Source organism: Lepisosteus oculatus, chromosome 4 (genome assembly GCF_040954835.1).
Source record: "Lepisosteus oculatus isolate fLepOcu1 chromosome 4, fLepOcu1.hap2, whole genome shotgun sequence".
NCBI lineage: Eukaryota > Metazoa > Chordata > Actinopteri > Semionotiformes > Lepisosteidae > Lepisosteus > Lepisosteus oculatus.
This window is the reverse complement of record NC_090699.1, coordinates 43,565,535-43,680,576: the sequence shown is the minus strand read 5'-3', so window position 1 is coordinate 43,680,576 and position 115,042 is coordinate 43,565,535. Positions and strand designations below refer to the sequence as shown.

General features: G+C 40.1%; 3 protein-coding genes across 6 annotated transcripts; 2 read left to right on the top strand and 1 right to left on the bottom strand.

Moving 5' to 3' along the window:
- The first annotated feature begins 8,088 nt into the window (after positions 1-8,088).
- On the top strand, positions 8,089-39,276 carry bms1 (BMS1 ribosome biogenesis factor). 4 transcript variants are annotated; one of them, XM_015347816.2, is made up of 24 exons: positions 8,089-8,242; positions 8,510-8,593; positions 9,546-9,729; positions 12,046-12,236; positions 12,797-12,876; positions 14,409-14,597; positions 15,429-15,571; positions 16,476-16,597; positions 17,093-17,286; positions 17,711-17,850; positions 18,779-19,458; positions 19,715-19,816; positions 22,064-22,221; positions 22,578-22,659; positions 23,488-23,570; positions 24,559-24,741; positions 25,065-25,253; positions 26,205-26,385; positions 28,135-28,193; positions 28,825-28,947; positions 30,813-30,960; positions 31,929-32,104; positions 34,046-34,207; positions 38,459-39,276. In XM_015347816.2, the coding sequence occupies exons 3-24, from the start codon at positions 9,554-9,556 to the stop codon at positions 38,684-38,686; spliced, it is 3,789 nt and encodes a 1,262-aa protein (XP_015203302.2). In that variant the 5' UTR covers positions 8,089-8,242; positions 8,510-8,593; positions 9,546-9,553; the 3' UTR covers positions 38,687-39,276. The 4 variants fall into 4 exon arrangements, with proteins under 4 accessions (XP_015203302.2, XP_006630993.2, XP_069045350.1 ...); XM_006630930.3 differs by lacking the exon at positions 8,510-8,593; XM_069189249.1 differs by lacking the exon at positions 8,510-8,593 and having other exon boundaries at positions 9,485-9,729.
- Positions 39,277-43,388: 4,112 nt separating this feature from the next.
- tspan14 (tetraspanin 14) lies at positions 43,389-63,168 on the top strand. The gene is made up of 9 exons (XM_006630931.3): positions 43,389-43,505; positions 50,230-50,324; positions 54,116-54,166; positions 55,923-56,069; positions 58,010-58,180; positions 58,784-58,909; positions 59,665-59,712; positions 60,099-60,215; positions 60,656-63,168. Exons 2-9 carry the CDS (start codon positions 50,244-50,246, stop codon positions 60,728-60,730), a joined length of 816 nt encoding a protein of 271 aa, XP_006630994.1. The 5' UTR covers positions 43,389-43,505; positions 50,230-50,243; the 3' UTR covers positions 60,731-63,168.
- A 5,181-nt stretch (positions 63,169-68,349) lies between these two features.
- On the bottom strand, positions 68,350-84,489 carry sh2d4bb (SH2 domain containing 4Bb). The gene is made up of 8 exons (XM_006630932.3): positions 84,318-84,489; positions 81,551-81,719; positions 78,364-78,511; positions 75,218-75,356; positions 74,416-74,743; positions 73,453-73,580; positions 69,928-70,148; positions 68,350-69,235 (listed from the first exon to the last, which is right to left on the bottom strand). The coding sequence occupies exons 1-8, from the start codon at positions 84,487-84,489 to the stop codon at positions 69,143-69,145; spliced, it is 1,398 nt and encodes a 465-aa protein (XP_006630995.1). The 3' UTR covers positions 68,350-69,142.
- Positions 84,490-115,042: the final 30,553 nt, after the last annotated feature.

Sequence of the window (115,042 nt, the reverse complement as noted above, 5' to 3'; positions counted from 1 at the left end):
TGCAACGTATAGTTGTGGGTTCAAATATTAATGACGTCCTGTTGCATGCATAGCGCTGTCGCGGTATAATACTAATGCAACAAAGTCATAAATTATTTTTAAGATATATTTTTACATAATTCTGATAACCTGAGACATAAAAAAACAAAACAGTGTTAAATATTTGAATTTAAGGGAAGGAAAATGCGTTTGTTAACAGCTCCTTTTGTACAAATAGGTTACGTGCATTATGGTAATCGGATGTGTTCAGGCTGCGTTTCGAATGCAAACAATTGGTTTGGGCCAGAGCACGCGTCGTCCCCAGTGAGCAATTGGAACATTTCACACCTCATCTAATGGGGTGGCTGGAATTCTGCTAACTGATGGCATTTGGCGGGGAGAAAGCATTTTGCAGCAGCTGCAAATGTGTTTTAATCGCGAGAATCAAAAAAATGTGTGGAATGCAGACTAATTCCGGGAGGATGTGCAGGATTGAGTTATTTTAATTTTAATCGCACACCGTATCAATATGTAAGAATTCCAGTGAAACATATGGACTACAGAGAGCTTTGCCTTTTAAGTTGTAATTTGCACAAAATTATGTTTTACACTGCTCCCCTGAATTTAAAAAAGGTACGATGTTCAGAATAGAATACAATTAAATCTATTGCCATATAAAGTTGTATGCAATTGTTTAGGTATGGGTAACATTAACTGTATTGTTGTGAAAGGGTACTTCAAACCACGAGTTTGCCTACAGCGGCGTCTCCATCGCCTTCTAAAGACGTTCCGTCTAGGCTGTTTGGGGTCTCTAACGTGCCCCGCTGTGCTTGGGTACATCTTGCGAAGGACTGGCGTCCAGTCCAGGATTGTATTCCTGCGTGGCACCTTGTTATTCAAACATGAGCAGCGACGCTTTCTAGAATTAACGGCTCTCCTTTGATGGTTGGGTGCGTGGATGAATGGATCAATTATTCCCCAGGGCTGTTAGTACTCGTTGCTGCTAACTTATCAGAAAAACAAAACAACAGATTAGGGTTGTATGATAATGTTTACGAAAAAGAAAAAAAATGCACGTAATAAAGGTTATTGAATTCTAGAAAACTTGGAAACAACTATAAACAAAAAATATTTATGAAAGAATTGATAAATTCATGAAAGTCGTGAAAGTCTTCCCATTAGCTTTTATTTCTCTTCCGACCCTTTAACACTAGACTAACCTAATTCTAAAATGATTAACACTGTCCCATGGGCCAGGGGAGACGTCGAGTTCTGAATGGACAGCGCAGCTCACTGAAGTAGTCTACGAGCAGTACCTTGGAAAGCTACTTTTAAAAAGTACATTTCGGTTACAAACTACTTGTGCAAGGCGCTATAAAAAAAATCGGTTACAGTGGTCGATTCAATATATGTGGATAGTTGCTATGTAAATAATACCGATTGACACATTACCTCTTACAGACAATGCTCCTCAACGTTTCGAATAGAATCCACTAAATTTCTAAAAGCAACATGCCCTTACACTGTCCAAATCTTTATCGCGTCTTTGGATACGAGGCTGTTTCATAACAAGACGGATTCTTGAGCAGCACGTGTACCATTACACATAAGACATATTCTTTTTGTCTTTTTGTAAGAAACTGAAATCAGTTCTGACTTTTCGATTTTTAATGATTCATACATACTGATACTGAATGATACTGACTTTTAAAACTTTTTTGCTCAAATGCAGTTATTGCTCGTTATTTTGTTTAAAATTCCAAACACATTTCAACGTCACACGGAGGGATCCTGTTTTCCACAACTGCGTCGATAGAAGTTTACCTTTCATGTTTTACACTCGCGTGAAGAGGAGTGTAAGTCAGCACATAAAGGCAGATCCCTTTTTAGTTTTTAGATCATATGTTGTTCAAATTTTCTTACATATTGTAATGAGCACAATGATAAATCAAGAACTCCTCCCTTCTCCCCAAGTGCTTATTAATGTAGAAATACGGTTGGATTTCGGTAGATCAATTGTAACATAAATAGCATATTTCTTCTGACCAGGCTTTGATCTACGCCATCTGTTAATGGTTGTAATTGCGTGGTAGAGAGTCAGTTGCATTACTACGAAAGAGCGTGCTTTGGAGGTGTTAACGATCTACAACATTCCTTCTGGAAGGCTTTGCGAAGTGTTCCGATGGTTAAAATTCCACAGATACGGGTGTCTTTTTCGCACGTGGTTCGTTTCTAAAATCGTAATGAAACGCTCGTACGAGGAAGACAGTTTTGAGAACATTGCGAAATGATTGCAGTGGGTACTAAAACAATATATGAGATAATGTCAGATGTGCTTTGTCTCTGTGGGAAATATTTCAATTAGATTGTTAGATGGGATTCTCGGTGCTCAAGCCAGGGAACATTTCTTTAGATAGTGGAAAATAAAGGGGGTGTATGTGACACACTTACTCTATAAATGAGTTTTGGGAGACAAAAACAATGCTAAATCTGGGTAGCAGATCTAATGCAAAAACAATTCTGATGCAAAAAAGGCGCTGAACTGATTTAGATATGGGCCGTAAAAGCTCTGCGTTAAGAATGAGCTCTGAGGTACCTAACTGCATGACATCCAGATTTCAGCACTAAAATACTATCATGAAATCACCATGATGACCAGGTAACTTGCAAATGGGCTCTGTACCTTTGTGTTACCAATGTAATGGTCTGGCAGATAGGCTGTAAATACTATATTTGTTCTTCAAAAAGAGAAAGTTATTTATTTTGACATTGGAATAATGGGGGGGAAAGGGTTTAATTTAGACCAAGTTTGTCCTCTGCAAAGGCCCTACCTGCTCCAGCCTGGTGTGGAGCCATTGCTGTGCTAGCCTGGGCAAGTCTACCTTCAGGACTGGGAGACAAAGTGGCTCCAGAAGGTTTCACACATTACTCTCTAATCCCTTGTCCTGGCATATATTGATAAGAGCTAAATTAACCTCAATGTTTCTACTGTTTTTACTCCTTGAATTGTCTAACCCCTATCTTTTATTTTCTATTGAAAAGAGAGAACAGAGCCCGTGGAAAGTACAAAATTCACACATCTCTCCTCGACTGCAATGCCGCCTGTTCAATAATCTGGCAATTATTGCCACACGGCAATAGCAAATACTTGCGCCCCTATTAAATTTGATTAAACTATCTGTTCTAACAATTTACCAGTGATAGCACGGACAATCTAAATTGATAACAAAAGCAAAATAAGAAACTGATTTTTAACTTAGCGACAAGTATGTATGCATTTTCAATTGAAAGGAATGATAATCAAAAAATGATTCTGAAAGCAGCATTGAAGTCAGCAAATTCTATGCGTTATCTTTTGTATTAATACACAAGAATAATAATTACTTGTTGAATTCAATGCTGTTTTCAGAATAGTTTTTTGGGGTATTTAAAATATTATACTACAGTGCTGTTTGTTGTAATTATAGTTGTTTTTTTGTGACTTTGGAAGACTTCAGAGATTCCAATTTAAGTTGCAACTAAAATGTTTTACAATTCTTCCTATTTCAAATTACCAATAACTCATTTTCTCTCTGAAATAGTATTTCTGTGCATCCATCATTGCAACTTTTTAAAGAAACCTTTTGGTCCCGGATCAAATCTTACAAACTGAAACGCAACAATACAGAAATATAGAACATACAAAGATTATCATCACAAAATGTTTTCTCTGATGGAAATAATGGTTCTTTTGGGACACAGTTTAATCCAGACTTGTGTATAAATTGTAGTGATGAATCGGAAAGCATTGATTTGGGAATATATTTCACATTCTTCTAAAACTGTGCCTGTATACAGTATGTGTTGTTTTGATGTTCTTCTACTTCACAGTGGTTTAATCAGTATTTTTCTGGTGTCTGCTGTTTGTAATACCGGCTTTTTAAAGTTTAAGGTATAAAAGTTTTTATTCCTTCTTGGGATGCTTGCTTCTGTAAACTTGTAACAGTAACAGCAGTGCAGTTTTTTCTGCTATTTTACTGGTGGCTATGGTTTTGTCATTTTGTCAGGTTTTGAAGCAAAAAGGTTTAAGAATTTATTTCTGTGCTTTTGTATGCAAAATCCCATAATGACCTTTATTATAGCACCTACAATATATATGTTAAGCAAACTATGAGGAACTGAATAAACAACTAGCTTGTACAGGTTGCTAAATCAGCAGTTCTAAATGTTTATTGCTGGACTTGACCCTGAAGCCACAGAACACATCTGAATAATAAAGACCTCAGAAATGCAAAAATGTAAAAGATAATTTTCAAAGTATTTTATTCTTAATTGTGATTTCTTAAAACTGAAGGAGTCCATTCTTAGGGGTACAATTTAAAAAGAGCATTCTAAATGTAGTTTATTTTTAAGTAACGTCTGAAGCATTTCTTTTTCATGTATGTGACATTACATCTGCGTCTGAGCTTGTAATTTCTTCTTTGAAAGGGAGGTGTGGATTCAGGATGGTACACCAGCCAGGTGTGATCTTACCTCCTACCTCCTGCCCTTCAAACAGCCATTTCAACAATAAGCACTTATCTGGGGTCTTTACTTGGGCGGGCGGTGGGGGGGGGGCTGGTCTGTTGGTGGCTGGATATAAAGGGAGGTGACTGGGTCTTCGAGGCCCAGAACACCTTGGACCTCAGACAGAGAATCATCTGTCTCCAGACTACGTGCCTTTCCTGAAGAGACTCTGCTGAAGCTGACAACATGTGGAAGGAGTCTGTCTCCTGCCTTGGTGAGTTATTGATGGAGATCTAAAGGGGATGTCCAGCAGCCATTAACCTGCATAGTTATTTTTAACACATGGGTCTGTAACAGGGAAAAGGGTACCTATGTCAATGTCTCTGGTGATATTTTAATTTATCTTTTGTTGCAATTGCCATTTCATGATATACTGCAGAACTGCATTATATACTGCAATTCTTCTTGGAAATATGTAAAAGCATACCTAAATTTATAAGCCACCTAAATTTAAGAAAGTAAAAACAGTTAACAAAAGTGAAGGCCATGCATCTTGTTTAGGCTATGGCAGCTTAGTGATGTGTCAATGTTAGTGCAAATCTTAAAAGAGATTTTGAAAGAATTTGATACAATCTTAAAAGAATTAGCTTTTTAAAAACTTAGTTAAAGATATCACTTAAATATTTAAAAAAGTTGTCTCTACAAGTTCATGAATGCGAAGCGACATCTTGTTTCTAAAGAAACCGCCAAGCTTAACAATCAGCTGTTATCTAATTAATCTAAATGGATGACTTACATTAATCAGTACATGAAATGATTGAACAAATTAAATTCAGAGCTTAGTGGGATGTCTGTTTCATTGTTCCTTGTTTAAAGTCTGGCGTTTTTTTTATCACGAAGTAAACTAGCTTAGTATCAGAGAACAATATCACATTTTCTCCAGTCTGCAGTGCCAGTCTGACCCAGTTCTCTCTGGTGTTGTATTGTTTCAGATGTCTCCTGTCAAGGAAATGTGGATGCCCAGAAATCCAGAGGTGCCTCCCGTAGGAAGAGAACTTGTTTTTCCAAAGATCATGTGGAGCTGCTCAGGGCCGCCTTTGAGAGAGACCCCTACCCAGGAATTACCTTGAGGGAACGCCTGGCAGAGGTCACTGGCCTGCAGGAGTCCCGCATACAGGTACACACTCTTTCTTCGGCACTGACTTTAAAATCACGTCACGGTTTAAAGTGCTGTAGCGAGCTTCTCCTGAGGTATCTTATAAATATTTGACTTCTTTGTGAAACGCACGTTACAGCTCATTGACCATGAGCTCTCCCCACTTAAACTGTGTGTTGTTTGCTTCTTTTCATTATGTTATCACAAGATAAAGCAAGTGCAGTGACGCGTTATCTATCTTGTGAAACAATGGCTAAACAACGATAGCAAAAAAAAAGGTTAATCATAGAGCAAATCATATCCCTGCAGGCGTTCCTGCTTGCGAACGTCTTTCATTTGGGCCTTTTCTTAGCGGTCTCAGAAATAGTGACTAAAACGCAGATGGGCCACTAACATGAATGATGGAAGAAACAAACATCACATTTTTTTTCCTTCTGTGCCTTTCCAGGTGTGGTTTCAGAACCGGAGAGCCAGGACCCTGAAGGGAAAGAGCAACCGGAAGACTGCGGGGAGCTCAAAGTCAGTGTCTCCCCAGGCCAGCCCTCAGACCTCCCTCGCACAAACACCTCCTCTGTCGCTGACGCCCACCCAGCCACACTCGGGGTTGCGGCAGGGACTGGGACAGGATGCCAGTGCCCTGCACTCCTCCTCTGTGCCACCTGCCTCCTTGTACCCAGGCTGCCTGAAGATGGAGCAGGATTGCTTTTACAGTCGCTTTCCTGCCTGTCGTGTCGGCGGATCCAAGGACCTGCAATCGCCCAGGGACACGAGCCACTACCTTTCTGCCCTGGGACACGGGCAAAGCAGAGTTCAGGGCACCATCCCCAGCCCCCCCACGACATGCCTGGGGTACCAGCATGTGTCAGGGGACAGGGGAGCTCTGGCTTCCCTGACACCTCCCGATTACCTTTCCTCCTCCTCTCCCATGGATGTTACCAACTACAGCCTAGGCCATGGGCCAGCCACCACCTTCTCCCCTCAGCCTGAGCACATGTCTGTCTTTGAACAGAAGGCAGGGGGGGCAGGCAGCCTGTCCCAGGCTGGTACTCCCTCTACAACAGGCCTGACCTGCTGGGACGGATTCCAGCAGTCCGCCCCTCCATCCACCCAGTGGCACCAGTTTGGAGGCACCTCGGAATATCAGGGAAGCATGCCTCAACAGCTGCCCCCTGTCCATTTTCCGCTCACAATGGGCCAGCACAATCTTCCAATGAGCAAGCCCCATCAGGAGGAGCCCAGCTCAGGGTCAGCGGGGATGTTTGGTCCCGTGGCTGCTGCTGGGCAGGATCTGGGCTATGACCAGCAAGCTCACACCCTGGAGGAGCTCTTGAGCGGACTGCAGTCAGAATGGTGGGAGACCAGCCAGGGGATGAGCCACTCTGCAGACATGCCCGTTTTCTGAGGGTGGAATTAATGAAGGACAGATGGTGGAAGGATTGTGATCCCAATCGGATTTCTCTCCGTTACTGTGCAATATAATGGAATGTTACTATGCAATATTATGGAGGGTTATTGTGCAATATTTTGGAATGGTACTGTGCAATATTTTGGAATGTTACTGTGCAATATTAAATGTAGTATTATAATTCTTTGTAAGAGCTGGTATCCAGTCCTGCTCAAGCAGGAGTATACGGCTCTAAGGCTCAGGGATAGCAGAATTGTAATGGTGCAAATTTTAGAAAGTCTACATTATTCTGTGCTTTTTACCATGTTAATTATTTTCAGTGGAAAACTGTTTTTATTGCTGCACTTGTATTTAATTAAATAAAGTCTTTTTTCACAAAATACATACTTATCAACTGTTTCTAAATATATGTTGTCTATTGGAATTGGCTAGAGTAATGAATCCATCTATGAATTGGCTTCATTACTCTGCTCTCATCCCCACTGATAGCTGGTGTGTGGTGAGCGTTCTGGCGCACTATGGCTGCCGTCGCATCATCCAGGTGGGGCTGCACATTGGTGGTTGTGGAGGGGAGTTCCCATTACCCGTAGAGCGCTTTGAGTGGAGTGTCCAGAAAAGCCCTATATAAGTGTAAGCAATTATTATTATTATTTTCTAGATCCTGATAATACATAAGACAGTGTCCTCAAAACCGGGTTTTAATTTGTTTTAAAACTAATTTACTTCAATCGACTTATTTGAAAAATGTAATAAAAGTCAGAACCAAAATATAAAATAACATGAATTAATATAGACAGCTACCAAATCTTCGAACATATTGGAAAACACTGTCTTGTGATCCGTTTCAAATGGTATGTACAAAAGGATGCATAATAATATTACTGAAGACGATTATTATTAAATATTTTTAAATGCAAAATTATTTTTAATGTAACGAACTATTAACATTAAACTCTAAATTATTTCCAGAAATTTCATACACTTGCCGAACATGCGGAACTAATGTGTACATGCAAAAAAGATGTTTGTTTCTCACCGGAGAATGTCTGCGCAAGTACTTCCGGTTGCCTTTTCCACATGTGAAAATAGCAGAGTACTTTGAAAAGCGAGGAGGTTGTTGGAGTGTGGTTGGTATTGGAAAGATTGGCAGTACTGGAGACGGATTAACAGAAACCGGAGAGCGGCGATTTCTGAACAGAAGTCGGATCCGTCTGACGGTAAAGTAAAATGCCTCGAAGGTTAAATTGCAACACTTTAAAGCATCCAGCAACTTGGTGTTAAGCGTATTGTATCCTACCCTTTATGGGGAGGCGAGTGACGTAAGGTAGTTTTAAGTTTATATCATGCAAGTATATAATTTGATATCATAGTGTTAGCTTTAACATTGTATTTTAATACAGTTTATCCTTTATTTTGCAAAGAATGCAAAGAAATTTTGTTCTGCGTATGGGACAAACTTCATCTCCTAATTCTTCCTGCTGTAGTTGCTGAAGGTTTCACCACTTCACTGAGCGTTGCAACCCACGTGCATTATTAAGTACAACAGTAAGAATTCGTTTAGATATTATGTAAGTTTTTGTGTTTCATGTTTGCAACGTACGGTCACTCACGAACTTGTTCTGTGTAGTTTCTGTATGTGTAAAAACATAGCTGCTTTGATGTAAAATACAGTTCTAAGACTAAAGTATTGTATTGTAAGAATAGAGTGAGAACCTGACATTAAAAGGCAGCAGTGCTAAGTGTCACAGGACAATGCTGACCTCTTAATACATACACTAATAAAATGAAAATCGCTTGTGGAATCTTTGGATCATAATCATAAGTGAGACTTATTACTTGAACTAGACTTGAAATAGGGTCTTTGGGGAGGCCAGATTGTCTAATCCCTGGGTGGAATTTGGTCAGTACACCAGGGTAAACACCCCTACTCTTTTGATCAGGGCCATGTGGATCTTTAATGAGTAAATAGTCATGAGCTCAATTCTCATCCATGCTCATGAATGTTACCATGTTTAGGCATTGGTTTGGACATTCTGGTTCACAAGGAAGAGAACAACCTAGTGGGTCATCAACGAGACTTATAACAGCAACCAGTACTGGTTTCCAGTACTGCCGAGGCCTTAGCCTTACTTATCCTCTGAGATCTCTCCAGATCTGGCTACAATATGGCAATGCTGCTGTCAGGGCGGGTAACCTTTTTTTAAAACTGATAATAGTATTTCTTAAGAATGTGCAAAGTTTCATTACTGAAATGCATTTAATTTTGTTTGAATTTGAATGAATTGAGCCGAGAGCATAGTAATCCTAAGGATACTTACGATGTCTTTCTCGATAGAATAAAGGGTTCATTTCTGTATGTAAGAATTGTTTTTCCATTTTGTGGGCTTTGTGGTGCAATCAGTATGAAAGGAGATGGGTGCCATGTCTGTTTAGAGACATTTTTTGTTGCGCACAGACAGACTGGAGCTCTTTCAATATCGTGAGACTCCAGTGTTGACGGTGGGGTTGTGCACGTGGCAGGTGTGACGATGGAGGCGAAGGAGCACAAGAAGCACCAGAAGAAGCAGAGTGGCCCCAAGGCGGCCAAGAAGAAGAACAGGAAAAAGCAGGAGGATGGAGTGGAGCCGGAGAAGGATGAGAGGAAGAGGAACCCCAAGGCCTTTGGGGTACAGTCCGTTGTCCGCATGGCCAGGACCTTCCACAGGTTGGTGCTTATTGAGTGTGCAGCTGGAGCCTTATGTTGTAAGTGTTGTAATGAGGTATGGAAGAACAGTGGTTAGCACTGCTGTCTCATATTGCTGGGGCCCCAGGTTCAGTTGGGGACTTGGGGTGCTATCTGCAGGGTTAATTTAATGTTCTCACCATGTTTCATGGGTTTCCTCTGGATGCTCCAGTTTTCTCCCAGAGTCCATAAATATGCTGGTAGGTTAATTGGCTTGTGGGAAAATTGGCCCTGGTGTGAGTGTGTGTCTTGTCTGCGATGGACTGGCGTCCCATCCAAGCTGTATCCCGCCTTGTGCCCATTGCTCGGTGGGATAGGCTTCAGTTCAACGTGACCCTAAAGAAGCAGTTCAAAAATGGATGGATATAATTAGGTAAAGCCAGACATTGACGATGTTTTCCTTGTGGGGGAGTGAGGGAGATTCTTGAATGGGTGTCATGGTTTTGTTGCTCAGAAGTGCCAGGCCTCAGTGAGGTGTTAATGGGTAAAACTTTACTGCACCGACAGAGAATGTGCTGATGGCTTGTTAAAACGTGTTGTGTTTATTCGGACATTTGTTTACACAGTGATACCTGTTTGGAAGTAATTAAGGGGACAGGTAGAATGATGTAAGGAGAGCTGAATGTTACAACAGCAAGAAAACGTTCTCTAGCTCTACAAAGGTCAACGAGAGTTTGCCCCTTGACTTTCAGATTTCTTTCAGATTCTGACTTTCAGAATATGCTTTTACAACTCATGAATAGCAAACTGCCAGTACGCTGCCAGTACGCTCTCAAGGCAGGTGCAGTCAGATCTCCAGAAATGTTCAGGCTTGTGGATAGATGCTGCTGTACCCTAAAGATGAGCGAATGCTTTATTTCAGTGTCTATCTTAGTGTATGCTGCCCAGAGTCCCCTCACTCAGGCACATCCGAATTTATCCATTCCTTTCTAATTCGAAATATTCTGTGCTTTATTGTGCTGTTACAATGTAGTCTTTTTGTCTTAGAATGGAATGTTTTCCTATTCTAAATAAATCCCCAAAATAAAGAAATTAATGTGATGCATCTATATTTTATTTGATAGAGCTTCTAGAGCAGGAGTTAGCAACTTATGACACACAAGCCATTATTTTCACATAAAAGCATTTCAACTGCACACGAAACGAAAGTGGTACATCCAGCAAAAGTTTAATAGGCCACAGAGAAATTAAGTTAAAAACTATAAAACCTATGCATTATTTTAAGCGAGCTAGCCTATTGTTTTCACAGTAAAGGTTGCAATGATTGTTGCTGATAACATCTTTTACAGTTAAGTGTAAGGTCAGACATTTTGGACAAAATGGTGGTTGCAGAAAAAGTAAAACTAGGTTCGCTGATTTTAGCCCCACTGTAGATTGTAAGACTGTAGATTTGTTTAACCTAATGACTTTTGTGATTTTGTGCTTTATGTTGTGAGTGCATTGTTGCACATCAAGTATTGAGACAAAACACGACAAACACTTCAGGGATGCAATCAAGATTTTTTTTGCCAGATAATGGTCAAAACTACATGAACTGGACTATAAAAATGGATTGCAAAACTAAAGGTTTCGAGTTTTGGAGTTTGGAGTTTGGAGTCCATATGTGAGAACTAGCATCAGATTTTTATTTTGTCAGATTTCAGGATTTCCAGTGCTTTGGCCCAATGGTTCTTTTTCTGGTTAAACCAGGCAGCCTGGATACTAGTGACATCATTTTCAAAAAAATGATTCAGTGGGTGTTGAGGATTTTGAAATGTAGCTAATTGAGTTACAGTGCTCAGACTAAGGAAACCCAAAGTTCTGGGATCTGCAAAATGCATTTTAGGCAACTGAAAGCGATCACAGTGTCTCTACCCTGTCCTGTTGGAAGTCCCTTCTAGTGAAATTTGATTGTTTAAAAAAACTGGAATTGGCACATGTTTTCTCTACTAGAGTCCTGGACTTCAAAAAAGCTCAACAGTTGAGATGAAAGATATCTCTTAAAGATTCTTTCCTTAAATAAATCCCTTCTTTGAGGCTTTTCCTACAAAAAGAACTGGGTGCTGTGGGAGAAGATATTCAAACACTTTAAAAAAAACCTCCATTCACACAGGACTAATGAGGCTTGACTCTGCTCTCTTGACTCTTTTGGTGCATCTGAGTCATCATCTGTATTTTCTAGTAGCGTATGCTTGGAAGTTCCATTTTGCTTCCCTTTTTATTTTACGTGAAAGTACTGTTTTTTGCCCATTCCAATGTGTAAATGTGTATCTCCCTAGCTGCCCGACTTCCTCTCTCTCACCTCTGTCTCCCCCCTAGGACCCAGGATCTTAAGACCAAGAAGCATCACATTCCACTGGTGGACCGTATGCCCCTGGAGCCACCCCCTGTTGTGGTGGTGGTGGTAGGACCCCCACGCGTTGGCAAGAGCACCTTGATCCGCTGCCTGATTAAAAACTTCACCCGGCAAAAACTCAGTGACATCTGTGGCCCCATCACGATCGTGTCTGGTAAGGGACCGTTTAAGGATGGCCTGAACCACCGGCTAATTAAAAGGCATGCTGTACTGGTGGTTCTGTCTTACACAGTGCAAAAGACCATGATATAGAGCCCTGTCCTTTTAAAGTGAACTCTCCTTAACATCCGGAATTCTGCAGTTTTCCCCCAGAAGTTATCAACACTTGTCGAATTCTATCAGCCCTCAAATGAACATCCGCGTAAGACTCTCCAAGACAGACAAGTCTAAAATGCCGAATGCTGCCTATGTCTGGTGGCTCTTTTTCTAATATCATGTTAATACGATCTTTGTTTTTACAATCTGTTAATGTGGCAGGGATCCATGTTTAGGATTGCTACACCTAGTAAGAAGGATACGTTTTATTCTTCAACCAGGGCTTGACAGCATTACCTAGTTTAATATATTTAATTGTACTCGTAAAAAAGTGTTTAATGAGGAAGGTTCACACAGACATTGCTTAAAAACCCCTTCATCATGTGCTGTACTCTGGTCATTTTTTTTTAATTGATCGCATTACCAGACATCATCTTTGTCTTCTCTTTGTGTTCTCAGGAAAGAAAAGGCGCCTCACGTTTGTGGAGTGTGGCAGTGACATCAACACCATGATCGACCTGGCCAAAGTGGCAGACCTGGTGAGTGGGCCGAGGAAAAGGCATCAAGGGAATAAACAGCTGTTGTGTCTTCACAACTCATGGGCTGCTCTTACAACAAGCTGTTCTCAGGGGGGATGAAAGGCACTGTACTTTCTGTGTACTGGACAAGTTTAATTGTCATGAAGTATTTCACCCCTTTTGTGTATAGTATCCTGTTACAGGCACAAGTGAAAAATAAAAATAGAAAATAACTACCATTATATATAACCTGAAACCTTGCTAGTGGATGCCTACAAAGAAGTCTCCTCCTTTGAGATTGACCAGATTTGTTTTGCTGTTTGAAGTGACTAAAATCTTTTTATTCTTAAAAGCTTAAATTGCAAAAATGTCTTCTTAGAGTGATGCCATTTCTCCCACTTATAAAGCAGCTTAAAAAAGATATTGAAAAATATCAGAATTAATTCAGGTAATTCAGGTATTTCAGGTAAGATCACCAGTTCATACATGAAAGGATTTTTGTTTTACTTGTGTGAGACCCAAGAAAGATGGAATTTGTGTAATTCAGCCAGAGCGAGTAGGTTTTTTCAACTGCATTCCTCCCCATCTTATTAGATTCAAATGTTTGAAAAACTGCACAGCTCAGTGTATGAGAGCATATCCAGTGTGATGAATTAGTGAGCCTGCATCTGTGTTATAGACACTGGTGTGCATTTAAAAACTGGGTATTAAGTTGTTTTTTCGGAACTACTCCTGTTGGAATTCAGTGCTTGCTTTTCAAGCTTGCTCTCTCTTAGGATGTCCCTAGTGTTTAAATCACTAATTGTGATTTTAAGTATTTAAATTTCACCAGTCATAGCTGATGAATTGAACAAATTTCATTTGTTCTCAATTTGGAGGCAATTTAAAAGATTATACTCTGACTGGATGAAACTGTATGCAGAATTCCAACAGGAGTACAGGGGCAGCTGTGTGGAGCACTTTAGGGATTTGGACAACTAGAAGGTTGCAGGATCAAATACCAGGTGATACTGGTAAAACATCCATGTGTCGTAGCTGAGTGTAAAAGTAATTAGCTAAATACATTAGTTACTAGAAATTACGCTTTGGGGTGCTAAGTATTGTGCTATCTGCATGGAGTTTGTGTGTTCTTCAAATGACCATGTGGGTTTCCTCAGTCTGAACACATACTGGCAGGTTAATTGGCTTCTGGGTAAGTTGGCCCTGTTGTGAGTGTGTGTGTCTGTGTTTAAGTTTGTCTGCCCTGGACTGGCATCCCATCCAGTGTACAGTATATTCCGCCTTGCACTATTGCTTGTTGGGTCCAGCTCCCCTAAATTAGATGAATTAATTGAAATTACTCTTTTGCTATACACCCTGTGCAGGAAAAGACCCTGAGCAGATTCCAGCTCCCTTAGTCTTCGGTTGAATAGATCCTGTTTTGTCAGCAAGACTCGAACCAGTTCACATGCTGATCACCTCAGGCTTTTAAACTTATGATATCTGCTGAAGGAAATCTCATGCCCATCTTCCAGTCATGGGTCAGTTTGTTCTAACTGCACCTGTCCTTGCAGGTCCTGATGCTCATAGATGCCAGTTTTGGCTTCGAGATGGAGACTTTCGAGTTCCTCAACATCTGCCAGGTCCATGGGTTTCCTCGCATCATGGGCGTCCTCACACACCTGGACTCCTTCAAGAACAACAAGCAGCTGCGCAAGACCAAGAAACGCCTCAAACATCGTTTCTGGACTGAGGTTTACCAGGTGGGTGAGACAGACAGGGCTGGATGTGATTCTGAGCCTTGTCTCCACTTGTCTGGTTAGAGTAAGAGGTTTCCACTGTCTGTGTCTCATGGAGAGCAAGCTGGGGTATGCGAAAAGACAAATTCCTAATGCAAGAAATTGTATATGGCTAATAAAGTGATCTGATCTGACTACATCTGTGGTCCACATCATCCAGTGCTGTTTTGTATCTTCCGTGAAGGTGGGCCAGACATCTGTGATTGGGAATTTCTAAACACAAAGCCTCTTTTCCTTTCTGTTTAAAAGTAAATTGGAGTCAAGAGGAGATGCAACAGAGGAAGACTTAATAGCAAAATAGTGGTACAAATATAACTGGTTAAATAAAGAGCCCCTGTGAGAATATTTCTTAATCATGGCAATCCGGGGAGACAAATAGCAAGGTATGGAGTCTAAGGAAAAAATATAAGGTGATGCTAATAAAGGATTTGTTATGTAAATTGTATGCAAATACAATGGTCTTGAGAGCATTCTTCTCTTTTCCAAAGGATTATATAGTGTGTGAGCTGGGAGATTAAACCTTACACTCAACTGAATATTTGTTTAGGAGGCAACTGTGATTGTATCAATTCTGTTTTGTCAACAAGCATAATGTTTTTGGAAGACTTTCCGATAGCCGTATAAAAACTATCCAGAACCAGCTTTAGCTGTTTTCTGATGGAAGACGTATTTACAGTGTTAAGGGCAGTGAGCGAAATGGGGAGCTCTTTGTGTCCTCATGTTTCTTCAGGTGCCGTTGTGTTGATGCGGAGAGGTTTCTAATCCTGTTGTCCTTTTGCCTGCCTGTCTGCTCAGGGTGCCAAGCTGTTCTACCTGTCTGGGATGGTGCACGGGGAGTATCAGAAGCAGGAGGTGCGCAATCTGGGCCGCTTCATCTCCGTGATGAAGTTCCGCCCTCTGGTGTGGCAGACCTCCCACCCGTACGTGCTGGCAGACCGGTGAGTGAAGCTGGAGAGAGTTTGGGGAGTGATGGAGAGCTGGCAGGGAGACCACAGTACACCATGCAGGTCTTTAATGGTCGCAGTGATTTCAGGTCAAATCATACTGGCTCTGCTGTTCGCTGAGCCCTGGTTTGTTGCCCTCAGTGCTGAAGCTGATCTGAAGAAGTTGCTGCAGAGTAATGTAGCATGTTACTGTTACTTAGAATGGAAATGGAAAGCATAATGATATAGGAAATTGATCCATCACTGGCTGTGTTTGCTACTAAGTTCTAGTGATGCAAAAGAAATGGGTTGCTCTTGTGCTATAGGCTGAGGAAACACTGGCCAACTCAAAGTCATCCGTAAGTTTTGGTGTCTGCAGATTGTGCTTCACTGCTCTGGGAATCCCTCACAGTCACCTGAGTGGGTTTGACCTGGATGGATTGACACTGGTTGGAACCAGCGTCAATTGGACCATGTGAATCTATCAGGGCTCTTTCGTTGGTGATCAACTTGGGAACCTGAAAATATGTATTTTTGGCTTTGGCTTTAAAATGCTCACAAGTTTTTGGACCTAGTTCAGCAGTGGCAGTTACTCGTTGTATGCTGCTCATCACCATGTTTGTGTTTTCCAGTTATGTGCAGAATTTAGGAAAAGCAGAACCCTGGGTTCCTTGAAATGGGAATCACAGGTCCCGCGGCAGAACTTCACATCTGTATCCAATGTCCAGAGGCGGTTTTGTCGACTCTGGGTTTGTGGAGCTGCTGTGACTTAGTGGGAGTTTTGAGTATTGCTTAGTGCAGTGCCCCACACGTTCAGTTCAAGCCTGGAAGTGCAGATCAATGGAAAAGCAGAAAATCACATGTACCGAACACACGCAACAAAAGATATCTGCAATCTGATCCTTTGTTTTCTCTTCAGCATGGAGGACCTGACAGACCCTGAGACTCTGAGAGTGGACCCTAAGTGTGACCGCAGAGTGTGCCTCTACGGCTACCTGCGAGGGACATACATGAAGAACCAAAGCCAGGTTCACATCCCAGGTAAGTCATGGAAACTTAAAGTGCAGTAGGAGAGAAGAAACTGAAGAACAGTACTAGATAGGCAAAGAATGATGCAGGACAGCAAAAAAAGATGATGAGCAGGAAGTGGGTTAACAAGACAAGACAAGGCAGGCTCTGCTGAAATCCAGAACCATTTTTTTCCCCAAAATTTAGTTTTAAACAAGTTTAAGACACTGCACACTCATAAGAGTTCCAGTAGACTCTAGGGGTCACTGTTGCACAGTAAGAAAATCCAGGTCGATTTTCAGAGTGCTCTGCTGTGATACGTCTTGTCCATTTGTGTCTGCCTTTTGAAAATCCTTGTTGCCGTCAGTCTGAGTTCAAACCAGAGATTTCTAAACTGCGGAGACTCCAGCTACCGTCTGGATGGAGTCCTTTTCCCCTTTTCAGTAACTGGGCCTCCACTATAGAGTTGTTTTAACTGATTGGACGTGCTGTGAGGACCCAGTGTTGTTTCATCGCCCTGCTCTGCAGGAGTGGGGGACTACACGGTGGCCGATGTGAGCTTCCTGCCCGACCCCTGCCCTTTGCCCGAGGAGCAGAAGAAGCGGGCCCTCAACGAGAAGGAGAGGCTGCTGTACGCACCGCTGTCGGGCGTGGGGGGGGTGGTGTACGACAAGGACGCTGTCTACATCGACCTTGGAGGCAGCCATGCTGCCGAGGAGCAGGTAGGACCAAACACCACTTCCACACAGATCTTCTCTCCTGTCCTTCTGCTTTGCCCTGCTTGAGGAACACCCTTATCCTAAAATAGGACAGTTCTATAGAACGTTTAAAGCACTAAATGTTAAAAGTAGGTTGCAAGCTGACTCAAAAACCTGGAATGTCTGGGGAATCTACTGTTGAGAACCCCTATGTGTACGAGTAGAAAGATTTGAATGATTACCGTCCTAGTCTGAGTGCCCACATTATATCTGTTGTTCTTTAGAAACGGTTTCTTTGCAAAAATTGACAGCAGCTTACAAGATACAAATTCCTCTACGGTGCAATAAAGGTACTAGGAAAAGGCAGACTTTCTTGTGGTCTTAGCATTACTTTAAGACCTTAAAATTTAAATCTGAATGTACGTCCTGTGCCCTCTCTTTCTCACAGGACGAGCCCCGGCCCACCACAGAGCTGGTGCAGTCTCTCATCAGCACTCATGCCACCCTAGATGCCAAGATGGCTGCCAGTAAGGTGTCTTTGTTCACGGGCACTGCGGCACTGACGCCAGGGGAGGTCCAGGAGACCGGGTGGGTACTGGGAGTGTTGTACAGCACTCTTGTGCAGTATAATTAATGGGGGTTGCTGCTCACTATTTAATTATATTTGTATTATTATTTTATTTCCCCTGTTATGTTTGAATTTTTGAAGAACTCCTAGTACGAACTAGAACTGAAAGTAATGATCAGACAAGTTGTCTGACCCCTACCACCCTGGTAACAGCATGGTAACACGGTAATGACAGAGTATTAAGCCAGTAATTTGTGACACTTTTCCAATGATTTTACATAATAAGGCTATGTGAAACATATTGCCACTTGGTTGGGTTTATTCCTGAATAAAACCTGTCCCTATAGCATTACCCAGCTTTTGCTGGAACTTTCCCAGTTTGGCTAAGAGCTGCTCATATTTGTTCAGGGATTTCTCAGCTAGCTGTCCAACAAGATTCTAGTGGCTTCAGTTTTACCTACTGAATAAGCCTCAATCTCACGTTTTGCTTTTAACTCTGCTGTTTGCACTATGGGGCTTTCAGTGTGAAGAACAAGTGGTTGAAAATAGTGTGTGTTCTGGAAGACATGTATGTTGCCCTGCTGATAGCTGGTGTGTGGTGGGCGTGTTGGTGCACTATGGCTGCCATTGTATCATCCAGGTGGAGCTACACATTGGTGGTGGTGGAGGAGAGCGCTGTATAAGTGTATGGAATTATTATTATCATTCATCTGTCCTCTGCTGAAATTGGGGAAGTGATTAACTGATTTATTAAGCAACAGTGCCAATCATTATCTCAGAAATTCCTAAAGGAATTTATCATTAAGGAAAACTAGAAATGTGCATGTTATTGCCCAGTTATAACAAGTATATTTTCTGTTGCTATCAGGAGAGAGCGTTGTGTGATTTCGAGAACAGGAAGTAATGGATTTTCTTAACAATTTGTTCCTGTTTTTTGTAATGCGACAGAGAAAGCCAGGGACCCTCAGAGAGCAGAGTGTGGGATCCCCAGGCGCAGAGAGAGCGGAGGAAAGCTGTGTTTGCCGACGAAGAAGAGGATGAAGGTGATGTGAGTGATGAGGATGGAGAGAGCGAGGAAGAGGAGGGCGGCACCGAAGAAGAGAGCGAGGAAGAGAATGAGGAAGGGGAAGATGGAAAGGACCAAGATGATGGCAGAAGAGTAGAGAAAAAGACACGAGAGAAAGGCGCCCCAGTCCCTCTCAAGAGACGACGAGTGGAGGAGGAGGAAGAGAAGGGTGGGGTTGAGATCCCAGCTTTCGCCGACAGCGAGGATGAGCTAGAACTCAGTGAGGGTGAGGAGGAGGAGAGTGATGAGGATGAAGGTAATGAAGAGGAGGAGGGGAGTGAGGGGGATGAAGAGGAGGAGAGTGAAGAGGAGGGAGAGAGCGAAGGTGATGAAGAGGGAGAGGAGGCCAACGAGACTGAAGGAAGCAGTGATGCTGACACGGGGGGCCTGAGGCTGGCTGACTCTGGACACTGCTCAGAGGAGGAAGAGGAGTCGGAGACTGAAGAGGAAGGCCCTGTTGCTAAAAAAACCGACAGCAGTGTTCAGGAGTCAAAAACGAAGCCCCAGAAGGAGACGCAGGAAAACGTGGAAGTGGATGGAGAGCTGTGCTTTGAAACCGAAGGTGAGCTGTCTCTTTATTCTTGTGTTTTTCACAGTTCAAGATTCTGAGGCCCAGTTTTCAAATTCGATTAAGATCTAAAAGACTCGATCGTACATATTGTATCCACGTACTGTTGGTTACTTCTTTGTTCACAGAGCAGAGTACTTGAAGTAAATGCTTTCAGCCTCTTTTCTTTTGTCTCCCTAGCACTCTCTCTCCCTTCACTGACTCTCCTTAACTTGCTCTCTCTTTCTTTCGCTCACTGTCTCCACCTCAGGTGCTTTGCGGTGGAAGGAGGGGCTGGCACAGAAGGCAGCAGAAGCCTTTCTGCGGCAGCAGCGCACCACACCCAACCTGCGCAAGCTGGTGTATGGCACAGGTAAGTGTGAGGAGCTTGTACCCCTCCGGAACTCGGTATCGCCTCTCCAGCTACAGACATCCTGTGCCTGACATCCCGTCCTGTGTTGATTTCCTGTGCAGAGCCCCGTTGGGCTAAAAAAACTTCCCAAGCTTAGGAGAGTTGCCTATTTTTTGTTTTTGTTTTCCCATCACTGTTCTGGGCCTGGTGGTACAATTCAAACCAGGCCTTGCCTGGTGCATGAAACTTAGGCCTCAGGTGTACCTTGTGTGTGAGCTTGTTTGTTTTTTCTGCATCACTCTTCTGGTGATATAATTTGCACAGAATTCAGGTGCCATGTTCCAAGGCGATGGCAACCATTCATTTGCTTGCTTTCTTTCCCATCATTCTTCTGAATCTGATCATATAATTTAAATATCATTGTGCAACAAGAGCATCTGCATCAAGGTTAGCCATCAAGTCCCACTGTGATGGTGTTTTTTCTGGTCTAGGGTTTGTGCTGTGTAGCATACAATTTTTATCTGTGCCATGTCTGCTCTTTTCAATTCAGCTGCTCTGCAAAACAGTTCTTTGTTACCTGATTCATGCACTGCATTTACACGGCACAGACAGAAGGAATTTTGCATTTCCTGAATATCAGAATTTGGAATATGTCTTCCAAACGTCTGCATGCTCTGTTCACATGTATGTGAACAATTCTAACATCTCTAAACCTGTGCAGCTTGGTCAATGTTTATTCAAAGAGTGATGAATGTGAGTTTGGGGTTTTCTTGTGAGATTTTTGTAAGGTAGGTAGTGTTACAGTTTTATTTCTTTCAGACTTTTCTTTCAAACCAGGTTTCATGTATATTTTCCAGTCAGCTGTGTACTGTGTTTTTCCCAGCTAGATGTATTAGAGCTTACATATCCTTCAAAATGCTTAACAAAATTTAAACAAATTAGACCAAAAGCAGCCTTTCTTTTTTGAAGCCAGTGCCTGTGATTTCCTGCCTCTGGCTGAAGGAGTTGTGTATTAATTTTGTGGTAAAAGCCTTATAAGTTGTTGTGTTGTGTAGGTGCTTCAGAATTCCTTTAGTATATGGAAAATAAGAGGAAAATCTCATCCACAAAATTCAAAATACATAAATTTTTTCAATATTCAATATTCTGAACAGGAGTAGTAATGGCCTTGTTACTGAATGCACTGCTCCTTTTGACAAATCTCACTCTGCTTTCTGGTCGCTACTCAGCCTGGGGGCCTTCGGACAGCTTTGTGAACCCATTGCAGGGAAGTGTAATGAGCCACAGACAGCCCATTTCCCTTCTCACACCTCTGAGAGTGCAGCATCATTTCCCCCTGGGGGTTAATTTCTTCCAGGGGGTAGACGAGGCGGGGGTGTGGCCAAGGGCTCGATTCCGAGCATGCTTCTGGTCAAATGGCTTCACTTTCCCACTGGGGGGTGTAGCACTTCTTACCCAGTGTGCCGCAGCACAGAGGTGTGAACGGCTGTGCCGAGGAATTTTGGAACAGTCCTAAATGGGGAAAAACAAAAAATGAATATATGAAATATGGCTTAGATCTATATATGGGTTTGGTAGAGCGACTAAAGTGTCATCTTGCTTGTTCAGTGAATAAACACAAGACCAAAGCCTGTGCTCAAAGACATGTGGGAGTTGCCGGGGTGGGGGTGCAGGCGCAGTGGTGATTTCTGGATGGCTTAACTGCGGATCCAACCCATCGTGCGCAAGGGGGACATCCTGCGAATGGTGTGAAGGGTGTGCGGGTGAGAAGGGGTGCAGAGAATAAGGGAGGAGAAAAGCACAATGAAAAGCAAAGAAGGTCACCACACACCCAAGTAGAAGAGAGCGCAGACAAGACAGGATATTTAGTGGTATCATACATACAATACATTCTGAATCTGACGGCCATTTTCAGCAGCCTACCTGGACGAGCTTGGGTTTTCAAACCTGAAAAAATGTTTTTCAAACGTCTGAGATGTTCTGAGAGAGACTCGTGCATTACGGCCAGGGTAAGGTGACTACGCGGCGGCAAATATAAAATTGAACATAGAATTTTTGTGTTTGTGTATCATACTACTAATAATCTGGTCAGTGATCTCTATGTGTAGTTAGGGAGGGAGTGGTGAATGTATAAATTTATAGAATTGGGTTGTGGGATGGATAACGGTTGAAAAACACTAGTTGAGTCTAGTGAGCAGTCTTCAGTCTTGGCAGAGCTGTTTTGGAGTGCTGTGTGATGTGGCTTAATAGATTTACCTTGCCCCACAGTGGCAGCTAAAGAGATAAAGGATGAGGAAGAGGAGGAAGAAGAGCTGGGTGGTCTTTTCCGCGTCAGTCGCCCCGAGACAAGCAAGAAACGGCAGGCAGATGGGCTTGACTGTTCACGATACCCCCCGGATGGCATTCACAACTGGGACCAGGAGGAGGTAAGGACCAGGATCAGGAAGAAAGAGGAAATGCAGAGTATTAAATGAAGGTAGAGGAGGTGGGAGAAGGGAGATAGATGGGTGGTGAGTGTGCAATTTGAGAATGGAGAGTGAAGATGCCCTCTTTCTCTTAATTCTGAACCTCAGTACATTTGTCTGGCAACCCAGCCTCGCGCCTCACGCCTGATGCAGGTGCTGACGTGGAATAATGGGTATGGGATCATGTGCACAGATTTGCTGCTGGACAGTTACACTCATTTTGATGGAGTTGGTAGTGGTGGCGAAGTGCGGTAGTTGCGTTTTTGGCAGCGGGCGCAGGAGCTGCAGGCGTGACCAATGGTTTTTGATCATTGCAGATGCTGGAGTCTATCAGGGATTGTTTTGTGACAGGCAAGTGGGAGGCAGAGAAGGACGCCTCCACACTTCTGAAGGAGGACGGTGAGTTTCTTTATCCTATCTTTTCCACCCGCGCTCTCTTTCACAAACTCACTGCATTTACATTGCAGTTATGTATGAGATAATTACGTATTTTGACTGGGTGTCTTGTCCCGTGTATAGAGTGCCATTCATGAATAATAATGTACAGCTGAGTTAGTCTGACACATAATATTAGCACTGGAGAAACAAAATCATACACATTTGATGCCTCATTTACACTCCCCGTTTCTGATACCTTAATGTACTCGAGTAACTTCTGTACAATACATTTAGTATTTTTGTTGTCAGCAGGTATAATTGCCCTTTGCTGTTGCAATCTTTCTGTTCAGATGGAGCAGTTAATGAAATGCTAATTATTGTTGCTGTGGTACCATCCATGATGTCCTCCATAACGATTTAGAACAGTTGTCGGGGAGAGCATTTTCAGTTTTTTTCACCCACAGCGGAGCAGGCCTTTCTTGTTGCATGTGCGTATTAACTCTTCAGCTTCTGGAGAATGGTGTAATCTCGGGTGGCATACAATGGCAGTTCCTTCACTTCTAGAAATGGCGATATTCAGCACTCATGCCAGCCCATGCCATCTCTCCTTGTTCCCGTCATCACTGTAACTCCTTCTGGTGGTTCCCACTCTCCCCATCGCCCACATACAGCAGGTCTCCCTGCAACCCTTACGAATCTGTCTAATTGCTTTCTTTGCTCAACGGGTTCTGCCGTCATGTGTCTGCTCTTGGTCACCATGGTGTCCTGTCACACAGCTCTGCTCCTTCGCTCCTTCTCTGTGACTGACTCCTTCCCTCTCTCCCCCCTCCACCCTCCCCCCTCCCCCAGAGGAGATGTACGGAGACTTTGAAGACTTGGAGACAGGGGAGGTGCACAAAGGACAGCCTGAGAAGATGGAGGACCAGAGTGAGGTGCTCAGTCTACTGTGGCTTTCTTCATTGCTCCTGTAACATCAAATAGTAGTCACTTGGTACTCTCCTGGTTCATGTCCTAAAATTCCGCACTTCACAGAAACAATGTTGCCAAATTAAAATGCCTGTTGCGGTGGGCCTTCGTGTGAGAAGAGAATTATGGCACTGGGTTTTCTCTGAAAGCTAATTGAATATTTCCTTAAAAGTCAGAGGTAGAGAGACCTATAAGTAAGAGGGAAAGAAAAAATGCCGAAAAGATGGTCTGTAATATGTATAGTTCCTTATTAGCGCCAGCAGGGGGATTATGTACTTGTGCTGTTAACTGTTGTAGCTATGGAGTGGTGTGATACAGTAAGTGAGGAATGGGTGTTGGTCTTAACTGGAGGTTAATTTTAGGTCAAACTGATTAGATCATTTTCTGTGTCAAGAATGAATTCAGAACAACAACTTTGTCAGAGGGGTAGAAACCTTGTGTCTGCCTGTGCTATCCCTACAGGAGTGGGAGGGCACTACTGGAATTTACATTCCCCGAAATCTTGGAATTCATTGTACATGATTCACGGGAAAGAAGCTGCTGCTTCCTCCTGTGTTTCTGTCTTCCACTGCTGAGAGCTTTATTGTTTAACTTGTAAGACTGGTAATAAACATGCAGCAGTCTCAGCTTGGTGTTACAACTTTCTATGGGCCTATCTGCTGTCAAAATAGTATTAAATGTGTGTGTGTTTTACATAGCGTGTTATATATACAGCTGGTGTTTTTGATTTTCAGATGCACATTATAATACTAATGTCTGCAATGGGACTCTTAAGGCCAGCCAGGAACAGCCTTGTTTTAATTTGCTGGCAGAAGAATGGGGCTGGAAGAGGGTCTATCTGATTAATAGTTTAACAAGATTAAATACTGTCACCTCTGGCAGTCAGTGAGTGCGAGGTGGAAATGGGCCTAAGAGAGGGGGTCTGAGTGTTTACTTTTATGCTTTGTTGGGCAGGAGAGTGGAGAGGAGGAGGAGGAGGAGGAGGAGGAAGGAAAGGGGGCTGTTGAAGAAGAGGAGAAGCAGAAAGCCCGTCTGGAGAAGAAGCGGCGACTGAAGGAGCGGTTCAACTCGGAGTATGATGAGGGAGACGCCACCTACTTTGATGACCTCAAGGAAGAGATGCAGAGGCAGGCACAGGTCAGAGGTCATGGGGCCGTAATTAGGGGCTATAGGGTCCCGGTGGGGATAGATAGGTTTATGAACCATCTGAATCAGACAAGAAACTCAGGGGCATTTAAAGTCAAACTGGGGTGAACACTTTTTTGTATTTTCTTTTGGGGGATTTTTACCACTTTTCTCCTATATATAGAAAGATGCCAAAAATATTGAGAACTTATAAGTAGTAGAAACCTGGAAAACTTGATTTTGTTAATTGGTGATTGGCTGTAATAGAATCTTCTCTATTAATGTGTGATAAGCAATACAGAATACATTACTAATGGTTTGCAATTCTTCTGCAGCTGAACCGGGCTGAGTTTGAGGACTTGGACGATGAGTTGAGGGTTCAGTACGAGGGTTTCCGGCCTGGGATGTATGTGCGTCTTGAAATCACTGGTCTTCCCTGTGAATTCGTCATGAACTTTGACCCCCACTATCCCGTTATCCTTGGAGGTCTGTGGGCCAGCGAGGGAAATGTAGGCTACCTGCAAGTGAGTGGTACCATGGGAGTTTGTGCACCTCTGAAAATAAGTGGCTTAGACAGTGCCTGAGGATGTCCTTAGATATCTTGCAGTCATCAGTGAACTTGAAGTTCTCACTGTCTCCTAATATTCACTTTTTTACTGTATTTTGAGCAATGGAACTTCCTGTCTGGCTTTGAACTTCATGTCTACTTGCTAGTACCAGTTTTCCAGTGATGTGCTCCAGTGTTTTCAGTAATCCTAGATTTTGAAATATTGAATTTCTGACAGCAAATAGGAAAGAAATGTGCTTTTGCCACTGTAAGCATACTTACTGTTTTATTAGTAGGTAGTCCAAAAGCTCTATGATCACGGGTTCGAGCCTAAGTGATGTCTCTAGTCAACTGTAACCAGGATTTCCCAATGGGCTGAGCTCTCCCCAGCATAGAGTAGAGGCTCTCTTGGCTCTCAGTTGACACAGTGACCCCTGCGGCATCTGGGGGACTTGCAACTTTGGCAAAGCTGAACCTCCAGCACGTGTTGCCTGTGAGGTATTAACAGACAAGTGGCTCAAAGGCAGGCAGTCTGCTAAATCCATGAATGAGGAAATTCAGGCAGAGTGTGAGTGAGGGTGAGTCAAGCTTCAGGGTTCCATATCTTTCATCATGAAGCATGGCTGCTTATGTTTTCCAAGAACAGCTTTATCCTGCATTGCTGTTTTAATAATGAAGGGCAGGAAGTGTGGTGCATGTCTCAGGGCAGTTATCTGGAGTCATACGTTTCTCTTGAACTGCCTTGTTTCCACTCTCTGACGATTCCCCTCTGCAGGATGAGCGCACTGTTTTAAACAGCCCCTGTATTTACACTCTACACCCGTAAACTAGATGTGTCTAGTCTTAAGGTACATGCTGAAAAGGGGTTTCAGAAGTAAAGAGAGCTGGTTGATCTTGAGTTACCCGGACAGTCGCTGTGGTCTTCTAGATGCGTCTGAAGAAGCACCGCTGGTACGATCGCATCCTGAAGACACGGGACCCGCTGATCCTGTCTCTGGGCTGGCGCCGCTTCCAGACCATCCCGCTGTACCACATCGAAGACCACAATGGCCGACACCGCCTGCTCAAGTACACCCCGATGCATATGCACTGCGGAGCCACCATCTGGGGTGAGGACTCGGCGCTTGGGGTCCGTATAGACCCAGTGGCTCTGCTCGAACTGTGCAGCAGTTCAGCTGGCAGTTTTTTAGAATTAATACTGGATTTAGGTCACAGACTTTGTTTGCTGTTATGTTAAGATCAGTACCTGGATTAGAGAGCTCCTAGGAAAAACTAAGATTGCTGCTGGAATAGGTGTGTGGGGCCAGTAGGGAGCATTCACAATGTAGTTTGTGTGGGTCGTAATGCGCCAGTACAGTGATGGGAACACTGTACTGTACAGTGATTCAAACACTATCCTTTGAATGAAAGGTAAAACCGAAGTTCTGACACTCTGTGGTCATTAAAAATCCCAGAGCATTTCTTGAAAAGAGTAGGGGTGTAACCGCAGTGTCCTGGCCAGATTTCCCACTGGTCTTTACCAGTCATGGCCTTCTAATAATCCCCATCTATGAATTGGGTTCATCGCTCTGTTCTCCCCACTGATACCTGATGTGTGGTGAGCGTACTGGTGCACTATGGCTGCTGTTGCATCATCCAGGTGGGGCTGAACACTGGTGATGGTAGAGGAGACACCCATTACCTGTAAAGCGCTTTGAGTGGAGTGTCTAGAAAAGTGCTATATAAGTGTAAGGATTTGTTATTATTATGAACTGAGCAACATTATGGAGAGAAGCTGGAAAACAGATCTCTCAGCCATGAAAGAACAAACACCCTCATTCGATAAAGGGCTGTGTGTGGAAAACTCTCAGATGTGATCAGGTAATGACAGGTTTGAACCCTGTTGCCCAGCTGTACTGTTACTAATAAAAATATATTCTGTATTTTCTGTCTCATTGTGAAGTGCCTGGTGATGGCTATTAGTAAATAACCAAATGATTGACGTGACCCTCTCATCTCACATGGAATTCAAGCCTTTGCAGGAATGGAAATTGCACTTCCACTGCATAGCATCTTGGCCATTTCAGCTGTCATGAGCAGCACACTGGTGTATGTAAATCATCTCTAGGTGCTAGATATTTTCCTTCTTGGTTGTGAGTAATTTATTTAGACTTGTGAAATAGAAATAGAAAATATATAAATTAGAAATGGTAAAATAGAAAACTAAAAATATATGTTTTATTTTTTATTGGGCTACAAACCTGAAATGAATCAAAGTGCTTTGCAATAATAGATTTATTGGTGCCCCACCTCCCAGAGGGGGTTAAAGAGTGTTGCCTGAGTTAAAAGTCTGAAATGGAGAGCTGTTTATTTTTTTCAGACTTTGAACATCTATACCTAGGTGCTTTGACTTGGCTCTACTCTATTTGTACATTATAATGAAGTGCAAAGTTCACAAAGTATGAAGTTCTCTACAGCTCTGTGATGTACAAGATGCTTAGCACTAACAGGAAACTAGATTACTAGGAACAGGGTGGTCACTGTGAGCTGTCCTAGGTGTGTACCTTGATCGGGAAGAAGTTGTCGATTGCACTGCATATTTAATGCAGCCTCGCTTTAGTACTGAATTCATTGACCCTAAGGAACCTGATTAATAACAGAGAGAGTAAAATAATGCTTGTTATAATTTATAAGGCCTAACTGTAAAACAAATCATTCCACATTTGTCTGAAACCAGAATCCAAGAAAATCAACAAAACATTTGTTAAAAGATGCAACTGTATGAATTTTACTGTTAACTTCAGAAATCCTGGACCAAATTGCTGGGGTCTCTGTCCCCCCCTGCATTCAGGAAGCTGATGTCTGTTTTTCCTTCTTAGGGCCCATCACCCCACAGGGAACTGGCTTCCTGGCAGTCCAGTCTGTAGCAGGCACTCAGGTAGGAGTCTGACTCTACCTTGTTTGTGTTGCACCATGCATTTGAAAGTACTAGCTCGATTTAGGTTTAAACCTAAGAAATGTTGTTTAGGTTAGATGTGTCATTGACTATATAGTGTTGGATTTTAACAAGACATGGTGTGAGAAATGTTAATGCATACATGTTTGCCACATTCGTGGTTTTCCTTCTTACGTGGCTTTAATGCTGAAAGGTGCAGACCTTCATCTTTAATTCTGAATTTGCCCGTGACACCCTACAAAACATTTTGGGGGGCAGATGGACTTCCTGTGATTCTCTGTTTAGTCTAGTAATCTCATGCACAGAAATAAGACTGTTAGTATGGCTCTTTAAGTCTTTTCAGGTGCTAAAAGCTCCAAGGCCCATGTAATAAACTACTGTCGGGTGCTCAGAATTCCCAGCTTGAGACCTTATTTTGAATATATTTGCATAGTTCAAATTGTATAGGAGGCTTCTGCTAGTAATGTACTTGGAACAGATCACTGTAATAATGACAGTAGTGTTGCCATCTCTGGGCTGCGCGTGTGGTATTGTGTGTCATTGTCTGAGGTGCAGTTCAGCAGTAATAACAGTCTGCTCATTGTCACCATCTGTCGGGGTTTTGATCTCTCAGGCCAGCTTCCGCATCGCTGCCACAGGGGTAGTGCTGGACCTGGATAAATCAGTGACCATTGTCAAGAAGCTCAAGCTCATTGGCTACCCATACAAGATCTTCAAGAACACAGCTTTCATCAAGGTAAGCTGTTGAAAGACAAGAAGTGCGACTCCTTCAATAAATTGGGTCACTTCATCATCAAATGAGAGATTTGTATCATCTTGCTAAGACAATTGTCAAAGCATCCTTTTAGTCCTCTCTACGATTTTGCAATTTCGTGATTATTCACAAGTTGAAAAAGTGTACAAAACAAAATAAAACATCAAAGCAATTCTTGCTAGCTAGTCTTGTCATTTCCGTCAGGTAAATATTTGTAAGAGAGCAGTGATGTCTGCTGTAAAAACAAATGAGGAAGATGCTATCTGTTTGGAAAGTTATGGCTGTTAGTAAATAACTTGGTCTTGATGATCAGCCACTGGGTTCACTGTGTTACCTTTCTTTTGTCTTTTGTGTTGCCTTTTGTATTTCTTTGTGCAACCAGTGCTCTTTGGGGTAAATCACAATGCAGCACCAGTAAAGAAACTGGCTTATTCTGACCATCTGGGTGCTGTTTTTATGCACTTCCTAAAATAACTTCACAGGAAACTGAATTGTGAGGATGAAGTCTGAGGTTTTGTGGCACCGACTGGATAATCAAGGATGTGCTGCAGACAGTCTCTTGCATAGTTTTCCAGCATGTGGGAGTTCATAACTTCAAACACTGATCACAACTGTTGAGAGAAATGTGACTTTGTAACAGAAGATAATTAAAACAATTTTTTTTCAGGTATCTTCAGGTTCAGGTTTTTTTCCACAGAAGTTGCTGAAGGTGTAACCATTGGTTACTAGGGGAGTTTCAGTGCTAAAGATAGCCAAAAGCTTAACATAGCACTTGAGTCTTTTTTATCATTATTTCATTTAGAACAGAAAGCAAAAGAGGTAGTTCTCGATTCATTTCTCTCATGGCTCTGTTCTGTGCTTAATTCTGCTGTATATTCAGCGTAGAGCTTCGTTGTTTGTAATTTCCATTTTTGGAAAAAAAACTCAGCTTTGGACTGAGTAATTCCACTCAATGCAGGCAGGTGTAATTGTTTTTATCTTGGGGAAAGAATTTTCACGAATTGATTTCTTTGTCCCTTACTGTATTTTAAATATCCCCCCACTGTTTCATGTTTATAGTTTTGTATTTGATGTTTTAAATTAGGTTAATTAGAGTATATTCAAACAAGCCATTCCTAAAAAGCTGGAAGTCATAGGCCAGGCTATTTCTATGCGTCCATTGAGACTGAAGAGACTGCAGTTAGCAAGATATCTGAGCCTGTTTCCTTGATGACTGTGCTAACAGTTAACAGTACCATTCGATAAACTTGAAATGCCTTAAAGACCAGTAGGTTGCTCAAAGGAGAAAGCACGCAGGCAGGTTTTGTTAGTGGTGTTACATGTGTGAAATTTTTTTATATTTATTTTATTTATTTCAATAATTTATTTCATTTATTTTTCAAATACCTTCGTTTTCCACTTACAGTCTGGGTGCATGTGTCAAGAGCACAGACACGCTGCTAGTTGCAGTCTCACCTAAATTATATTTGTTAAAACAGAGTGTTTCTTTAATGGTGGAACCCGCAGGTTTTTTGCCCAATGCAGATGAGCTCATCATCGTCCATCAAATTAAGGGCCAAGGTGTCTATAATTAATAACCAAGATGTATTATTTTCTGTAATTTTTATTCAACCAGATAAGCCAATTGAGAAGAAATTGTCATTTACAACACTGACTGCATGAACCCATTTATATGGGAAAGCATTTACTTTAGTATATTAATCAAGGGTACAACACCAGCCTCCTACTCAGGGTTAGGATCCCACCCTTTGGTTTGGTGTCCTGCTCCACTGACTACTTCTCCACACTACTGCCCTATTAATGCCAATGCCTATAACCCTGAGCTCTCTCTTGATTTTCTCCATTAGGGGATGTTCAACACTGTGCTGGAGGTGGCAAAGTTTGAGGGGGCGTCTCTGCGGACGGTCAGTGGGGTGCGTGGACAGATCAAGAAGGCCTTAAGGACGCCGCTTGGAGCCTTCAGGGCCACCTTTGAGGACAGGCTGCTGATGAGTGGTGAGGAAGAGAGCGGGTGTATGATATGCTTGCAAATAACCACTTGGCTGTACCATGCGTTCTGCTGAATACAGCTCCAGTTCCCCCAGCACTTACAGCATCCTAGCATGTTGAAAGGAGCATCATGCCAGTGATGGAGTTTCACAAAGTACCTCTGCTCCTTTGATAAAAACAAATCTGCTTTCGTTGTGCCCGTCTGCTTCAGGACCTGCATAACGCATTGGACCAAGCCACCTTTTGCAGGTGTGGTGGTTTGTACCCCATTTTGTGGTTGGTGTTTGTATGAATTAAATAGCTGCCGTGTAACTGTGTGTGTGTACTGTACTGGCTCAGCTTTCAGTTTGCCTGCTCAGCTGCAGTGGTGCTCTGCAGACATTTTACACACTTGAGGTTTGAACAGCTGCAAGTTCTTATATGAGCCAACACTAGGTGCTGGATGAGTTTGGCTTTATCCAAAGCAGGAAACAGTCCCAATTTACACAGGGAAGTATCGCAGTTTTATAGGTAACTGTAACTACAGTACTGAGCAACGGATTGTAAACACCCTAGGTTTGTCCATATTCTTGTATACATTAGACTTAAAACAAAATTAATGAAACGTAATAAAAGGTAACTTGATTAAATGTAAAGAGGGCATTGCCAACAGTTACTTTAAGGGTTTACATATTTATTTACACGTATGTATTTACTGTTATATTTAATCAAATTAATCATTGTGCTAATATCATATACAATTGTTTTGTACCTTTATGTACATTTGATTTGTGAATAAACATATATCTTCCATTTTTTTATTAAGGCTTTCATGAAGGCGGTATAAAATAGGTGTAGAATAAACAAGACTACAGATGAACTGAGGGGGTCAGATTTTTTTCTGAGCACTGTACGCTGTGCAGAGCTGTAAACAGAGCGATGGGCTCAGGGTGGTTGCTGTTCTAAGAGAATCTGCCTCGTCTCTCTGCTGGCAGACATTGTGTTCCTGCGATCGTGGTTCCCTGTGTCCGTCCCTCAGCTCTACAACCCCGTGACCTCCCTGCTGTGCCCCGTGGGACAGAAGGACACCTGGAGTGGGATGAAAACTGTGGGCCAGCTGAGGCACGAGCTGGGCCTTCGCCGCAAGCCTGATAAGGACTCCCTGTACAAGGTAGGGTTTGAACCCAAGGCCAGAGTCACTGTGACTCTGCAGAGCGGGTGGCGTCGGTGCGCCAAGCGATACACTAGGTCATGATTTTAATAACTGTACATGAATGTAAAAACCAAAACAACTTGACACAATCTGCAAAGGTTTCATGTTGCTTTAGTGATTCTACCATAACTGATCACAAAATATCCATGCTCCCTTACACATCTCTTAGACTTTGTTTTTGTGTGTTACTGTCCCAGTTCATGTTCTTGTTGTTAGTGGTGAGCTAAAATGTTGACTATCACCCCTGTACCAGTATAGGAGAGATGCAGACTATAGACACATCCGCTGGGCAGAGAGCCTGGAGGAGAAACTCACAGTGATGGGATTGCAGGCGCATGGTTTCCGCAGACTGCCATACCTTTTCTGTGTGACAGCAAGCCTAGGAAACAGCCCAGTATAGGATCTCACCTGGCCTGGCCCATGAGGCACATTTAGCTGATTATATGGTCACAGATTGAGCCCTCTTTCGATCACCATTCATTATGTGTTCAAAGTTAACAGAGGCCTTTGATGTTAAAGGTATGTTCTTCTTTTCCTATATTTGGTATTGCATTTCATGCCATCAAAAAATGAAATATTATTGTTGCATTTCTTTTAGTGCGTTATGCACAAAAACAACAACAACAAGGGGAATTATAGGGCCCTTTGGATCAGTGGTTCCCAGTCTGTCTCGAATGGTTTTCATTCCAAATGGGCCGTTAATCACTGATGCCAATTCATGCAATTGATCTGCTTGTTTATTTAGACTTTTTTCTGTGCTTAGTCCTTAGGTTCGGAAATACCCTAGAGTATATTGTTTCCAACAACTTCAGCAAACACAACTTTTTGAAGTCTCTTTTCAACCTTCTAATAAGAATTTGCTCCCTTTTCTGCCTATAACATTAATACATGAAATACTCCCACAATATGTGTTTGTTCCTCTGCTTCTCAAATTGGCTATATTTCAGCTGACACACATTAATGAGGGCAGTTTTGAAAATCGGGGAATATCAATTAGAAGCTCCACACATTTTTAATAATTAAAAGACAAAAATGAAAAAAAAAAAACTAAAATTGATTGAGTTCCTGTAGGAAATGCCAGAAGGCACAACAATATCCCAATACCAGGGCTGAGAGCTACAGCCGTAGCTGCACTATTAGGTGTATGAAGTGAACCATGTGTTTGAGAAGGTTCTTATAAAGTCAGATTACTTTTAGAACCATAAAGAGTAAGTTGGCCTCAGTAAGTGAGTCACTCAGAAAAATAAAGGACATCATGCCATCTTCTATCCAGAACTGCTTGACCATCTACAGATTTGTTTTTTAAATAGTGACATATTTATTAGTGTCTTAAAAAATCTAGACTGCCTCCAACAAAGATGTTCCATCTACCAGGCAGTGTGCAATGTTACTGTACTGTGTTGGGGAATTGCGGATGGAGGTTGGACAGGTTCAGGGTTTATACTCCTCTGTATGTTCTAATGTTCTATAATTCTGCATCTCTGAAAGTTAGGAGAACTTAATCTTTATGATCTTGAACAGAGCAAACTGTGAGTTTTCTCAGAGAAATGTGATAATGGTAACCAAAATGATTCCATTCAGCTCTGTAATAAATCAAACATCTAGAGGCACAAGTGGAAGTTAAAGAGGAGATTCATTTAAGCCTGAAATGTAGGGTAGATTCCTTTCTACAAAGGGTAGCTGGTGTCTGGAACATTATCCATGTTGTAGAAGCTGGTTTTCTTGGAATTTTCCGGATGGAGCTGTAGGAGAGTTCAGATCTGACCACACAAGCAAAAATGCCTCTTGTCTGTCACTTTTCTTGGGCTCTTGTGCTGTGTACCCCCCGCTGTGCGCTTTGTGTGCATGTCAGTTGCTGTTCCTGTGGCTGAGAATGACACTGTTCTCTTTTCCTGGCAGCCGGTGGTGAGAATGAAGAGACACTTCAACCCCCTGCACATCCCCAAACAACTGCAGAAGGCGCTACCCTTCAAGAGCAAGCCCAAACAGTTCCAGCATAAGGGCAAGGTTCCTCGGGACCTCCAGAGGCCAGCTGTCATTAAGGAGCCCCACGAAAGGAAGGTGAGAGAGACCCCCCCCCTTCTCTTCTTCTGTTGACAAAAATTACACACCACTGGTCATACCATGTGCAACCAGTCACATCTTTTTTTTTAACTTTTCATATATCCTCTTCAAACAGGCTTGGTACTTTTCAACATTTAATACTTTTTTTGCATGCAGAATAATATACCAAAGTTCTTAAGTCAACAATCTATTGTTTCAACTGAGTTTGAGGCCTGCTGATTTCTTTTTCTGACTAAAGAGGGTGGGGCTTCTCCATTAATTTGCCCTTTATTGCTGCTCTATGTGCGAATTACAATCGATTTCAAACTGATCCGCTTAATTTAGTCACATTGGGCCTTTGAACCTGCTGTTGGAGGGGAGGGACTGGGAAAGGTAGTTATTATACTCTAAAATTCTTAGAAATATTTATTTTGCCAGGCTTATTGCATCACAGCCTTGTCTTTAATATTTTTTATAAAACTAATGTCATAAATACTGAATGTTCAGGTTTTTAAAGTATTTAAACAGTTAAAAAATTTGACAATATCCACCTTCTTTAATTAAAGAGTCCAGTGTTATATGTTATAATTTGCAGATTAAATATGGAAGAATGAAAGTACAAAGCCAACTCCGAGATACGGCATTTAGTGATGTAGTAACCGTTCTGCTGCAATGCCTTCCGAGAAGCTTTGCCACAGTCACTGTGACATCACACGGAAAGAGTGTTGCAATTGGGATGCAGTGTTTTACCCTGTTTCCTCTGACTGTGGGTGAACTGAGGTGAGGTGGCATTCCGTCACCATGGTTTCCATTGTCAAGTCAGAGTGTATGTGGTGAGAGCTGTGAGCTGGGTCACCCTGAAGCTAGAGCGTTGGAGTACATTTTATAAAACTGGTATTAGATGTCACAGAAGTTCGTTAAAGTTTTTTTTTTCTCCAGACTGGAGAAGGGGAAGGTTAGCAAATCCCAATGTGTAGATGACGCTTTGTTGTCCTGGAGTAATAGAGGAAGCAGAGACCAGTCCTAAAAAAAATAATTCCTTAGCACTTCACACGTAGGAGGGGGCCCACTTCATTTGCCACTGAAGGGCAGTATCCACCTGGATGGCAGCCATTCTGCAGCAGCAGACCCACTACATAGCAGATCAGGGGGAAAAGTGAGAAATTACTTCACCAATGATCAATTTTCCTGGTTTACCTAGTGGCTCATCCCAGTACGGACCTGGTCCAGCTATGCTTAGCTTCTTAGATCTGATGGGATCAAACTGCTAGGTGGACGTACTGCCGTCAAAACCCTGAAAAAAACCCCATAATGAATGTTACATGTATTTTATACTGTAAATATTTTTGCCTAAGACTGTAAATATATGCCCCATTTTTGTAATTGGAGAATGTAGCCTTTATAGAGGTTCTACCAGCTCTGATAGTGCAGATGACAGTTAGGAATCAGAGAAACAAAGTATTTTTTTAGCTTGGCTCATTTACCCAGTTCCTGCACAGTGTGGTCTGTAGTGGTTTGGCTTTGTTTTTATAGAAAACAGTTTCAAACCCTCTCAATGTTGATACACTGGCAGTTAGTTCAATTCAAATACTAGGTAAATGTAAACTGAATACATCGTTTTAAGGGATTTTTGCAATAATGTAGTATAAATATTCTGCACCAGAAAATGGAGGTTAAATGTTACTCTGGTAGCTATTATTGTTTTTATAATTTTTTACACAAAATGTGATTTTAAACAATTACAGAACCAGTGTTGCCTTTCTTCGGCTTGGTTAAGCTGTACTACAGTTGAGTCTCCCAGGAATACTGGGTGTTTAACTTTTGTTTAGGGGCGCTCTTTCTTAAAAAAAGGTGTTGTGCAACTTGCTCCATACCATCTCAGATGATGGGATTTTTGAGGTTAGATAATTAATAATAATAAACTTTATTTTATATGGCGCCTTTAAAGGTGGCTTCTCAAAGAGCTTTACAGGATGACAATAACAATAAATAAGAAGACTACAACAATAAATAAGATTTCACAAGATAGGACACAATTACAATTACAACAATACAACAATAACAATAGAGGAGACCGTGGAAGATGGTTTTAAGAAGAGCAGAGGGGTGAAGAATGGAACCAGTTAAGTAAAGGCTTTTCTGAAGAAGAAGGTTTTGAGTCTGGATTTGAAGGAGTTCAGAGAAGGTGACTCTCTGATATCCTTGGGCAAAGAGTTCCAGAGCTTGGGGGCATAGCAGGAGTTGCCCATACAATGTAGATGGGCAGAATTTGAAGAGCGGAGGTTGCGAGGTGGGGAGTAGGGCGATAAAAGTTCAGACGGGTATTGAGGTGCCAAGCCATGTAAAGCCTTATAGGTGAGCATGAGGATTTTAAAGTCTACGCGGAATTTGACTGGAAGCCAGTGCAAGGACTCCAGGATAGGAGTAATGTGAACACTTGCACTAGACCTGGTCAGGATTCTGGCTGCTGAATTTTGGACATACTGCAGTTTGTTCAGAGTAGATTTAGATACCCCAGCGAGTAGAGAATTGCAGTAGTCAATTCGAGAGAATACAAATATGTTGATCAGCTTTTCAGCCACAGTTAATGATAGGATAGGGCGTAGTCTTGCGATATTTCTAAGGTGAAAAAAAGATGTTTTGAAGTATGCTGTAAATGTGGGTTGAATGTTAAGACAGAATCGAATATAACCCCAAGGTTTTTCAATCTGCAAAAGATGCAAAAGAAATAGAGATGTCAATGAGAGCCCAATCTTTCCAGTCAGGAGACTCTGTAACTAATTCTTTGACATACCAAGGTCTCCTTGTGGTATGTCCTTTGCTCTCATTTGCTCTGTCTCTACTCTTTTTTACTTTCACAATAAGCTCTCTGGAAATGTCAAAATCACCCTTCACATTAAGAAGAAAGGTCGAGGCCACTTGAACAAGCAAGTCACCCACATCTCTAGATTTGGGTGCGTCATACTTCTAAACAGTGCAGTTTCATCCTTGCTGCCTGCCTCTGAGCTCTATGAATTATTGTTGTTTTCAAAGGTTTTTGTAACAAGCCTGAGTGCAGCATTTTCCTTGGCTCTTTGCCAGTCTTAACCAATTTCCACTTATTTTAAAGCGAGCAATAAACAACATGTAGGCTGGAAGCATAGAGACTACCTTTGCATGAGAAAGTTTGACCCTCCCGTAAGTGATATATTATGTTGGCATCCTTGTGAGCCTCCCTTAAGAAGCATTTGTGCTCTTTCAGCCTGTCAAATACCACATTTTGGAGGGGTTATTCTCGTTTCAGAAAGTCTGTTAAGCTTGAACAAAACATCTTTGTGGATAAGAAGGTTGCGGTAGGCAGAGTAGTGTGTTTTTGTACGCGCCTTGATCATTGAGATCATTTGATATCGCCTAATAGTGTTTCACTAACGAGTTTGAGAAGTTTTTTTCCTGTTCTTTGCAGGAGGCGGGGTTATATGGTATCAAAATATTAACTGGGGGCCCGGTAATCAGACCTTCAGATTGGTTAGAAGTGAGAGGTGATCTCTGGATCATGTTGAAACAGGTCAACTCTGCTAGGGATAGCTCTGGCCAGGACTCTCCAATGAAACAGAAGCCTCTGCAAGTTCACATGCACATTATTAAGGACACACCACGACTCTAATCAGTGCCATAACTCCCTTGTAGTTCACTCCTGAGTTTGCTGCACGTCAAAGGTTGCCAGACCATAAAGTCACTATTGGCGATTCCTAACTGAAGAGGCATTTTAGAATTGGACATTCCAAATTTATTGAAAAATGACTTAATTGCTAATGTTTTCATCTTTGAAGTTTGTAAACCGAATCATTTATTGGATAAATATGGATAAATATGTATATGTATGACATGTATCTATGCATCTTCACTGATTTTGGTTTTAACTGTCCAGACATTTTTTTTCAGCTTCAGTCCATGGCTTATCCTGGTTATGCTCAACTCATATGCTGTAAATTTAAGCACTCATTCCAACAACTCAGGAGCAATACTGAATGAAGGTCCTTTGGGATCATAGAAGTGAATGACTTGCAAATGTTGTCCCCACCCCACACCCATATTTGAACAGATTCCATTGAATGTAACGCTTTTCCATCCAGTGTACTGATAAACCACAGAATATTTTGCCATTGTTTTGCTACAGTTTACCAACACATTGAACATTAAGATGATGTTCCCAATGTGAAGTCAAATGCAGTGTTGATTTTCTTGTAGGCTGAGTTTCTAATGAACTGGTTTCTGTCCTGTTGCTTCCAGGTGGCCGCCCTGCTCAATGCTCTGAGCACTGTCCATGGCTACAAGCAGAAGAGGGCTCGCTCCAAGCAGCACCAGAAGCACAAGGAGTTCCTGAAGCAGAAGGAGCAGGAGGAAGTGGACAAGCTGAAGAGGCAGAAGGAGGCACACAAGAAGATGTACCGCACAATGGGCCAGAAGGAGAAAAAGCAGCAGAAATCGAGCCTGAGGGGGGCGGCTAAGGATGATTGAACCAGAGAGGGAGGTGGCTCTCCTTAAAGGGCTGGTGGATGCCACAGCCTAGAGCTCACACCCCAGCCCTGCAAACCCGCTCTCTCTTCACCTGTAACTGTACGGTGGCACAGCACTCCCACTCAAACAGAAAGAGGATATTTCCTGCCCCTGGGAGCGCTGGCCTTTTGGGAATATGTACCATGTTTACTTTGCAGGAAGTTTTATTTATTATAACCTCCTAGCAGGGATTCTGTCTTAAATCTGCTCTCTGTTTTTTAAAGGGAATACATAGCTGTTCCTGGGGACTTTGGAGTCTGTGATCTAAAAACAATAAAGAGCACAGTTCCCAAGATACTGTATGGTTTATAAGATACATAGGATTTAAAAGAACATTTTCTGCTGCCCTGTATGATTTTGACAGTAAGTCTGTGTGATGTGTGACAGTATCAACTCCATGATGGAAAAAATGCAGACAACAATTCTGGACTTCATTGTGAAATGCAATCAATAATTACCTCTAATGAAGCTCACAGGGAATGTCAGTTATCAATTGCAATGCAAAGAGGGTTGTCTCTTGCTTTGTGTAATAAATGGTGTTTTCTTTTTCATCTTGGGATAATGCTCTTGTGTTTCATCAAAGTTTTTTTTTTCTGGGCTGTTGCAATGAAGTTGAGAAACTCGGTAACAGCTGGCAGTAAAGAGAACATTACACAGTGCTCTGTGTTACATTTCATAATCTTGATTCTCAATATCTCAGTTTCTGTTTAAAGAGGTAGCACTGTTTCGTTAGTTTACCATTGTGGCCAGTGCAGAGGAGAAAGGGAACCCTGCATTAGTTGGACCATGGGTAAAAAAAGAAATGAGGGTGGATTGTCGTGATGAATAATGGGCAACATGCATGGGACCAAGAAGGCATTCAGGGGATTGGCAGACTCTAGTTCAATCAAATAAAGAGCATGCCTGTTCCAACATGTACAGCAGTCTAGGAATATCCTATTTAACCATGCCATGCATGAATTCAGGAACAGTGATTTTTGGACACAGCGGTATGTTTCGTTGTATGTTTATGTGTACAGAATGCCTATAAACTTAGATGACCTTGACTAGCCTTATTCAACCAATTGCATTGAGAAAACCATCTTATGATGCATATCTGTTGAGTAGATGTTTGACCATCAGGAACAAGAACGATAACACCAGAGGGTGCTATATTGTCGCAGTGTGGCTACCATTTACATCAATGATCGTTTGGGTGCATCTTTTGGTCGACAGTGTTGAATGGCGTTCTGTGGATCATACTGCTCTTGTCCATATGGGCAAATATCTATTTTACTCACCAATGATGTTACTTTTTGATAGTTTTTGTAATGGAGTTATTTGGATAGACCAGCTATTTATATTGCATTCTTATATGATGTAATCCTTCAAGAAACATAAATGTATAAAGTAACATCTAATTCTGACATAACTCAAGGCAAGTATGTATTAATGTGCTGAATGTAAAACACAAAAAGTTGCTAGATAAAATTGTCATCAGAAATGTAACTTTAAGATAATTTCATTCGTTTTGCTGGTTCGTTCCTATATGAGGTAACTGTTGATGAAAGATTTAAGGCTGAAAATTGAAGACTGTGTCAGTATTTGAGGGATAACAGTTTTGATTAGTTTTGGGCCTATTTTTGAGTGGAATTTGAATATCAGACATGGTATTTTAATATGGTCTCGCAAAAGCTCAGCACCATATGTTGTATAATGAGTTTTATTTTATGCCAGATGTGTTCTCGTTCAATATCGTATTCATACCCATGGGGAAATGGAACACAGTTTTCAAATCCATGCAAAGCCAAAGCAATTTAGATTTTTTTTTTTAAATATGGGATTATAATGACATTTGGAACTGAAATGGTAAAATACATTTAGCAATGCCTAATGACGCTTTGGCTGTGTAGCATCTGTCTTCATTAGTGTTCGTGTTGAGAAGGTAATTAACTTAAAATTATTACTAACAGTTCTACATTCTTGTGTACTCTTTCACATTCTGAAGCTCAATTTTGGATGGATATGTAAATAAATGTCTAATCTGGGCAGTGTATCGCACTTTGAAGCACTTTCCACGTCATACAGCTGGCCTCTGTTCATTAGCTATGAGAATAAAAAGTTGTTGCTTGTCAATACAAAACCCCACGTGTTAGCAAACAGGGATGTGTGCAGGTTTTTATTCCAAATCTGTTAATGACCATTATTGGCTTAATAGCACTTTTTCCCAGCTCTTCTGGTACTGCTGCTTTGAAGAGACCAGACAATATTTGCAGACACTAGCCCTCAAGGACTGCAATTGCCTGTCCCTGTTGCAGAAAGATCTTGGATTAATAGTTTCTGTTTTTGATATGTTATATGTGGCAGTGTTTCTGTGCCATGTCTGTGTAGCTGTAATTTTCACAGCATCATTGCTAAAATGCAGTGAAAGCAAGTTTTGCTTCGATCAGACACATGTGCATATTTGTGATTCTCAAAGGCTGAACTTTAGTATGGGAGGAAGAAAACATTCTAAAAGATTAGAATCAACATAGAAATAGAGACTGGGGACAATATTGGTGGTCCTTCTTGGATCCCTGAATTTATTGATATCGTTTTTTGTTGCCATCGAGGACATTCTCTCATTAAGGCAATGGCAGACAAAGCTGTCCGTGTTTATCTAGGAAAATTAAAAACTAGGAAAGCGAGATGTCATGTCTTGGGAATTAAGAGTACATATTTGAACTGTTTCTGATGTTGAGGAAAAGGCTGAACTTCAGAAATATGAATAATTAAAATAATAAAGTAACTGTCTTCAGAAAATCCAACATATTTAATGTGTTGTACCTGAAGTTGATCAATCAGGTGCCACATACTGTCCCCATTTCTATAGCTTTCCTGGTAAAATGAGGAAGTAGCGAGTTCCATATCAATGTCAGTAATATTTTATAAAGGAAGAGCCAGGTATCATACCTTCAGATATCCAAAGATTGCTGTAAATCTGGGGATTTCAAGGAAAGAGAATGCATAGTTCCCCTGTCTTTGCTTATGGTGGTATGGTGAATTCGAATTCCAGTTTACTCCAGTGTTATTTCTTGCTGGAATTTATATTCTTGGAATGAGTAGCAGGGTGTACATTGTTAAGAGTGATTGATAAAATTAAGGATGTCCTGTTATTCATAAACAAAAGCAGATACAATTTTTGTTTGTCTTTACAGCTTTTCTGAACAAGTGAGAAGGGCTTGGTTATGGGTGTAAACCTGTTTTAAAAACTGTATTTTTATTGCTGCACACCACTGCTTAAACAAACATCTGGTGTTGTCTTTTCCGTATGGAAAAAATGACTCCTTCCGCAACTGCCCTCTGTGGTCAACTTGCCTGTGAGAATAAAAAGAAAGTAGTTCTTGACAATACATGGAAGTTTAGAGTAAGACCAAGATTCCACCATTTTGTAGGAGCTCAGTGAAACTCTGTGACTCCTCTGTTTTTACATAAGTGAGAAGTACTCAACGAATCGAATGGTTAGTTGATCCACTAAAGGAAACGTGGTCTTAAAGTTTTAAAATCTGTAACGTAATTACTTTGGCAGAAGGGTGTTAAAGCACTAAAGGAAAAATAATACTACACAGAAAAAAAAATACATTTAGTGCCTGCTTCCCTACAGTAGCAAATATCCCTCTACCCCTTTTTCCTTTTTGAAAGTGTGCTCATGGGGTCTCTTCCAAGGCATGCAGTCAAAATCCTCTGGCTGTAGTCTTCTCCTACTCATGTGATCCGAACCTGCAAAAGAAAACTTGGCAGCAGTGCATTACTATATTAGATATATACATATAAGTGACATACGCTGCTCAAAAAAGGTTTGGAAGACATTGAAGACTAATTGGGAAATAGACAAATATAGCTAAATGCATAAGAACCTATCACTGAATAAAAAAGAAACAATCTTAAGGTTAATACGGTAATAAGGTAAAGAATTGCAAAAAAATATAAAGAAAAGGAAGAATGGGGTAGCAAAATCTATAACTAAATTATTGATTTTAAAGGAAAGTTCCTGCAAAGTGTCCACCTTGAGAGGGAAAAGCACCTAAACTTTTCTTTCACACAATGTATATTATAGTTTTTACATCTAATACAATTTGATTAGACAGTATAATAAAATAATTCTACAAAACATACACAGAAACAACAGCGGTCGTTTTAGATTAATACAGAATACAGAAGCAAAAGACTGGTCTTTTTCATGTGGTTTTAAAAGTGCTTACCGACGGTGAGCCCTAGAACGTGTTGTGTTTTTGTACTCATTGGTGCGGCTCTTACAACTGGGACACCATCAGGTGTTGTGGTTACTTTCAGGACCCTATATCAAGAAGGGCTAGTTCTTCCAACACTTAAAAGTTGTTCTCTACAGGCAAAGTACTGCACTTTGTCCATCGCATTTTTAAAGTTAAGCGAGTTGCCACATTTCAACGCACGTTAAAGCCAATACACACAATCTCATCACACACTGTGATAAGCAGTGCAAGAGAAACTTTGCAGGATGCTTTTTTCCAATCAAATTTGGAATCTACTCCGTTTTATTCTAAATTTTTAATTGTTATGATGTAGTTGGTATTTCTAGTTTTTCTTTTTCACCCTAAAATAGAACGAACGAAAGAGGACCGGAGGGCCGAGTTAAAGTCTTTTTGGTAACAATACTGTACTCATTAACTCGACAGCGCGGCGAGGAAACAGGGCGTGTTTTGCAAAGGAAGCGTGTCCGATGCGATTGCCAGAAAACTTTCACAACTCCGTCCTGCCGAAAGGAAGAAAGGATAACAACGCGGTGAGTTTATTAAGGCATTATAAAAGTAAACCACTTTCAACCTTGCTGTTGTCGTTTCTAAAACTATACGGGATACAGTGAAGGGAAAAGAAAAACAAAAATCGTTTCTATTTGACTCATCTAGGATTAAACCTCGATTCTGAACGTCTAGACTCTAAAACGGGTTCTTCTTAAAATGTGTTGTACGACCAGATATTTACCCTTGCATTATTTAAAATGTCTTTTATATTAAGTAAAAATTGTGTGTCACGTAGTTCCGCGAAAATCTCTCGGTGTGCTTTAAAACTTCAGTTTCGTTTATACTCTGGTTTTCAGAGAAAAAAGGCGGCCGGATTATCGTAAAAGCACGATAAACGTAAAGACTAAAATGCAATGGTAGCTGCTGATTTATATTTACATTTTGTTAATAAGTAACGAAAGTGTTTTCCGTCCTTTTGTGCCCATTGTGTGGTCCCCAGTTTTGGTCAGTTAAGGGCTGTTTTGAAAGATTTTTTTTGTTTGTGTACACTGGAGAATGAAACAAGCTATTTTAAAGTGTGGTTGTAGAGGTGCGTGAACACTAGCTCATTTAGAATGGCTGAAGTTACCAGAGAAGTAGATTATGTGGCCTGTAGAAGCAACGTTTTCTAAATTGTAATACGTTATGGTGCAGTGAACCGTAGTATATGGTGTTGAACAATAATTTGCAAAGAGCAATACTGCAAGTTACACGACTGAAAACGAGATTCACATTTTAAAGAATTTTCAGCGCCCACAGTGTTTGGACTGGAGTAGTGCTGGAAATAGTATATTTTGTGTTTTCAGCTGCGTTTGTTGTTGACTGGTGTGTTTATGCGTGGTCTTTCCTGCAGTTGTGTGTGGACTGCCTGTAGTCTGTCTGGATCAGTGGTATATGTGTGTGTGGCGATTTGCACTTTGCAGTTGTTTGGGAAGTAGTACTTGACAAATGACGAACCATATTTTAATCTATAGCCAAAAAATCAACAGACTTCTTAGTAGGATAATGCTTTATGTTATCAGTAAGTAGGCTATGGCTTTGACTGCAGAGTGACCTGTCTCGATTAATTGTGGCCTGCTGTTCCATTGTGGTATTGACTTGGACATGTTGGGTAATGTACAGTTTTTATCTGAAGCCTGCCTGAGTCTCTTTAACAATTGGCTGAAAGGGTTTAGCCATGGGTATGCCTTTAGTCTGTTGTATCTACTAGCTGTGTAAACAGGGGTATGAGCCTGCACTCTTTCTCCAAAGTTTCCAAAGAGAGTCTGCGCCACTGTGATAAGAACCCAGAGCAGAGTAAGAGAACTGTTATCACCGCTGAGTGCTGTCATGAGTAATATTTAAAACTTTAAACAGAATATAACCCGTGTGTTGACGGGAAATTATTAACGTGCAGTACAGCGTACAGAACCCTTACAGTTTTTGTAATTAAAATTGAGAAATACTTTTCACATGCACACAAGGTCACACTCAGTAGGTCAGGCTGTGTGCCAGGAAAAAAAAAACTTAGCAGCTACTTCTCTTTCAGGTTTCAAAGTGGTGCGTTTCATTTTTTGAAGGCTGTGGTCAAGGCCTGCACATTTTTGGAGCTGTGGGTCAGACTGACATGTTTGGTAGAATGCAGCAGGAAGTGAGATTGCTCTTCAACTTCCCCCTGTGGAAGCTGTCCACATAGCATCATCACCTGGGGTTCCCTAGGGGTTCTCTAGGAGATATGTGTCACGATGCCTTGGAAACCATGAGTTTGCTTTTGGTTCTTAACCCTCTCGTGATAATGGGCACACCTTTTTTGATGGGCAAACCATGCAATTTCTTGTGATGGATGTTCAGCTGTTTTTTTCCTTACTACTGTTTATCTGTCAAGTTAGACTATGGTAGCTTACTCACTGAGGATTCCAGCAGCTCTGGGTGAATTTCAGGATGGGTATAGCACTGTGTAATCGCCTATGATCTTCTGAGCTATAAATCACGCCTTTTCATCACTAATAGTTTGCAGTCCATTGCCAAGGACATGCTTAATTTGCATTAGAGGGTGTGTAATAATGAATCATACCTTTAATAGGAAACATCGGAATTGCCAGAGTCCATGGTGATGTTTGTTTTGTAACTTTAAAACCTCTTTTTTTACTTGTCTGAATAAATCTTGTGAATTTAGAGCATGCAGGTACAAAATATCAGCTGAGCCTTGTAGAATTTGTGCTTTAATATTGTCAAGTGGTTACAATACATAGACCACATAGATAAGCCAGAGTTTATGTCTTGTATTAACTAAGTATACATTAGCACAGGATTAATGGGAATGAAGGTATACAGAGCTTTTGTTGTTGACTGAAGAGGCTTCTGTTACTTTACTGTTGTAAGTAATTATCCAGTACGCTTGATAAATGTCAAATACATTTGTTTATTGTCAGTTTCTACAAGTATTTTGAATTTGTTTTTTATATGTTATGTTGATTACTGGATATTTATGAATTGTAGTTTTTAATGGCTATTTAGCTTTTGTCAATGTGTTTTCTGACATTAACTGCAAATGATGAGAGAATCTAAAATTGAATGCTTCCCTTTTCCCCATAATGTTGCAGGTATATTGTCCTGTTCTCGGGGAATATGGCAGGAAAAATCTTTCTTTTTGAAAAACAAAATATGTATCCTGCGAAGTAAGGAATCTAATTCTAAACTAAATTTGAATAACACACAATGAAAACAAAACAATGTAATGTTTACAAAATTGGTACTTGGGACCATAATTAATAATTGCAATTTCAGTTTTCATTGGTTGTGTAGTGTGATTGTGTTGGAACCAGTCCAGAAGAAAGTGAAACGCTCTCTTTTCACCACTTGTGCAGATATGATTTGTTGATGTGAGCCTTTTTACACTTGGGAACTTCAGTTAGAATGAAAGAGAAGTTTGGTTTAATATGCCTAGAGAGGCAGTTTTCAGACTTTTTCAGCTGAGCCATCCCTTTCAAAACTATGACTGAATATGCACACCGCTGTCACTTTCCTTGTGTATTACAGGTACTGCTGCTACTTCTACCCAGTTCTTAGCTGCCAATGTGATCGGTGGGCCTGCAGTATATATGGTTTGCATAGTCATGTTTAATAGAAGACAGTTTCACCCTTAAATCGCTGTCAGCATCGAGCATTTGGCGATGCTTTGATTTAGCTGCTCCGAGTGCAGAGAAACAAGCCTTAAAAAGGAACGTTGTGACGAAAAGCGTAATGCCCCCAACACTCGTGTTCTTGCATCACTTGTGCTCAGAAATCCATGAGTGGCTTCCACTTGAACTGTAACTGCAGTCCCCCATCAGCCATCAGCTCCAGCAAGTTTCTTTTGTTGGTGAAATGACAGCTTTGGAATGGAGGGTGTAACTTCAAATGAGGTTTTGTATCCAGATTCAAGACGTGTCCATTGTAGAAAAGTATTTTCGCAGCTGGTGACTGAGGTGGTCAAAGATTTTGCAGTTATCATGCCTTCACATGCTTATTTAGGGGCATATTGTTTGTTGCAGTCAAATGGTGTCAGCGTTGGAAAGCAATGAAGGGAATTTTGTTAGGACACAGCTAGCCCAGAATTTCAGTTTTTGATCATTGCTTCGACTTTGTCGAGTGTGTTGAGCACTGCGACGGTGACACCCCGGAGACTTAAATTCCATTCGTTCAAGCAGAAAAAATGTCTGCCAGTTAGGCTAGTTTTTATAGCCAGTGTTATCCCAAACAAGATGACAACTCAAACGGATTGTCCAGAACAAAATGCTGAACTTCACATTTGAGTTCAAGAAATCAGAAGTTAGTCATATGACAACCAGCATGCTTTCTTGTGCTGGGGAAGCATTTTGTGTTTGCTGTCCATTTGGTTACAGTGTTTTGAAAATCATTGCATTTAGAGGGCAAGCCCGAAATGAAGTTAACCATGTTCACTGAATCATTCAGTACTGACAGGAGTTCTCCTGGCATATTTTTAGAGGCAAGGGCCTCTCGATGAATGCTCCAGTGTAGCCAGGAAGCCAGAGGAGCAACCTTCTTGATGTGAGCTACGACTCCTATTTCCCTGTGATCAGCATAGCCCCGTTGGTACAAATTCCCACACAGCATTGCCAGTTCATTCCGTTGGCTTTTGTGGAAATCTTCAGTTAAATTCCATTAAAAATATCTTCTCCTGTTGTTTGGTTAGGGAACTCCTCACATGCTGTACCCTAAGTAATGAATGTAAACCAAAAGGTACAGTATGCCAGATTTGTAATGTCTGTTTTCTCATCAATTTGCGGTGAGTAAGATTCACTTTTTTGACCTGATTGGCTATTTGGCAGAGCATGTTTTCAGACGTGCTACTGATATGACAGTATTATCAGAAGGAAGTATCATATTCAACTTTTTAGCTGCCTTTTCACAGATCTTTCACAGAACTTACCATTTTTTTCACAACAAAATCTTTCTGCGACTGTGTGTGGCTTTTTTTTAGCCACTCTATAGCTCACATGGTAAGATCCCTTTAATGTGTCCTTGCAAGATCTGATAAATCTGATCTAAAAAATACAACTGGTTTGTCTTTTAAGTTGGTAATGTGGTCACGTAAATTAGAGGCTTTAAGGCCTCTGTTAGCTAAGACCTTGCTAAACACCACACATTGTGGCTGTGACATTTTAAGTTCGCCAGTCCATGTAAATCCCATTTCAATATAACTTTCATCATACTTGCCTTTCTCATCTGTTCGATTGTGAAAAAGGTACAAAAGGGTTGGAGAGGGTTGAGTGACCCTACCATATAATGTAAGGTGCACTTAAACCAGTGAGTGGGTCTCCGCTTGCTTTCTGGCATAATGGAGGTTACAGGACAGGTTCTTTAAGATTAGGTAAGACTATTGATCCCGAAGGGAAATCGATGAAAAACAGTCGACACAGACACTTAGCAGTTTACAACACAGATACTTAGCAGTGGACATTCAGCAATGTCAAATATAAAACAAAACCGAGCACTCCAGAAAATTAACAAAAGCTATTGTATTGAACAAACATAATCTTCGTCTCAGGCTCTTTAGTATTGTTTCTCTATTTAGTATCTCTTTCCTTGTGTGTTGTTCCTTATCTATGTGGAACAAAAAAAGGAGTACTTAATAAACAACCTCTAAAAACTGTGTCAATACTCCCAAGAGAAGATTTGGGTGTTTTGTATGGAGAGACAGTCTGAAGTAATTTTATTTTTCAGCTATTAGTGTAAATGCAGTGCGAGTTAACAAGTGGGGTGGAGGACTTGATAGGTGGAACAATGTCATTGCTAAAAATTAGATAGAAGAAATGTTGTATGCCTTGTTGAGCAGTCTGACTCGGTGTTCTGACATTTGTAGCATGCACAACAGGGAAAAGAACGATGTGTGCACGTCATTACAATTGTACGCAGTTTGAATATTCACATCGTTTCCCACTACAAACACCACAATGCCTAACACAGGGCTTGTACCAAATAATTTAACAGAGAGAATTAACATTTATAGTTCAAGGTACCTTGTAAACTACATTGGTCACTTCTGTGCGGTGTATAAACACATACCAATCTCAGTATTTTAGCAAAATATGTACTGTCTCATGGGGAACTCTTTCAGAGTTGGCTAATGGCCCATCACAATGCTTATTTTAGCATTTCCTCTGAAGTCAGCCTCACAGTTGTTCACATAAAAACATTTAAATTGTTTTTTTAAACTAATAGACTAAGAAACATATGCTACAAAAACATTGTCCATAATAGCTTGAGTGTTTCCTTCAGAAGTGATTTATGATTTTTTTTAAATCTTGCTACAGCTTTTTTTCTTACCTTTAGGTATAACTGGTGATGTTTCAGACATCAATCCTTTCTTTAAGCAAATGGAATTATGGCTTGAGTTTAGAACAGGTATATGTTCATTCCATTTAATAAGGTTTAGATTGTCTGTGTGGAAGAATAAGAGCATTTGTCTCGCAAGTTTCCTAATTCAGTTTGCAGAATAAAACGCAGGATGACTGCTCTTTGAATTTAACATTGATTTTTGATTTTTTAATTTTATATTAAAATAATATTAAAACAATATATACATTGTAATTGGTATTATTTGCTGTGATGATGAGGTTTAAAGCAATGTGCACCTGCTGAAAATGTACAGGTTATTGACTTTGAAGGCTAGAAACTGTTTTAAGAGGGGCCAGTTGCCTTCTTTATTGTTTCCTCCAAAGTTTCCCAAACCTCTTCTGTGACTTTTATCTTTTTCAGCCCACCATGGACTGAGAATTAATTTTGAAAGGTGCAGTTTTATACATTGCATGAAGAACATACATACATCTAATTTTATTCAGTGGGAAACCTTTGTAATACTTTACAATACATGTTTGTGAGACTTTTGTAAAGTGCAGCTTTGGCAGTATTAATACGCAGCAGTTCCTAAATCTGGTTTCATTTATTTGATGTGTCTTATTTGGTCATCTTTCAGTGGTAGTAATTGTCAAGTAGTAAAGTTCGTAATGGCTATTTGATCTGGGTGGAGGATTTATGTTAACATGGCATTGGCAATCTTAATTCCACGTGTGTACATCTTACGTTTTAAAATATTTAGAACTTGTAATATACCGCATGTTCTTTCTTATCATAACTCTTTTAACTCTGATAATAAAAGGCAAGATGAAGAAGGTGGAGGCCTTGACAGATTTATGTCTTTCCATTAAATACAAAAGACCCATTTACCCACCTCTCTCTCCACAGTGAATTGGGACAAGATGCACTATTACCGGTATGAGAACGCAGAAGTCAGCTGCTGTTATAAATACCTGATGTTTAGTTACAACATCATCTTCTGGGTAAGTACTAGCAGTAATATTTAAGTTTTAGTGTAACAAAAAAATTAAAGTGGTATCACAAGAAAATTAGAAGTTGCACTAACACATTTTTATTATCTTGTGTGACATAGGCCTGTAGTCCTTATAGTAGTAAGCAGTTTGCTAACACTTAACTCATTGGTGTCTGGCTAAATAATCAAGCTTGCTAAAGTTGTATGCTTAAATGCGTAGTGTGAATGACACAAAACCTCACCTCTTACAGATAGATATGTAATAAAAGAGTGGAAAAAAAGAACTGAAGCCCAGGCAGTATGCAGAGGTTATTAACTGAAGTGTTGTAATTACATGACTCTACAGCATATCTGACTCACTTCATACTGCAGGAGGGAACTGAGTGTAACAGACTGCTTTTCTTACCCTAGTCCTGCATGCCCTTGATTCTGCTCAGACGTGCAGTTCATATAGACACTTACTCAGAGTCACCTGGCCTGCATGGTATGTCCCAATAAAATTCTCTTTGATCCTGTGAGAAACAGACTAGTGGAATACACAGTCTCACAGAAAGGAGACAATATGCTTGGGGTGGAGCAGTGGCACTGTGGCTAAGGATCTGTGCTTGTGGCTGGAAGATTCACATTCAAGGTTCAAATCCCGCAGCCAGCAGAGGAATCCTACTCCATTTGGGCCCCTAAGCAAGGCCCTTAACCCCAACTGCTCCAGAGACGCCACATAAATGGCTGACCCTGCACTCTGACCCCAAGCTTCTCTCCTTGACTGTGTGTCTCATGGAGAGCAAGCTGGGTTATGCGAAAAGACAAATTCCTGATACAAGAAATTGTATATGGCTAACAAAGTGATCTTATCTTATATGCTCTGCCAATCAAGAGAATGCATTTCCGTCATTGTGATGTTAGAGGTTGAGCTGTGTCAGTGCCCTTTCTCTCACTGTCTAGTTTCTAACCTGCTGCAGTTCTGACCATTGCAGCCAAATGTAGTCTGTCAGCGCAACCACACGCACCCACGCATCACCGAGATAGACTCATCACCTCGCTTCGTCCTTGTGATCATTTTCACACAGCAACAACACGTGTCATCAGTCCAACTGATGGAGGAGGATGACTAAATAGTTATGGTCTGCAGGTCTGGAGACAACATTTCTGGTGAACTCCAACAGTGGAACCAATTGCTCCTTAGCAATTAATCAAGGTTACATATATATCACCATTAGGGTTTTAAAAAAAAAGATACCTTGTAGTTGATACTCTGTTGTAAACACCAATTAGACCACTTGGTGGGAAGGTCCATATGGGATGATCTGGGCAGGAACGTCTGCTCCAGTATTAAAGATGTTTGTAATGTGACATTTATGCTTATTTTATGAGCTGATATGACATAGGGCTCCGAGATTAGTGATCTGGAATGTGCTTCTCCAGCCTTTCATAGGTATCCTATGAGTGTATCAGCACCCTGATATACAGCTTGTTGCTTCCAATGCTGGCCTCAAAACCTTTAAGCCTGTGACTATTACAGTAAACACCTTGTTCATCAACCTTTATAATTACAAATGTTGATCAGCATGATAATGTCAGATTACCTCTTACAGAAGTTTTTTTGGAACAATCTGAGTTTGTTGCAGTTTCTTTTGATGACGAGTCTGCATTATTTGCTAACACTAGATAAATTTAAGATCTGGCAACAGATGGTACTTTGTCTTTTTAATAGTGTTTAGGAAGATGTTATGACTTCCATAATTTCCTTAGAAATATCCCAAGACTACGCCCTATGCTATCATTAACTGTGGCTGAAAAGCTGATCAACATATTTGTATTCTCTCGAATTGACTACTGCAATGCTCTACTCCCTGGGGTATCTAAATCTACTCTGAACAAGCTGCAGTATGTCCAAAATTCAGCAGCCAGAATCCTGACCAGGTCTAGTGCAAGTGTTCACATTACCCCTATCCTGGAGTCCTTGCACTGGCTTCCGGTCAAATTCCGCGTAGACTTTAAAATCCTCATGCTCACCTACAAGGCTTTACATGGCTTGGCACCTCAATACCTGTCTGAACTTTTATCGCCCTACTCCCCACCTCGCAACCTCCGCTCTTCAAATTCTGCCCTCCTTACTGTCCCCCAAGCCCGTCTACATTGTATGGGCGACAGGGCCTTCTCCTGCTATGCCCCCAAGCTCTGGAACTCTTTGCCCAAGGATATTAGAGAGTCACCTTCTCTAAACTCCTTCAAATCCAGACTCAAAACCTTCTTCTTCAGAAAAGCCTTTACTTAACTGGTTCCATTCTTCACCCCTCTGCTCTTCTTAATACCATCTTCCACGGTCTCCTCTATTATTATTGTTGTATTGTTGTAATTATTGTGTCCTATCTTGTGAAATTTTCTTATTTATTGTTGTAGTCTTCTTATTTATTGTTTATTGTCATCCTGTAAAGCGCTTTGAGAAGCCACCTTTAAAGGCGCTATATAAAATAAAGTTTATTATTATTATTATTATTATTATTATTATTATAAGTAATACCGATTCCTGTCCAGATTCCTGCATAATGTCAATTTCCATTTGCTGCTCAGTAAACGATAGATCCCACTGACTTATCAATTTTTTGGATAAATTGTAGGGGCATCCATGGAATACATGCTGTACAGTTCATAAAAGTAAAATATAAATTAACATTTAATATAATGTTTATATGTGTACGTATGTACATGCTTAGTGTCTTCCTTTTCTTAGGTCTGTTTTTTTACCTAAGAAGAATGCATTTTAGAATGTTGGATGTTGTTCGTTTTTTGCAGAAATATTTAGGTAAAAAAATTGTGTTAAATTATGCTGCTCTATTTTTGATGGCAGTTTGTGCATCAGTAACCCCCTGTATGTTGGCAAAGGGTAGCATTGTGGGGAACCTAGGATCTGTATCAGTGTTGACAGTGATTAGAAATCCACCTACTGGACCATGAAATGTTTGTGTACTGCGGCATTTGTGTATTGGAAAAATGACATTTTGGTGTAATCTCACCCATTTACCCAGTAAATCGTTTGTGAGTCAACATTTTCAGTTTTAAAGAACACCAATGTTAAAAACGATGCCTTAATCATTTCAAATGATCATGCTTGTCCCCATATAGGATCAATCTAAATTCAAAGAATTTAAATTGGAAGAACAATCTTGTGGCCTGTGTAAAATATTTGTGCCTTGATCTGCCAAAATAGATTTTGTCATGCCATTTGGGTTTTGTTGATCATTTGTGGTCTGGTGCCTGACCTCCTACCACAAATAACTTTTGAGTAGACTTATGGGGAACTAGTTTCTAACTATTAAAAGGTTGACCCAGCCCAGGCTTACTCTCCCCTTTCTAAAGTGACTGTCTTTATCCTGAATTTGTTTCAAAATAGATTTTTGGAGATGTTTGAGAAACCAGAAGGTTTGCAATCCCAGTTTCTTTAAATTCCTTTCATCCCTCAAGGTTTGAGTCAAGCAAACCTCCTGCTAGCAGCAGAGCACAATCTGAAGTGATAGATTCTCATTTCCTTTCTGGCTCCCCTGCCTGTGTCAACAGGAAGTGTAGAAACAGTTTTTAGGCGTTACCATCAAATTTCATCCAGGCTTGCAGCAATCTGCTCTCTTGTGACAAAAGTGCTGGTTTCTGCCTTGCACTAACCCCTCATGCACTTTACTCACACTTATTATTTTAAACCCTTGTCAGCCCTGCAAACATGCCGTGAACAAGCGAGCAGTCAGGAAAGCTCATTGCCTCGGTACGGTACCATGATGTGTATTTATTTTTTTATGCTTTTCTCTGCAGCTTGCTGGAGCAGCATTTATTGCAATTGGATTCTGGGCATGGAGTGAGAAGGTAAACTAAAAACCACTATGAGTAACATTGAATGCAGTCTCTTTTTCTGAGGATTGCTGGCTTTGTGTCAGCAATGAGTTATGTTCCAGGGCTCTGAAGGTTGAACAAATGGGCCCTTAATGTCTCCTGTTGGTTGTAAAGGGGGGAGGTAGATTCTTAACTGTGGGATTAGTAGACTTTGATGGGTTCCCTTGATTCCCTTGATTCCTGGTGAGGCAGTGGGCTCCCTGTAGCTGGATCCTGGACGTGAAACAGACGTGGACAGATGAGAAGCCAACAGCTCAGGCAGCAGAGATAAAACACTATCCATTTCACCTGTTAGTATGTGTGCACCTACCCCTTATCTCCTCCTTGCTTGCAAGAGGGTGGTTGTTGTGGGAGTTTGGGGAGGGGCACGTAACTGAGTCGGAAAGCTCCAGAGCTCAAAGAAGCCAACGTGTCCATCTCCCGCCCCTGCTGTTTGAAATGACGCAGTGTTTCATGGCCACTCGGCATCTCAGGTAATCAGATCAGTGTTCCAGTATCTAGGTTGATTCAGTAGCAGATTAATAAGGCTATAGATTACAGGCTGCTACATTATTGTCTGCCTTATATCCTAGGAAATTGTTTTGACTCTGTAATAGAACTTCAGGAGATACTTCATTACCTCAACGTAATATGGATTTCTGTGCTGTTGGATACTGACCCTCTGGCTTGTTTATGTTATATTGTTGTTCTACTTAAATTTGTTGTGCATGCAAATTCTATTTCTGTTGTCAAAGACTCGCAGATGATTTTTAAGCAACTGTAGTATTAGAAAAACTGTCTTTTTTCAGAAATTACATTTTGGCAATACTTGTGCCAATCAAGTAAATATAGCATGCTGCTGGGCTTTAGTTAACATGGTAAAATTGACTTGGAAGCCAACATTTCTTTATGAAGCACCTTGTTGAGATGAGATGTATGGTCCTATCACAATAAAGTGCAGGAAGTTTCAGATGGGTAGCATGGTGGTGAGCATTGCGCCGTGGCCCTGGGTTCAGTTTTGGTCCTGGAATCCTATTTGCGTGGCGTTTGTATGTTCTTCCCATGTTCGCATGGGTTTCCTTCGGGTGCTCCAGTTTCCTCCCACAGTCTGAAAATATAGTGTTAGGTTAATTGACAACTGTGTAAATTAGCCTTTGTGTCTGTGTGTCTGTGTGTCTGTGTGTCTGTGTGTCTGTGTGTCTGTGTGTCTGTGTGTCTGTGTGTCTGTGTGTCTGTGTGTCTGTGTGTCTGTGTGTCTGTGTGTCTGGGGCAAATCCATTGTATCCCATCAGGGACCTCACTGCTTGCTGAGATAGGCCCTGGCGACCCTGAATTGAAGCGATTAAAAAAATTCATTAATGGAAGTAATAGATGTTGATTTACATAGTACTTTACATAGTACATTATGGAAGATAATGAAATGAGTCTTACATCAAATTGCAGAGAGGTTGGCTGATTAGTAGATAATATTTATACATGATAAATATATATTTTATTTGTTGTGCCTTTAAAAGTTAAATATCTAAGAGCTTTATGGTAGGTTAATAAATATTTAAAATAAAATAAACAATTATAAGGATAACAAATTACAAATAGAGATTGATAGATGTTGAAATGTTAGAATAGGTAGATGTTATTGTATTCCTGTTGGGGAGCTTACAGTATAGGGCTTTACCACAGTATAGAATGGAATGAAGTATAGAAAACCTCTTTAGACTGAGCTGTGTGTGTCTCCCTTTCTGTCCTACAGGGGGTGCTGCTGGATCTGACCCAGGTGACAAGGATACACGGCTTTGACCCAGTCTGGGTGGTTCTGGTCGTGGGCGGTGTCACCTTTATCCTGGGTTTTGCAGGATGCGTTGGGGCTCTAAGGGAGAATATTTGCCTGCTGAAGTTTGTAAGTCTCCTCCTGTGCTTCACAGCTTTTTATCCTGTATGTCAGTTTTGTCCCTCTCTGCTTAGATGGGGCACTCGCTGTGGTTGTTTTGAGCTGATTCAAGAGTAATTAAGACTTCAATGTCTGGAAGTCTTGGCAGTAAGAAGGAAAGTGAGCCTGATTTACAGCTACCTTTCCAAAAGAGTTGCTTTTGGTTCCTGGATTCTTTACAATTTTCCTTCAATATTCATCCATATTGAAATGTTAGTGCCATGAGTTCCTATTTCCCCTACATGAAACTGATCCCTGTATAGATCTGCTTCCTGACAGCAGATCTATACAGCACTCAGTACTGGCCACATAATCGCCAAGACTTTTCTCCTGGATTGCACCCAATGCTGCCTTTCCTTTCCACATATTTTTGGGTTCTCTCTAGGTGGCTTTGATGCTGATGTTTGCCTTTTTCTCTGTTCTTCCATCAGACAGATCATGTAGACTTTGGCTTGGAATTATTTATTTTCTCAAGTGTTGAACAGCATAGTCAAGAGGAATGATCTATTTTTAATGCTCTTTACTGAAATGTCTGAGTTCCATATGTACATATCAGAGTAGTTTAAGCCATTACTTTTTTTTCCCTTGAAAGATGTAATAGTAAATATTGGAAAGGTGAAGATTGTCATATCACACCTGTGGCATTTGTAATTAGATGTGAGGTGTTCAATCAATTCAGGATTCCCACCTGACAGGCAAACAAAACACAGCTTTCTGCTAACACCAGAACAGGATAAAACATCAATACAGCATCCTCAAAGTTCATAGTGTTACTTCTGGTGAAAAAGCTACAATACTATCTCACTGAAATATGTTCGAGACATTGTTTTCTTAAGGAGAAGGAAAAGCAGTTCGCTTACTGACAATCTGTACAAAGAACTCCCCTCTGGGATATCAGCTGAAGTAACACCAGAAATAACTTTGCAATAACCTGTTGCATTGATGTGCAACGGAACGGAAACAGAGACAGGATGTTATTGTACTGAGAATCCAAAACCTAGGATGGTTATGTCACCAGAGAACAGTTCTGTTTTAAGTGATGGAATTATGATCCATCAATCCATTTCATAACTGCTTCATCCAATAATGGGCCGAACGGGGGTCTGGATAGGCAGGATACATCCTGGACGGGACGCCAGTCCATCGCAGGTCAAACCCAGACAAAACCACACCATCGCACCAGGGCCAGTCTTCCCAGAAGCCAGTTATAACCTACCAATATGTCTTTGGATTGTGGGAGGAGACTGGAGCACCCAGATGAAACCCACATGATCACAGAGAAAACATACAAAGTCTGTGCAGATAGCACCTTAGCACCTTGGGAATTGAATCCCAGGGAACCAGAGCTGCAGGATCGCAGTTCTAACCACTGTACACCATTCCACCCACTGAAATTATGATGTTCACATTAAATGACAAATTAAGAACTACACGTAGTGTTTTGGTAAAGCAAGACAAGAAGTCCCATGAAACTATGAATGCAGTGCATGACCAGAAACAGAATGGATTTGAAAACCCATACTGTAACTACTATCCAGAATAAATGTGGCAGCTGATTTAAATTGTGCAATGTGGCAGTTTGTATTAGTCCAGTAAACCAACTGGATTGAAAGTAGCAAGGAGTAAGTGCTCGTGTTTAAATTGTCATTGAATTTGAATAAGCCTTTTTGGATTTTCTTTCCCCCGTTCAGTTTAAAAATGCTGCCTTGTATACTGCTGGACTTGCATAAACTTTTTGAGCAGAAACATTATAGAATGTGAGTTTTGTAGTGCAGCTGTTTGCTGGAAAAGGCCACACTTCTACACAATAAAGGAATGCTGTTGTAAATCAATTTCCTGTTGCGGTTCTAACATCCCATTGGCTGGTGATTTGTCTTTGGCGCTGAAAACGTGTTATTTGCCTCTTCCAGTTCTCCGGGCTGATAGGCTTCATCTTCTTCCTGGAGCTGACGGCAGCCGTGCTGGCCTTCGTTTTCCAGGACCCTCTTCGGGACTGGCTCAGCGACTTCTTCCTCAACAATATCAAGGGCTACAGAGAGGACATCGACCTGCAGAACCTCATCGACTCGCTGCAGAGGCTGGTGAGCTGAGGCGCAGCTTGGGCACTGCGTCACTCGCATTTCTTAAAGACTGGCTTGGTACACATTCATGTTTGAGGGAGTGGAGCTGATCTAAATTGTTTTAAGAACCCAAAAGTTACAAGTGAAAAGCCTTCTGGTCCAAGTTTGTCTTCTAAGGATCATAGGGCAGCAGCGTCAACAATGCAGCTAAGCAGCTTGTTCATCAAGGCTTGAACAGACATTTAACATTAGTCTACGTAGAAAATGGGGATGGTAATGAAACACATGAAAATGCTAAATTGGAAAAATTTAGTTTGGAGTTTGGAGGTCTTTAGTGTCACACTGCTGCTCGATAGTGATCTTTATACGTCAATAGTCCTGATTTGTTAATGGGGCAGCATGAAAATTTGGTTTGCAGTGCTGGTTGGGAAATTTAGTTTTTACACTGCTCGTGACAGAGTCATTAGCAAAAGGCACATACCCTACTTTGATGTTGGAATCTTGCAACAAGCCTTTAAAAATCCACTTTTCACTACACATACAGATAAGGACACACTGCAAGCAAGCAGTCAAGGTCAAAAACTGCCATGAAAGTGACTCCTTGCTTTGTCTCCCCATTCCCAGAATAACTGCTGTGGTGCCCAGGGTCCCAATGACTGGAATGGGAATGTATATTTTAACTGCACTACTGAAAACCCAAGCCGTGAGAAGTGTGGGGTTCCCTTCTCTTGCTGCCTAAGTGATCCTGCTGTGAGTATTCAGTAACTAAAGTGAAACTAAAGTTTTCACATTTTGTCAGTGCTTGGAAATCTGTGACCCTTGTTCTTGTCTGGGGCAGTAACCTTTCCCTGCTGCGTAATGGGTGGGACATCACATGCTGTGCTTTTTGTGCACTTTATTTATTATAAAGACTGCTATTTCACTGATGCATACAAAGTCAAAATGATATAGATTTTTTTTAAATATCTGGTGCAAAGGAGTTATGTACAGTGATCCTGCTGTGGAATATACAGTACATAAAGTGAAACTAACGTTGTTTTGTCATTGCTTGGAAATCTGTGACCCTTGGTTCTTGATTAGGCCAGTGACCTCTCCTTACTGTGTAGTGAGTGGGACTGTGCTGCATTTTTTTATGCATTTGATTTTCTGTGAAGACTGGTGTTTCACTGATGCATACAAAACCAAAATGATATTCTGATTTTTTTTAAGTTTCTGGTGCAGAGAAGTTTTGTTTGTTCTATTTCATGTGCTTACAGTTGGTACATTGAACTTTTCTGGATTACTTTATTTTTTTGCACCTATTACCATTGAAAGGAGCTGTAGTCGTTTAAATGAAAGGAACTTTAGAACTCTCAGTTCTATCAATTATTTTAATGTTTTTCATATATTTCTTATGTATCATTTCTAAATTTAGAAGCTTAAGATAAATGCCATCATATTGTAGGAGGTACCCAGTTAACGTAACGGTGTGCCACTGTTTTTACGGGCATGGTTTGTCTCCACAGGATATGGTTGTGAATACGCAGTGTGGCTATGACATCAGGAGCAAAAAGGTAAGATTTGCCACGACTTTCTGGCTTTGACAGACTACTGTTAGGGAGTGTAATAAACCTGACAGTGACCAACAGTGGGGTAAAATTGAGCATGATGTATGCTGAAACACTGAAATCTTAATTTGTTTTTAGTGCTCTGTTATTTAGTGTGACAGTTTTTGGAAACCCTCCCTGTTCTGCAGTTTAAGGAACATGAAAGTGATTTAATCTTCACTTACAGAATGTGAATTTGTTTTGATCACCTTTCAAGTTGTATGAACCATTACTACAGTAATAAAAAAAGGTCTTGGCTAATCTTTTGCTGCCCCTGGTCCGTGGTAATAAGAAATGAGGGAGTAGGCTGGTGGTCTTGACTCATCTCTTGGTGGTGTTGATGCTCTCCCTAGGAAAACATCTGGAGTACTGCCATTTACACCAAGGGCTGCATTCCAGCGCTCGAGGCATGGTTACCACGGAATATCTACATTGTCGCGGGAGTTTTCATTGTCATCTCCCTCCTGCAGGTACGGTGAAGGGTGTCCCAGGGCTGGCCATTCTATGTGGAAATCCATGTTCTGTGATCTCTGTGCTCACTGGTGCTGCTGTAAAGGACTGCTCTGGCTCTGTTTTAAGACTTGTCAGGCAACATTCTGACTGATTCTTCTCTTCTCCCTCCCTTTTTATCTGATGTACATACTTCTCTTTCCACTCTGTTAGTTTAACTTGTTGCTCGTTTTCACTCTCAGTCTTTAAGTCTAATACGACTCTCCTTCTTGCCGCCCCATTTTTTCCTTTTGTCATGGAAAGCTGATGTCCTGTTTTCTACCAGCCTTCACTCACCCACAGGGCTGTAGTGTTGCACTGTATTTGTAATTGACTGTTAAAATCCTCTCTCTCACTTCAATCTCCTGATGTGAACCCGTGTGCTAGAAGGCTGATATCACTTGTCCATTTCTCCCCCTAGATGCTGGGGATCTTCTTGGCTCGGACTCTGATTGGAGATATTGAATATGTGAGGTCCAACTTCATTAGGTATTGAATACGTGAGGCCCACAGGGCAACAGTGAGAGAGACTGGACATCTGTTCCCATTCATAATCCTGTCACTGCTGGAGGCCTTGCAGGACACCCAGAAAGATCTTGAGAAAAAGACTTGAGCTTTTGTGATGGCAAAGTGCTTCTTTACGGCAGCCTCAGAAAGATGCCAAATTTACTGCTCCTTTTGTGTGCTTTGTCAACACTGGGAAGGGGGCGCTGATGTACTTGGCGCTCAGAAGTCACATTTGCAGCTAATTCACTTTCTGTAGAGAAGTTTAATTTAGATGTATTCCATTTCGAGGAGCTTATGAATTCCATTTGTAATATTTTGTTCTTGTGAGTAACATGAAGGTTTCCTAGATTTTCATTTTATGTGATCCCTGCTAAACTAATGATGTCACCCTTCATTCGTTACTCTGAGCTTTAAAGTTGAAAAATGTATAAAGACAAAAACATCTGCTTTATTCAGAGTTTTGAGAATTTTACCTTGTGTTCAGTTTCTTTGTATTTATTTTCCCTTATTGAGAGAAGAGAAGATTTTTGTAATGCTAAAATGCCAATTAGAAAACAAAGCACCTGTAATTTAATGTTTACGTGATGAGTAACGAGGCAGTATTACTGCCTTTTACTTCTATGGAGCTTGACTGAGAAAAAGGCTATGACATCAGAGCCCCATATGCTGTGATATGAGTCCCCCTCCCCCCCCCCGACATTGGAAGCTATTCTTGCAAGAAACACTTGTACAGCTCTATGAGGTGTGTACATTCAGTCTGTTGTGTGTGAATATGTGTGTTGCCACTGCACCAATCTAAGTAGCCCATTAGTACTACTGCAACCTCAACTGTTTGATACATCCTTGTTCTTTACAAGGTAATGCTAAGATTTTACTAAAGGCATGTTGAGGTCTAGTACCTACATCATAGAAGTCCACGTGTGTTAGTTTGTGACAGTGGAGGTCTGCCTGTTCTTTACCTGATACTCTTTATTTTATGTTCAAGCGATATTGCACTTTTCTATGCAAAATCCATAAGTCCACTCTTTGTTCAACAATTGACCTTTTCACTGTAACCGGTGGATTTTGCAGCAGTTGGGTGATAAGAAAAGTAGCTAGAAGTCCATGGTCAGTGTGCACTGCCAGGTTGCAGATGTCTTATGGCATACTGAAGGGTTAGCACCAACTGGACAAGTGGTCCAGTGTTGTGCATCTGTCGGTAATCTTAAGCACCTGGAAGATCCCATTTGTTGCTGTTGAAGTGACAGTTGTCTGACTGAAGCCCACCTAACGTCACTCAGTTTTGGTCAACTGTGTTGTCACTTAGAGAATCCTAGTCACATTTGATTAAACGCATTGGCCTGTGTTACAGGAATCAACCTGCACTGCAAGCAGCTTTAAAGCCACTAGGAGCCCCCCAAAGCTTTTCTGTATAGATTGCTGAGAGACCATGGTGGAGGTGAATTGTCAACGTTAGGCAAATAGTTCCTGATCTGTGTTCTACCCTACTTCTATGCTACAGACTTTGTCCTTTTAATGTATACCTCATTAAAAAAGTGCACACAACTTGCTTTTTGAGTCTGAATTAAAGAAATTAGACTGCATGTATATCTAAAGCACTCTTTTAAGTAGTGAATAAATTCGAATGTGAAAAATATTTTTTGACCCATGCATTGCTCTGAAAATGTTTGACTTGCATGCAAGAAACTTCTTTTGATAGTCCACATATTGACAAGAGTTTAAAATTAAAGATTCATCAGCTGTACCCTTTTATAAATGTTGACATAAAGGGAGTGGGAGGGGGTGTATCTTGATTCATATTGCACAGTGTTTACAGAAAACTCCTGGTTTGCACGCAACAGTCCAGAAGATATCGACATGCCACTCAATGTGATGTTTCAATGAAATAAAAGCATTGTAGCCACAAGTGGGGAAATATCCTGCATATGTTATGTTTTCCTAGCTATGTTTTTAAAGCTGTACCTGACTAGATTCAGCACAGGCTGTATACAGTAATTCTAACAAAAAGATTAAAGTGATGCATTAATCTAAAAGGGCAAATAACTGAGAGTGAAGAAAACATCTAAAAGCTGAGGAACCCTTGAGCAGTTGATGTGAGGAGCCTATTTAGATTGTGTGTCTGCGTGTGTGGGAGAGAGATGCAGCCGTATCTGGCCCGTATAACAGAGGTAGTGGCCATTAGCACAACATCAGACGCAGCAGAATGGTGCTCTCTCCCTGAGTCTGACACTTCTCAGAAGCACACCTTTACAGTCCCTTCCAAATGATTTCCCATTGTAATGGGAATGAGTTCTTTAGGGAATGTTTTATTTTTAAAATTTTGTACAAAGTGATTTGTTTTCTACTGTATTATATGTAAACCTCTGCTAGACTTCTTTGTACATAATATTACAATTTTTTCATGCAATAAATGTACATTTTTTTGGAGTTTCTGTGCTTCTTGGACTTAACGTTTTAAAACTTGTGCGTTACGATCTTTTCCAAACCTACTGCAATTTCAAAGTAATATGTAATTTGAGGGCTGCAGCACATTGGAGCCCCCTGCTGTGTCTATGAGCATACAACTATTCCCTTTTAAGTATAAAAGTTCCTTTTATACCACTTATATCCAAGATTTGTAACAAATTTGGACCACTATATTTTCCCAGCTTCTTACATGGAGCTAATTTGAAATTAAAAACAGGTTTCAATTTTTTGCATGAAAGTAATTATTAACGTTTTCACCACTGTCAAGCTCAAGGATATCCAGGTCATATCAGTGGCTCAATTTTGTTATGCATAGGAGAACGAGCTATAAGATGCTCATGGAAGCGTGTGGTTCTGTGTGTGTGTATTTTGGAGTCCTCTTGGAAACTAACAGGTTCTCGGGCTAGCTGTGGCCTAGTGTGACCTGTGACATACAGTGATGTGAAAAATAAAAAACATCCTTTTTTAGATTCTATGATTCTATGGACCTTCACCAAGTCCAAATAGTAGATAAATCTAACCTGGTGTGATAACATAAACTCTAATTTATCATTTATTAAACACAAAATCAACCGAAAATTCAGAATCCTTGTGTTTAGAAAGGATTCGCCCTTACTGCTATCATATCAATTAAAAAGGTGATGAGAAACAGGTACTGCTTAACAAGTGTACATTAATAGATTATCATCAGGAAGTGCTTTCCACATGTATATAAAATCAGAAACATTATCAGTTTGGTCTGGAGCATTTAGGTTTGTGGTAGCACATCATGCCTAGGTGTCAGAGATGGTGTCAGAGAAAAGTTTTGCTGGTCATCAGTTTGGAAAGGTTATAAATCCATATCCAAACAATATGAAGTACATCATTCCACAGTGAGATAATTTACAAATGGAGAAACTTCAAGACGGTTACCAATCTACTCAGGAGTAGGTGTCCCAGGAAATTTACCCCAAGATCAGACCATATGATTCTTCTAGAAAATGCAAAGAACCCCAAAACTACATCCAGGGATCTGCAGGTTTCTATCACATTGGTGGTGGTGGAGGAGAATCCCCGTTACCTGTAAAGCGCTTCGAGTGGAGTGTCCAGAAAAATGCTATATAAGTGTAAGCAATTATTATTATTATTATTATTATTATTATTTTATTATTATTATCACCAAATGGTAATCGTTAGAGTTCATAATTCTACCATTAGGAAAAGACTGAATAAGAATGGTTTTTGTGGAAGGGTAAGCAGGAGAAAGCCTCTTCTCTCCAAAAAGAACATTAAGCTGCCTGGCTTAGGTTTATAAAACTGCACATGAATAAAACACAAGACTTCTGGAACAATGTTCTCAAGGACAGAGCATATCACATTGGAGTTGTTTGGCTGTAATAGAAAACAAGGTTTGGTGAAAACCATATACTGTGTAACACCACAAGAACCTCATACCAACTGTCCAGCATGGTGGTGGAAGGGTGATGATTTTGACCTGCTTTGCAGCCGCAGAACCTGGATGCCACACAATCAGAGTCCACCGTGATTTCCTCTCTACTGTATACTGTACCAGTGTACTCTAGAGGAAAATGTGAGACCATCTGTCCAACAGCCAAAGCTTAGCTGAAAGTGGATCATGCAACAGGACATTGGCTCAAAATGTACCACTAAATCTATGATTGAAAAAGAAATGAATCATGGTTTTGAAATGGCCAAGTTAAAATCCAGATCTCAACCCCACTGAGAAGATGTGGTGGAACCTAAAGAGCTGTGCATAAACGAATGCCCTCACACCTCACCAAGCTGAAGCAGTTTTGTAAGGAGGATTGGGCTCCAGGTGTGTAGTCGGAAACCAGAATTCCAACAAGGAAGTCTTAACATTATTCATTCACTTTTTAATGGATCTTCCAAGAGCAAGCATATAGTTCTATTGTGTTCCCAGCAGGTATGGCTTTGCAGATTAGGATCAACTAAAAAAGAGAAAGATCTGGTCTTCTGAATTATTTGTTTGGTATAAGGCAGGCAGCCATGCATTGGTTAATAGACAGACTCAGTATTTACAGTATGATGTTGTGCCTGAAATATTTTTACAGTTTCATTTATCATTAGAGGACCTCTGGGACTTGTTTCTTCACTGGGTCTTAGTCAATGGAAATACACCTATTTTCCCTAGAAGCTGCATCTGTAAAGTGACACCAGATGAGTTCAGGGCCGTGCTATGCTAATCTCCACTGTGCTATACAAACCCAGAGGTGTATTTGTAGGGCAAAGTCACCATGACTCTACTGGGTTATTAATGTGTGTTATAGAAATTCAAGCTGTGTGTTGGTAGTCATTGTTAAGGGGCTTCTCAGAAATGCTAAAGAGGTTGGTAATGAAGATGAAGGCACACATGGGCTCTTTTGTGTGAACAGGAAGGTTTATTGCAGTGTGGTACTCAGTACAATAGCGCAGTGTCAGCAAGGCAGGGTTCCAATTACAGTGGCAGTCAGGGTAAGTCAATCTCCCGCATGGAAAAACATCAGAACCACACACAAACTGGGGACTAGAGTGGAACAGGGGAGACACAATCTTATCAGCTCAGCAGACGGTGTGAGGGCGGAAAGCCGCCTACTGTGAACGCCCCTGGAATCGTCCAAATCTGGATTTTCTAATGCTTTCTAGTGATGCTGTTACCGCTGCCAGCTTGGATACCTCAAAGCAAAGTTTTTTCTTACACAAACCTCCCTGATAAAACTGCTTTGGTCACCTGCTTTACATTTTTGAATGAATTAAGAAATCATATATTTAAAAACAACTTTTTTTTTTACTTTTTTGCTGTTCTACAAAAATTGGAAAGATGAGATTGTAGCTTTTCATGTTTGAGGTGTTGGAAAGGTGCTTTGTTTTCAATTCATTTTCTTCCAGCCTGCCTATCTATAAAACTGTAATCACTTCTCCTCAATCTCTCACCTTCCCTGTGTGATTTGGCAAATGTTTTTTGTAGTGTTTGTTTATTGCCAACAAGATCTGTTTAATGGATTGTGAAGGGCCTAAGACATAAAAATAACAAATTCCTTTGCATTCCAGCAAAAACAAAATACGAATAAAACATTTGAAATTGTAAGGTCTTGTAAGAGTAAGATGGTTGTATGTCTGGATCTGTTTGAAAGGCACAGTTGTCTTTAGCACCTGAATCAGATGTTTTTTCTTTCTGTGCATATTGGTTACTAAAGAGGTTCCCCCAAGCTATAGAGCAACAGCAGTTTTTTTGTATGTTTTAAGGAAGAAACATCCTGTGCTTAATGTCTGTGAAAGTATACAAAAATAGAAAACAAAGAGCCTTCTGCTAATTTAGAATAGCTTCAGGGAATTTGGAAACCATTCAGCATTAAGGCCCACTCTAAATAAACTAACAAACACATCTGATGATCTTTTGATCTTTTCAACCATAAGAAATTACAACACAGAAGAAAGACAACCTGCAGGATTTTGGACTAGAGTCCAAAATCTAGAAGAGCACATTTCTCTAGTAGTTGGGAACTGGATTCTAGACCTTGAGATCTGACATCCTGCAGGTTTTGTATGTCTCTTTCAATGGTCAACAAGTTAAGATAAAGGATTGTATTGGTCCTGTTGAGCCTGAATACAATTTATAATAATAATAATTGCTTACACTTATATAGCGCTTTTCTGGAAACTCCACTCAAAGCGCTTTACTGGTAATGGGGACTCCCCTCCACCACCACCACCAATGTGCAGCCCCCCCTGGATGATGCGACATCAGTGGGGAGGAGAACAGAGTGATTAAGCTAATACATAGATGGGGATTATTAGGAGGCCATGATTGGTAAGGGCCAATGGGAAATTTGGCCAGGATGCCAGGGTGACACCCTACTTTATTTAATACTTCACTTCTCCCAGGTGAGTTACTCTTTATGAATTTAGGAGACACAAATAGTCTGGCTGAGTTCCAGATTCTGAGAGACAGGTGCTGGGAAAGTCTTCTCTAACCACTACATCCATACATTGATTTTATAACTGCTTTATCCAGTACTGTGTTGTGAGAGAGCCAGAGCCTACCCAGCAAGCTACTGTATGGGCACAAGGCAGGATTTTTCCCAGGAGTCAATTAATCCACCTCTTTGGAATGTGGGAGGAAACCAGAGCACTTGGAGGAAACCCACACAAACATGGAGAAATCATTCAAACCTCACACAGATAGCACCCCAGGACCAGAAATGAACCAAGGTCCCACCACTGCGAGGCAGCAATGTTAACCACTGCACCAAAATGCTGCCCCTATCCTATGTAGTGATACACAAATGTTATTTTCTCCACCCAGTACAAATGTTTGCCAGTAATGTGCAAAGAAGCTGTGCAGTGCAGTTATCACAATGTACATTATATATACTACAGATTTATCCTGTCACTTGTGTTTGTGTATTGCTTTCAGTGAGTTGACTACTTTAACAGTTGAGGACGTGGAGGTGTTGGGCCTCAGTGTGTTTGGAATTGCAGTAGAGAACAGTGATATTAATCTGTTTGTCTTTAGCATGGTTGTACTGGTAAGGTTTGTTCTAATGTGTATAAAAATAATGTTTAAATGTTTATACAGACGTTGTATAACGTACTTTAAACAGTACCTAACAAATGTGGTTACAGACACGAGGAGAACTCTCAACCCGTCTAGCCTGTTTGGTCATTTGGTGTTAGTACAAATGTGTTGATCTTTAATTGCATGAGACTTGCTTCATCCTTCTCAATCTGGTCCAGCTGCTCTATGATTTGTTTTAAAGAGGTTCTTGATCCTGTGTCTGCCGGTTTTCTTTCCAACAGGACCCTTAAGTTCTACACACTGGTGCCTCTAAGTGATCTGCTAGCTGTTTAGACATTTTTTTTTGCATTAAGACCTTGGTTTCAACCATTCTCTTGCCAGTATTTCCAATACCTTCAGCATGCAGACCTTTATGGTGTCTGTTCTGACCTTGGTGGTTCAGACATTCCTCCATTTCTAAACAGCTATTCATAGGTAATCAGTTCATGATAAACAGACACAGTTGGGAATGATTAGATACTCCTACGTTGTCTTAACACCAGCTGATCCCCTTTCACGTGACACATCCAAATAAGTGAAGCACCCTAATTTGTACAATGTTTATACCAATTAGAAATCCTGTTCAATGTTTAAGAACTTATAAGCAAAATTAAATACAGGCCTTAAATGGAAAAGTTAAATCAATTACCCTGTAACTAAGTTCAGCTGGAGTAAAAACCAGAAGACTGATCCTCCATGGTTAGGATTAAGAACAGCTGCTCTCGGGGATTCAGTAAGGTGCTAGAGTTGATCTCAGGATAAGACATGAAGAGGTCTCTGTATCTGCCATTTATGAGATTTCAGATCAGGTAACAAGGTGAAGATACTGTATACTGAAAGCGAGTTAATGTCCTTTTTTAATAAAATCAATATGGAATTGCCAAATGTTTATACCTCTGCAGTTAGTTAGTCAGCTTGGCTGTTCCAGCCTTCCTGCTAGCAAGGGAGAGATACAGACTTTGTGCTCTTTTGTCGTCTCCTTCTTCTGCACGATGCAAATCGACGGTGTTCACAGTGAAAGGGAATGAGAGGAAGGGCTGACACAGCTCTTCCCAAGCTAAGTGATAGCCAGCAGTCACAGGAGCCGATGTAGCAAGATGAAGAGATCCCTGATCGACTTCATATCCGCCTCTCCAGCAGTGTGTCAGACGACGGGATGCTGCTGTTCTTGGAGAATCCAGGTCATTAGAGAATTCAGGAACCCTGAACTTGTGATCTTCAGATTATAGGGAATTCCTACATCCTTAAAAAGGTAAGAAAGATTTTTTTTTTCTAATATAAGTCTTTTCTGTGTCCTTTGGGCAGCACTCACACAAATAGTCTCCAAAAAGTCTCCAGAGATGTGCACCAGAGCACAGATGAGTTTAGGAGGAGGGGGTGTTATTGGAAGAGTCCCCCATAGTCTGTATTAGACCCCTTCTGGCCACAGGGGTCCTGCAACAGCTCTCCCCCAGATGTAGTGATCACTTCCTCCTACAGAGACAAAGATTGCATTTGACATAATCAAGAGGGGATACAGGACTCCAACAATATGGAGGTGTGATTGGATTCCAGAGCTCTGCACTGCACGATCGTGGGTTCAAATCCTGGGTAGGATCCCACTGTGGCACCCAAGGTATTTTCAGTTTCCAGAAATTGATTATAAAAGAATTTCTGTGTCATCATGGTAAGTTAAATTTTGTTCTTGTTTAATGTGTATGGTAAAATAAAGGAATAGAAAATGCAGAATCATTAAAATAGGAATTTTATGCTTAAACTGCATTCATTTTGGCACATATTGTGCAAATACAGTAGGTGCAGTGATGTTTGAAGTTTTGGAGTTTTTCATGATGGAAAATTGTGAAACTTAATACAAATATCTGTTATGTCCTTAAGTAATGCCTTGTTTGCTGGGAAACTATAGAATACAGCAAGACAACAGGGATAGTTACCTCACTACCCTGGGGTAGTAAGGGTTAGACTATTAGATATTGAATACCTTAAGTGTAAAGCAAAGATTAGTTTATGCTTGACTTGCCTGGTCTCAATTTGTTCTCTTGTTTTTGCTCAACACCTTTAAGCCTAAGGCAAGCTTAAAGAAAAAATCAAGGAAAAACATAACTACAGATGTCTTTTACACAGCTGGACAGAAGTGTTTGGCATGAGTGGAATCCAGTGGATTCTACCTTGTGGAAGTCAATGAGATCAGCCAATGTGGCGTGTCTGTTCTGGTCCACACCCAGGAAGCTGTAGTAGTCCCCGGAGGCATCAATGAGGAAGTGCTTGAAGCCACTGTGTGTGCGGTAGGAAAGGGTGTAACCCCAGATCCGCTCACTAACACGCACCAGGAATGAGCCTTCAGGGGCGTTCATCAGCAGAGCCTCAGACTCCTGCCGAGAGATTATACCTGTAGAACAAGAGAGAGATTATTCTGCATAAAACAAGCAAATCGATTGCACCCAGACACGTATGGATGGAGAAAACAAGATACAGTGTAATTTTTAGGAACATGTAGGCACTGCAGAATAAATTGTTACATCTATTAAAAACACACCTTTTAGCCATGATTTAAAGAGTTAAAGGGGTTTCCTTTTTTCACGGTGAAATATACAAATATATATATTTTTGCTGGTATACTGATCCAAAATGTGGCACTTCCAGGTAGCTGCTAAAAAAACGTCCCTCTTTCATCTCCGGTGTGCCTCATGAAACTGAAAACGTGTTAAGTGGGTGGGATGTAAGCAAAGTTTTAAGTGAAGTCCAGGACAAACTACTTGTCACATATGACCTGCTCCATGAGTGTGTTTCCCAGTGTGTGCTCATCTCAAACCACTCTTAAACTGCAGTAGAACAGAGAAGTAGACAACCTTCCTTATTGTTATTGCCTTTCACTGGTATTTGTTCTAATATATGCATTTACAGGCAGCGATAAAACTGATCCTTTTTTTCCACTGACAGGCTGTAAATTTGCAGATGGTTGACAACCCTGCCTTTAAGTCAGGAAATGAAATGTTACCTCTATAAATATATGGATCTGTCTTCTATTTGTCATTCATTTACCATGCATTTGCTCTGCTTTGTGTTGGTCTCCCATGACTGTATCATAGGAATTTGTAACTAGAGAGGTTTGCTTTCCTGTGATTTCAATGTGCTTAACAGTGCATTTACTGCAGTGTGCAACTGTAGCAAAATCTTAACAGAAACAGGGAGTCGAAGGAGTCGACTGTTCTGCTAATTGGGCATGAGTTATAACTGCATCTGCAGAGTTCACTGCAGTTTTGACAGTCCACTGAATAAGGAATCACAGAAGTCAATTTGATGCATGATAAAGCACATGCAGAAGATTCAGATGAAGTCTGACCTATAGTACCCAATTTAATATATTGTTCAGGTAAAGATGTAATATTATAAAGACATTTTGATAGCAGTTTTCTTTCTATAAATAAAAGTACTGTAAGTCTAGCAAGGTTCAACTTGTTATGTTAAAACAGCCAGACACAAAGACAGATTATACCTGTAGACTCCCACATGAACGGCCATATTAAACCTACTTCCAAAGAACGAGATTACACCCACAGTAAAGGGAGAGATTAAACTTTGAGACAAAGAGATTGCACCTGGAGACAGTGATAAATCACACCTCTTGACACAAAGACGGTATCAGCAGAGGCTGTTCATACCTGCAGAGAGAAAAAAAGGAGGCCGAAAGAAGAGATTGTGCCTGCCGACAAGATTATGCACGGATACAGAAAGAGATCAAGAGAGGAACTCCATAGAGTGAGAGTTGGAGTTGAAATGGCAGTTCAAGTAGTCATAGTGGATTCCTTCAACAGTCACTGTCAAGTCTCCTGAAGCAGTACAACCGTGCGAAAGCGTGTACTGTATGTGTCAGCCCTGTCCATCTGGGCACCTTGTGACCATGTGGCCCTCATGACAGCCCCGTGTTTGGGTCCAGCAGGCGTCACTTAGGGCCTTAATCTGAACCACTGTCACTTAAACAGGAGCCACACACTGTGACCCCATTGTCGCATGGACAAAAGACAGCAGGACTCTTGGGAGTAATTAGCCCCAGGTGCTGTAAATTATTGAGCAGCTACTTCTCCCTCGCTGCAGACTCCTGCTCTGCCACACAGCTGCCCTCACTGCACTCTCATCTTCTGTGCCAGCACCTCTCCAGTTACACAGCGCAGCGATATTCCACACTCCTCTCACTAATCCCTCCTGATCCAAGGGCTGGAAACAGTGGTATTGGGTTGCTCAGGGAGCTTAGGTGTGTGTGGTGGGGAAGGGGAGGTGTTTAAGAAAGTTACGAATTAATCATTCGATTTATAGCAGCTAACTAAGTCCAGTATCTCATCCAGGCATGTTTTAAAAATTCCCAGTGACTTGTTCACTGTCTGTTTTTCTGACGCAATCAAAATGTATCCAATGACATCAGGATTTTCTTAATGCTGACTATCATGGATTAAAAAAAACCGTTGATATCAAGTCTCGTGATATTTTAATGTGGGATATATTTTTTTAATAAAACATTCATCTTTATGGCATACATATATTCTGTCAGCATTTTGATTCTTATCCCAGATTTCCTAGATATAGAAAATCATCAGCTAATTCCACATCTTCACTTGTTTTTTTTTTTAGGTCGTGCCCTCTTATTTGGAAGGCAGTGCAGCACAGTGGGCAAATCTCTGGAATTATACCTACTGGGTTTGAGACCCTGCTACAGACATTGCTATTGTATCTTGAGTGAGGTACTTTCCCCAGTTGGGCCAGTTCACCCACTGTATAACCGGGGGACAAACATTTCAGGGGTGATCCCTACAAAGGGCTGGACGTTATGTGCTCTCATATCTGCTTAACTTCACAGTAATCAGAAGCTCTGGCCTGTGGCTTGGACATGGAAATTACCTCCTGTACTTGCCTCCCATTTGACACTTAAAGTATCCATGCCTCCTAGAGGAACAGGTAAAACTTGTTCATGCTGAAAAGAAAAGAGACGCAAACGTTTCGGCTGTAGAGCCTTCTGTAGGTATGAGCCATCTTCAGGTTCTTCTTCTTCAAAGCTGTAACTGTAGCTGTCTGTTTCCTTTTCCTTTCAGCGTGGAATAAACCTTCACCTGTTCCTCTGCAGCCTATGCATGCTGATGCTGCTACCACCTTGACATTCCTCTTGAATGCATGAGTGTCATAGTATGCAGTGAGCTATGATTTCATCACTTCCCCTGATTCTCAAGAGTGCTCTTTCGTTACTAGCTGTTAAAGTTAAAGCTGCATTTGGGCTGTGTCGCTCAAACAATGGGAGGGGTGTCAGAGATGGAGGTACAAATCAGGTGTGAATCTCTATTTTCTACCCAAGCACCACCTGGAGCCTGTGAACGGATTTGTTTGATAGGTACTGCAGCCTCAGGTTGATTTGTTCTCCGCACAGTCATCCACAGACAAAATAATTAGATGAATTGTTGAAATTTGCTAATTACCAAAATTAATTCAATATAATGAGTAGAGAGATCTTCTGATTATTTAAAGCTGACATTGAAGAGATTATCTGGATAATTAATTATCTCCTCAAGTACAGTCAGCCAGACTGCCTTTCTGAGAATGAGGTTTCATTTCCGCGCAGGAGGCAACAGCCCGAACTGGACCAGCTGTACATGCTGAACATGTACCCAGGTGCTCAGGAAGATGGATAAGAGGGAGGCTGCTCTCACCATGGAACCAGGGGGCGATGGTGTTGCTGTTGCGTTCATATCCAGCTCGCCTGGGCCGCTGCTCCTCTCTGAACCAGCGCAGCACAGACTCGCGGGAGTTGGGCCGGGGGGGTCTTATCCATGGGGAGCTAAGAAGGCAGAAGAGCAAACACTGCAGTAAATACAGGCTAATGCTTAGTGATGGCCAGATGGGCAAATTCTCAGTGTTTAGGGTAACTAACTACACACTGGGTAAATATACATGGAGCACATACAGAAGCGGGACTATATCATCACGGGGCAAAAGTCAAACACCCTGAAGACAAATTCACAGTAGACTTTGAGAAGAGCAGACTGTGAAGAAACCTCTAGAGCAGATCATATGGGAGCCTGTGGAACCTTCTTATTAGAGAATGGGCTTTACTTTCTCATCGATAAAACCCACTCCAAGATGACCACACCTAAGAAGGTACAAACTGGACATTTAGGTGACCTCCCTGTAGAAGACAGGACTTTTTGGGGGGGTATCTCATATACTATAATATGGTATTTCTATGATCCTGCTGAGTGATCATTTTTGTGATTTGTTGCAGTTAAATTTTCTCTGTATTTGGGACCGTGGTTTATTGAATGTACAGAATTGTGTTCTATGCTGATAGTATTAACTGCACTTGGTCTGTCTGTATAGTATTAGAAGCCTGAACAGAGGGGTCTGTTCATGTCTGTCTGTGTCTGCCTGTCTGCACAGGGAGGTGATGTGTCCAGTCAAGTGCTTCTTGTGCATGATTATATGTGTGCTTGCATTAGGTAGTGGATACTTATGATTGTATGGTGAGATATCACAGGTTTTATTTGTTTTTCTGTTGAAGTGATATTAGTCGGCATCCATCTGTAATATTTAGAAATACCTGGGGTTGTTTGCCAAAGACTGTCTTTTCAGAAACTTGGTATGTGTCATCTCTGAGGCATGCGGTGCTGTAGTACCTGTTAGCTGGGGACTGCAGTGCTGTGCTGGTGCTGTGTCGGCGACTCTGTCTGCCCCTCCGGGTGTGAGAGGGTGGTGCCGCGGACGGGGCGGCCATGGCGCTGTGGGCGTGGCCAGTGTCAGAACTGCGTTCAGAAGGCGTGGCCTCGATGTTGGCGCTGTGCCGCCGGCCTTGTCCTGCACCATTTAGCTGGGTTTTCTGGAAAAGGCCGCTGAGGCCCGCCACCCGGCCCTTCTCGATGGCACGCAGAGACTGGCGCTTGTACTCGTCCCGTGCCCGCCGAGCCTTGTGCTTCATCTCCTCGTCCGCAGCCTTGGAGCGACGCACTACGAGGGGGCGTGAGAGAGATGGAGTTGGGCAGTAGGGTGCAAGAGAAGGGTAAGGGAGAAGACCGAGGTAGAGAGCCAGCCAGAGGAACGTGTGGAGTGGGGAGGGAGAGGAAACATGAAGATATCGAAGATGCGAAGAAAGGAGGAGCAGAGGAGAAAATGGGTGGGTTGGGAGAGGGGCAAGATGAGAAAAAGGCAAAAGAAAGGTAGGAGGAGAAGTTGAGTGTTTGAGAGACAGATAAGAGAAAGACAGAACAAAACCAGAAGAAAGGCTGGAATTACTGACATTGTTTTCATAATATACTTTTTGAAAGCGAGAAAGCGACAAACAGTGAAAAGCTGATGGAACACAAATGGTTCTTACGACCTCCTCCTCTACTCTTATCCTTTGATTGTTCATCCTTGCCCACTGTCACAAAGTCACTGTCATGAAGTTTCTTGTCTCTCCTCCCTTTCTGTGCCTATACTCACACTGCTCCTGCCATTCCTTGTCATCCCTCTCGCTCCCTCGCTCCTCCTGTTTGAGGGACATGTACAGCTCCCTCGCTCTCCTCTCCTCTGTGCGGCGTATTTCTTCTTCCCCGCGCTGCCTCTCTTCTTCTTCTCGCCTCTGCGGGAGAGACCATATGGACTCATTGCCCCCTTTGTCCTCTGCTGTGCACCCATCCTCCCACATCTGCTTTCCTTCCACTGCGTTCTTGTAATTCCACATGGTCTTGGTTAGGCGATCCACTAGGACGACTTGGGAAGCTATCGGTAAACCTTGTCTGCTGAGGGACCTTATGTCTCTGTCTAGTATGTCTAATGAAAAGTAGTTTTGAGTGAAATTGGGAAACTGATGTGAACTGTAACAGATATTAGGTTACGTGTTGTTCTTTCCTTGTACTGTTGGTTTGTTCAAGTGTTTTCAGAACATTTCAGACTCATGCATGCTTGTTTATTATAATGTGCCTTTTATGCTGGTTTTTGACAGTTGCAGTAATTTGTAAGACATCTGACTCTTTTGTACTGAAGTAGTTATTTACAAACAGCCAAGTTCTAAAAACACCTGAATCTACAATACGTGTTGTAACTGTGAAATGGATGCACTAACCTGCTTGACCTTGTCCACCTTATTTGGTTTTTAGGAGTTTAATGAAGGATTTTGCACAGCTGTTTCACAGCTTCTTTCCCAGGAAACCACATTTCTGCACTTCTTGTTCCAGACATCTGCCTCCCTTTACAATAAACAAGTTCCTATACTCGGTATTAAATATTTGTCCTCTTAATTTTAATTCCTTTTTCATCTTTTGGACATTATTTTGTTATGGACTGTAAGCAGTGTAATTAAGGTTTTTGAATATTTGAGTATCAGCCCCCTGGTATTCAAAGTGACTTGTTCTGCTGAACTCTTTCCATGGTAGCAATATCCTGTTCTTGAGTCAAAGTGATTCAGCTTTCTGAGTTTTGTAAAGCTCTGATCCAGCTGGCTGGTCAGTATAAAGTATTGCAGTACTTTATGCTGGCCAGCCAGCTGGAGCAGGCAGCTGAGAGAGCTGCTGACACCTGTAAATGAATTTAGCATACTCTACCATCTAAGGTGTTTACAAATCACAGTGTACTAGTGTGCTTGATCTCCAGGCCACAGGACAGACATTTTACTGACTCTTTCATGGTAGCTCAGTCTGTCAATTCTCTTTGTGATTTTTCTTTATTCAAATTATTTTTGTCCAACACACCATCACACAGACCTACTATCTGGGAACTTATTGAAAGATAAAATAAATCTGAAAATCAAAAGTCATTATCTTTTTTTGTGCTGCTTCTCTTCAGCATGGGGGAAAAAACATTTTTTTTAGTAATATGGCCCAAAATATTTTCATGATCATTTTTTTTTTCTTTTTGCGTTCTCTCCCATTTTGGGATTTGATAATTAATATTCAGGTTGTCTCAAATCTCTTACCAAAGAGTTTGTTGTAGTCTAATTGTTTGTAGATTGTTTATACACATCTTGGAAAGTGGTTGACATAGTCAAGCAACATAGCCATGTAGTCAAAGGAGACATCTTTTTTTAAAGGATCTGCTAATGTAGGTGCAGCATCCAAACAAGTTAGCCAGGTTGAATGGCCTCCTTTAATTTGTGATCTTAGTCTTTTTCGTCTGTTCCTTTTCAATCTTCAGTCTCACAGTACAGTATATACAGCAGAATCACAACAGCTCTTTCCAATAACACTGTAAGCTTATAGGTTCCTGTTGAGATATACTATAGGCATCATTGCTGAATGACAGGCTGATAAAACCCCATTTTGCTTGAAATCAACCCAGACCTGGTGGATCTCAGCCAGTTATGGACTATGCATAGGAACATTGACTCAAATCAATCTAGAGCCCAACCTGTACTCTGTGCAGAGGCTGGTCTGTCTGTAGCATTGAAGCACAATTAAATAATATGTGCAACATCCCTGCCTGACTCCTCTCTTCATTAACTTGAACACTGAAGGGTTCTATAAAGAGCAGAGGGACATTCTGAGTGTAAAAAATTAAATCAAAACGCTTGGCCAGTCATATATGCTGGTGCCGCTTGCTGCTTGGGCCAATGAAAAAAATCCATCAAGACATGTAAAAGACTATCAATCAATCTGATGGATAAAAATGAGTGAGAGGTACTATAGCCAGTTATTACATCTGGATCTTTTTGTTCATGTGAGCTAATGAAAATGGAAATGATATGGGGGTCAAAAGCTAGAGAATGGGGCTTTTTCTTCCCCTTGAACCTGACCTGTGTATTTATGGGGGAAAAGTGGATTAATTTTCTTTGTTATTGCTGTTTTAGAATGAATAGAATAGAAGATCCTTTTAACCAGCCTTGATGTGAGAGGCATCTGGATTACATTTTTCCTTCTTTTAAGTTTTCAACTGAAAGAATATTTTGAAAGACAGTTAAACTTTAATGACTCAGAGCTTTCCCACTGGCTGGCTGGATGTCGAGGGGTGAAGATAAACAAGATGTTTAATATTTGAAGAGCTTCTTAAGAAGGTCTCATTAAGAGGTCCTAAATCATTCAGGACTGACAGGCCTCTGAAGGCTTTATAGAAGCAGCCTGGAAATGAGCTCTCAATCACAGCCTTTGGCTAATCCCTTCCTCCCCATCAAGCCCCCAAATGCTTTGTAGAGCAATGCAGAGAGCACGCACACTCTTATCAGGGCATGCCATATATTTGCTTAAAGTCTAGCAGCTACGTTACCCCAAAATATGCAAACAGAACCCTGCCAGGTTACAATGAGCCTTTTCAAAACCCTGCTTAGCCTGTGAAATAAATATTGGCATTCTGCATGTGCATCTACTTTCAAGCCCTGCATGATGCATGAGGTTACACAAGCAGATGCTGCTGTGTTTGTATCTGCTTGAATTTTGTTCTTGATACTACAGTATGTACCATATACACATTGTCACCCAAAGTCTGGTTATCTGTACATGACAGAGTTCTTTAACATTAGGGACTGGTAAAGAGAAACTGTTGAAATGCAAACAATATCTGTACTTGGAGATGATTAGGTGAGCTCTATTGAGTGTACATAACTGTTCACAAGTTAATCACTTCTGAGGTGACTTGACAATATTCCAATGCACATTTACCTTTAGCTCCTCCTGAATCCGATCCTCTTCCATTTTTGCTGCTCTCCTGTCCTCCGTCTCCTCCCTCCATTTCTCCGCCACAAAGCGAGCCTTTTCCTTTGCCATTGCATCCCGAAACTTCTGTTCAATCTCGGCCTCTTTTGCTCGCCTGAGTTTGGAAGGATAGAGGTGAGAGAAAGAGACAAGCCACTTTTTAAACTTGTGTAGACTAGGGGTAGGTAGGTTTACAGCATTTCTAAACTCAATCTTTTCATAAAGAGACTTGGTATATAAAATTGAGTTTAACATTTTTCAAAAATAAACCTAGATAGACGGAATGGTATTTGATTTAATAACTTTATTAGTGGCGCATTTATCTTTAAAGAGGTTGGAAGGTCTTTACACCAGCTGTATTACTGCATCTAAACATACTTCACAAAAAACAGAGCGTGATGTCTTACATCTGATTCTAAGGTTACAATGATAGTGTCACAAGATTTCGCTGTGTTAGAAACAGAGTTGTAGATTTTTAGCAGTCTTTACTAGAACTTGTTTAGAAATTCCCAGCAGATTAAGCTTTGTTTCAGATTGGAAAGTGTTTCCTTTACTCTGCATTAAGTGTAAAAAAATGCTTCACACTAGTTTACTCATGGGGGGGATCAGAAAAAATAACAATCAGCTTTGAACAAACTGCATGCTTCTTTTCTTAACATGTCGCCATTCCAGTTTCTCCTGGTTGGAAATGGAGCATCTGGGCAATCAGTTTGTTTCTGAATCCGCTCATTTATGATTTTCCATCCACAGTTTCCAACAGAAGTCATGCCAGTAGGTTAGAAATTGCCTTTATCATATTTCAGCTTTTATGCAGATGTAGGAGACTTGACAGCTGAAGTATTTTGTCCAAATGAAAGCAAATGTTTGTTGTCATTTAGGTTACGTTCTTTGGTGTGTTCACAGGTGGTACTGCTTAACACACATGACTTTCTAATTTGATTAGGCAGTGTTATTAGCAGTTTAACACTTTCCAATTACAGGCAGGCAAATCCTTCAGCCACTGTTCCAAAAAAACAAAGTGCAAAAGCTGCATTTCATTGTCTTGTGTGCAGGTGTAAATTGGATTCAACCAGCTTGTTCAGCTTCATTATTGTTTCCAAAATAGACTTCAAAGCACTCCCACTGCTACTTTTAGGCAGCAACTGAGCTACCTTTTATTCCACGTTTTATAGCCGAAGCTTGGCTGCATAAGCTGGTTCAACTCTTCTATATTTGTGCCAACCTTAAAATAATTAGAAATCTCCATTAGTGGGTTGTCCACATGTTCTGAGCTTACTTAACTACCTTCATTCAATGCAAGATACCTTGTCAAGAACTGTATTGCCTTCCTTATGTGTTTGTATTTAATCTTCGTACAATGCTGGTAGAGAATAGCAGAAAATATCATTCTGTCATGAAATGTGCTGACCATATTACTGATTTCATAACGTTTAAAAAAGATATAGAGAAGCATAATACAAACATCTTTCTTGCTGTGAACATGTTTACTCTCGCATTTAAGTGATCCGATCTGGTTTAGAATGCTTGTAACCAATAAAGGTGACTTGACATGTTTTTATTTCAATGGTTGTGTTCATCTGCTGGAAATCCTTTGGCAATGTTTGAATCAGAAAATATTAGTCAGGGTTTTATGAAATGATCTGCAGAATTCAACTGGTACCCCATGTTCTTGTAAAATAGTTCTGTGCAGTTTGTGAACAATTCACTCCTTTTTAATGAAATCATCCTTTGTGAACTGGCACAGTCCTTGAACGATCTGTTCAACAAGAGAAGTTGAGTGACTATAATGTAGAGAGGTGAGACTTTGGAGTGCACGCGCACCACAGATGGAATAGATGCTACTGGATCTTCCTTTTCCAAAATGATCAATGAAGCTTTGTATGCGTCACCCCGAGTAAGAGGAAGGGCAAAATCTTTCTTAAATCTGGAGGTCATGAGTGAGGCTTAATATTACTTCAGATCAGCCCAAATATATTTACAATGTTCAATATCCTGGCTCTTGTTTCTTCTAACACCAAATGTAATTTTCTTTGGTCTGCTTTGTTAAATTTAGTGCCAGTGTGGATGTGCTGGTTAATTGTCAATGGATGTTTCTTTGTAGTGATGCTGTGCAATATGCAGCTCATGAGACAGACACATCTACTTGTAAATCATTTATAGTTTTGCCCCAGGGCATGAAAATTTGATTGCCAGTATTCTTAGGGAGTTAGTTAGGCTTCTTCTTGTGAGTTCTTGCTCACTTTTTAAATTTATCATTTAAAAAATAATTTATATTAATGTATTGTGTGCATGCAGCAATAATGCTGAGCTGAATCCCTTTGTATCTTGAACCTCTTGTTTTATCATTCTGCCTTAAAACTCCACCTTTTTCTTTCTGTCCTTCCTTCCAACAATCTCCTTTTTTCTCCTTTCTTCCACACTGCATCACCTCATCTTTCTTTTCCCCCGCTTCTGCTTCACCGTTACTTCTCGTCTCCATTTCCCTGTCTCTTTCAGTCTCAGCCCCCCTTCCTCTGCCAGTCCACTTTGGGCAGAACTGCTGTGTGTGGTGCAGTCTGTAGTCACACTGTAAACCTCTTTCTTGTCCCTGTCTTCCTAATGGAACATGACCCCCACTAGAAATGTACAACAATAAATAGGAACTTGGCCTTTAAAATACACTACTATAGAGTCTTTGACTGAATTGTAGCAGAGGACATTTTAGATGCATCTTTCACAGAATATGTGAGGGCTCTTTCTTTCGTTATTTGTTGATGCAACATCTGGTGCTGGTATAGTTGGGAATTTAATAGCTGCATAAAGGTTCTACACAATCCCTGTAAGCAATTTCCACTTTCAACACACATATTTTCCACTTGCATTTGCTTTCTTTTAATGGCTAGACTGCCTGTTTATTGAATAGAAATGTACGTTTGTCAATGGAAAGCCAATAAATAAATAAAGAAAATTAACTAGATTTCCCCTTGTGAGACACTTTACTGTAGTTACAAAAGAAAGTGATTGTTATAAATGGTTCATGTTTTTGCTTGGTGGATAATGATACAATTATAAATATACTTTGACATGCACTGTCACTATTTGGCTTTTCGTTAGCCTTTAGTTACAGACAATTACATCTGATTCCAATTGCCTGCTGGTCATGTTCTTTGCTCACCAGAGCTCTTTGGCCTCTTGCTGTGCCTGCCTTCTGGCTCGTTCTGCCATCAGCTCCTCCACAATCTCTTCATAAGGTTTGTCTCCCGGCGCCTCTCCCATCACCCACACCCACACATCTCCATCCTGGCCCAGCAGCCACTGCACGCCCTTATCACCACCTGCAGCACCTTGGCAGAGGAACACACTGTCAGGAGGGGGGCTGACATCCCAGTAGGAAAGAGGAAGATGGCAAACAATGCCACAGAAGTTCAAAAAGCAAAACACTTGAAAGAAAAATCAAAATGACAAATGCACTGCTCACTGCTTTACAAGGCCCTGCATGTGGATATTTGAAAACAACGATTGAACTGGACCATTTACCAGTTTTATACTCCTGCTTTGTTCTGATTGCTCTGATTGATTCTTATTTTAATGTTTCCTTTCCTTTATGGTTTTCCACTCACTGCTGTTTCTGAGTTTGTTATAATAAACATGGTTTCAGTATATAATAACAAGAACAATGATTTATTAATATATCATTTGGTTTTTGCATTTGCCTTTGTCCATTCATTTCAAGTTGTTAGTTTTAAATGTGTGATATGAAAACAAATGTCAGTTGATCAGACGAATAAACATGGGACAAAAAGGGAATTAAGACTAACGGAAAACAAAAGGACAATACCTAGTATCATGTACAGTAGGTCAGGGTTAAAGTGATACAGACAAGTTCAAAGTCAAGGGGCTTATTGCATCCTTGTTACTTTTTGTCTTACCACAGTCACGGTTCTACCGCACCTCTCGCGTACATTAATTAAACCCACTTTTAAAGAGCACAACTATTTGAGCTTACCCTCAATAGGTTGATGTATTGATGTCAAGTTTTTATTTTATTTGATACAACAGAAATACTAATGTTTCAGTAAACACTGCCATTACTCTCATCCTGGTGCACTATGGCACAGTGCCATAATGTGTAACAGAGAGGAAACTGTTTAGAAGAAAAGTTAAGGAAAAAAAAACATTTTCTCACAGCATTTCACAGACAGGGAAAAGAAAGTGCAATCCAGAAATATATTGAATTACTCATTTAGAAAACATGAAAAAGATTAACACCAAATTATAAGATGGGTTTAATGAAAATACTTTTTGTCATGCTTGGAGATGTGTTAATGTTATGGAGGGTAAAGTTATCAAGAAGGGGGATTTTGTTTTTGTTTTTTTTGTTGTCAATAAGTGAAGTCATTTATCTGATAACTTTTATTTTGGAACATGCTGATCTGTAGCTCTCTTCCATGGAGCAATCCCTGAAAGACAGCTGACCCTGATAATTAAGAAGAAATTGTGTAGAATACAGTTATCTTCTCTCACATCTTATATCACATGTCTATTGACCAGCATCATATCCCATATCTTGAACATTTTGGAAATCTTGAAGTACCAAATCCTTATTCATTATTATCCAATTTCCCTTATATCTGTAGACATGAAATGTTTGGAAATTAGTTAATTAAAATCTCTTGCTTATAAAGCAGAGAAAATATTAAAGATACTTTATTTAGAATTAAACGCAGAATAATAATAATGAATATTAATTCTGTTGAACCAAAACCTATGATGCAGTATCTTCTGGAACAGTATGTGTGTGAACGATAATCTAATTTGTTGGTCTGAGTTTTCAACTCAGCATTCATGCTCTACCCCATATAATATATTTTTATTGCTAGAAACACAGGAGCACCATAAGGTAGTGCAGCATACACAAACAACTTTGTCAGTGTTTGTGTATAACATTAAACACAAATGACTTTGTCAGCAGCTCATCTTGGTTTCATTGTTAAATTTGCTGATGACACCAATAACAGCTGGTCGACAGCTGACAACTACCAGCTGTTATTGGTCTGATAAAGAACTCCGAAGATGGGTATAGACAGGAAATATAAATACAAATGTAGCAGAAACAATTTTCTGCTACATAATGCAAAAGAACAAATAGTTATCGATTTTAAAACAAAGAAATAAGTGGCTATCAAGTTGGAAAATGTAGAGAAGGTGGACAAATATTGATATTCAGGCTCGATTATTAATTCGAGACACTCATAGTATGCCAATATCTACTCCATTTATAAAGGGCAGTACAGGTTATATTTTGTGTGTGTGTGTGTAGTAAAGACTCTTTAATATTGAATTTTATGTCATTGTACAGTTAAACATTCATACTGAATATAATAACATTCATAACATAACAGAAATTTGTTTTCATGGATGGTACTTTGGTTGATCTTTTTATAAATGGATGTAAAGTCGATAGAATTGTTAGTTCTCATTCTGCTAGGATAAGCTTTCACTGTACACTAAAAAGAATAAGCCAAACAGCTCATCCAATTGTGTGCCTCCACCTGGGGAATCCTATTCAACATTGGCTAGTGCCATAACCCAGGCTCAGATTTGAGATCACAGAGCTCAGCTTTACCAGCTCAGCCTCACTCAGGAACTTTTTAAATGTATTTTTGGAAGGGCAGATTCTCTTGAGTACAATGTCCTCGATCACTATTCTGGAGCATTAGTTTCTGCAAAATCTGGCCAAGAAGGAAGAGCCCCATCTACTGGAGTTCAAAACAGCTTACTGCAGCAAAATGGGTTTCCTCAGAGGTTTCCTATCCCAGTCCTGTCAAGGCCCAGCCTAGTTTAGCTGTGAAATCTGACAAGATCAGTCACAGGTGTACAGGATGCAAGAACTCTCATTATTATTAATTTTAGGAAATGTCAGCAACTTTTTTAGTACTCACTCTTTTTGGTCTTTGGCTGCCGCTCCTGGTTCTTCTCATGGCTCTCTCTTTCAGCCCATCGACGTACTTGCTCCTCTCTCATTTTGTAGAAGAGGATCTGCTTCTGTTCCTCATTGAGCTCAGCCAGCAGATCAGGCTCGATGTACATGTCCTGTAGGATCTGTTGCATCATCCTGGCTGCCTGTTTCTCCGACCCAAGCCAAGCCGAAACTGAAGTCAGTGAGACCCTGCACTACAACATGCCACTTTCTGAACCCAGGCACCTCCCCCTCTCCTATTCCAAATGAACAGAAGACTTTCCACTGGATCACCTCACCTTTGGAAAATCTGTAGACCCTTGCCTACACTCTCTAGCTGTTTGTTGTTTAACTGAACTTAACCTTCTCGTTCACTTAATTTTGTCATTCTTGGCATCCCCTCTGTAAGGATATTCTGACTTGGGAGCACACATTAGAGTGATAATATTACACTGTGAGTTTTTCCTCTCCATTTGTCACTTTTTACATTTAGAAGAGTAAATTTTCTTTGAACTCTTAATTCTCTTCTTGTTTCCTGCTTTAGAACCTCTCTTCTTTTTCTACCCACCCCAGTTTATTTTACTCTTCAGCATCTCCTTTCCTTTCCTCTGTGCTGTTGGTTTGCTCTCTCTATTTTACCATTGACTCAAGCTGCTCCGTGTTTCTCTCCTTCAAAGCATTTCCTTCTCCTTTGCTTTGTGTTCTTTGATTCTCCCTCAGTCTGTGGTTGACTTTTATTTCCTCCTGTTCCCCCCCTTCCTACCCTCTCCTTCTTTCTGTGTCTCTTGCAGTGGCACTCCGAGCACAGGTGGGTCGGACAGCAAACAAAATGCTCTGTCCTCTCTGTCTGCCCGTCTGTTCGATCCCCTTCACTGGTCTGTGTTCTAGGAAGGCGTTGAGAGAGTGATATAATCAGAGGAATGAATACACCTGCTCTCACCTGTTTGTGTCTGTTACTTGATCCCTGCCCTCCCCCACTCTGCCAGGAGGAGGCTATCAGTCTCAGACCCATCTTTCCGACACAACGACTGTTGCTGGTAATACCGATACCCAGTCTGCTTTATCTCTGCCTCTCTGTCTCTGTCATTGTCTGTCTCATTTCATCCTGGAGAAATATGGCTGTACAGAGTGAAAAAAGTCCACTGGATATTAAACTCTGATGGTCTAAAATAGATATTCATTAAATAATCTTAGGGGTTGTTTTTCTTGTTTTTTTGATCCAGTTAAAAATATATCCCAACTTTTTGGTAATGTTTTATAATTTGCTGATATGCTTAATTGTATATGAAACAGTATGTGATTTCCTGTGAAGGGATTTTTGATTTTGTACAAAATAAGCATGTACCAATTACATGAAATTTTCAGCAGTTATTCATAAACTATTTGCTGGATTAATTGAACTGTTCATAGTCACTGATGCATTGAAACCACCTTCTTTTACTTCCAGTAAACATACTTTTTTATTAATTATATCCTGTATTTCCTTTGGAAAGGTTTCCCATTGTCAAACTTTTATGGTTACTTTTCAGAACAAAATGAAACCTTATATATCACCTTAAAAGTCTTGTAATGTCTGCCTGTTTTATTACAGAATTTCAACAGCTGCTGTTGTAGTATCACAAAGTCATCTGTCTCTGTGCTATTTCTTTCGAACTTTCTTTGTATAAAAATGTGGATTTGATGAAATCCAGTGTCAGAAGGTTTATGTAGACAACCTGTTGCTTTGAGATGAGATAGTGGAGAACCTGGATGCTTTTGTGTGTACTCCTTATATCCTATTATATTTTATACTCCCTTGCCCTCTCTTTCATCGCCTTTCTCTTTTATTAAGTAACTTCTCCACACTTCAAGGTATCGTCTCTTAGGTCATTAAGCACAGTTTGTTCTTCCCTTAATCCAGTCTTCAAACTGTTAAGGTTTATCTAGGATTCTGTTGTTCCCACACTGAGGTACTACTTCGTCTCCCTAGGCCCCCTTTCTCTCTGCTGAATAGCAAACATCTACATTTGTAAAACATTCACTGAGGAGTTCAGTGCCTCCTCTCCCTCCTTTCTTCTATCCTCTCTCAGACTTTTCTTATTTCTGTTTCTCTTTTCCTCATCAGAGTTACATGGTGCATCTTGATACTTTTTCTGGAACTTGACCATGGTGAAATTATCATAACGTTTTTGCTAAGGCTTTCTTGCATGTGCCTTTACCATCTTGCACTGTACCGGATCACACGTAAACAAATATGAGTGATATCAAGGTGTAATACAGTAGATATCTGTTAGAAACATCTATTATGGCATATCACAGCATTCCATCAGCCCACTGTAGTAAAACATAGAAATAATAGCAAAAGAACAGTAAAATAACTGCAATTGCACAAAAAAACGAATTCATAATAATCCAGTTATTTTCAGCATCATTGAGCAAAATGTCTAAATGCCAAATGTCATGAATTTTGTCTACCATGTTAGTAGAACTTGTGAACCGATTTCAATTTTGTGGCTAAAATCAGCTTTGGAATGAAAGATTACAGACACAATTTCATTTTTTCACCCTTGTTCAGCCAGAGAGAGCTGTTGTAGCCTACTTTTGCATTATGCTTTTACAGAAAACAATATGCCAACACATTTAAATAAGCTTTCTAAATGAAAACTACGTCTTCTGATAAACCACAGACTGGTACTGACCCAGTGATATATCCCGGGCTTCACTTTCTCACATGAACAAGCCTAAACCATGTCCCTGCCCAGTACCAAAGAAGTGTACTCTGTCCCTTTCAATTTCAAATGAAAGAATCGTCAGACTGTGATTCTTTTGAAGGCAAGGGGGTGTAAGCAGTCAGAGAATTGCTTATCTGTGCTTATCGTGGTATAGCTGGAGTCACATCACTACTCCTCAGCTTTGGACTTCATAGAAAACTTCGCAATCCAATTACAGATACAGAGTAGATCTCAATGTTAACACACACAAAAATGTTAACATACATGGCTATGTTCTCCACAATTGTAAATTTTGCAGAATGAAACACTCCAGACTTTGTTACTGTTACTTTGTTACCTTCTGCTCCCATCTCTTTGCCTTTCTCTTCCCTCCTTTCACTCCTTCTTGCCCTTCTTCTCTGTCAAAAATCAGCTCTTTATTTCCAGTAGTTGTGCTGAGATGTCAGTATAGATACCTGTTAAAAACCAAGCAGTAGTGAAATTAGTAAATATAACTGAATATTGTGTTTTTTTCTGTAGCCCTGGTATTTTTTGAATGATGGGGGGAGAACTGTACAACATTTCTTGTTGTCTTTTAATCTTTACATCAAATTGTCTTCTTTAAAGAATGCCAAGCTCATACGTTTCTACTTGTGTTTGTGGTTTCTTGGATCGTTGTTACTTTTTATGAATTTCCTTGAATTTAATTGATTTTGTCATTATCTTTTGGGATTAAGCCTGCAGGCAATTTGAGACTTCAGCACCAGTCGCATAAATATCCCACTTCAGCATGACCACATCCTTTAGGCCATGCATGATGCACACAGCTATAAGAGATAAGAGAGAGATAAGATAAGCTATAGATCAGGCTCAATTCCTCCCATTGTCAGCTTGCTGTTTTGTCACTATTGTTACTTCTATGCAAAGAAAATATACTTTGTTTGCACATAAGGAGAGGCCAAATAACAAACAGTTAGCACATCTTTAGAAGTCAGGAAGAAATATGAGCATTCAGAAAAACCGACACAAAGATAGAAAGAGCAAGTAAACTCTTCAGTGAAGGAATTCCTGTCCAGAAACGAATACATTGAGTTATACATTCTTTACAGTTAAAAAATAAATCAAAGCAATGAGCCTTATGTGGTCTACTTTTAATCATCCAGCTGGATGCTGCACATTGGTGGTGATGGAGGGGAGTCCCCATTACCTGTAAAGCGCTTTGAGTGGAGTGTCCAGAAAAGCGCTATATAAGTGTAAGCAATTATTATTAATTATTATTATTAATGTTTCCAGTGCTCCCATTTTAATAATAACAATACTGTAATTGTACCTGTAATGAGTTACATGGTTCCAAAACTATTAATATCTGTAAACAATTTATTTTGCTTAAGCAATTTGTAACTGATCATTTTTTTCCAAGTAACGTCCCCCTGAATTGAAGATAAAAAGGGGCTGGCACAGCCCAAGGCTCCAGTCAGAAGCAAATGCAGCGTCTGACCCTGGCAGCATGCTAGATGAGCTTTGCTAGCATTCTGTGCAACTCTGCATGATTCTCGCTGTTCAGGGAAGACCCTGCTCAGTAACTGATCTCTGACAACGACTCCTGTGGTACTTATTTTAAAGCACTGCTATAGAATTCTCTTTCACAGAAATATGTTTTATGCCTCTTCCCATTTTATGTGTGTGCCTCCGTGCCTAATATATTGTGAAACATTAAATATCTGGAATGTTTCTGGACAAAAAAATATATAATTTGCAAGTCAGATTTGTGTATCCAAGTCTCTTGCCTTGGGGACCATTTTCATGGTGGCAGGCTTGTGGAAGATAGCTAACATAGTGGGGGGAAGGGATGACAGATTAACTTCACTCATGCAGTCAGTTCCAGTCAAATTGCACAAACACTGGCCCTGCAAATATCTTCTATCAATAACAGCTCTGAGTGGGTAGAGAGGTATTTATATCTGGATCTAGGAAAGTGAACATACATGTCGGTGTATTACTTTTTTGACTCTGTATACCTTACCATATAGAGTCAAAACCATAGTGTGTACTAATTATAGCTTGATAAAGAGATCTGGAAAGAAAAGACTGCACATATCTATTAACAATGCTGTAACTAATAGGATGATTAAAAATACTGAACAATTAGAGTGCAGTGGTTTCAGTGTATTAGGGAGGGAGTTGTGGTTGGGGTGGCTATTTCTATTACATCATCTTCCACAAAGGAAAATCCATTAGCTAGAATGGTTTGTTTTATGCCTGGCCTCTTGTATTTCAGAAGTTGTGCCATAGGTACTGGCAACCAAGAAAATACTATGATATTTTAGCATCTGGCATTGGGAGTCCCAAAGAACCTGTGTTTTGTTGTCACTGCTGAGGTTGCAATTTTAGCTGAGATTGCTTTGGTTTGCTACGTTACAGAACCCCTCTGGCATGCTGGGTGCCTTTGAGTACCCATCACTAGCGGTGCAGGCTTCATCATTCTTTTCTAGCTCTGCTGCTTGCGAAAAAGAGTGCCTGAGGAGGAGGAGCTGTGGAAATAGTCTTCATCTTTCCATGTAAGTGGGTTGTAGCGGTGAATCAAATTGACTAAAAGCTGCTGGTTCTAAACTGAGGAAAGGGGAGCAAATGGAAAAAGAACTGAGGACTGTATGTTTTTCAAAACTTTGACAGCACTGTAAAAAGAAACCTGCCGAGCTGACCCTATGAACTCATGTGTTGAGCTGCTCTGGGACTGTGAGCAAAACATCTCTGAAAATTTCCAGGAACTCCACAGCTTTCTGGAAAGGAATATTCTCACTGATAATGGATGGACTCTGTCCCCTGCACGTGGCTGATATTCAAGTTGTGACCTGTCCCAAAACCAAGCATCATTACTTGCTTATTAGTTTCCATATGATTAATGTCTAACGTCACTTTTGCAAAATACTGTCTGAAGGTCTACTGAGTGTCTCAGCTAGGAAAGGCATCTAAGTGCATCTTGAGCTCTGTGTTGTAGTTAAAACATAGTTTCAACTTGTTTCTCATACTGTAAGTTAACTAGTTGTTTACTCTGCCCTCAATTTGACGCCGTTTTTTCTTTGGACAGTATGGGGAGGAGGGGAAAGGACAATTCTAGTACTGCAGTAACCTTCTCAATATATAATCCACATAAAAAATAAGAGTATAAATATGTGGGAAAAATTGTTTGTTTTGAAGTAGATTAATGATCCAAGAATTCTGTCCAGTTTCACGAAACAGACAACATGTATATAAAATGAGTGTTAAAAAGCTCACTTCACTTACCAAGCACATTGCAACAGCACCATGGGACTCCGGAATGCAAAAGGGAAATAACTGTGAAAACTACTGAGGAGTCATTAAACCTATAAATCCTGACATGGTAGAATGTAAACGGTGGAGGCTGTCGCTTGGTTTCCGTTCTGTGGAGGCCTTTGAAAGAACAGAAATCAGGCCAGAATAAAAGGGAAAGAGGGAGAAAAAGAAAAATTGTAGGCAAATCAGTCTATGTCCTCAAGTTCATATAGAAAGCAAGAGTCATCATTAAAAGTGGTAAAATCCTCTGAATGGACCCTGCTGTCAGCTCAAATGAATATATCCTACAACATGACAGGCCCTCAGATTGCCATTAATCTGCTTCCTCATGATTTTTAGTAGTGTTGTTCTTACCCTCTTAATATTTTTAGGCTTAACGTGGAGGGGAGGATCTGCGGATCGTATTGCCCACAAGCACAGGAGCCCTTCCCCATAGGGGAAGGTACTGGGGTTGTTTTTGTCTCATAAAGAGGTCTGACTGTTCATGGCACAGCACTAAATAACTGGGTTGAATTGAAGAGGCAAGCCCTGTGCTTGCGCAAATGGATGTTCGTGTGCCTCCCTGATGTACATAGTGGTGATATATTAAACTTATACTTCGTTATATTATACAAGAGACATCCATCTGTCTACGCTCTAGGTATTGGACCTGTTGTTTTATATGATCTGCAAAGTAATGCATGGAGTACCATACCAAACAACTTGGAGAGTTACTGGTATTTTATACCATTCACAATGGATGATAACCTGCAAATCCTAAATATATTATAATGTAAGCACTTCTATCCTTTCAAATAAAATAGATGAATAAATTCATCTTAATATGGCTTTGGGGCATTGCATAAAAACAGTCCCTCAGAAAGCTGCCTGACAGACAATATGGCACCAGTAGACGTCGTCTTAACAATGAGGTTAATGCACCTGCAGTTTTTATGAAGTAATCCATTAAAATAAGCACCATAGTGGAAAAGAACCGTTTCCTCACATCTGTTTGTCCCAATGAAGTATGCATGATCCTTCTGTGTCAGGCCTCACATGATACACTGTAGAAGGCAACTCTATCAGATATTGCTGTGTTTGAGTCTATCCTGTTTTTCACTTGGTGTTATACAACATACAGTGCATGCCAGTTTTGCTTTCCGTACATGTTGCCTCTTCATCAAGGTACAGTAGCTTGTTTCAATATGATAAAGTTCAGTATAATCTTGTTTGCATGGGAAACTGGACTTTTTAGGACTATTTTTACAACTAAGTATAATTTCTAAGCTCACAAAACCTTGCAAAATGCATGGAGTTCCATAAAAGAGTATCCAAGACCTTTTACGTGCTTGTGCAGAGGCATTGTGGTATGAAAAATAAAATGCATGTGAGTTTGCCCATATTGGGGAACTTGCATAAATTCATCATGACAAGGAAAGCAATGTTCCAGAGTTTAGAAAACCCTCTCCACGTAGTTGCATTTTCTCACACTTCTTCGAAATTTGAAATGTCAAGAAAAGTGTATTCCCGTAAATCTGTTAATCTGATTCTGATGACAATTCTGTCTCAGAGAATTGTGATTTCATTTTCTGTCAATGTTCCGTGATCTTTTATATCATCTGTTATGTCATTTGTCATGTGGGGAAAACACGCCAGTAAGCATTTCATTGTGCTCGGGTGCATATGACACTATGGTATGGTAGCATAGATACAGTCTATCACCAGTGATCTTGAATTTTTTTTCATGATAAATACTATACATGAACATTTAGGTAAGTGGCTGAAAGGTGTAATGAACCCAAGCATGTTATTTAATAAAATACTCAATTGTGGTATGGGTTCAACATTTTTGTTTGTGCGAGTTAAATATTAAATACGGCTGGGGTGAGGTAGGACAGTACAGTCGCTACACAAACATTCCATCATTTTTTTTTGTTTTCATCTTGGCAATTTTATAAAGTAAAACGTTGATTCTTATATGTCATGAATATAAAATGTGTTAATGAAAAGGAGCTGCTGTATACTTATTTAGTGATCCGCTGTGACTGCTTAGTGAGATAAGCTGTGTGAGTTTTGCAACATGTTTCATAGGAACTTGAGGTTGGCTGAATGTGTAATATCCTACTACACCACTCCAGCCTGTGTGTGTTGCTGGTTAGAATGTGCCTGGACTGCCTCACAAGGACCACAGCCATGCCCCAGTGGTGAAAGAGAAGGCAGGAATCTGACGAGGAGTTAGTTGTTCTCAGGTGGAAGATTTTACTGCACAAAGTCACTTGGAGGTTCAGGTACACCACATCAGCTGGCCAAGAACTGTAAATATGAAATGTGATACATGTGAGGTGGGGGCAGCACACAAGGAGTCTCTTAAAGAACTGGAAGTAGTTTAATAAATCAGCGTGAGATGAAGAGGCAGAGACAAAGGAAAAGCTGCTAAAACAAAGGTCGGGCAGTGAGGGTTCCAGGCACCAGAAGAAATCGACTCTTCTCAAAGAGCAAGTGCAGCACAGTCTCTGTGCAGAACATGTGCCAGGTGTGTCTGGCATTGACAGCCGAGTCCTGGAGAGAATAGAGCAGCATGCTGCTGGAAGTAACACTGTTATTTATGTGTCGCTATTAATAGTGTTTAAGCACAACAAGTTTTATCTGGATTGTAATGATTAAGTATTGCAGTATAATTATGCCGACGGTCCATTCTTGGAAACTAGGCTTAATCTCTTCAAAAATTAATTCCTTAGAAATTAATTCTGACAGAGTGTGAGCTCTCAGAAAAAGAAAGTTTTAATCTTTAGCTGTGTACATTAAACCTGATGATCAGTTGATCTAATTTAAAGTATTTTGCAACTGGATTGAGGTCAGTTCATAGTACTTCACTTGGAAGTACTGTACCATACTAACTTAAAAGCACACATTTCAAATGTTTGTTGCATCAGACCTGTGTGTCTGTGTATTATTTTGTTGCATTGGATTTGTGCAGCATTTCTTATTTAGTTGTGGTGGTTTCTGTAAAAAAAAAACATAACTATTATTGCAAACTTTTTACCTCACTTATTGTTTTGCCAAAAGGCTGCTGATTTATTTACACACTTGGTGAGTGTAGCAGTTTATCATCCCAACTGATATGTTAAACTAAAAGCAGTTTCAGGGAATGAGCCAAATGAGAGTGATGTACTTTTGAAAAAATACATCACTCCCATAATACTTTAATGCAAGCACAGCATATCATTGCTGGTTTAAAAATGATATTATTGCTTTCATTACAAATTGGTAGGTTTTACTTTCATTTATAAAGTCCATTCATTATAGTTTGGAGCCAAGGAGCCAATTTTGATATTCATCTATAGTAACTTTGACCCACCTGTCAATCAGGAGTTACCTCGAGCTACCAGTCAGAACATGTCTGAGAAGATCGCAAGCCTCTTAGGTGACATCTAGTGACATTTGTATCTTGCATTTAGAAGGTCACTCTAGGCCACATTTTTAATTTCTTGAATTATTTCATTGCTGCTGTTGGATTAAGTAATTAATTGCATTATGCAGATAAATTCTAGTGACAGGTTATAGCCTCCTATAGCTCATAGCCTATAGCTCAGAAGGCAGCAATATTTCATCATCGCCCATAGCTCAGTAGACAGTAATATTTAATTGATGTGCAAATTCGACAAGAGTCACTATATTTCTGAAATATGCCCCAGATACACCTCTTTCTGTGATTTAGGATACAGACCTAATCCCCAAACCACCAAAGGTATGAGCTATACAGTTTTGTACACTGAGCTGGTTGCATTGTAAGCTGCACTAATATTCTGAGAAACCCAACCTGAGATATAAAAGGTTTCCATAGAAACTCTTAAGCACCCCAGGTTCTGACATATTGTAACACAGCACCATTTATTCATTCATAGAGCAATCTTGACCCCAGGGGGTCATGAACCTGAAACTCTTTGTTTGCATTTTCCCGCCTACCCACATTGATTTGGCCAGCAACTAATTAGTTTTAAAAGACTCATTCGGTCTTTAATGATATTTAATATACCTCTAGGTTTTTCCTCATTTGCCAGTTCTTAACAAGGTAGCCTTGGCGTGTCATTGAAAGTTTTTCTTTAATGAAAGCAAAGTCCATCAAGGCTAATGATCGTTGTTAGTGCTCTATTCAAAAGCCTTTCCTCTTCACTCTCCAACAGGCTGTTCGATAACTGCAATGAATAGAGAAATCATCAAGAGTGAAAACACGTTTCTGCTGAAATAACTCAGACTCCAGCCTGCAACACACACGCACTCTACCAGCAGTCGAAACGTCTGCATCAATTCTTGTTTACTCTATATGACCTTTGAAATAGTTTGCTAAGACCGAGCTGTAAATGATCTGGGTAAATGATGACATGTCTGAAGGATAGTACAAGTTTTATTCTTCGGACAACCTTGTTAAATGTGGGAGCCAGAAATGAATCTTCCAGCCAGTGACATTAATCATATGATTTCATGATGTCAGCTGGCAGCAAGGATGTGTCTTAGAGGCTGCTGTCCATCAGATGTCTCTGTGATGTTCAGAAATGCCAACTGCAGGCGCCTCAGTCCCAGTAAGGCTCAGAGGAAGGTACTTCTGTAGCAGCTGCAAGTGATGTCAGACAGACAGCAGACTCAAGAAAACACTCTAACTGCATGGGCTGGAAAGCTGATGACTTGAAAGCTAAAGCATCAGATCTGCAATTATAAAAAGAAAATGAAAAGAACAATTTGGGGAATGTTACTTAAACTACAGTAGTAATGTGATGATTTGTTGCCTTATTTATTTTATAAGACCTGTTGGGCATAAAGCTCAGTCACCTCCCAACATATTTGACTAAACTGGCGAGTTACAGAAAACTAGAGATACATAGATCTCAACAGGTGGATCCCTTAATCCAGCTAGCATTTTTTTTCAGGTCTATCTCTTACATATATAAAGTGCCTATAGAAAGTCTTCAGGCACTTTAAGTAAGACTTTTTATGGTCTAACAGCCTGAAATCAAGATGTATTAAAATAGTTATTTTACCTTTACACACTGTAACACAACCTCCAAGTGAAAAACAAATGATCAAACATTCTGAAAAGTAAATATAAATGAATCCTTGGAAAAAATGGATTGGAACAGTCCCTATACTATCTGATTCTTTTAAAGCTTGAACATATCATCAATCAATCATTCCCATTATCTCTGAGACTTCAATGAGCCATCTTTAAATTTATGTAAATGAGGAAAGTACAATATACTAAATAATATCCTGCAAGGTTCATCATTTTGCATGCCTTGTTTGAATTTTAAACACTAAATTCTTTCTTAATTAACTATTTCATTTTTTATTTGATGTGAAGTATACTTCTAGATTTGACGGACTTTAGGCAGTGCAAGACAGCAGATACATCTCCCAATATACCAAGAGTCAAAATTATCAGCAGCAAAGGTTAATAATGCCTCAGTATTTGACAGCAGCATTACCACTGATCTTTCTAAACTGATCTTTTCTCATCTCAAACGCTTGTCCGGGTCTGATCAGTACTGGAATTGGACATATCTAAGAAAAACCAAGATGTTGCTGTAAGTGGGGTTGATGGACCAGTAGGTGGTGCTCTTTTTACATGGACCAGAATGTTTAAACCAATTCCACAGAAATCTGTCTGGGGAAACTGTGCTATAGGACACTGGTTCTAAACCTGATCACTGGGAGTCCTCTGCTCCTGTTTTTCCTTAATAAATTGATCACAATTTAAGAGCTGTTAAGACAGAAATAAGAGATCAAACGCTTGATAAACAAGTTGGCAGAAGACATTTTTGTGCACAGTGTTCAGCATGCTTAAAAAGCTGGAACAACACACGCTTGTCTGTGTGTGCCCTGAAAGAGACTGGCATTATGTTTAAGGTGTACCCAGCCTTGCGCCCTTTACTTGCTAGGATAGGCTCCCCCATGACCCTGAATTGAATGAAGCGGTTAGAAGATGGATGATGGTTGAATGAGAGCAGAAATTGGTAGGCAAACTGATGTAGATGATTAAACCCATTAATTAGAATGAGTGATTTACAAGTCATTTGGAAAAAGAACCATCAGAAACAGGGCTGGGAGCTACTGCTGCAGCTATTTCTGTTCTTCATATGACATGTCAAACTGACTACATGGTCAGTAAAGATCCCAGGGTGTTAACCCTAGTGTCCTAGTGAAATTCCACTTTGGATTTGCATATTCTGAACTACCAAAATCTTCCCTTAATTCAATTGGTGAGACAATTTCTCACTTTTCCATTCTGCTGTGTAGTAGGACTTCTGGTACACAATGCTCCAGTTTACTAAAGGATGAATCGGTCCATTCTCCTGTGTTACGCGTTTTGGGATGCTTAAGGAAGGAAATGCTATATACACGAAAATAATTATTAGGTTATTATATGATTAGTGCTTTTATCCAAAGGACCATAATGATTATACTCAGAAAATACAATAGATAATAAATACAAAGAGAGCAATTTAACATTACAAAGGTATTGGAAATTGCAAAGTTAAAGATCTTACATAATCCAGTTCAGGAGTTAATAATGAAGGGAATAATGTAGTAATACCAAAAAGTGAGTGTAGTACAAGTCTTCATTGGTTGAGTCCTGTTTGTTCCGAAGTGCCCCAGTATAATTTCATTGCAGATCAGGAGATGATGGTTTGTAAAGTCTGTAACTGAAAAAGCCTTATGCCTGATGTATAGAAATCTTTAACTGTTGCTCGGCTAACTGCCAAGCTTATATACCAGCTTAAGAGTCAAGACGTTTGTGTAGGACCTTCATCTGACACATTAGCACTGTAAGCACACACGGGTATTGTCAGTCAGAGACATTGCTGCCCTGTGGCAAACAGAAAACTTTGGTTTGAGCTCAGACTCACCCATCTAATTGTATGCTTGCCATGGAAGCCATTCTCGCAGACCTCTTCAGAGGAAAATTGAGACTTTAAATAAGAAACGGAGACCGATTGATATCTGAATGTGGAATATGCCCCCAGAGAGTTTCCATTTGCTGTACAGCACAACCAGTGACCTATTAAATTGAACAACCTCCGCTATCATCACAGTGGAATTGTCCACTTTCTTTCGGCAGCACTAAGTGCTACATCTATGCTATAAAATATCGGCCATCCCAGGGTTCTGAATGGCTCGACTTAAGATGGGGAAAAAGCTTGGTTGCAATGCAGGTTGAGTTGCTAGTTCTAGCACAGCTCATGTCACTGGCTGATTGTGACTCGGGTTCCAGTGCAGTGCAGTAGTACACAACAGATAGCCTTGTACACAATGTGGGCCTTGTGATGAACGTTATAAACAATGGAGCAGGGTTTTTGCTCCTGATGAATTCCCAGGTGAGGATGAATCAGGTAACAGGTATAAGCTTAACTGGCTACCTATTTAAAAAAAATGTTCTGTGTGCAGTCATTTAGTTTGAATTTTACTTTTTTCTATACAAAGGAAGTGCATTATCTCTCTCATTCACTGCGGAGAAGAGGAGGGCACATTGATTCCAAAGTAATAGGATATTCCACTATAACTGTAAAATGTTTGTATGGGACAGTTCCCGGCCTAGATGACTGGATATACCGTGGAACTACCTGAAAGCCTATAAGGAGCAGAGTTTGCAAGAAGCATAGATTAAATATTGTAAACCACTTTAACATAGAGGTTCAGAACTCGCCAACATGGGACATGAATAAAAGTATTGACTGACAGTAGCAGGAGCCTGCTTGCATCTGACACATGTTGGCCCTCTCTCGTGTTGGGCGCTGTGCAGATTGCAATGTGGTGGGCATTTCCGAGGAGCAAGTCCATTTTTGGAATTCAAAGTCCTGGAGTTGCTGCCAGGGAGCTGGGCCTTAAAAAATCTGTTCCAGATTGACAGGGTAAACTTGTAAATCCATCCATGGTCAGAAAGCTGGTTATTCCTGGCAAGGGTTGTGGGAACCTGGCTCCTGTCCTGGAAGCATGGGGAGCAAATCAGACTACACCCTGGACAGGACACCATCCAATTGCAAGATAGCCATAAAGTATCAGCCATTTGTATGAATGTCTGCACATGCATTATGTATAAGACAGAACTGAAGGATGCTGCATTGTTAATGTTCTCTCTGTTCCGTGCTTGGTGTTATGTCTCTTACATATAATCTCTGTCAAGGACTCTATTGGTAACAAGCCAAGCCTCTGCAAAGGAACAGATTTATGTTTGAAACATATGGCTGAGCAAATCTGGATTCTCCTCCTAATTCAGTTTAATTGTAATTGATTATTGTTAAGGCAACAGTAGTTTTTAATTAGAAGAGAAGCCTGCGAAATGAGCTGAAGTGCTTTGCTTGCCTATAATATTAATCAGCTATTACAATCTGTGGTCTCTAATTTTAGTCATGGGTGTTTTGGATGTTTACTGTGGATTTTTCTGAAGCATTTATATTTCAGGTTGTATGCCACCTTCCCCCTTTACTTTCAAGATCTTGCTTGGATCTCATTAGCAGGATCATTTACCGTCAACGAGCATTCCCTGTTCTGTCCATTGTGCCTGTACATTGACAGTGATACTTGTAACACACATCATTAACGTTGACACATGCATCTTCTTCTTCCAAACTAGTAAATGAACTGCTGCTGCAACATTACCCAGAGTAGAGTTTAACTAAATTAAACTCACTAATAGTGCCCAGTATCACATTAGGTTGTATATTAAACTAGCCTTTAAAATAATAGTAGTGTGTATTTAAAAACCATCGAGGCAATATTGAGATCCTTCATATGAACTTAGCCTTTAACAAATCGCTTAATTCTTGATTCATTTTTAGTCATCATATCTCTGTGGGCACACAAGATAGGACAGTATGCTGTATTTAAAGTTTGACATTTTCGATACTTTTAATTTTTGTTTTAATTGTAGATGTTTTATTTATGAAACATTTGTCTCAAACAGTGCTTGATGGGAATTTACTAATGCTAAAAACAGATATTTCCATACTTTGTATCAAAGAAACTTCAGCAAATTCACAAAGATGAATTGTGATGGAAAAATGACAAATTCAAGCACTGGTAAGCAAGTGCAGTGCCACTTCAATGAACAGACATCCATCCATCTTCAAACTGCTTTATCCAGTTCAGTCTCATGGGGGAGCCGGAGCCCAACATGCAACGGGTGCAAGGCAGGATACGCCATTAAAAGGATGCCAGTCCATAGGAGGGCACACACACAGACACAAACACCCACCCCGGGCCAATTTTCCCAGAAGTCAATTAACCTCCCAATATGTTTTTGGACTATGAGAGGAAACCAATGCAAACATGCGGAGGACATACAAATTTCACACCGAATGAACCCCAGGAATTGAACCCAGAGCCTAAGTGTTTTGAGACCGCATGCCACTGTGCCACTCTGCATGAGCAGACATGACATGTAAAATCATTATACTGAATAAAAGAAAGGGTTGATCAACAGGGGAAATACTGCAAAAGTAAAATATATATAAGTATATTTATAAGTAAAAATAACTGGAAATAACACAAGTTTGTTAACGTAGTGTATTGCATAATTTCTGCAAAAGTCAGAATCCTCAGAAGAGCTGTAAGCATTAGGAAAGCAATGACCAGGCAAGAAACACTTAGAAGAGTTCAGTTCTTGAGCTAGCATGGCTGTTTCGTGATTTTTCTTTTGATCTTGCCATAGCTTGGTCTGCCTCGTCATCCCTGGTTGCTGCGTTCCCAGTCCTGTGGACTAAGCACTGCGTCATCCAGCCATGCTGACTATACTAGACGCTCGGCTCCCTCGAACCAGTAGAGTGAGTCATCTAGCACAGCTCTGAGAAATCTCCTGTCCTTCTGCGCTGACAGCTCATGGGCTTGAGTCACATTGACAAGTGCAGGCAGAGGAGCAGGGCTCCTGGGCGGGGTGGCTGAGGTGAGGGTGAGTGCGGGGGTAGGAGGAATGTTACAAAACTCAGGGGGGAAAAAAAAACCAATTAATCAAAACCTGTCAGTATGATGCATCTCAACAGGAGTGAAGACATTTTATGTGAGTTGTTTAGCTTTTGTAACTATACTATATACCCAAACACAAGGAGAATTTGTATAATATCCTGTAGCTTTAGAATTGCCCACAAAGCCACACAAAGCCCACAAAGCCACACTTGTATTATGCATGTTATGTTATGTGTCATGTTAAAAGACTGTGAACATCCGTTGACCCTACGTTACAGTACATCACTGATAAAGAGCATTGAGAGATGTGTGCAATCATCATCATTTCTTCATTCTGTTTTTTTTATTCTGCAATATAATGTAAAAATTTACATACTAGAATATTTTTAAGCCTGAAAAGGCTTAAATGATTAAATCTTCAAAGACATTTCATGCTGATTTGTGCAGTTCCTAAAGATAGCATAAGATCCAATATCATTCATGATCTACAGCTTAATAGAACATTTTTATAATGAGATTACTACTACTGCTTTTATTATAACAAGGGTATGCTTAAAACTTTGCATTAATTTACATGAGATAAATGAAATTGAATACAGTATCATCTCAGACTGGAGTGCATTTTGTGCTTTATAGCTGGGTAAATATAGTAATGCTGACTATATTTGACTTTATTTGATTTTCACCACAGGCTGCCTCAGAATGGCAAATAAGATCAAAACTGACCTGGCAATGCATTTCTCTTTTTCCTTCTGGCAGAAGATTTAGGAGTACAAAAGACGGACCTTTAGGTTCAAAGAAAGCTTCTTCCCCACAGCCATAAGGCTCCTAAACACTGACACCCCATCTGTTTTGCACTGAACTCAAAATACTGCCACCACTTGAATTTTTGTACTCAACTGAAAATGCTGTCACTACTGAGTTTTGTACACAGCTGCTTTCTAAACGCTGGTTAAAATGATAGCTACGAATTAGTCATTTTTTTATGTCAATGTCATGTCATCTGTTTAGATGTCATTTTGTCATGTGAGGAAAACACGCAAGTAAGCACTTCATTGTACACAGGCACATACAGTATGACAATTAACTACTTTTATTTAAAAAGTAAATATGAAGCACAGCAATACTTTTGAGATTTTTAGATAAAAAATAGTTTTCTAATACATTCTTGTGAATCAATCAAGGACGTCTATTTTGTTATATATAAGGTAACAACATGGTAGTAAGATTCGGTTGGTATAAAATCCGTAATTTCTCTAAAAATTTACCGGGGCCAGGCGCTTCCAGGTCCCAGACTCACCTGGTGTGGAAACCAGAGCAGAGCCCGGAACACTGTGGGCGTCTGGCTTTTAAGGTGGGTTGGAAGGAGGCTGGAACAGGAGGCAGGTGCACAAAATCAAGTCTGAAGTGAAAGAGCTGGAGCACCCTTAAGGGGGAGGGACTACAATCGTGACACATCAAATAACTAGGCTCTCAGCCCGAAACGTTGTGTTTACTTTCTTCTCTTTTCAGCATGGAACAAACCTATTACTTGTTCCTTTGCAGCCTACGCATGCTGATGCGGCTACCCACCTGAACTATCCAATGACTAGGCCTTTTTTGGAACAAAATTTTATTTAAACTTGTTTAATTTTTGTGTTTTAAGCAATTCATTAAAAATATTACACGTAGATGTTTATGTAGCTGAATAATTGTAGAATGTCACGTGTGCTTTTCATTTGAGTTGGCTACAGTCTCAGGCTCACAGATATGAATAGAGCATTGTCCAGTATGTATGAAAACCACACCTAAGAAGACAAGAAAGGTTACAAGCTAGAATTCATTTATTTATCTAATCTAATTCATGTAGTTGTGAGTAACTAATTGATTGAAGATCTCATCCAACTGTTTATTGAATTAAGATAGCATTGTTTGGGTAGCATGTTCCACAAATCTTTCTGCAACCAGATGCTTCCTATTCTTAGTTTAGCTTCCGCTTTCGTCCTCTGGTTTGTGATCCAGCAGAATTCCATTGGGGCGACTGTGTCAGTGTTTTTGGAGATTCAAAGCCCTTAAAAAAACAAGCAATGCAACTTCACAAAGCAGGGTGGGGATAAATAGAGTATATGAGTTTAAAGACAGAGAAACAAGAGGAGACCATTCAGTTTTCACCATTAAGTTCAGTGTGTTAGTGAAAGAAGCTATTGTATTAACCTCAACAACATGCCTGACCTTGGACCGTTAGATACTTCCACAACCCTTTGAGTTCCTTATTTACATTAATTTGAGTAAAGAAGACTTTGATTAAGGGAGTGCCTCCTGTTCTTGGTTTTAAATGCACTTCCACCTGATTTAGACTTGTGCCTTCTGGTTTGTGTTTCTCTATTAAGAAGAAATCCATTACTTGTAACAAGTTCTGTCATAATCTTTTGAGTCTTGAACAAGAAAGATTATCTTTTTTCAGCCTGTCAGTATAGAACATTAGCTTAAGCCCAGGAATGTATTTGGTTACTCTTCTATTATCTTTTCTATAACGTGGCTACCAACATTGTGCCAAATTCTAAATGACACCTTACATGAAGATACAATATGAACATAATACGACTTGATTTATATCCTATAACTATATATCATTTTTAGTTAGCGTTATCATACCTTGTAAGTTGTTTCCCCCCTTTTGTCTAGATGATGTACTGTAAATTGTGTGTCAATATAAACACCTACATCCAAGTAGCCTCTTCTAACTTCCTGATATAGATTCCTTCTATAAATTATGAAGAGCAGTGGTCCTGGTAGAGATCCCTGTGGTACACCACATATTACATCAACCCAGTCTGAATATTCAGTCTTTCTCTGTACCCTTTGTTTTCTATTAAATAACCAGTTCTCAGCCCAAAGGTTCACTTTTCCCTGAATGGCTGCTCCCTGCAATTTGAGAATTCCTCAGAAACAATTAAGTTTTGATAAAGCCTTCTGAAAATCTAAATACATTATATCCTATGGTTTGTGTGTAATCAATATTGTAGGTGATCAAAGAACTCTAACAAATATGTTAGGAATGACCTACCTTCTCTAAATTCATGTTATTTCCAAGAATATTATTTCTATATAGGTGACCCTCTATTGGTCTATAATTACTTGATTTAGTTTTTTTTACCCTTCTATATATTTGAAAATCTCTAGTCCCTGGGTAGTCTCCTGTCTGGAGTAATTGCAGAATACAGAACTTTCTTCTTCTGCTGTCTTTTGAACCTCCTGTTGTTTCTGCAAATTTGAGTTCTTTATTTAAAAGCAATATTTTGTTAAGCATGACCTTCTGCCTGCAGGTGTTCCCAGACCAGCACAGAACACTGCCAGTCACTGCTATAAAATAATTTTAAATGCCCTGACTAAATCATAACCCATAATCACCTTACAATGGAAAATTACCAACTTATTTTTTTATTTGTTTTTGTTTCCTGTCTACTCTTTTACCCAATGGAAACCAATCATAACAATTTGGATCTGGAATTTTAATTTTCTGTTGGCATGCAGGATTACATTTTAATTTAATCCAGCCCTTATTAGACTTTAATGTTAAATGTTTTACGACTGTAAACACTACATAAAAAATAGATTAAATTAAGTACGCTTCACTTATCTTTGATTAGCCTTCAATGTTTGGTGGAGGTTTCCTGGATAGTATAATCCACTGGGGATAAAAAAGCCTGTACACACCATATTTAAAGGCTGCTAAATATTCATCTTCTCCTCTTGCATCACCAAATAAAAAAAGAGCTCTTACTTTTTAGTTTTTTCAAATTAAAATGTTGGCATGACCCCTTCCAACACACAACAAACAGTAGTCATTGTCACGGATGTCCAAAGGGACTAACTTTGGAGAGCAGGAGAGTGGAAAAAGACCCATATGCGTAGCGGCTGAATGGGAAAAAGGCCCTGGCTCAGTAGTTCAGGAGTCAGGTAGAAACCAATGCCCTCAGGCAGTGGATGTGGGGCGACCTGGGTGGTTAGGCGGGTTTCAGGACATCCGAACGACAATGCTGAGCGAGGGCAGAGTGCAAGACCCGGAAATATATAGTCCAAGGGAAAGAGAGGGACCGGAAGGACAGCAGGCAGAAAACTAGGGACAAGACAGAGTGGGAGCTGCCTCTGGCTGCAGAGGGCATGACAGTCATCAATGGCTACATTATTGGTTAGCATCTTATTGCATGTGCAAAAATATTTTCATACTGTTAGTCCTCAGTCAATACAGGAAACAATGTACTAATTTGTTTGCTTGGATAATGAAACACTTGCCGTAAATAGCTTTATGTTTACGCTGTGGGCTACTTTTGTCTTTTCATAGTTTAATACCACTGCCAAACAATTGTGATTAATTAATTTTCCAGATTAATACTGGAAAGGAGCAAATCTACTGGGAAATGTCAGGATTAAAACCCCCGCATTGGGGCATTGTTTATAGCCTACAGATTGAGAAAGTCCTTATACTGCATGCATTCACAATCCTCTGGATCATATTGTTATCTATTTTTTTCATAATTTTTTTAAAAACAAGACACTTAACCTGAACATTTAAGTTTTTAAATATTTTTTAAAAACACTTTTTTTAGAGTAGGTGACATTGGCTCAGGAGGCAATGGATTTTAAAAATGGGGTTAATAAAACATGTACTGTATAGTATGTGACTGTAAATTGACAGTCATTTTCCTCCAGTAGTATATATGTACTGTAGTTTATAATTTATGAATTGGTGTTGATAGCCATTCTATCAATTTCAGCTAATGTTACGTCTTTGATCTGTCATTTTTATTGCTCAATTAAAAATGTATGAGTGGGATTGTTTTTTTAAAATTATTTCTTTATATTTTAGCCAAGGTGAAATCTCTTATTTATAAACAGTGTGGTTCTGAATTACGTATTTACATCGATTACATACCAGGCAAGCTCACTGAAGGGAGATTTCAATTACGATTATTTTCAGCACTGCTCTAAAGGAATCTGAGATGGTTCCCTGTGATTTATCATGGACTCAGAGCTGGTCTTAGACTTGTATAAACATTCTATTTCCCTCCTTGAATGTACTCCTGTGTCTTACCACCATGACAGGGGATAGGGAGAAACAACAGTTTTTTTTTTGCATTTGAGTTTTAACAACCTTCTTTTTGAGAGTTCAGGATTTTATTTTATTCAGATTAGACACTCAAAGACAATTTCTAATTCTCATGTTTTGGGAGCAAGTGTCTGTGGTCTTCTGTTGTGAGTCACACATCCAAAGGAATCTGTTGTTTGCTTTGTAATCCTCTTACCCTAGCAGGATTGCATATTCTCAGGCTGTACATCCTGCTAGGCATTGATCCTATCTCTGAACACCTCTCCCCAGTGCAGGTATAGACCACTGCCATCAGTAACAGGAAACATGTGTGCGATTCTCAATGTCCTTGGAGCCTCCCACAACCTTGAAGAATTTTTCAAACACCTTAGTTAAAACCTTCCTCTTTCTTCTACATAAAACCTGTGGACAAATATAATAATGATGAAATGAGCAATTAGTTATGTTCATAGTGTTTTTGTACACAACACAAAATGGAACAAACACAGCAGAATGTGATAGTCTTGTATATCTTGCAGTAGCTGATGCTCATTTAGTAAGTTTACATTGATTTACAAGGATTGCAGTGTAGTCAAATATGACAGGGCTCAAAGTTTGTATTTTTGTGTTCCATTGAGTAAATAGTACTGAAAATCACATATGTGTAATTTCATGTCACTGCCTTGTGCAAAATGTGGTAGTAACTGTATAGCTTTAGTTATAGTGACACAAACCACCGATACTGATATACTGATCTGAACTGAGGCATGGTGTTTTCTGGTAATTTCTGGTATTTCACCTGTTTCTTTCTGAGGTTATATGTGTTTAACTCATAGCTTCGCATGTCTGGTCATGCTACCTGTATACTGGATGTTGCCAAAGTGGTCTATATTTACTGTATGTGGGATAAATGGTTTTAAGCTCCTGAACACACATGAAGTGGCATTGCTGAGCTGACTTAACACGGTATTGTGAAAATCAGACTTTGTTATTCAGTCATGTTGTATCTGGAAGCAGAGGTGTTGAAAGGCCTTTCTGATTCTTCTTAAGCCTTTAATTTGTGAAATATGCAGTGAGCTTGTGCTGCTGTTCACTGCAGACTATCATCCCTTCTGACTTTGCCCTAGGTAATGCAGCATGGCGCTTAAATAACCAAATCCTATTTCCCACTGTTCAGGTTGGTTTTAGGCTGATCCCTTCACAGCATAGAGTAAGGAGGCTGAAAAACAAGACCTTTTGGTTATGCATCTCTGCCAGCTCCTTTTCTGGCTTTGATCACAGCTGCATAACCAACATAGAGTCATGACAGGATAAACCTGGCTCCACAGGGATCCTTCAGCCCGGAGGGGTTAGCACATTGATGAGGATAAGGGATGTGGAAGTGATATGAAATCACATCAAAATATGTTTGCGAGGTGTGACGTACAAGGGTCTCCACACGTTAAAGCATTAGCAGCTGCAGAGTACAGCCACACCCAGAGCCAGATTAGAGAAAATTCAGGTTTTCTCTCTAAATTTCATTAAATAAAAGAATCAGCGGGATGCCAAGTGGCTCAACCATTAAAGTCCTCTGTGTGAAACTCCATTGGAGATGTTAAATTATGGAATTGGTTGGACTTGGGCTGCTTTCTTTATGCGAGTATACTTGAGAGCCATTACTGAGTGGTGAACAGTCAAGCCAAGCTGTGCCTTGTTTGGTTGGGTTGAAAGTCCACTAGGGTTATTTGTGCAGCAGACCCCTGTGAGATTATAGGGTAATCAGTCAAGTTTAGACAATTCTGTATTCCACTGTACACATATGAACAGCAAATATTGCTCTTGAGACAAGATGGTTTGTATAGAGTTACAGAATGATATTAAAGCTCGGTATGTTTTGGATCTGGTGGAAAGTTATTAAAAAATGTATTTAATAAAAACAGCCTGACATCCTTTAAGCCAAAGACAGATCAAAGAAATGAAAGCCTTGTGACTTTGCAAAATTTCTTGTTATACATCATAATGGACAGCAGAGGGCAGAGAAGACTGTTTCCTTTTTGTGCCATTGAGAAAGAAGATGTTGATCCTGTTGGCATTTCATTTTTTTCCAAAGGCATTTTTCCCCACTTTAAAACTGCAATTAATTTCCCCTCATTATATTCCAGTGGAAAAAAGGTTTTGGTACTATTGATATTTCAGTCACCTTGTAACGCAATACCACTATTACTCTTCTTGTACATTTTATGTCACTGTTTCTTTTTAGTGTTAACCTTTGCATTATAAAACTTATCATCTTGTTACTGCTTACTTTGTAAGTCTTAAAAGCAGCCTTAGAAATTTTGTTTGTTGTGCATTGTGCATGGTGCAAGAAGAAGAGAAAACAGTCTTACTAAAAAGCTAGGGAGATATTGAAAGCTATTTACTACACAGACAAATTTCTGCCTAATAAGTTTAAAAAAATGTTCCATTCAAGCTACATTTGAAGCTTGTAAAGAGATAATCCTGCACTTATAGTGGAAACAATTTATTTGCAGTTTAGAATAAATGCAGAATAAATTACCATCCCAGTTTAGTGCTGGCAGAGGTGTTGTGGGCTTCCAAAAGTCAGTTTGACAGAGTCATTCAGTATAAAAGAAAGCATGGAGCTCTGTAAGGCTGAAGGGCCTCTTGTCAACATTCTGTTTATTTATAGCCTCTTGTTCCTTCAGACTCACTTTTGTCATTTCAAGTCACAACAAGACACACAACTCTTCTTCCACACTAATCTCTGGCCTGAGCTCATCTAGAAGAAGCCTTTTTTCCTGGACAAGCCACCTGCGAGTCCTTATCCCACCGGCTTTTGACATCCCTGAACCTTTCCTTCCTGTCAGATCCCCTGGAAAAATCAGAAAAGCATTATTTTTGTCAGATTTTTCTCCAGTTCTTTGTAATAGAAAACAGGCTGTTTTCTATTCCTTTTGAGAAGAACTGTTTCCTGTGAATCTATGAATAATGTACACAATGCTGGCATTTTCTCATCTGCTATTAGTTCACCCACAAACTCATGCAGGTAGGATATGACCTTGTGTGCTGAATTGCTGTACGGTTCCAACAACCTTGTCTGGCTGTGTTTAGGTGTGTGTGCTCAATTTATTGAATTGGTCTAGCAAAAGAATAGTGACATAAGCTCACAGATGTTTCTCAACAGAATCATGCTGAACAATGAACATCACTGAAATATGAAGGTGAAAGGTCACATTGCTAACCTGGATGCTACATAAATCAATTACTGAGTGTCCCATAGAACACTACAGACAGACGTTTGAAGTTTTGTTCAGTTGTTTCATGGCTTAATGCATCAAGAAAAGTGATGTTCAAGCTTGTCCTGCTTTTCCTTATGACACTGCTTCTACCTTAAACACAGAAGGGAATGCCATCTTCCTTTCATCCCTCATCATCCTTCCCTCTTTGTAATTCTGGATGAGCCACCACAGCAATATAATACGGCACAAATATAATTTTTAAACAGTATGGCAGTCCCAGAGCACTTTCTTGTTTTGGTACTGCTGTACAGTAAAGAACAGCTCATACTGTATGTGAGATGCATTCTAGTCACTGTACAACACCTCCAGGTAACTTCAAAGGTGGAACAGTCACTGAAAGGGGACCTGCAATCCTAATTTTTCAGACCAATTATTAAATCTCAGTAACAAAATAAATTAATTGACAGTATGGATTTTTTTTTTTACAAATTCCAAATTAAACACAAAATTGTGAACTTTGTTAAAGTACTGTGTGGTCACCACTGTTATTGCAAACAGGTGGTTTCTCCACAGCCGAGAACAAGAGTTTGCATGAATTGCCACATGGAGTGGCCCTTCCTGCTCACTAGTCACTGTAATGATTAATGTAATGTGATGTATGAGCGAATAAGAACAGGTTGTGCAGCAGACATTTAGCCACAGAAATGTTCCAACCTGATCTGCAAGCAGAGATAACAAGTAAGTAGTATTTGTTGGCAAAACCGTCTCAAAGTTGAGAGCAATATTTCTATTGGACTTAAGTGTATTCACAAGCTTGCTTCTTTACAATATAATGGGGCTGCTTTACATCATCGGATGTTTTGTTGCTTTGTTCTGAATCATAGACATTGTGGCACTGTGCATACCTGGAAATCAGTCTATTTTGTGATGTAAATAGGAGGTTTTACAAGTTACTTGTCCATTTTACTTTTATTGTAGTTTGAAATGTACTCATCAATGTTGATTCCTTCTAAGCCCAAACTATAAAATTAACGTTGCAGCTCCCCTCGAACTCTAGCGAGTACTTGTGTGAAAGTTTAACTGAACTGAAGTTAACTTTGCTACTTTGCCAGATCCCCACTTGTCTCTTAGTGGGTTGACAGAGCAACTCATTCACACCTTTCTTATCTTGTTCCAGCTTTGTGAGTAGCTCAATTTCTGCTTTAAATTTTTTTAAGTACATAATGATAACATATTAAAACACTGTGCAGTTATTTTAATTTATTGTATTTTACATCATAAAAAGGTCCCTTTTCTTGTAGGGCATTAGAAAATCAAACTTAAAATTATTTGTGTAGAAACTATGTTTGGCCTGGCTCTGTGATATGTGTGCAAATATGTAATTTAACTGTTTGGGTTCACTTTGTCAGTGTTTTTTTAGAACCTTGAAACCTCCTCAGAGACTTCTTTATTGAACATTGAACACCTCATGAAAGCATTATACAAGCCAGAATGTCAAAGCTCTCTTACCAGGGTCTTATAGAGTTCAACAGAGAATCTTAAATGTATGAACAACCTGTGCAATGCTGTAAAGGTTCTTGGATTCTTGCTCCATTTTGAAGATGATTTTTTTGTTTCTTTTTGCAAAAATGGATGCATTTTCTATCTATGCATTCCAACATGTTTGTGGTGTGTGCTTAGAATGTTATTTTGCCTAATTGCCTCTGGTGAAAGAACATACAGCTAAAAATAAAATCTCCATGGCTTCCAGAATAGGGAAAGGACATTTTTACAGCCATTACTACAGCAGTACTTTAAGAGAAAATATTGTTGCAGTTCAGCATTCCATCATTTGTTCTCTGACATACTGTATCTGATGTCTTGAACCAGATGACACAACAGACTGCGACATCTTAGTTACTGTTTATAGTTGCACTGTAATTTTGTGATTTATTTTGCCACTTGGAACATTGTGTGCATGACTGAGCAGTTACATTTAACACACCTTTCACAATGCACAGCTTTTGTATAGCACAAACGCTTTCATGGTATTTAATAATGAAGAACAACACAATATGACAATATGTCCTGACATTTCTTAAGAAGGAGGTTCAGCATCACTGAAAACACTCAAGTGTCCTGCGCACACATGATATAATGTGCAGCCTGTGTCACTAAACCTACTTTTAAATGTGTAAGATTGAATGCTAAAATACAAAATGATGGCAATCTTGGGATTAGGGGAGCTGTTTTCTTGAATAATTAGCATACAAGAAAACAAAAGTGGGAATAGAAAGACTGACATAAAAAGAAGACAAGACCATCAGTTTGTTAAAGTGATTTTTTAAAATTTCTTCTACATTTTATTTTAATCTGAAAGAAGGTAGGGGGATAGTGGTAGGGTGTTCATTTAATCTTTAGGGACCTACTTTGATCTCTCTCCCCCTTTTTAATCCCTATTATAAAGAACAAATAAATACCTTGAGTATTTAAATCATTAATTCCCAATCCTGGTCCTGGAGGGCTGGTGAGTTTACAGGTTTTCAGTTAAAGCTGGCTTGTAATGATCTGAATTTGCATATTCATGCCTTAATTGGATGAGTTTAACAGCTTTTCCCAGCTCTGCAGGTGCTGGTGCTTTAAAGAGACTTAGAAAACCTGCAGACATATCAACATTTCAGGACCAGGACTGGGATTTTAATTTAATAAGCTCTCCAATTTGCTGCCATTTATGACTGCTGCCAGTCATCAGCTTCTAGCCCACTATATGATGTTAACATCTCACTAGATGTAAGAAGTTACTGCCAAGCATAAATATTGGGGTTTGAAATATTGGATGCAGAGTGGATCAAATTTTTGACTGTATTTGGGCCAAAAAGATCCCAAAAGGACTATTTTCATGCTTAATAATGAAAATAATATTAGGAACACAAATGGAAAGTAAGATCAACAGTACTGGAGCACTAGAGCATATAGATTCAAATGAGGACACCACTGTTTTAAGGAAAGAGTTGCAGATTTCTGTCTAACCATCTACAGCCATGTTGTTGATTATTATTCACTGAGTATTCAACTTTAAAAAAACAAGATTTTATTTAACAATGCACTAGCAAACAATCAAAACAAGTATTCTTTTGATTTGCATGGTGCAAGCTAAAATAGCTTTATTGGAATAAGACCTGTACTTATTTTGACCATTTTTGTACTACTTAGGCCTGTTCAAGGGGTTGTAGTTATTCAAGAGAAATGTGCTGCTGCTATAGAAAAGTTTCTATGGCTTTTTTATTAATTCCTATTATTTAATGCCTATTGTGAAAAGATGGATCTTCTCTGGAGCAGACAACAATGCTTCAAACCAGTATTTATCAGCACAAGCATTTTAATTTATTTTCATTAATGAATGAAAAGGATCCTTGGCAATCTCTTCTTCTCATTTGGGGTTGGGGAATGACTTCATACAGAAATGGCACTGCATCTGATAAACCATGAATCCAGGCTGACATAACTTTTCTTGGTTCATTTAACAATTTTTCTGATTGCCGTAATGTTAACTTCAAATGGTACAGCAAATATAATCCAATTTTTGAAGGATGTTTTCTTTATGGAAAAGCTTCCAGTTGGCAGCCAGCTGAAAACATTTTTTGACAATAGTGCTTTGTATGATCAATCCATTTAACATTATTACTGAGAGTGAAGCATCAGCTCAAAGAAACTTTCTTTTTGCTGAGTCCACAGTTCAAGCACAGCACTAGACTGTTAATTCCCAATTGCCCATAAAGCCTACCTAGAGTATATACTGTAGTTCAATGTATATAATATAATACTGGAGGGTCTGCATAAGGTTAGGGATAATTTTACTGTATTGTTTATTCTGAGTTGATTACAGTATAACAGAATTACGACCTTGTAGCCTGGTCTCACTGGACCTCTAGCTAAGCAAGGCCTAGCTTGGCTGGGACTGAGATGAGAGTCTTTTGTGAAAAATAGTGTTGCCATTGTAAGTCCGAAACCTCCAGCCCTGGCTGTGAAGTGTCCCTGTCCAGCAGGCTTTATAGTTACAGTAATTGATATAGACTTCATATACCAGTAGTTAGTTTTCCTTAAACAAATCATATGTTTGATTAAGCAATTTCAAGCAATCATTTGGAACAAAAATCATTCAGCACAAAAATTCCAATAATTGAATACTGGTCAAAAATAGAATTGTACCATTGACACATTTATGTATTCATGTTGAGGATTTTGATACATTCTCTTTGGTCTGGTGAGGTTGAAAGTCTTAACCCTTACCCTAACCTACAGATCCAGCCATTCAGAATGTACTCCGTATAATGCAGCATTCTGCCCTTTAAAAAAATATTCAGTTGTTGGACTGCACTACTTGGTAAAACCGCCAGGTGGAGCAGTACATGCTTAACATTGCATATAGAAGCAGTTAGGCTGTCACCAGAAAATGCCTGGTTTTGAAATCCCTAATCAGGAGACTCCTAGTGTAGGGTGAACTATTTCATTGGGGTTCTTCAGGACCAGGGATAGAGACTCTTACTATAGGTGGGGGAGCAGTAAGTGGGGTGATTCCCTCTAGACCCAAATTTTTCAAACCTGCTGTAGGAGATGCTGTTAAATTGAAATCCTAACTACTTGGTTGGTAAAGATCCTGTAGCAATGATCATGAGAGCAGGGGTGCTAACCCTGGTATCTTCACTAAATTCTGTTTTGGGCTACAATTAAGTTCAGTTTGTGAGGAACTTTCTCTGATTTGCTGTGTTGTTTGGCTGTTGGCATGTGTCACCCAGTGTTGCACATCACAGGTGGATGAAGTATGTGCCTTCATATATGTCAGGTTCTTTTGGGTCCATTGAGCTGAAATGCACTGCTCAAAATGAAAGGGCTTATTTCTTATTAGTTTCAGCTAAACACACGGATACTGAGATAAAGTCCTAAGGATTGAAAAACACCGGATTTAAAACAAGACATCACTGACATAAAATTAATAATAGCTCTGCCAATAGAATGTTGATGTAATTAGAAGGTGTCCTTGCATAACTACTATAGATGAGCATATAAGCCCTGCAGATGCATTCATTTAAAATCAATTAAGAGCCTTTAATTGTAAATAAAGAATAGGTCTGCTTCTGTATGCCCACCTCGTCCCACTAGAGGTCAATGTTTCAAAACAGTTAAGTTTGTGCAGTGAATGCTGGGAAAGGAAATTAGAGCTGTAAGAACCCAGTCCTTACTTAGCTTCAGTAGTTTTTCTTTCATCTATTTTCCAGCAGCTTGTGTTTTTTTTGCTGGCTCAAGCCCTTCCCTAATTCTGTCAACTTGAGAAGGGACATTTTCCCATAGTGGGTCCATGGGACCTTGCAGTGCAATTGAAAATCCACCTGGAGCACAGCTGCAATTTAATCAGGAATTAAGTGGAAACGAGCAAATAAACACCTCTTTACTGAGCACACACAAGAACTCTAATTTGGTCACATAGTGCTTGACAGGCAGAGTAATTGTCACAGGCCAGAAAATTAAAATGAAAAAAAAAACAGTTAAATGAAAAAAAGTCCTGTAAATAGAAAGAGGGTATAGAACACCAGCATGGCAAGCCCCCTTGAGAGTTAGGCTAATGCTTTGCTTCATTTTAGCAATTCTGTTCTGTTTAAGCAGCCCTGGGCAATATGAGTACTTACTGCCCTTGTCTCAGTGATGATAGGGAAACAATGATGCTTCAATCGGCTTACTGAGCACTATATCATGTAATTTTAAATATAAGCGCTACCACACTTCGTTATTACTGTTGAGAATTAATGAAGTTTGTTTGCTTTTTTGTGTTGTGGAGTTCAGTTTTGAATGAAAAGGACACACCTTGAGCTGAAAAACTGAAATCTCAACAACCAAAAGACTTCTGTCAAAAACAAGCTCTAAGACTCAAAGGCAGCCTTCCTTCTCCTTCTATAGCATCTATAGCATATTAAAGTACACTTAATTATCTCCACTCCAAAGAATCTTGACATTTCAATTACAGTTTAATGTATTAATTAGTCATAAAATAAACAATTGATTACTCCAGTTATCAGTCAGAGATATTCTATTGACATGCCCTGCCTGTTATAGTCCTGTGATTGCGCTCTTAAAGTACTTTTGCTGTTCCTCTTTATAAAAGCTGTGCTCTGCAAATATATTAGGGCAATGTGAGGAGCTGACAGGTGTGCAGTCATGATCAAAATTCCATTAAGCGCTAGTAAATCTCCCTAGTTCTTGTAGTCTGTCAGCATAAGCACTTTCCCCCAAAATAAATTGGCTGTGAGAAGAAACTTCATTTTTTAGCAGATAAGTCAAACATGGATAAAAGTCTGCATGTTCAAAATTGAGTGGGTGTAGTGAATTTGTGTTGACCCTCACAATTTTAACAGCTTGGATGTAAGAGTTTTTACAATAAATGCAGTTAACTTTTACAAAAAGTCAAAGACTAAATAATGCTGTATAACACTCCTAATAAGAAGCATAGCTT

Excerpts from the sequence above, each read along its gene's own strand:
- bms1 (XM_006630930.3), top strand. The coding sequence starts at position 9,554 with ATGGAGGCGAAGGAGCACAAGAAGCACCAGAAGAAGCAGAGTGGCCCC. Across the intron at positions 23,571-24,558 it reads AGATGGAGGACCAGAGTGAG|GAGAGTGGAGAGGAGGAGGA; the intron begins GTGCTCAGTCTA and ends TTTGTTGGGCAG. Across the intron at positions 34,208-38,458 it reads AGGAGCCCCACGAAAGGAAG|GTGGCCGCCCTGCTCAATGC; the intron begins GTGAGAGAGACC and ends TGTTGCTTCCAG.
- tspan14 (XM_006630931.3), top strand. The coding sequence starts at position 50,244 with ATGCACTATTACCGGTATGAGAACGCAGAAGTCAGCTGCTGTTATAAA. Across the intron at positions 54,167-55,922 it reads TCTGGGCATGGAGTGAGAAG|GGGGTGCTGCTGGATCTGAC; the intron begins GTAAACTAAAAA and ends TCTGTCCTACAG. Across the intron at positions 56,070-58,009 it reads ATATTTGCCTGCTGAAGTTT|TTCTCCGGGCTGATAGGCTT; the intron begins GTAAGTCTCCTC and ends TGCCTCTTCCAG.
- sh2d4bb (XM_006630932.3), bottom strand. The coding sequence starts at position 84,489 with ATGATGCAACAGATCCTACAGGACATGTACATCGAGCCTGATCTGCTG. Across the intron at positions 81,720-84,317 it reads GCAGCCAAAGACCAAAAAGA|GTGCTGCAGGTGGTGATAAG; the intron begins GTGAGTACTAAA and ends TCCTCTGCCAAG. Across the intron at positions 73,581-74,415 it reads CTGCAGTCCCCAGCTAACAG|CTCCCCATGGATAAGACCCC; the intron begins GTACTACAGCAC and ends CTGCCTTCTTAG.